We start from the raw sequence: 125,396 nt of genomic DNA on the forward strand, positions 1-125,396 counted from the left end.
TTATACCTATTACAAATACTGGTATTCTTCCAATATTACACAATAAATGTTTTATAGACGTTAACTAACATGTGCTTTTCAAACCTTGCATTCGGCAATGGTGTAACAGATGTGAGTGGCGCTACCTGTCTTCCGGTGCGGTCTCTACTTTACATTGTGAATGGAAATCTCAGTGGTGTTCGGTTGAGAGATGAAATTCTACGTTCTCTGGTCATCCCTGCACTGCAAACCATACTCGGTACTACAGGATGACAATGCACGGCCACATAGAGCTATTATACAGATGGATATGCCAGCATATTCCTCTGACTTGGCACCAATATAGTTTGCTTGGGATGAGTTGGGAGGAAGAGTATGTGGCCCCCCTAACAATCTCCAAGAATTGGCAAAGAACCTCCAAGCAGAATGGCAGGTAATCCCACAGGCTTTCTTCAAGCAGTTGGTCAGCAGCATGGACATGTTGTGCTGAATGTCTTAATGCAAGAGGTGGTTATACTCGCTACTAAACTCAACCTCACTTTTGTTTTTCAATATGTTGACTGTTAATGAAGGTTATCAAATTAACCACCATATTTTTAACACATTTTGTTTAAGATCTGTTCACATCAATGTTTTGTAATTAAAGAAATCATTATAGACATTTATATACAGTAATGTAAAAATGTTGATCCAATAAACTGTTGACCTTTAACTTATTTTGAGTAGTATATCTTACCAACACAAAGCTCATATTTCATGCAATTACCCCTTTGACAATACCTGATTACTAGAGTTGGATAAACAGTGCCTATAATTTTGTAGCAATTGACACACCAATTTTATTAATATTTTTACCGATACCTTCCCCCTGCACCATTGTCAATAACAACAAAAACAATAATCTGAGCAGTCATTTATTGATATTATATACTAATCAACATTATTTCCACAATTTATTTTCAGCATAAAATATCACTCTACTGGAAATGTGTTTATTACTGATATTTTGAGCTAATACGTAAAATATACAACAGCAATAAAATTTAGTTATAAGGCAATTGCATTGTCAAGTATTCAAAGAACAAGATTACTAGAATTGATCATGAAAAATTATGAATACTGATACATATCAAAATAATTAAATTTCTGTTTAGTCATTACCATATACATGTACAACCATATAAATAATAAAAGCATAGAATTTTGTTTATTTTTCAATAAACGCAATAACTATACCTACTGTGGCAAGTCAAGTGACTCTTGAAGTCTGGCACTTCTGTTTAAAATATATTTATAACAGTATTAAATTCATATAGTACACAAAAATAATAAATAGCCTATTGCTATGTAGCATACAATTGACAGTTGTCACAATTTCATTTTTCAGTTATCATTTATAAACAAACTTAATACTGTTATAAAACTTGTTACGAGATCAAAATTCAACGGAGTCTGCTGCTTTCCAAATTGCAACTTATTTATCTCACAAAATTACAGACAAGTAGGAAGTTATTTTCTTAAAATTGCTTTCACATTAAAAGCCATATTAATAAAATAAGATTGAAGAGTACCTTCCGAAACACAACATACACCAATTTCCATGTTCAATTTTTGGAGGTTAAAAGAGTGATTTGATCCAAAAAGCAATATTGACTATTCACTTTGTAGAAAAACATGATATCCTCCTCTACCAGTCACCAAACATGCAGTACCATACTGTATTATCTCATGTTACTGGTGTCACTGATGGAGATCGTGATCAGTACTGAATAATACCATGATGTCCTCCTCTACCAGTCACCAAACATGCAGTACCATACTGTATTATCTCATGTTACTGGTGTCACTGATGGAGATCGTGATCAGTACTGAATACCATGATATTCCACACACACAAAAATTTCTCCATTAAAACAAGAAAAATAAACAATGTGGATGTAATACTAGCATTCTAGTGAACAAAACTGTACCACCATCCAGTAAACAGGAAAGTGTGTTATGTTTCTAACTGCGTTCAGGCTTAAGCCTTTGAAAAAATTACCTTTCTGCACATTCGAGGTTCGTCATTTAGAAATTTTAAGACCACATGAAAAAACATGTTTCCGAAATATGTACAATGGACGAACACTTCGATTAGGCCTACTCTTTTTTGAAAGGAAAAATTCATTGTGTTAAGAGCAGTCAGTCCTCCCCCACCCCCCGATTGCTAATAGCACTTGATGTTTATACAGATAGGCAAACATTCATAGCACTGAATAGTTTGTCAAAATATCAATTTTCTAATGAAATGATTCTTAAGTAAAACTGTTTATCTACAATTTTATTATAGACTGTTTTCTCAAAATGACAAATGGATATTTCGTATTTCGGAAATGAACTCTTCAACTGAAACCTTGCGTTTAAAAAAATCTTCTAACTTTTTCACAGTTACTCCACAGAGTCAACATTATATTTGACTGTTGAACATCCTCTTGAAATAACCTTAAAAATTCAAACAGCATAAATTGATGTATAAAAACACTTCCCATCTCAATTTCCACCATTTGTCATTTGACTTACTGAAGTTGTCGCTTACAAACCACAAATATATAATTGTTTTCAATTTCGAATCTTAAATGATTATAGCAATTTTTTAATTACACTATTTTCAAAGATTGATAGGTGACAAGCAAGTTCATCAAACTAAATAAAAAAAACTAGATAGATAGATAGAAATGTTATATTCTGTTGAAAATGTTACTAGGTGTCATCTGGTAAGATAAACTCGTCTTTACACTAAATCTTTCAAAATAACTGGTTTTAATAAGTTCAATCCTAAAAGTCTTTAGCAATCTGGCAAATTTGGTCACAAAAATCTGTTGCCACTGAATTCATATTTCACTTGGCCTAACAAAAAAATTATGAAATTAAAGTCTATATAACATTATTATTATTATTATTTTAATTAGCTTTTTGGCATATATTAATCATGAACATATTAAACTTTAAGTTGCATTTCATGAACAACAGCTTTTACCGTGAATTATATGCTAACAAGTCTTTAGCAATCTGGCAAATTTGGTCACAAAATCTGTTGCCACTGAATTCATATTTCAGTTGGCCTAACAAAAAAATTATGAAATTAAAGTCTCTATAACATTATTATTATTATTATTTTAATTAGCTTTTTGGCATATATTAATCATGAATATATTAAACTTTAAGTTGCATTTCATGAACAACAGCTTTTACCATGAATTATATGCTAACAAGTGAAATGTTTCATAAAGTATCTGTGAAATACACTTTCATTTCTACATAACCCACTTAAAAGAATCCCTAGAAGACTGTTGAATTCTTTCAAACCTGAGGGATTAAAGGCAAAACAATGTGTACTTTTATCACAGCCACATTTGCATAGGACAATAAACTAAATTACACATAATTATTAGCATAACATTTTATAAATGAACAAATAAAACAACATAAATGTAAAGCCAAGTAAGAATAACAAAGCCATTTATGCTATAAAAAGGTCAACACAGACCTGCATGCATGTTGGCATGTGCTACAACAGCTTTTCTGACTGTGCAGTTAAAACCTATGACCTCATGCATGTTGGTTTCCTTTAAGTTTTGAAGTAACATTAAAGTTTGCTGAACATTATGTATTTTTTTCAACCAATTTGTAACAAACTATTAACAATACATGATTTTGCAAGCAAGATTTCATCAATTATGCATGAATTTGTTGTGATCACAGATCAACACATAATACATTTAATTTAGTAATGATCAAGGTCAGTGAAGTATTTCTAACCCAAAACATAATTTCTGCTTGAACCCACAGTGCTAGTGTACTTGTAAATCAAAGCTGGGTATTTTAATCACACTTGCTGAAGCAGCCACCTCTTACTCATTTGGATTTAATATACAGTGCAACTCCTCTAAACCGGACACCCTCGGGATCAAGTAAAACGTCTTGTTTTTTTACAGGTATCTGGTTTAGAGAGGTTCCATTCTGTACAGATATTTAAAAAGGGATCATGAAAAATGTCCCGTTTTGAGGGAATTCCGGTTTACATAGGGTCTGGTTTTGAGAGGCTAGCCTCTCTCTTACTAAGCACTAACAAAACTACAGTTAATTCATGTGACGAACAGACAATATAGCTGAGATATGTAACTTGGACAGTATGCTTCGACCTAAGTAGTTATAAGCACAAAAATCAAGTTGAAATAAACAAATTGAAAAGCCTCAATAAGCACTACTGACCTCCACAATAAAGTCTCATCCTTACAAATTGGCAAACATTGAAATTAAGTTCTGTTATTTCCATAATAAATGAATGTCACCTTTTAAAAATTATTAATTGTAATTTGTTGATTTTCTGTGCATTTGAAACATTGCTGTTATTTCTCATTATCGGTCATTTGTCAGTTTTATTTGACCAGGCAGCTGCTTACTGTTCTTTTTATTAAAACCTACACCCTCTATACTATGACCTATGCTCAGCGCATAGACAAAATATAATTTTCTAGAGTATTAAAACCAACAAGATCTCACTCACTAATAATATTGCAGTTATATACCATTATAGATAACATTTATCTTGCGAGTGGTTTTAATATCTTTTGGTCACAACATTACGCGTTATTTATGGTATTATATGACAATAATACATGTTTTAATCAATTTAAAAAGAAAGATTGACTACTCCTAGGTGATGACCCATTTACCACAGCCATACCATTAAATGAAATAAGCAAAACCAAAATTGATTGCTCCGTGACATACAAGTCAAGTTAACTACAAGCACAAGGGCTATAAATATGTTTAAGCTGGAAAGACGTTTAAATTTAACTTAAACCTGATTTCTGAGGATATGTAAAAAATAGAATTCTGCATTCATGTCCATTAAGAGACCATTTATCTTGTACATGTTTTTTTAAAAATTCATACCCAACTCAGTATCCTACAATTTGCCTGTGGAAAATAGTAAAAATAAATATGGAAAGACTCTGATATACTCTCAAAAGACAAAATAATATCACAGAATTATAAGAATAAAGCACAAGAAATTTTTGGCACAGAAACTATACAAGACTCAGCAATACTGATCTGAAACACTGGCTCAACAATTAAACAGGAATTCACAAACAGGTGAAATTAAAATGTAGGATGTAAATACGGACGGTATATTCAGTTAAACAAACTGGGTTAAAAATACTGATAGAAATATGGACAGAAAATATGGATAATACTGAACTATTAAGAAATGTACAAGTTGAACACAGGGATTTCTAAAAGCAATAATTGCACAAAGGTGATATTACCTTACATACTTATACAAGAGATACTGTTCATGAACTACTGCAATTATTATACAACTAACAGCTATACTACAGAATGAAACCTGTAACTTGGACACAAGCAAACAAGGAAACGATATGAGCCTAAAAGTATTCAGTGAAATCCAAGGTACTGCAGGTTGACCAACCCAATGGAAACATTTCTGGAATTTTCAGAAATTTATATTTTTAAGTGCACAAATGCACTTTTTCCAAAATAAAATTTAAAACGTGCAGAAACTTTTTCATTAAAATATATAAAGAGCGTGAAACAATTATAAAATAACAACGAAGAAATTTCATAACATAAGTTTATTATTAGAATGTTATGTATTGAATAGAAGAAGCATAAATCAATCATTGTAAATGCCAGTGATTTGTTTTATTGTTTTAAATTATGGGTATAAATAAGCTTTACCTAGAATTTTACCAGCACTACCTACTGACTACCATGCCAAATTTGAAAGACCTCCATTCATTTGTATTAAAGAAGGATCCTCCTCAGTGTGAACACTGTCAGTGTACACTGACTGCATGTGCGTCACATTTTGAAGTCGACAAGAAACAATATATCTGGCAACAGAAATATTTTGGAATCTTTTAAATTCCACCCAGAATTAATTTTCAAGTTTTTAAAACATTTTGATTTCTATACAAAGTTTTAAAATATACTTACCTTGATATTTGTATTATACTTTCCCCACTTTACACTATGGTTTTACATAAATAAATAGATAATATTTTTATGTACTTACCTTTTGTGACACCCAATAACCAATGTATATTTTTGTGTTGGGGTGTCGTTAAACATTCATGCATTCATTCATTCCATTAAGGGTCCATTACCATTATACATATAGACATCATGATTATCAATCGGACATGGAAGGGAGTTCGCAATACACATCTAATATTGTTACCTGAACAACATTAAAATGCATGTATTTTCAACAAAATATCACTATTTTTATTTCAAGGATAAGGTTTTTTTAAAGTTGTTTTAAATTAGTTAAATGCCAACATTCTCTAATATAATTAATATTACTGAATATTCTGTAATCAGTTAAAAGGAAACAAATGTAAGGGCTTCAGAGTATATGTATTACTTATAGTCAGAATAGAAAATGAATCTTCAAAAAATATTATATTAAACATACAGTCAAATATTTATATCATGCTTGCATACTCTGATATTGAAAAATGAAATAATATACATGTATTTGAATTTTTGTTAATGAACAAGAATATTTTTTATTACATAATGAGAATATATCTGTATTCTTATTGGTCGAAAACCAGTTACATGATCTTCTGTAAAGAGTGATATTGCCCTCAGTCAGTCCCACCGATCCGATCAAAAGTGATATTGCCCTCAGAGATTTAACCAATGAAAATAAAGAAGACAAAAAATTCCATCCAGTTAATGAGTGAGTAATGTAATGTTATGTCAACTGCTAATTTTAATGTATTCAAACCATAAAATACTTTGCTGTCCTTCAGCAAAAACAACATTATTCTTTCTAAGGTTAGTTCTGCAAATACCACAAAGACAAGGTCAATAGTCATCAAAGTATTTAAGGAATATTACACAGATGTTAAAATGTACATGATAAATTAAAAAATCTTAGTTCGATTCAGCACTCCCTGGATTTTATGTTACAAATAAAGAATACATTTGGAGGTAATTAGTAACATTTCAGTTTAAATTTATGTCACTACATCTCATCACATTTTGAAAAATTATAAGCATTATTTCAATTTGAATGCACAAAGTAGGAATGTACAAGTCTAATGATGTCATTATATGTAATAAAACAATTATTGACCATATTTCGAGCAAAATCAGGTTTATGGACCCAAGAAATTGACACTGACCAAGGCCAACCTAATATTGCCCTCACTGATGGTCAATAATTGATAATTATTTCAAGTGTGAACATCAATATTAGTTTGAGGGCCGTTTTAAAACATCATAACAGTGGGAGATCATTTACATAAGAATGGAAATCCTAAAGATCTATTTTTAGAGACAAACACAAAAGAAAACAAAGGGAATTTTCCCCTAGAAAAATCTATAAATATGAACTGTACTATTACCGTTAATAGTTAACCTGCTTTAAAAACATGAGAGGTGGTAAAGCACTTGCTTGATGCACTGTTGGTCAGGGATCGATTGCTGTCAGTGGACCCATTGAGATATTTTTTGTTCCAGCCAGTGCACCATGACTGGTATATCAAAGACCATGGTATGTGTTATCCTCTGTGGATGGTGCATATAAAATATCTTTTGCTACGAATAGAAAAATGTAGCGGGTTTCCTTTCTAAGACTATTTGTCAAAATCACCAAATGTTTATTATGCCGATGATTAACAAATATATGTGCTCTAGTGGTGTCATTATACAAAACAAACGTTTAACTTTTCAAAACTGAATATCAGCCAGTAACGTCAATAACAAATGCTACAGTAGTTATTTATTCTTTCTCCAATCAGAAAATATCAAGAGCTGGGTGATCTTTTAACAAAGGAAATATCATGCGCAATATTAAATTAGGTTTGTGACTATTGCTATAAATATATACCTGCTTGTTGCAGGTGGCATATATACCACAACCATTGATATATGAGTGAGCATGTTTTGAGCTACATCTCATTTGACACAATCTTTGGGATGGGTTAACCACTGTAAGCATAGTAAAGTCACAAAATCTTGCATATGGACTTTCATTTAAATTATAACGTGATATGCATATTCACATTTTTTAAATATCTCAAATTGTCTTCATTTTCTCCAGCCAGAAGACAAGTCTGGTTATCAACAGATTTCTTCTAGTAATTATTGTCAAGGTGGTTAAACAAGCTCCACTGATTTACACATATGAAAGCAGCTTGAACAAACCTTAATAATCTATTGTAGTTTAACAAACAAAAACATTTATTCCATTGCAAACTATCACAAACTATTGCAAAATTTTAGATTAAATGTTCCTTCCATACAACTTATAGTAAACATTTTACATACAATATATGTAAGATATGACTACATGAAACAATGCTGAAGTGTATTGTCAGCAGTCGATACAAAACAGTCCAGTTATTATTACTGTACATCAACATTCTCATTAAATACACGCATACATGTACACTGTACAAACTCAACAATTCTGTTGAGAAGACAACAATGGGATTATAAACTATTAAAGTTAGCAGTTTATGTTAAAACTATTTCAATTTGTAATGTAAACCATTGTGGGATGGTGAACGTAATATCTGCCTCTTACATGTAAACATCTTTGTCATTTATTATATTATGACTTCTCCACTGCATTCACAATTATAGTGACAACAGTAAATTTAATACTCATAGTATGATAAAATTGGAGGCAATTATTTGTAGATGGAATCTTAATGAAGCAATATCATATGTTGCATTCTTTGGTGACTTTATTTTAACTCTTTGTAGCATAGGACCAAGTTGTATAATAATGTGAGAACAATGAAATAATTACTATTTTAGTTCTATAGTTCTGAGGGAATTGCAATATTACTACAATGTATTTTATTACATAGTATTCTCATGACCTCTGATATATTTTGGAAATCTGCTTATATGATCTAATGACTTGATGTTAAATATTTTATGTTTGTATATTTATGCATGTTCTTGTATTTACATGTATTTTAAAACATACTTTTAACATCATTTTAAATAAAGTGTTCTGTCAAAAATCAATAAAAACAAAGTCATGAAAGCATACTTCCTTGAAATGGGACCAATCAGCTTTTGACTTTCCATTCCTCAATTCTGAACTTGATCTCAAATCCCAGTACTAAAATACAAAGACTAATCAAGACTGAATAATATCATTGCAAGAATGAGAAGGAATTAGTTACAATGTGTACATATTTTAAAGCTGACTTCCACTATTTATACACAATCAAATGAAATGGCATGGAGATGGGGAGGTGGAGTACCTGAATAATTATTTCTCATGTTAGTGGATTTATAAAAAATTGTTAGAACAAAATATCAAGATGATCATGCCCCACATGGTTTTAAGTACAAACCATTTAGAGGAAGTTTAAAGTTATTAAATGAAACGTCAGCATTTTAAGGTTTTTAAAAACAACTGTAATATATTTTATACAAACAATTTTAGAAAAGGCCACCGAGTTCTAATTTTTGGCAATTGTACTACAAACAGTTCTATTTAAAAGGGGTAGGGGAAAAGTTAAGCTACAAATGCACATGTAGCCAGGTAAACACTATCCTTAGTCAAACAAACTACAATATAAAAGCTTTAAAATGGCATTCAATTTCATATTTTTGTAAGAAAAACTATTTATATTTTTACTTATTTGACTGAGAATACTGATTGGCAGATGGAAGTAGATGAATTTACAACGAGAAAAAGTCAATAAAGTTACAGTCAATTCACGCATATATTAAGTTCACTATCTGGTGATATGACAAATAAGTTAAACCCTAGTTACCATGACTACAAACAACCTTTAAAGCCCCTAACTAATATTATGCGTGATAATTCACATTCACAGGATGACTTCGTGTTTAATCTGCGACACTTTCAGTCATAGGCACATCGACGTCTATAACATCTGCCTCATCGGGAACCAGTCTGACTGTGTGATCTGCAACGCGTGGCGAGTCGATGGATTCTCGTGATGAGCCTGGCAGGGCAGACTGTGGCCGAGGACTCTGCACGAGGTGGGGGGACAACGGGAAGCTCCTGGCCGACATCGGACGCACTATGCGCCCAGACTGCTGGTGGGTGGAGGGCGACTTGGGATGCTGCACAAGATCAAAGTGACCCAATGTTTACTTATACATCTTACAACATCTAAAAACGGGTTACATACTGAACCTAATTTCATTATTCTTACCAATCTTCACCTCCAATGGCCATTATTCTTCATGTTTACTATATTATAACCAAACTTCAAATATTCTTAACAATCCTTAGCACTACTGGCCATTATTCTTCTTATTTACTATATTATAATTTCCATTACCAGCATAAACACAGAACTGCTTTACATAAATTACAGAGGTGCTAAAATAAATTGTTGAATATTACTTAATACAAATGTATATCTTTTCTAAACCAATATTACATGCACTAAGGACTTCATGAATGTTTATTAATGTGAACAATGATTTATTTGTTAAAATTGTGAAGTTTAATTATTTCCAAGTTTTGTTGCCAAACACTATAAACATAGATAATTTCTACACAAACCTGTGATATACCACTGCCACGCAGTTTGGCCTCAAGTGACATTCGTTCCATGCGGCCTTTATAAATGTGACCATCTACACCCTGTACATTCACTTCACCCCTGCAAGACAGTTTTACAAATATGTGACACAATATAGATGGCATGAACACTAATAGCTTTATATTTCTTTCTGGATTTAGTAGCACAAAACAAAGAACACAATTTCAAAATGTAATGAATGGTAAAATGTTATTCAAATGTTAATATATATTTCGAATATTAAATATTTTGTAGACAAAAATAAATGTTGACACTGACTGACAAACATTTCAGATAACTGAATAATGACAGAAATTACACTTAGTCCTTTTTTAATAGGTAGAAAATAACTTGAGTAACTCAGTAACTGTCATATTTTTCAACATTTGTAAGTTTTCACTTGTCTTAACATAGTCCAAGAGAGACATGTCTAAGCATCTTACTTCTCGGGTGGCCCTGCATCAGCTTCTTCTCTGTAGATAGCACTAAAACATTAATTAATTAAACATTAGCTGTAACAGATTAAATACCAAACTATATAGCTACATATCTTGTAATATAACATTAGACAATTCTGCACATAACATTTTTTCCAAGTCACACACTTACAATGTATATCCACAAATAGCTACACATGACTTGATCATTGAGAAAACAAATAATTGGTCAAATACATTTAGCAATCTCACTTTTTAAACTTTTAATTTCAGTTTGTAGCTGGTGTTATTTCAAGAACTACTTGTATCGACTATCATCTGCATTGTACACTTTCAGATGGCAGGCCATCAAATGTGATTACTTCCCCGCCCCCTCCCCCCTCCATTATCTGTATACCTTTTTTATATGGACAAAACTTAGGGTCATGAGCTTCTGCTTTGTTCATTTTGTGCATATATATATATATATATATATATATATATATATATTACCCCACCGGTCACTCATAACAGGGAAAATATGTTCCATATTTTCTCAGTGAGACATATTCTGCATTGGTCTAACGAACAATACTATAATACTATTGGACAATTTGACGCTTACAAACCAATGATCTTGTCTGTACTAAATATGACGTCATCACGATTTGGCAAACACACAAAATGACGTCATGTAATTTAAAAAGTTTGCGTTTACGGCTTTCTGTTTTTGGTGTTAAATTTATAACAAAATGTCATTTTAATGCAATTCCTTACAGATTTTGTAGCAGAACAAAGAGAACTTTGTTTTTGAAAATTATCTATGAACATGATTAAAATACAAAGTTAGAGCATTTCTCAGAACAGTGCGTAAAGTGGTTTACATCGTTTCTATACAGGTTGGCCTTCATGCATATGCATCGAAAATAAAGGCTTTTACAGAAAAAATAGCTGAGGTAATAAATAAAACAAACTCGGTACCAGTTTAGTTATTATCAAATTTATGTTCCGAGTGAAAATAATTTCACTATATATATATATATATATTAACCCAGCAGGCACTCATAACGGGGAAAATAAAAATGCATTGGTTTAACGTACACTACTATTGGACGATTTGACACCAACAAACCAATCACCTTGTCGGTACTAAATATGATGTCATCACGATTTGGCAAAGCACACACAGTGTATCACACAGTATAAAGTGTTTGCATTTACGTCTTTCTGGTTTCAATGTTAAACTTGTAATTAAATGGTAGCTTAATGCAATTCATAATAGACTTTTTTTTTTTTTACAGAATATATAGAACTTTGGGTTTTGAAAATTATTTGTGAACCGTGAATAAAATACAAAGTTAAAGCAATACCCAGTACAGTAAAGTAGTTTACGTCGTTTCTATATACATGGACGTGTAACCGACGTATATCGAAAATAAAGGCTAAAAAAAGAACCCAAATAGCTGGAGTATTAAACAGAATAACAAACTCGGTACCAGTTATTATCAAATTTATGTCGCTCGTGAAGTAATTTTCACTTGTCACTCGCTAATGCTCGTGAAATAATTTTCACTTGTCATTTGCTATAATTATTTTACTCAGGACATAAATTTGATAATAACTTAGAATTTTTTTCTTCTAATTTTCATTATTATTCATACTTACCTAGTACTAACACAATAACAATGCTATACGACCCTGAGTTATAACCTCCACTGCAGAATTATCTCCCCTTGCCGGATGTATAACCTACACCCACGCATGGGTAGACCATATATCCTCGTTATCGATTCAAAGTCCAGAATTACTGAATCAAAAAAGACCTCCCTCGGGGCAGGTGGGAGGTAACGGTTGTTGTGCTAGTACTAGGTAAGTATGAATAATAATGAAAATTAGAAACAAATTTTCAAATAGTCTTATTCAACTTACCGTACTAGCACAACAACAATGCTATAACAGACGTGATAAAACACCGTTAAAGCACGAGAATTTAACATTAAATGAAGGAGGTAAGAAAACAAGGACGACTTACCCATTCAACCAGTAGTGTTCGTCTCAAGTAATGATACAATGAAAAAGCAACCCACATCATACGAGGTAAAAATGTCAAAGTGACTTTTAAATTGAAGAACTACAACCCCAATTAAAAGTAAACCAAGTTAACAAGGTGAGGAAACCTGCACATCAAGTAATGGTAAAAGACACTCGACTGCCCCAGATAGTCAACCATCCACCCCCCACTCTCCAAACAGGAGGTGGAGAACTATTGCCCAGAAAGACTGCCGCTAGTGACCGGTCGAAATAAAGGTCGCCCCCTACTCGTGGCCCTGCGCACCAAAATGACTTGCTGCCCTGCAATGACTGATTGAATCCGCCGAGTTCTGTCTGGACCAACAGCCATATCACGGAATAGACTGGCGCTTCGAAGAGGAGACGAGCTCAGCAACCCATTTAGAAAAGCCTCGGTTTCGGAGGGAAACCCCGACAACCGCCATGCGTGAAGTCGGAAAACCTCCGGCTTCAGATGCCACTCTGTCCGACGCAGTCTCTGAGTGAGCAGATCGGGTATCAACGGCAACCGCACCGGTTCCTGCACTAAAAGTGACAGGAGCAGAGGAAACCAGGCTTGAGCTGCCCAACTCGGGGCTACGAGCGTGACACGACAAGGTTGCTGTCTGATCTTTGCCAGAACCTTGCCAAGCAGAACCGGAGGGGGAATGGCGTACAAATCCAGTCCCGTCCAGTCCATGCTCAACGCATCGTACTCCAGTGCCAGTGGGTCTGGTACCGGCGATACAAACACTGGCAACTGACTGTTCAGGTGAGTGGCAAACGTATCGAGTTGAGGACTCCCCCACAACTGAAGAACTCGATAAGTCACAGTCCGGTGCAACATCCACTCCGTCTGAACCAGGGAACGACGACTCAAAGCGTCCGCCAAGACGTTCACTGACGAAGGAATGTGTTTGGCCGATAACACCACTCCCCAATTGTTGCACCATTCCAGAATCTCCATGACAGGGATTTGGTGCCTCCGCACCGACTGAGGTATGCAACAACCGACGTGTTGTCCGGCCTCAACAAAATTCGACGATGTCGAATAACAGTCCCAGGGTTCATACACTCAAAGGAAGTCAAAATTCAAGGGTTTTTCAAGCACTTTCCAGGTCAACTTTACCAAAATTCCAGGACCTTACCGAGTTTCCACAGGTCGTTAAACACGCAAGTGCCAACCATCTTTGTGGGTTTACAATAGATTCATTAACTTGACACGCACCCTGAACTTGCTAAATAAACAGCGGCAAAAAGTGACAAATTTTCTTTTCCAATATGGCGACGCTGTCGCTTGGATCTCGTGGCCGCGTGATTCTCGCATCGCGAGATAAAAAACAACAACAAACATTCACACGTCAACTGAGCCGGTAAACATCGATTGGCCGGACGATTGGCATTTGATTGTGCCACGGAAATGAAACAAATTTTTTTAATTACATGTTAAATAAAGTAAATATTTTATTTGACATCAAATTATCATTTTCAAGGGTTTTCCAGACCGCAAGATGATTTTCAAGGGTATTCAAGCACTGGAATACATTAGTTTGTTTTCAAGGGTTTTCCAGGCGCGTATGAACCCTGCAGTCCTGAAATGGAGACAAGCGCGACGCACTGCTTCCATCTCCAACAGGTTGATGTGACGACTCCTCTCTGAAGGAGTCCACATCCCTGACAATTGTTGATCCAAAAGGTGTGCACCGAACCCCTCGAGGGAAGCATCGGTAAACAGGACCAACTCTGGAGAAAGTGGGTGTAAAGGAACGGCCTGGGACATACACTTGTCCACTAGACACTCTTGGATCGGAAGAATGAACCAAGGCCCCAGTGGTATCACCAAATCCCAGCTGAGATCATCCCACACTCGGGACAAATGCCATTGAAGCGGTCTCTTCAACTGTCTGAACCGCACATTCAGTGCCACCAGCGATTCGAGATGGCCTATCAACACATGGAGTGTGCACACCGATGCACTTTGCTCCACCAGAAGACGTTGCGCCGTCATGAAATTGTGAAGTCGCAAATCCGTCGGAAGAACGGACGCCTCCACAAGGTTGAAAACCACCCCGAGATAAGTGAAAACCTGCGTTGGCACTAATTCCGACTTGACCCAATTGGGAATAAACCCCAATCTGATAATCATGTCGATCACGAACTCCACGCCCACGAGACATGCCGTCTGTGACGCCGCCGGAATTAACCAATCGTCCAGGTAATTGTGCATCCGTATACCCAACAGATGTACATGCCCCACCACTGCCTTTACTACCCGAGTAAAGACGTGAGGGCTTGTGGCCAATCCGAACGGTAGAACTTGAAACTCGTAAGCTCTGCCGCCATAGAGGAACCGCAAGTAATTCCAAAAATCCCGATGGATTGGAACATGCAGGTATGACGCCGCCCATTCCCCCACCTGAAGCAAAGCACAAACAGACTGAACCGTCTCCATCTTCATAGATGGAATAACGACGTAAGAATTCAGCGGCTTCAGGTTTAGAATTGGTCGCCACTCGCCATTCTTCTTCTGGGATGGGAATAAAATCCCGGAGTGCCCAAATCCACCTCCTGGATGGCTTTCTTGTCGAGAAACTCGACAACCATCTTCTCCACCAGTACTCGTTTGTCGACAGGCGGTACTGCAGGTAACCGGGGGGAGGATGTCAGTGGAGGGGGTGATAAAAACGGAATTCTGTATCCGTTGCGGACAACCGACAAAACCCATGGGTCCAGATCTGGCAGTTCGCACCAAATTTGAACAAAATGGCGCAATCTGCCCCCCACAGGAAGATCTGCTAACGGAACCTCCGTAAGCAGATGTGGATTGTCCACGCACCCTCATCCCGGCCCCTTCCCACCCCTGGGCACCTTGCCCCGAGCGGAAACACGAAAACGTGTCGGCTTCCCACGAAAATGTCCCTGTTTTGATGAACCACGGGCATTACCAGATTGCACGCCCGAATCAGACACCACAGGGATCTGATAACTGTCAAGAAAAGTCGATTTGTTAACAGGTGGGGGCTTAAAAGTAGACACCGCCTGGTGCTTACGAGCAGTTCGGGACGGAGCAGCAGGGACGAATTTCGCCGCTTCTTGGTCCATGACCAAGTTAAAATTGGTCCCAAAAAGTAAGGTTTCCCTTACTGAGCGACTACGAAAGTAGGTTTTAATCACACCCGTCGCTCTCAGTCCTGCCAGGTAGTGATCCCGACGCAGAAGTAGACTGTTGGCAAAAACACGCCCAGGAAGCTGAGCGACATGAGAGGCTTTAGAAGCCGCCAACAAACAACCCTTAGCCATCGGCGGAAGACCCGTGATTGCTTTATCTAATCCAAATAGGAACGTACCTAAATGGTTACTGACTTGAAAAAGAAGTTTAGATAACCTTCCCAAAGTCTCTAAATCCGTGAGTGGCACCCTGACATTAGGAGATGGGTGGCAGTCTGCATTCACCCTAGCGGAAACGACCGCTGGATGTGAAAGGAAGGAAGCTCCCAATGTCTTATACGAAGACGTGGACAAATACGATCGCTACCCGCAATCAAAGCATCAATATCCGCAAGAGATTCATGCGCTAACGACAAGCCGAAATCCTGCCGCGGAGCGTCCGTCGCTAAAGGCTGGTTTCCAAATGAAACACCCTTGTAAGACTGAACAGCCTCCTCCAACAGAAATGCATCCGCGCACACCAGTCGGACCTGTTCTCGTACAAAACCAAGAACCACCTGGTAATCATAATCGCCGTCTGGTGTACCATCGGCCAAATTGGGAATCTCGTCAAGCACCAAACCTGGTGCCAACCCTTCCCCCGAACCACACTGATTCGGAGGGAAAATCCTCTTCCGAAGAAGAAGTTTTTTCAAACGACGCGCCAATGCGCTGACCATAACAGAAACGAAACTGCATGGGCAGGACGATGCGGACCGGCCGAATTTGCAAACTGGTCCAACCCCGGTCTCGCTGGAAACCCCGGCGGTGGAGGGACTGGTGGAGGCGATTCCCCTAGCCAGGCCATGAAATTCTCAAAAAGAGAAACATAGTCCCCCCGAGTCTGCCCCTGAGGGCGACCTGAAACCATCGGACCCTGAACGAAAGGTTCTGCCCACGCAGTCGAGGGATAACGCCTGGAACCTCTACCCCGATCTGACAGGTCCGGATTGACCATCGGTGTAGACACAGGCGCACCCAAAAAAGCTGCAGTTTCCCTGATCCCTGCCAAAGCAGACAACGGGACTGGTGGTGTCGGTTGAACCGGACCGTCAGGAAATTCGTACACGTACGAATCCTACACTGAACCCAACGTACCACGCGTGGATTAGCCAACCCAGTTGACGTAGCCACATGCGAACGATCTAAAAGTTGATGACGCTGTACAGGCGCCCCAACAACAGAAGGGACGCCCACTGGCATCGCACCCAAAACAACGCCACCCGGCTCCGTGACCGAGACAACGTTGTGAGACTTCGCGATTTTGCCAAGTGGCTCGATCACCGAAAGACGCGTTGGCCGAAACGGCGCCCTCGGACGCCACGACCAACCCTGCATCAGAAATCTGGTGAGACAAATGGCGTCGTGAAGCGGACTTCATTCTAGAGCTAATCGACCCCTCCACAGAAGGACCGATAACCCTGCCCCCATCAGCAAGATGGGAGTCGGAACTGAGAGAGACAGTCGTTCCTGCCACAACTGCACTCCCTCCGACTGACGCCCCCGTTACAACCGTAACAGGCGCTGCCTCCACCAATGGAGGCAAAAGCGAATCCCCAGGTAGAACGGAGCTGTTGCTCCCTGCTTCAGCTGAAGCAGGGAGCAACAGCGCCCTCTCTGTGCCAAGCAGCGCTTCAGGTTTACTAGTAGGCGAGGAGGCGCCCTTGCGCCTACCACTTGTCCTCGAGCTCTTTGAACTGGACACCGACTTGCTGACCAACGGCAAATCGGTATGGAGCACAACCCCGGAGGTTGCCACTGTGCTCCGCCGTCCCGTTCACGTCTAATCATCCTCTTACGCTCGGCGTCTTTTGACAGCTTCTTAGCCTTCCTCCACGTGGAGGGGGACCAATTTACACAGATATGACACTGGCGTTCAAAACAACAAGAACGACATAACAAATGCTGATCAAACTGGGGCAGTCGTTTAAGACAACCCCAATCAGCACACACAACCAACCGGTTGGAGCCTGAGGAAGCAGAGTCAGACATTAACCCCCTGTGTAAATCACCCAAAAGACCTTGTATGACAGAGTAAAACAAAATTACAAATTAATAAACAATTTAACAATTTGACAAAAATGTTACTACAGAACTCGAACACGACTGCAATGGAGGACTGCAGAATCAAAAACGAGGATATACGGTCTACCCATGCGTGGGTGTAGGTTATACATCTGGCAAGGGGAGATAATTCTGCAGTGGAGGTTATAACTCAGGGTCGTATAGCATTGTTGTTGTGCTAGTACGGTAAATTGAATAAGACTATGGTATATATATATATATATATATATATATATATATATATATATATATACAGTAGAATCTCGTTGGCCCGACCTCGGAAGAGTCGATCACACCGCAACGCTCGAACCAAAAACGAAGTCCTGAGGTTTTTTTACTATACGGCTTCGCTCAAACTAAATTATCGGTCCCGTCTGTGTTATTAGCTATATTTCCCTCAAATGGAAAACCACCGAAAAGGACCAACAATTGCCGCGCTTGCACAGTTGGTTATTACAACCTTTGGACTATAGTAATTTAGACAGAACGAGTTATAGATGGATCGGAGAATCGCGACACTAGCCAAGCAATCCTTTCTTTGCCATACCTGTCATGTTGTGTGTTCAGCCAGCAACTATCAGTAAAAGTCTTTCAAGTACAGCTAGTGTCACGGTGCCTTTTCGATGAACCGTGATACCAATCAAACAATTGGCCTCGGCGGGAAGCTTTACTCTGAACACGTCTACCAGACCTGTTTTCAATGAAACCAGGGGCGAGGTACTAAGCTATCATCACTTCGGCAAGGGCTTCTGCATCACAGGAGTAATTTCTAATAAATCCTTTCACTCTGATATTTTGTTATATAACACATTGCAGTTAACAAAATAATATGGTAACAGGTCGTTTCGCCCTTATTACTAGTTCACCCGAGTCGTTTTGAACAGGCTGATTCGTACCTCTAACCGAGTCGTTTCGACCCATGTTTCGATTCACAATAATTTGTATTTTGTTAATAAAGTACATTTATTCATTGATTTGCCCTATATCCATTGATTTTTAGACGTCACACATTGCGTGTTTATATTTACAGATAAAAATAATATTATAATTTTGTTTATTTCCAGTATCATTTACTCAAGCCATATACATGAAATACGTACAGGCCTTAGATAATATACAGACAATGTATTCACATTAATAATTAATTTATGAACAGTCACACTGCATACTACTGATGTGCTGTGGTTTCTTATTAAATATACTACATACCCAGCTGAGGTTAAACGACTCGGGTACGAATGAGATTTGGGGCGAACCAATCCTGGGTGAATAGGACTAAGGGCAAAACAACACAAAGTTCAAAATGGTTTTAGGGCGAAACGACCCGGATTCGAATAATATGTATCTAATGCTTTCGAGACGTTTCGGCCCTGCTACACATTCGGCCCCAGACATTTTGGCCCCGTAACCCTAGTCGTTTCGGCCCCAGTTATTGTTGTTTTATAAATCAAATTATTCAGTCACTTGTTTTGTTATTAAATTTTATCGTAAGTATTGTAATTTCTTTCTCTCGTTCTTTCTTTTTTTCTTTCTTTCTCTCTTTTTGTGATTATTATTATTATTTTTAATTGAACATAATATCCGAGTGTTAAAGAATAAATAAGAGCTGCCAAAACCAAAACTGTATTTAGCTTTGATAATCCAAAAATGAAAATGAACTGATTTTCTTGTTTGTGTAAATACAAGTTAATAAATTGCAATAAATTGTTTTGCGTTTGTTCTACTTAATTATATTCCCATGTAGATCCTTCCCATAATAGTGGCGCTTTACATGTGGCTAGAATTGGAACCACTGATGTTTGACGTCAGTAGGGGTTACATGTGTACAGAAATTAAGTACGATCACAAAGAATATTTTCCATGCGGAGCACTCACTCAGGGTTTGGAGTCGGTATCTGGATTAAAAATCTCATTCCTCGACTGGGATCCGAACCTAGTACCCACCAGCCTGAAGACCGATGGTTTAATCACTGTGCCACTGAGGCCGGTAGGTAAATTGAAAGTAGCATCATTAAGACATGTTCTAGTTCAGTTCAGTTCCACTTTATTTTCGTGCTTATATCCCATTAAAGTTCAACCAAGCTGTCCTGGACACACATCTCAGTGTTCTAGCATTTAAAAGAAACAGCAAAATCACATATGGATGCACAGTTCCTGAACCTAGTCTGAGTTGTTTGTGATGGCATCGTGGGTTAGGTAAGTTCTGTCTTGTATCACTCTCTACCACTTGAATCGTTAGTGAAACAATGTTAAAACGTAATATACAAAAATAAAAGTCTAAACATAAGTTTCGCTTCCTTATTTTATCACCATATCATTTATCAGTAATATTCTACATGAACGCGATGACGTACATGTTTATGTGTTTATGTGTGTGCGTGTCACGGTGTATAATATGTATGTAGGCCTCTTGTATGTATGCGCATGTGTGTGTGTGTGTGTGCATGCACGCAATGAATGTTATTTGACAAATTAATGTTACAAATGTGTATTTTATTTATATTATTACCGGTGTTACTATACCAATTACAGCATATATCTGTATACACGAACACTAGATCGCCGTATATTGCATTATTGCCGAAACGGTTTGGGGCCGAACATGTACTGGGGCCGAAACGTCCTTGACACCTATCTAATTCAACTTTCTAACTTATGTTACGGAAATATCCGATGTTGACCGAATGGTTTGGTTGAACTACCCGATGGGTCGAACACTTTCTCGAGCACTGACGGGGTTCGAACTAACGTGATTCAACTGTATGTATATATATATATATATATATATATATATATATATATATATATATGACCTCGCATTTAATAACTGGCTCCTCCAGTTTGCACACTTTAATAACTGGCTCCTCCAGTTTGCACACTTCTCCAAGTGGTCGACATCTTCTGACACCTTTGTTAATATTTGTATATTTAAATATAAATGAAATTTTGAAGTCTGTTCAAATTCCTTAAAACTTTCTGTTAAAAACATTTAGACAAGCTTCCTGCACAGTTGACTTACTTTAGGTGTGACATACGAGTGGTTCGTTTGTGCGGGAATGTTATAGTGTGGCCACCACCACACTGACGTTCTGTCGCGTAGTAGTCACTGTCATTGTAACTGAAATTCAGAAGTAAGAGTCAATATATTTCAGGCTATTTTAATTTCATAATAGCTAATGGAAATCCTGCATTAAAATCGATGTTTGGCTAACAGGAAAAATGACTAGAATAGTGATGTAATTTGTGAGCATTCACCCCTCCCCCATTCCGACTACAGCTGTGTAATGACTTACTGACTATATGAACACGAACGACAGCACATAATGAATAATGATGTGATCCTTGTTTTTAAATATAGTTTTGAATGTTTAACATAGGCATTTTGTTAGACGATTTGCAATGATTATATGAAAGCAAATGTTAGAATAACACTTACAGTTTACTTGTATTTGTATATATATGCCTTCTACACATAATAATTTATTATACTTCTATAATTATCAACTAAAAATCATAAATATCAGATTTTTATTTTGCATTATTTTTAATTTGTTTACATTGAAGCAAAACTTTGTTAATAAATAAATGGGTTTTTTTTCAAACTGACAATGACACACTACTAGGCCTACTAATAAAGTTTAAATAATTATAACGTATCTGGTTTATTATTGTTTCCTATTCTGCATCGATCAGTAACCTCTTGGCATTTCAAACCTGAATGTGATCTACTACAGTGCCAATATTATATTATGTACATGTAACTTATTGTACCAAAGCAAAATATCCATAGGCTCTAACCAAAATATAATTATTATCTTAGCATATAAAACTGGCTGAAACAGTATCAAGGCAAATCAACAATTACATATTGTATACTCCCTCCCTTCATGTATGTAATGTTGAGACAAACACCCACCTATTACATAACAATTGTCAACAGTCCACCCTTCTTTGCCCTGTCATTATAACTAAATTTGAACAACATTCTTGGCCTTTAATTTAAACAAAAAAATACTAGATAAAAAAGCATCGGCTAAGGAACAGAAGTTTAAATAATTAATAAACATGAGACATTATTTTAAACAAACACTTCTATCATTTCCCCATATTTTGTCCCATGATAATCCCTCCCTTTCCCCAAGTTTTAAATACCTTTTTAACAACTCTTCCAAGATCTAGAACAAATAATATATGATTTATATTGTGTCAATTTGTAAATTTAATATTACATTATGGAGTAAATTTGTACATTACATTATAATGTGATGAAAGATAAAACTGAATGCCAAGGCGTGTGTTATAATAACATGGGTAGGGATTATTAATGTAACAGGGTTTACTTCTAGTTGTGCTTGTAACAGTAAATATCTCAGCTTTACCATATAGCTCAAGGATGGATACTGTCAGCATACAGTGTTTAAGCTGTCATTTCTCAAAATAAATGTGCAATATGATGAATTTATTGTTTTGGTGGGTTTTTTTATATCTTTATTATTTTTTTTAATAAAATTTATAACACGTTTTTAATATTACATTTATACTGAAAAGGCAAAGAAGAAAGCAATGATAATATTCACCATAATAAAATAATGGCATATGTTAAAATGCAGCTTAAACACTGATCAAACATACAGAATATTGTGAATGCAGCATGCCTTTATTCTTGCAGCACATGCATGTATGACAAAATGAGAGGAAATGAAGACACAAACAGTGCAGTGGCAACAATGACAAACAGTGGAATTGGTAAGAAAAGTGAAAAAGGTAAATCTCAAAGATCTTCATGCGAAATAGTTACCGAGAATTATAATAGGAGACACCTCTGGGATTATAGGCACTAGTCAAACAAAGACAAATTAAAAATAAATAACTACATGGAATCAGATTTAATTCCTAAAAAGATGATCGAGTCTTATTTAAAAAAAAAAAAAATTGACAACTATAAAGTACTATAATTACATTTTCTTTGCGTCTATACACTTTACGGCAATCTGATTGGTCCAGAGGTGCTTACTTTTTTTCGTTCATATCTCGATGAACTGAAAAAATTTAAGCCACGCCTACTACCCCCCCCCACCCCCGACTTGCACTACTTTTGTGCAGCAAGCCGGCTTATTCTGGCAATCATATTTAGATATTTTGAAGAAACATGTGAAAGCTACAAAAAATGTATACGATAAATTAATGGAAAATGCTATAGCAGAGTAGACATGTAGATATACACGCACTGATTTAAAAAAAAAAAACCCACACCCCAAAACCCCAACCTCTTCGCTAATCATGATATGAGACTCGGTCGGTGGCCAAAGAAATCATGTAGGAAACTTCACTTCTGTAACTTACTTGTAAGCGATGTTCTACAGCTGTTGGCGAAAATTAAACGGTTCCACCAACAGCATAAATGTTAGACACGTTCTCTTCGTTCACTTTCATAAAATCTAAACTAAACATGAATAGGACAATTCCTTCCAATATAACTAAACGATCTGTAAAAATGCACAGCAGCTAGAGGAAATGACGTCATTTACAAAAAAAAAAATCACCTGATTCAAATGATAGTGAATGAACGTTCGCATTCTTACGCGACATAAGTATCAATGAAGTTTACACGAACAATACTACAGGCGTATTTAAAGCTAAACAAAATAAATTCAGTTATGTATTGTTAAAGTATGCATATAAATTTAATTATAAGATTTGACCGCAATTATTTTTTGGTTCATGCAAGTATGAACCGAAAAAACCGATGTGCACACTTTTATATGACCCGCTACGCGGGCTCATACAATATGCACATCGTTGTTCGGTTCATACTTGCATGAACCAAAAAATAAATGCGGTCAAATCTTAAATAAAAAAAACATTGACAAGGTGACTATGTACAATATAAGTATTACAGTAATACAATAACAATACAACAAGCAATATTGTTGCCATTCATTCAGAAATATGTGTTTACTTTGTCACAGTAAAACAAAAAGTGTTGAATGTGTGCTATTTTTCTCACCTTTTTTAAACTAAAGGAGGTTTGTGTAAAATTCAAGCACTCGACCACAATAAGTATTGTAAATGAAAACATATTTAAGAATGAATGTAAAACTCTGCAAATATTCATGTCGATTCATATTGCATAGACTTGTTTATCAACACCAGATGTTGGTAAAACATACAGTGATATTAAGGCAGACTGTAATAGTTACTGTAGCTTTTAGAAATGTTTGTTTACTTCAGCAGGTCTATCTACACCATGTATAAATAGAAATATTTATATACACTCATTATACATGTAAACAGGGCGGGACGTAGCTCAGTGGTAAAAGGCTCAGTTGGTTTAAGATCGATCCTGGCGGTGGGCCTGTTGAGCTATTTCTCGCTCTAGCCAGTTCACCATGACTGGTATATCAAAGGTCATGGTATGTGCTATCCTGTCTGTGGGGTGTGCATATAAAAGATCCCTTGCTACTAATGGAAAAATGTAGCGGGTTTCTTCTCTAAGACTTATATGTCAAAAATTACCAAATATTTGATATCCAATAGTCGATGATTACTAAATCAATGTGCTCAAGTGGTGTTGTTAAACAAAACAAACTTTATACATATAAACTTGCTGAAATGCTGTTAAAAACACCAAGAATTCCTTTGCCATGAACATATCTCGCAACTTGCATAATTTACACTAGAAAGTGTAAATCAAAATGTTATTCTATAAAGTTCAGGCATTGGTACCTAACTCATATACAATTTAAAAAAAAATATATATAGTCAACATGTGTGATCTTTCAGACATTTGTGAAGGATAAATCCCCGGTCATTGAAGTCTGACCTACAGTAGTATGACTCGACTGCCACTAGGTTAGACATTTGTGCAAAGCCACCAAGCAGGTCATCAGATTAAATAGTTGTTAACAATAACACCATATTCTTTGTAAGAAAGCTAGCAAGGTATTACACTCTAATTAAAACAAAGGACCCAGAGTTTGCAACTGGTTATACAATCATTGTCCTTTCTCAATGGAAGTGTCATTGCAATCAACACCTGTATGGACTTGTTGGGTCGAGTGTCCCACATGCAGTGTTGGCAAAAGGCCTTTGATTAATAAACATGTAAGTTGAATCACTGCTTTGAAATGACATATAGTGTACTGAAAATAATCTATAAATATATTTATTGTTGCCTGTTCAATGTAGGTATATCCATTAATTATAAACTTAAATGGTAAACTGCTGTCTTTAAAATTAAAAATGGTTTCAACCTTCTTTTTTTTCTTGTTTTTTATGCCGTGCAGAAAGGCAACACCAGTTATCACAAGAGCCAGTAGCCAAATTCATCCAGTCAGTGACAACATTATTAATTGTTCAGTCTGAACACGTGCTCGAAACTCATGCTGTCAAAAGCCCCAACGGTGTCATCTATTATTAATTTTCTGGACCAGTACTGAATACTTGTATGTTATAAACATACATGTATAAGGGAGTTGAAATTAATAACTTGTATTCCTTATTTTAAAATTATTTATTTCAATTTGTTAAAGACACAATTTTATTATTTTTTGGCTGATGTTATCAAACATTTTTTCATGTTTTTCGTTTGATGATTCAAATTAACAGATGTATATTCAATAATTTTAATCTCTGGCTAAAATACAAATATGTAAATGAACTTTTATTTCATTTTCTTTAAATATATATACAAAAAAGTACTCAAAAAGAAATTGTTTTGAAAAAGATGTGTTTAGTAAATAAGATCTGGGCCTATTCCTTCATACCACTACTATAATTTCTTTTTCTTTCTTTTTTAATTCCGTCTACTCTTGAATTGTAAAATCTCTCTTCTTAAATTCTATTTTCTTTTAAGAAAGCAGAAAGTTGTACGCTTAACATTTTTGTACTTAATGCAAACTTGTACTGTTATGAATCAATCAAGATAATTCCGTAACAAGTTCATTTGTGTCGGCTATGGAAACTGCTTTTTAATTAAATTCCACTTTTTTCATAACTATATGCACAATATAAATGAGTTAGCCTATATCAAATGTTGTGATCTATTACATTTGAAAAAGTAAACTATTTTTAATTAACTATAAACTAAATGGGGAAAGGAGTTCTGATTGGACTTTGACTGGTATGTCTCTCAATTTGTACTTAAAATGCTTAAAACATGCTGCACGTTCACTTTTTGAGCACATAAGGCTGTGAGGATTGTGATGGCTCAGTGACTTGCTGAATTGTAACAATTCGCCGACTAACATTGGTGGAAAGTCTTAGAGCCATAGGGATGCTCCATGCTGGACAAATACAGACTTACACAGCTCAGCAAATCAATATCTCTCAGTCATTAGCAGACTATGGAAGCGACACAAAACAACCTGTAGAGTGCAAGACAGACACAAACAGTTTGTAACCACCTGCATGCTGTTTTCTTACATATCTGTAGACTGTACATTCCTTTGCCCTTAACTGCAAAACATTGCCAAACTCATCTGGAATGGTGTCGGCATCATCTGCGATGGACAAATGCTTGTTGGTCAAATGTCATGTTTAGTGATGAACCCAGATTTAATCTGGACTTCATTGATGGGTGTGTAAGGGTTTGGTGTAGACTAGGTGAACACTACCAATAGGCTGTTAAGGTAAATAATGGTGTGGGTGGCATCACCATGATACACAGAACAGATCTCCACATTTATCAAGGGAGAGTCACAGGTCTGTACTACAAAGATACATGTAACATCATCAATTGTCATCTACCTTTTACTTGTCCGCATGGCACATGATAACCAATGCCGGAGCTCACCATGCACATGCTGACATAGATCATATAGAGACATCAAATCCAGACCTTGCCTTGGCCAGCTATGTCCTCATACTTTACATCCATAGAACACCGGTGTGATATCCTTGGTAGACATATTCATCAACGTCAACAACAACCTAGTAGAATTAGGCATGGCACCGCAGAAAGAGTGGCATCGAGTTCCACAAATGACAATAGGCCACCTTATAACCATGCTACAATGGTGTAATTGCATGTATTGACCAAACTATCTATTTGTGAGAAAAAGAAATTTGTATGAGTGTGTGTACCATTAATATTATGCTTACTGATTTGCTCTTTAAATGTAAGTCATTGACATGTCAGAGGTCTGAAGGGTCTTAAGATCAACCTCACTACAGTTAGGGCCCAATTACTAGTATATCAAAATCCATGGTATGTGCTGTCAAGTCTGTTGGAATTGATAATATAAAAGATCCCTTGTTACAAATTGTGTTGTAATTGTTCCTTTTTTATATACAGTCGGACCTCATTACAATGACAACGTTCGTCCCTTTGTCGTTAATCGAAATTATCGTTATATTGAAATATGTTCTGGTTAACAACACCACTAGAGCACATTGATTTACTAATCATTGGGTATCAAACATTTTGTAATTTTGACATATAGTCTTAGAGAGGAAACCCGCTACATTTTTCCATTAGTAGCAAGGGATATTTTATATGCACCATTCCAGGCAGGATAGCACATACCACAGTATTTGATACACCAGTCATGGTGCACTGATGGAACGAGAAACAGCCCAAATGGACCCACTGATGGGGGTCGATCACAGACCATTATTAAATATATTATTAATCAAGACACATTCATTGTCCATCTAATCATTCCTTGCTTAAAGACCTCTGCCATTGGTGCCTACTTCGAAAATGTCATAAATCTAGTAGACTTGATTGTTCAAAGATAATCCTATAATTGAATGACTAAGGGCTTATTTTCAAAAGCAATACACATCTACAGATTTAGCCGAGATTGGTAACTCGGACAACATGTAACACTGTCGTGTCGCGACGAGATCAAGGATGCCGAATAGTTGTGTGTACTGCCAATGTGCTACAGCATCTGTGATTATGTAATGTCATTGTAAAGAAGTGTTTTTAGATGTCGGATGTACGTTTGTTCCTATCCTAATTTGCTCTGTCAGTGTCGGAAGGTGTGAATTCCTGTGTAATGAACATAATAACATCAATGTATGTTTGTTCTCGACAATTTCTGGTCGGATGGTGTAAACGATAGTCGTTGTAACGAGGTCTGACTGTATATACATCTTGAATACCAGGGTACAGTTTTTCAAAATATGGTTAAACTAACCCTGGATTAGCATATTTTTCTTTTCAACTTTTTTGGATTAAAAAAGAAACAAATCTTTTATTTAACGATGCACTCAACACCTTGGTTATATAGCATTGGACATGTGGTTAAGGACAGATAATGACATTATGGAAACCCATTGCCGCCACTCCATGGGCTGCTGTTTCAATTAGAGCAAGGTTATTGTTTTATATGCACTATCCCACAGACAGGATAATACTGACCACCGCCTTTGTTACACTAGTTGTGGAGCACTGGCTGGAATGAGAAACAGCCCATTGGGTAATCAATCGAGCAATTCTTTTTATTTGAAGTCATCTCTTGGACTCATGCTTATAATGCTTTAGGAAGCAGTACACCAAATAACATCTCAGCAGGTCAAAGTTCAAAATGCACCCAACTTTTCATTCCACAGTTAACACTACCAATCCTAACCATTACCATGTGACAGTGTTGTCATAAAATAATGCTGTTTCATCTAGCCAGTATAATCCTGTAATTTAATTTCAGCTAGTGTCTCAGGCAAGTATGTATGAAATTAGGCAGGGGTGTGTGGGTGTGTCAAGACTGTGACAATTCAAGTTTCTAGGAGGGGTTGAGTCATGCTCGATCCCCTGGGAAAATATATTGAAAAAAGAAAATTTGTTTTGAGCTGGGGGATTTCAATTGTTTTGGCGGAGCTGGGGTAGACAGAGATTTACTGTTATGTCTGAAACTAGCAGCATAACCTCCAATTTTTTCTGATGTACTTAAAAGGTAATGGGTGTTAGTATTTATATCCACAGTGTCCATAGTTGATTGAAATGCTGCAGGTAACAGGTTTATATATAGCCACATGTTACTGTTCTCATCTATGTGGTATACACCCTTTAAAATCTACTGTAGACTACCAATAAATACTTTAAAGTTTAGAAAGTTTCTGAACTTCCAACTACATGCTCTTTATACAGCCAAGACTATTAAAGTCTTGAGTCTAGATATTAATGATATGACAAACTGACACAGTCCAAACTGAATAATTTAGCAAACAATGTAGGCTTTAACTGAATGCAAGTTTTCCTTTACTATCTAGAACAAGTTTCACAATAACTACAGTCACTGTTTAAAATATGCTGAGGTGTTTTTAAACAAACATTTGTTTTGTTTCCTTTTTTAAAGCAACTCTGAATCCAATTGCTTTGAAAGAAAAAACAATTAATTAACATTGTTACAAAGAGCTACACATATATCCATATGTTATGTTAGTTAAATAGAGGAAAGCTGTGAGAGTATACATAATACACTTACATCCTGGGATGCTGTCGCATTTGATCCAGTTCGTAAGTTGTATATGGGCGAGGAGATCTTGTTGGTGGCATTGGGGTTTGAGCTGGCAGTGATGCCACTGGGCTGAAGTAGGAAATATTATAAAATATAGTGAAGAATAAGTCACTCATTTACAAATCATCACTATAATCAGTGCTGTCATTAAATAGTTTAAGAAAGTATTTGAGATTAAGTAGTGTAAATATGGATGTATTTATCACCTAACTACTATGTATTTATATCCACTGAACATGCCCATGATAAATCACTTATTTCCCTAATCATGCAAAATCAAAAAGTTATATTTATGTTTGCAAATTACAATTTAATACTGTAAATCATAAAATATTTAATTTTAAAATTTAATGAAATCCAAATCAGTGACATATTAGCAACATAAAACTTTAAACAAGCTTGGCTTATCAAACATTGAAGAACAAAAACAAAATAAAACTATTTTAACCCCCCCCCCCCCAAAAAAAAACCCCACACCCAACAACAACCCCAAAACAACCAAAGTGTTATGAACTGCTAATCTAAAGATCATATTTAATGGAATAATTTTATTTTGAAATAAATATTATGAAAAATAAATTATGATATGCACTGCTAAAAGTTATAAACATTGATAAATTGCCTGTAAAAATTCTAATATACAATTGTGTTTGGTGTACCTCAGTACACAAGGTGTGACAATAGTGAGGTATTATACTACCATGGAAATAACGTTGTACATGTGACGTGTATTATTAGGATGGGTGTTTATATTTCTCACTTCTTAATTTAAAGTAAGGTATATTGTGCACTGTTACTTATAGCACATAGGTAATAAATATGTATATGTGTTTAGGATTAGCATCATAAAATATTAGCATTTTGTATGACCTCACTAAATTCACTTATATTTTATGCTGGCTAACAGTATGAAAACTACACACTAACAAGCTGGAACATACTATATACTAAAATATACACCCAGCACATGTTCGCAATGTGTAAATTTTGCAAACAATCGAAGGCATCTGCTATGCATACATGTATCTGCAATGAAATTAATAATTGCATATAAATTTTGCGACTTAAGGTTGGGCATGAATTACAAAAAATTTATAAGCATACATTTTTTTTTACAGAAGTTCAGGGTAAAATTCAGCTGGTCAGGGTAAAATTAAAAATAAGATATACACAGGTTTTTGAGAGGATCTCACTTCTGAGGGCACAAGACCAGCACAGATCCTTCTTGGCAGATGCTTTAAAAATGTTTCCATATAAAAGCTATAAATAAAGACAACAATAACTCACCCAGTGGGCATTATGTCAACAGGTCGATCACAGGATAAACAGTTGAATCTCATTAATAATTGTCTGCAACAAAACAAATACATGGACGTGAAATACCGACTTTGACGTTATTATTTAGCTTAAGACATAGTTTAATTAGTCAAAATAAATTAAATAATTCCACAGATTTATAGTATTGTGAAAGACAATAAACAGTTATTATTTAGCTGAAGACATGGTTTAATTAGTCAAAATAAGTTAAATAATTCCACAGATTTATAGTATTGTGAAAGACAATAAACAGTTATCTCGAAGTCATTTGTAATACATTAACAGCAAACAATTCAGAAGATGTATTTGAGCAAAAATCAAGAGTAACGTGCAATTTTGCAGTTTCATCAAGATAAAGAAGATGTTTTTTTATATATAAATATTACAGAATAAATTCAAGAATATTACAGAATAAAAATAAGAAAGAGACAGACTGGATGAATTTCTTGTTATAAAGATAAATACACTTATAAATAGACATTATAATATGTTAGGTACCAAACACACAAATGCAGGATATTGCACTGTGTGCTCAATTTCTATATCTACTTTCGTTTTAGCCACTCCCCCTTCAGCGAACGATGAGTGTGTGTGATGTCATTTCAAAAGAGCATTATGTCCATTCGAATACTTCTCCGATCCACAAATAAATTAACCAACAACACTTTCATGTATGTCAGAATGATACATTAAATGAATGAATGTTTAACAACACACCAGCACAAAACATACAGATCAGCTTGATGTGTTAAATTTACATTTGGAACACCTTGGCCAGAAACCTCTGTATGAATCGTTGATCTACCAAGATATTAATTTTTATGCAGGGGTACAGAAATGGAAAATATTTCACTAGCCTGCCAGACCACAACCAACTAAAATTTAGTAGCTTGCCTTTTTATTATCTCGCCAGACCGTGATTGACAAATCAATAAACCTTTTAATATTCTGGTAAAGACAAAGTTTTTCAACATTTCTTTCATATAGATTAACAAAAGTCAAGTGACATGTCGCAAGTATTTAACAGAACAATCTATTCAAAATACACTGGCAACATAATTTGAACGTAAACAAGCCATTTCTAGGATGTACTGACCTTTGACCGGCTTGCACAGTTTGGAACTCAAAAGTAGTCTATTGTCTATGTGTTACATGTATTGTTGTGTATTTTGTCATCATTCTGAACCATTTGTTTGATTGTTTTGGAATTCAAATTGTCCGTCAGATTGGTAGTTGCATTTTTTGTTAACTCGTCCGTGAGAATTTTTACTCGCATTTGGCGAGCGAATGAATACTTTCTGCACCCCAGTTCATGTCAAGCAAGCTATAACAGAAAGGCCTGATAGTAAAGATTTCCAAATATGATCACTATTTATAAATATTACGGCTGACATCAGTGTTTTGCTAAAAAAACATAACCAAGAGAAACATATGTGGTGGAATCAATGTTATAAATATCTTGATATATATAGAGGGAAAAAGAGGATTCATCACAACTTTTTATTAAAATGGAAAATATTAGCCTATATGTTAATTGGTATTTTTGGAGGCTCTGCCAAGACAGACACGGATTAACTAGAAAATGTTGATATTTTACAAAATACACTTCTAAAATAATATTTTTATTCAATAAATAGATCACATACCTAAAGTCGCCTTGATCTGTAATATGACGTCATCACAATTGGCTCAACAGTTGACAATATTCGATGACAGCAAAAACAAATGAGTGTTTTAAACCAGTAGCTGTTTGCATTTTGCATTAGTCGAAGATGTTACATTATACAGGACATTGAAACTGCAGCTTTAAAAATGACTAAACCAATCCAGGGTTGTCTTACTTGCGGAGTCCAGCTGCATCATCGTCAGTCCATCCACCCGAGCTCTGTTCTATCTTCTTATTGAGTGCTTTCAGTCGTCTCTCGAGCCAGTTCTTCAGAGAATCCAGTTCCATCCGGTCCATCTTTCCGTCAATGTCATTCTCAAGAGCCTTTAATGCATCCTTCCATGAGTCCTCCTACAAACAAACTTACTTCGTTACTCAACATAAACTAGAGACTGGATGAATCTACACAGGATTCCTCCTACAAACAAACTTACTTCGTTACTCAACATAAACAACTAGAAACTGGATGAATCTACACAGGATTCCTCCTACAAACTTTCTCAGTTACTCAACATAAACAACTAGAGACTGGATGAATCTACACAGGATTCTTCCTACACACAAACTTACTTAAAGGAAACATGTCACGTAAACCATATTTGGCACCAACCATGTACAATTAATTATAAATTGAATCACCTAAAAAAATTTTTTATACAAAATAAATTACTTAAAATATCTCCATAAAAGAACCCCAGATACGAGCTCTTAGCGGAAATTGCCGATCTTTAATGAGCAGGGCAATCACGAGGTCCGTGACGTCAGAGACGCGTCGCTTGATCTGAAGCCTTACACTTAAAAGCATTAGTCCGTACCACTCATAAAGAATCTAAGACTTGCACAGCTTACCAAAACAATGAGTGTTCGTTCGCAAAACGTTTTGCCGTATCAATATGAGCTGTTAGTAAATGAAGAAAGACACACATTTACTTACAACAGTGATACTGAAGACAAAACGGATAGCGAGTCGGAGGGTGGAGAAACTGATGGTGCCAGACCAGACCGGTCGACCAATTTACAGCCCGGAGCCCGAAAGTAACCCGGAGACAAAACCAAAACTCTGATGCTAATGCCGAGGTGTATACTGTTCATATTTAGCATAAAGATACACCTCGATATGATGTATTTAAATATGTAAAAAATATAAATGTAGGACAAACATTTTTGGGGTGGGTTTTTTTTAGAAAATATCGCATTTTTTATGTTCGGGCTGTACATAATAAAATCTGTATGCACAGTGTAAACAAACGCTCTAATTTACGACAAGGCGCTTCACTTTCATTAACCTGGCTTGTAAAACAACATAAATGACTTGAGAGTATAATCAACTTTTAAACTAAATATATTTCTATTTGCATCAATAGAACGAAATGGGGTTATAGTATTTTTCTCTCATAAAAAAAAGTAGCATATTATTAGGCCTATTGGTAGGGTGCGTTAGAGTAAAAACGACCACTCACGATACCCAAGTGATAATTTTCTTTTCTTTGGTACTACGTAATTGGTCAGTTTTGTAATTTTAGATGGGGAAAGTCTACTTAATCAAGGGTTTTACAGCATTATTTACAGTAATGAAGCAGGGCGGCTGATAATGTCCATTAACATTGTACTATAGTCGCGACAGGTTACGCCACAATACCCTGTGATCTTAAAAAAACTGGCACGTATTTTGTACGTATGTCTAGACCGTGGTAATCACTTACCTGGTCGATACCCTGCAATATACACCTGCCAATCAGGAATCACATGTGCAGGCCACGGAAAGAAAGGACCAATTAACTAAAACAACACTCCGATTCTCAAGTCAGCCCGTGGATGAAACATAATAGTTATTTCGACACCGACAATAGTGGTTTATTTTGTATTGAACTTCATGTTGCTTTGGGGCTTCGGGCGATGAGGAACGTTTTTGTGACGTATTCCGCCCAAAGATTAACAACATTATTTAAAATTATTATTGTTTTCTACACGTTTTTTAAAAACATATTTAAATACATCGTACTGAGATGTATCCTCATGCCAAATCCCATGTTTGTATATGCCATATTTAATTACTTATTGACGTTTCCTTCTTCGGACGGTGAATACAGATTTTGTTATGTAGGCCTACAGTCCTAACATGAAAAATCAGTTTTTTTCCAAAAAAATAAATAAATAAAAAATTCTACATTTTTGTTTTAACATATATAAATACATCATGCTGAAGTGTATCTTTGTGCCAAATATGTACAATGTACACCTCGGCATTTGCAACCCAGTACTGTTTTTGTCTCCGGGTAACGTTCGGGCTCCGGGCTGTAAATAGGCCGACACCAAAGTACTATGCGGTGTTGGTGTCCAATCTTTTCTTTTGCGATAAAATACATGCGTCTTTCTTCGGATACAATCCTTTGGAAAACCATAAAAAGACAATCCCGATCGTTTAAACTGTTTATTTTTACACCCAAAGGCCGCGCAGTACGGCACTGTTGGACTGAAAAGATCGTAAGCCCCTTACTCCATATATAAACAGTTAACAACAATGGAAGAGTACAGCGGCTCTGACGTCACTTCCCTTTTTTTCCGAACGCTCACGAAGAAATATGCATAAATCGTACTTTGATACTGATGAGCGTAATTTCTTCATTTTAAGTTAACTACACGTATTTTATTGTTATAAAGTTATTTGTATATTATTTTTATATCATTTTTCTTTTAAAATGAGCTATAATATGGTCTCGTGTCATGTTTCCTTTAATTACTCAACATAAACAACTAGAGACTGGTTGAATCTACACAGGATTCCTCCTACACACAAACTTACTTAGTTACTCAACATAAACAACTAGAGACTGGTTGAATCTACACAGGATTCCTCCTACAAACTTTCTTAGTTACTCAACATAAACAACTAGAGACTGGATGAATCTACACAGGATTCCTCCTACAAACTTACTTAGTTACTCAACATAAACAACTAGAGACTGGATGAATCTACACAGGATTCCTCCTACAAACTTTCTTAGTTACTCAACATAAACAACTAGAGACTGGATGAATCTACACAGGATTCTCCTACAAACTTTCTTAGTTACTCAACATAAACAACTAGAGACTGGTTGAATCTACACAGGATTCCTCCTACAAACAAACTTACTTAGTTACTCAACATAAACAACTAGAGACTGGATGAATCTACACAGGATTCCTCCTACAAACTTTCTTAGTTACTCAACATAAACAACTAGAGACTGGATGAATCTACACAGGATTCCTCCTACACACAAACTCAGTTACTCAACATAAACAACTAGAGACTGGTTGAATCTACACAGGATTCCTCCTACAAACTTTCTTAGTTACTCAACATAAACAACTAGAGACTGGCTGAATCTACACAGGATTCCTCCTACAAACTTTCTTAGTTACTCAACATAAACAACTAGAGACTGGTTGAATCTACACAGGATTCCTCCTACAAACAAACTTACTTAGTTACTCAACATAAACAACTAGAGACTGGATGAATCTACACAGTATTCCTCCTACAAACTTTCTTAGTTACTCAACATAAACAACTAGAGACTGGATGAATATACACAGGATTCCTCCTACACACAACAAACAACTACAGACTGCATGAATCTACACAGGATTCCTCCTACACACAACATAAACAACTAGAGACTGGTTGAATCTACACAGGATTCCTCCTACAAACTTTCTTAGTTACTCAACATAAACAACTAAAGACTGCATGAATCTACACAGGATTCCTCCTACAAACTTTCTTAGTTACTCAACATAAACAACTAGAGACTGGTTGAATCTACACAGGATTCCTCCTACAAACTTTCTTAGTTACTCAACATAAACAACTAGAGACTGGATGAATCTACACAGGATTCCTCCTACAAACAAACTTACTTAGTTACTCAACATAAACAACTAGAGACTGGATGAATCTACACAGGATTCCTCCTACAAACTTTCTTAGTTACTCAACATAAACAACTAGAGTGGATGAATCTACACAGGATTCCTCCTACACACAAACTTAGTTACTCAACATAAACAACTAGAGACTGGATGAATCTACACAGGATTCCTCCTACAGACAAACGTACTTAGTTACTCAACATAAACAACTAGAGACTGGATGAATCTACACAGGATTCCTCCTACACACAACATAAACAACTACAGACTGCATGAATCTACACAGGATTCCTCCTACATACAACATAAACAACTATAGACTGGATGAATCTACACAGGATTCCTCCTACAAACTTAGTTACTCAACATAAACAACTAGAGACTGGTTGAATCTACACAGGATTCCTCCTACAAACTTTCTTAGTTACTCAACATAAACAACTAGAGACTGGATGAATCTACACAGGATTCCTCCTACAAACTTTCTTAGTTACTCAACATAAACAACTAGAGACTGGATGAATCTACACAGGATTCCTCCTACAAACAAACTTACTTAGTTACTCAACATAAACAACTAAAGACTGGATGAATCTACACAGGATTCCTCCTACAAACTGTCTTAGTTACTCAACATAAACAACTAAAGAATGGATGAATCTACACAGGATTCCTCCTACAAACTTACTTAGTTACTCAACATAAACAACTAGAGACTGGATGAATCTACACAGGATTCCTCCTACAAACAAACTAACTTAGTTACTCAACATAAACAACTAGAGACTGGATGAATCTACACAGGATTCCTCGTACAAACTTTCTTAGTTACTCAACATAAACAACTAAAGTGGATGAATCTACACAGGATTCCTCCTACACACAAACTTAGTTACTCAACATAAACAACTAGAGACTGGATGAATCTACACAGGATTCCTCCTACAGACAAACGTACTTAGTTACTCAACATAAACAACTAGAGACTGGATGAATCTACACAGGATTCCTCCTACAAACTGTCTTAGTTACTCAACATAAACAACTAGAGACTGGATGAATCTACACAGGATTCCTCCTACAAACTTACTTAGTTACTCAACATAAACAACTAGAGACTGGTTGAATCTACACATGATTCCTCAAACTTTGGGCTTACAAACTTTCTTAGTTACTCAACATAAACAACTAAAGAATGGATGAATCTACACAGGATTCCTCCTACAAACTTACTTAGTTACTCAACATAAACAACTAGAGACTGGATGAATCTACACAGGATTCCTCCTACAAACAAACTAACTTAGTTACTCAACATAAACAACTAGAGACTGGATGAATCTACACAGGATTCCTCATACAAACTTTCTTAGTTACTCAACATAAACAACTAAAGTGGATGAATCTACACAGGATTCCTCCTACACACAAACTTAGTTACTCAACATAAACAACTAGAGACTGGATGAATCTACACAGGATTCCTCCTACAGACAAACGTACTTAGTTACTCAACATAAACAACTAGAGACTGGATGAATCTACACAGGATTCCTCCTACACACAACATAAACAACTAGAGACTGCATGAATCTACACAGGATTCCTCCTACATACAACATAAACAACGAGAGAGTGGATGAATCTACACAGGACTCCTCCTACACACAACATAAACAACTAGAGACTGGATGAATCTACACAGGATTCCTCCTACAAACTTTCTTAGTTACTCAACATAAACAACTAAAGACTGCATGAATGTACACAGGATTCCTCCTACAAAAATGGCCATAAATATCAATTTAAAGATCTATTCTTTATTAATGGCTTGGGAATTTGGTTCTTATATTTAATGGTAAATAACATTAAAACAATGGTCTAATTTCTCAATTTTCCTCTTATCTTTTGCTAATTATTTTGGGTCTGTTCTATCTGTTTTACATATATCCAAGGAATATTTTTAGGGGAATTGAGAAAAAATAACTGTTAATTAATTGTCTATTCAATTTAAGTGTTTGGGGGATCAAACTGTTTTTGTTTGTTTTTGTTTTGTTTAACAAAGTAGAGCACATTGACTGATTAATCATCAGCTATAGGATGTCAAACATTTGGTAATTCTGACACGTAGTCAACAGAGGAAACCTGCTACATTTTTCTAATGCAGCAAGGGATCTTTTATATGCACTTTCCCAGACAGGAAAGCACATAACACGGCTTTTGACAAGTTGTGGTGCACTGATGAGAAAAATCAGATGAATGGACCAACCTAGGTGATTTGACCCTGCGACGCAAGCACCTCAGGCGAGCACTCAACCGACTGAGCTAAATCCCACCCCAGGGATAAAAAATATACCAACCATTTTCAAAGAAGGACTCATATCAATTTCAAAATATCAGAACATACTGTCACAATCAATGTATTCAAATATTATAAATGCACAGTTTTATCCAGAAAAGTGTTATATAATAAAGAATTTAAGTATATATAAACCTCTCAAAACTTGACTTTTTACTTAAAGGTCCTATGTCAAATTTGAAACTACAATATTTCATTATTTTCACATTTATTTGTAATAAATAACTACAAATTAATTGATCCCACACATAATCTTTCCATAATTAACTCTAGAATAATAATTTTTAAAAGTCTTGTACTGGATGACAAGAAGGGTTTCCAGAATTATTTTTGACTAAATATAGCATGGCCACCATCTTTGTTGTTTTTGTCAGATGACCACAAAGAATTTTGAGTAAACTTAGTGTGTTCAGTGTGTACACATAAAACAGTGATGTCACTAGTTAATGCATGTAAGACACTCAAGTTTTCTCTTAAAATATTTATTTTCTACTAGTTAATGGAATTATTTAGTTATAAATTTTTATAGGCATATAGTATTTGAAAGTATAAACTTTACATTTCAAAACACAAATTAATAAATATTTTGAGCGAAAACAACCATTATTACAACTTTGACATAGCACCTTTAAAATCCAGTTTAGAGAGGTTAATTTCACTCTATCAGACGCCAATTGGGATTCAAATCTGGAATTTTATCCAATATTTCTATTTTAATTTACTTATATTCCACCATTAAATAATAGACCTTAATTTTGTTTTTATTGCATGGCAATTTTATATTTTAGTATAAAAATATGTTTTTTTTTTTTAAAAATGACAACTTATAAACAAATCTGATTATGCAAGTTTCATAGACATCTGGTAATTTAAAATTTGTGGGATATGCATTTATGGGATATGCAAAAGCAAATTATGGTAACCCATTTTGCTTTTGTGTAACCCATCATGATTATGTATTGGATGTCTTAAATTTAATGAGCAAACTCCCAACCCCCCCCCCCCCCCCCCCCCCCCAAACAAAGGATTATGCTAAACTAGACATGTGCAAGCAAAGTGTGAACAAAATAATGATTCTTGCAATTTTCGTAGTCCTGAATACATACATTGCCTGACAACTTGTCAAGAATCTCTTGAATGATTCTGTTGATGTCAGTGGTTGTAGAGTCAAACAGAGTCTGATTCACTTTATTATCCAGCTGCCCCTTGTCCGCTTTCTGCAGTAAAACAATTCATTCAAATTACATTACAGTCAGCTTGGGAATTCATCGTGGGACTTTTTTAAGCACAACTATTATTAAAATCTTAACAAAAATTGGTTTCCAAATCTTAATTTGATTTTTTATAAAGTATATGAGCTTTTTTTCACATTTATTTATTTAGGTTTTTTGTTTCTCTCTTCTTTTCTTTTACAATAAACTTGACTTGGAATGACAGAAATTAATTATAATGATAAAAATTAAATATCCATAGTAAGAGCAATATGAGAATTTTAAAAGGTTTTTTTGTTAATTAGTCTTGAAATAAATAAGGAATTAACAACTTACAACATCCACCTCCATAGCGACATATTCTTTGTCTGCTTTCAATTCGTCTAAGCTATCAGACTGCTTTTGTAGACTCTGGAAGACAAAAACCATGTTAAAACATACCATACATTTGTAACTCAACTGTCATAGTTAGACAAAAACTGGCATGCTGAGCTTAAATTAATGGCTACTATTTCATGGAGAGTGTTATTTCATGCATGTGTTTCAGTTTTATCCTCATATTAAATATACCTACAAGAAATACACCCACTTATTATTGTTATATATTAGTATATGTATTTAATCTAGTAGTGTAAAGATTAAAACTACTAGATGTATGACTGCTATATGGAATACGATTCTTCTTCTTTTCTTTTCAAAATAGGCAGCAATGTTCAGAAGTGCAGTTCCCCACTATTTTATTTTCTATCTTTGGTAGCAAAGACAATGTTTGACAAGTTTCACTCCAGCAGCAGCCAACATAAATATTACATTTCCCCCTCTAAAATATAATGCTATTAATATATTATGTACAAACATATAATTTGGTCAATATTAGACATATAACTATTTTTTAAAATGACATGAAAATACCAGATGTATTATAATAATGAATAACAATACCTATTATGTAGTAGTAACATCGTACGAGGAAAGGAAAGGAATGTTTGTGTAATAAAAACCTCAGCACATTTTAAACTACAGCTAATTGTTGACACACATATGGACCATGTCTGTGAAAAAGAGTACAGATGTGGCATAACATCAATCACAGAAAACATCACTGAAAATAACCTGAAATACAAATATTTAAATGAAGTTTTATTTGGGTATTTTTTAAAGATAAAAAAGAACAATAATAGACGTAAAAAAATACCTAGGCTTATTCCTACATACCTATTATCATTTCTTTTCATTCGTTTTATTATTCCGTCTAATTTTTATTTTTCTTGAAGAAAGTATAAAATTACACGATTGCCATTTTCGGGACCTTATGTAAGCTTTGTAGGCTAACAGTTATGAACCAATCGAGACAATTGTACCGACTTCGCTGATTTCCCTAACGAGTTCATTTGTGTAGGCTACAGAAGCCACTATTTAATTCAATCCCATTTCTCTTTTTGTCATAACTATATGAACAGTATAAATGAGTTATCCTTATCAGACGTTGTGATCTATTACGGTCCTTACAAAAGTGGACCGTTTCTAATTAATAATAAATTAAATAGGCAAATAATTTTGATAGGATTTGTACATCTTCAAAGATCGATGTCTATTAAACCTGTGTTTTCCGATTTGTATAGCAAAGATAAGTACCAGTCATATATTAAAATCTTGCATGGACGCTACCGTTCTCGTAAAAATAAATTCTGGTATTATTAAACGGATCTTTCTATCAGCTACATATGGTAAATAGTGGCAGTCAATATAAAAAAATGTTTTACGTGCGCTGTTTGTTAAGTGTAACGTGCGTTATTTTTCACATTCGCCAGATTGAAATTACGTGCGCTGTACGAGCGCGATAGCACCCGCGCACCTTAAAAAGCAGTCAAAGAATGACATATTTCATTGATTTATCTTTCAGGGCTTACCCTGTACACTGCTTAATTAGCCAGTTGCCATTTTTTTATACAAAGTGGATACATTTAGTCTGGCTAATAAAATATAACTTAAATTAACCACATTTTAATAATTTTCAAAGAAAATCTCTACAAATATGAAAACTTATTCCAATGTAAGCCTTGATTTCTAATAATATGTATCGAAAATAAATTAACTGTTCTGGAACAAGCTTTCAAATGCATATGTTGTATTAATTAATATATGCAAATTAGAATGCCAAATTATACCATTTGGTGTCAAAGCATTTATTTTTGTAACTGGTTAACAATTCATGAAGATCGAGGGCAGTGAAGAATTGTCAGGTGCTGCCTATATCTGGACAACTTGTTAACGTTTCATATTTTTAATCCCGATATTTACCCCCATTGAACACACGGTTACTCAAAATTCACTTTGCTTTCTAAAATTCTTGTTAAGCTAGTATTAGTAGTTGTTTGAAATTATTTATACTTGAATATGAAGCCACAGTTAATTAGCTATTTATGCATAGATATATAAAAGTGCTCAGCCCTCTACACTGACCGTTTTGGTCATATACATATTTACACTGACCGTTTTGGTCATATACATATTTGCAACCTTTTTATTTTTCATTTGGAGACTTAAAACATTTCATACTATCTAAATGTATATAAAAATAGAAGTAGGGTCCATCTGGCTCCTAGATGGAACGGTTAATGTAGAGGCGTGATGCATTACATCTAAAAGATTTTACAGTTATTTACATTATGGTTAGTGTCAGTTCATAAGAACATAAAGCCAATGCCACGAGTTGGTGCCAGAACAGGTGGGCGTACTGTCTTGGTTATTTGGTCTCTAGACACCCAGGATTCGTCGGACCAAATATAAATGTCCTTAGAACAAGGTTTGAGAGTGAGATAATCAAGCCATGAAATAAGCGGCCGGTCACGGTCATTGTCCGATACAAATTTGCTTTGTAACTTGTCAGCGGCCGGTCACGGTCATTGTCCGATACAAATTTGTAACTTGTCAGGATTTGACAGTAACAATGTTGATTGCACCGATCACCATGTCCAAAGCTTGCGTTGTAGTAAAAGCTGGCTGTTTTGGAGTCAAATACACTTAATGCGAATGAAAAAAACACAAATGTGTACCACTGGGATTCGAACCGGTTCATGGGGCACTTGACAGTCCCAACATGAAGTTCATCTACAGTCCGCGTACCCGTTTAGTAGGATTTTTCATGGTCTCGATTTTGCGGGAACTCACATTGTAAAAAGTGATGTCACGCATATGACCTTTCGTACTTAACGTATACTTCCTGTGGCATTTTCGTTTAAAGTTTGCAATTCAAATTGTCTCATGGTTAACAATTAAAGTATGTTGAACAAAATAACTTCAGTCTTTGCTGTCAAAGAACAGACAGGTACCGATAATGACAAATCAACTGTCCCTGTTCCCAGTATCCGCGGCGGGCAGCCGCCGATTAACCCTTACCGAAATGACTTATATTTTTCACTTATAAGTGAAGTATAAGTCGTTAATACTTTTCAAGTATAAGTGACTTATAAGTAAATGATTAGGATTTTGTATGCAAATGAGGTATCACTTATACAAAGTATATGTGACCTATAAGTGAAGTGTTAACCATATATATAAGTGAAGTGTAAGTCATTCGCTTATATTTAACAGAAGTGTTAGATATATATAAGTGACTTATAAGTGAAGTACCAGGTATAAGTGATTCACTGATATTTAACACAAACTGCTGTATAAGTAAAGTATAGGTGAAGTATAAGTGATTCACTGATATTTACAAATATTGCTGTATAGTGAAGTATAAGTGATTCACTGATATTTTACAAAAAACCCCACTATAAGTCATTCACTGATATTTAACAGAAACTGTTGTATAAGTAAAGTATAGGTGAAGTATAAGTGATTCACTGATATTTACAAACATTGCTGTATAAGTGAAGTATAAGTGATTCACTGATATTTTATAAAAACGCTGTATAAGTGAAGTATAAGTGAAATATAAGTGAATATCAAAGGTTGTGGTATGTTCTGTCCTGTCCAAGGAAAGATCATATAAAAGATGACTTGCTGCTTTTGAAACATGTAGAGTCTTAACAAAGTGATGTTTCATTCTGACTCACTAATATATATCTACCGGCCTCGGTGGTGGTCGTTGTAGGCCATCGGCCTACAGGCTGGTAGGTACTGGGTTCGATCCCCAGTCGAGGCATGGGATTTTTAATCTAGATACCGACTCCAAACCCTGAGTGAGTGCCTCCACAAGGCTTAATGGGTAGGTGTAAACCACTTGCACCGACCAGTGATCCATAACTGGTTCAAAAAAAGGCCATGGGTTTGTGCTATCCCCCCTGTGGGAAGTGCAAATAAAAGATCCTTGCTGGTAATCGAAAGAGTAGCCCATGTAGTGGCGACAGCAGGTTTCCTCTCAAAATCTGTGTGGTCCGTAACCATATGTCTGACGCCATATAACCGTTAAATAAAATGTGTTGAGTGCGTCATTAAATAAAACATTTCTTTCACTAATATATCTGAACAGTATACGCAACCAAATATTTATAAATAATATATATATTTATTTCCAACTGTTAGATTGGATTCTCTCACATCCATTTTTCCTCAGTTATGTCCTGTTCAGTGTCATCTTGATATATGTCATCCAAATATTCAGATGGGATTCTGAAAAAAACAAATGTAGTCTGGATCGAGAATCTGCTATGTACTTAGCTATTGTTTATTATTAATGTAAACATTTAGTTCTTTCTGTTAGTTTTTAAAAAGACTACCCTAGATAATTCATAGCCTAGCTACCAAATTTCAGGTGTGGGGAATCAAAACTTCAAGAGAAAAATGAATAATTTTCAGTTTAAATTTTCAAGTTTACTTTTTACCTGGTATCAGTCAAATCTCAAGGATAAAAACAGGACTTTGAAATATTCAATGTTGACCTTTAATTTTAATTATGAAGAAATAAAAAAATATAAAATACATGATATATATTTTGAATCTAAAGAATCTGTACCAATTTTCAGGCCTACAAAATATAAACTATTTACGAAAAGATAAAGGGTGTTGGGACTGGGAGGGAAATAATGAAATTAAAAAAAACAACAACAGGCATTTATCTACATGTATTAGTTTGTACATGTCTACTACAATGTACATCATAGAACTGCATGCAACTAATTTCCAGCTATAGGGGGTAAAGCGCTCGATTGATGCACGGTTGACCCATGATCGATCCCTGTCGATGGGGCCCTTAGGGCTTTTCTTGTTCCAGCCAGTGCACCCACGACTGGTATATCGAAGGCTGTGGTATGTGCTATCCAGTCTGTGGGATAGTGGCATATAAAAGATCCCTTGCTACTAATGGAAAAACTTGTAGCAGGTTTCTTCTCGCTTAATTAATGATTAATTAATCATCGGCTATTGGATGTCAAACATTTAGTAATTCTGACTCGTAGTCATCAGAGGAAACCTGCTACAGCTTTTCTAATGCAGCAAGGGGTCTGTTTATATGCACTTTACCACAGACAGAGGAAAGCACATACCACAGTCTTTGTCCAGTTGTGGTTGCACTGGGGTTGTTAGAACGAGGGGAAAAAGCCCTGCATGCTTGTCAGTGACCATACATGTGATGTCAGATGCTGTTCAAATGTATTTATAACTGGAAAGTTACTTTTTTATTATTTAAAATGTTTAATTCAAGATGCTCACTCAAGCAATATGGGCGGACAAGGAAGAATTGAAAAAAAAAAAAAATATTTCTAATGTTAAGGAAAAAGTGTAAAAGTTATTATCCTGAAATGATGTTTTAAAATTACAACGATAATGTCATGCAGAGATTGCATTTCCTACTAACTCTGATAACACATGTTAAAGTTAATTTCCAAGTGATCTGGTATAATCAACATTTTTTGAATAATTATGTATAATGGCTTTGTGACATTTGAAAGACCACCGCTTATGCATCAAGTCATGCATCTTAAAACAAGATTATTGTTTGCTAAATACATACCAGTCACAATATATTTTCAATAATATGATGACCAGAATGCGCTGACGATTTTGCTGAAGGAAAAAAAAAAAATATATATTTATATATATAATATAACTTGTGTTTCTTGTAATCAAGTAAAATGTCCATTTCATCCTTATGCAAACCAATCCATCCCCAAAGGTATGCTCAATATACCTATCCAAGAATTTTCCTGTGTCAGTTAAGAGTTTTATAGTTTTTTTCAAAAGAGAAGACAAAACGTTTTGAAAAGAAATTAACTGGCATGGGGCGAAAAGGACTTGATATCAAACCCCAGTCAAAGTAATATAAAATAATATAAATACGCAAATGCAACCATTAAGATGTGTTGTACATATTTGGGGGCATCTCCATACCGACAGTTGGGGGTGAAGTGAACAGTTAGTAAACAAGCAACACACAAAATATATAATATGGTATAAATATTTTACGGTAATTTTTTAATTTATATATATATTTCAGCAAACAATAAGTATGCATCGAGTTCGGCAATTGATGCACGATTTCGTGGTATTTCATCTTGGTAAGTGCTATCCTGTTGTGGGTGGTGCATAGATAAAAATACATTGCACTACTTAATTATTTTATTCAGGTTCCCTTTCAAAACTTATGTCAAAATTACCTGTTTGACATCCAATAGCCATGATTAATAAATCAGTGTGCTCTAGTGGTTTGTCTTAAACAAAACAAACTTACTTTTTGTATAAACAATGAATCCATGACGTTTTGCCCCCAGTTTGACCTGTCGCCCCATGTACCCAGTTCGCCCCAAATCCCAATTATTTGTTACTTTTAAACAATTACTGTATTGTTTCTCTTTAGAGGCATGTTAAACCATGTGTGTGTGTGTGTGTGGTTTTCGTTAGTCTTTCTTAGAGGGGAGGGATTGTCGTCTTTTCCACGATTGGTTGGATCTGAGTCGAGTCAGTGTGGGCACATTTTTGATACATAATCACCAGCTCAATTAATTAATATATACTATAAATACTTTATGGGGTGTGGAACTGGTACCTTTGGGTGGGGCGAACTGGTTATAAGCCTGCGAGGGTGCAAACTGACATCCGATTTGGGGCGAAAAATCGGCATATGTACCCTAAACAATTTCAGGTTTATTGTAGCCCAAAAACCAAATTTTACTTTCAAATAATTAATTTTGTATGTACTGAAAAAAAAAAAAATATGAATGCATGACGTTGGGGACCCCTAGCCTGTATCATCCCAGGATAAGGATTATAGTATCAAGATAATACACATTATGTTGCTTAAAATTATAAAACAAAATGGTTTTATAAGCTTAAAAAAAAAATCAATTTATACTATCTCTACTCTAACCGGTTACATTAATTCTAACAAATATTTTTAAAGAAAAAATTGGCGGGGGGGGGGGGGGGGGGGGAAAAATACAGGAAGACTTGCCAAAACAACCAAATTACCTAAGCCAAAATCATTTTTTATTACCTAACATAATATTAGGGGAGGGGGGGCGAACCCTCTAATAGTTGGGGGTGGTTGATAACTGACTGGGGCGAACTGGTTTGGGACTGTAAACATATGGTACCCCAACACAATATATACTTACTAAGTTAAAATGGAAAAATGACTGCTACTTGTGTACTCTTTAAATCCAATTAAACCAATTGAAACTGAAATTAATTTGTTCTAAACAAAAGAACTGCTTGACCTATACAGAGTATCGTGGAAAACTGGTCATGTGTGATCTTAAATCGCCCCCAACAAGCATTACTATCGTTGTAAAAATCTGTACCCATCGGTGAAATAACAAAAAAAATTCTGTAATATAAGCAATCAATTTGGGCATCTTATTAATATTTATTTTGCATTTAATTGGTATTATTATGACTGTCAACGTGATCTATTGTATTTAAATTGCCCCCGATAAAAATATGCCCTTGATCGGCCATTTTGGAAATTTTTCTGTGTCAGTGACCCAATGTTGCCGTCATGTATAGACCACGTTACATTCGTTCGAATTGATTCATCAAACATCACACAATATTAGAACAAAGTACAGTTATAGATAGTCAACTTATATATTAAAGATTCTAGCATAAGTAAGAACAATAGTAAAAATCAGTGTTTACCTTTTTTCCCTTCCAAAACGTTACGAAAATAGTAGTGACATCCGACGACGAACTTGACGACACCGAAGTTCTTCATTTTCCGCCATAGCCAAGTATTCAGTAATAAACTGTGCTGATTGTTTCTGCTCAATCAAAATGATCTCAAATCCAATTCATACGTGGCAAAATCACACAATGTTTGTCATTATTTATTATTAAATTTTATTTTGGCAAAACTGCTAAATGGCGCGTTGTTTTCCTGTTGTCTTCTCTCTGTAAGCCAATCAAATTCCAGGTATGACTGTTCAGGAACCGACCTATCATATTATCGCTTTTAACCTGTCGTTGGTAGTTTAAGACGACACAGACTTATAATAATAATTAATATTATTATTATCATAATGATTGTAACTAATCTAGCGCCTTTGTGCTTCTTCTGTAAGGGATTATAGCATTATAAATGATTTACTCTGCATATAATAGAATGAAATAAACAATGCAATAACAAAAACCACAACCGTAATTATTATCCAGATTCCAATTATTGAATGACAAATAAAAATAATATGATAATTTAAACAACGTAACAGATTCCTGAGTAAAGAATTTCACCTAAAACATTTTCAAGAAGCCAGTGTTATTGCATAATATTTTATACTGTCTTTATAATATTATAAATGAAAGTAATTACGTTTGCAATACATTTTAACACAGGACTACGCTGGACGATCTAGTCGGATTATGTATACTAACATATCACAGGTCCGTACGCACGGTGGTGGTGCGTGGTGGGTGGGGTGGGGGGGGTGAGGGGGGGGGGGGTAGGGGAGGTGCGATGAGTGCGTTATGGCTATGGCTCACAAATTTTTTTTTTATTAGTATTATTATTATTTTTTTTTTAATACCAAAGCTCATATTTTTTCTAGCGAAAATAGATGATGGGTTACCTAAAGGGGTGGGTTTTTTTTGTTTTTGTGATGATCCCATCACGAAGAATTCGCCCCCCCATCCCCCAAAAAAAAATGAAAAAGAAGAAATAAAGTTTTAAAAAAGAAGAAATCTTGCCTATGGATTGTAGTTTCTCATAAAGGATTTGTGAGGACAAGGGATGGGGACTGTGACTACACTAGGTTACTTTATTTTTCTTCCTGTTGTGATCTTTAACAAAAAAACCTAACATTTTTATTATTATAGGTGTGTGAAAATTCAGATTGAAAAACCCAAAAACAAAATCAATCTTAAATAAATAATAGACCAAAGTAATGATACCTGAAAGGCAGGGGGGGGGGGGGGGTGGGGACACAAATCTGTCTTATAGTATAGATATCTCATTCATTTTTAATTGTGGATATTTTTGTGCCTATTTTTCACACAATCTGGTTTTACAAATTTTTTTTTAAAAAAAAAAGTTAGGTGGTGGGTGGGTGTGAGACGTACAGCATGAATACAGCATGGCTAGCTGGAACAACAGCACCGACAGCAACCTGCCATGTATACATGTGTGTATGTATTATTATTTAATAACAACAAATTAAATTAACAATAATTATGATTTTTTTAAAAAACAATTTTTATTGACTTTATTTGTTTTAAATATTTATTTTTATTATTTAAATGAAATAATAATATAATTATATATATGAGATGTGAGTGGTAGCCTACCCTGTAATATTTCGTTTTTAGCCCCCCACCCCCTAAAATAAATCCATACTGTGATCGATAAACATTGTGATGGGGATCACCTCCCCCCCCATGAGCTACTTTTTATAGATCTTTATTATGAGGGTGTGTCGGGGTGGGGGAGTCTATTGAAAGTGAGGATGGTAGTATGGGATAATTACAAGATGATCCTGTTTTTTTAATCATATATAACCATATGTATCATTATATCTTGTAATTATCCCATACTACCCTCTCACTTTCAATAGACTCCCCCACCCCAACATTTTTTTTTTTTTTCTTTTTTTTTTTTTTAAATTATCATAAATACTATCTAAATCTGCTACATGTATGTTTGGTTGTTTAGCCACTGTTCCCAATGAATTCGATAAATCCTGTGAGAAGTTATGAATTTTTAAAAAATAACCATGAAAATGTCTTGGACTTAGTTTTTTCCCCATTCATTTGGAACACATTATTTCCTTTGCAAAAGGACTATCTCCAAACTAATTGTTCACTTATATTTCACTTATAGAAACGAACAAAAAATGTCTTAATTCCAGTTCACTTATACCACTGATAAACCACTTATAGGTGAAATATATGTGGAGTATCAGTGAAGTATCAGTTAACCATTTTTTTCACTTATACTTATACACACTGATACTTCACTTATACCAATATATAGGTAACTTATAAGTGGCGTATAAGTAAAGTATATTCCACTTATAAGTTTGTATAGGTTATTTCCGTAAGGGTATATTAGCATTTGAAGCTTATGTTGCAGTAAATTTAAACTTCTTGATGACATCAAAGATGCGCATTCCAACATTGTGGAAAGATTTAGACATACATTTCTTGTTGATATCCATGGTAAAAATACGGAATTGTGGTTTTATGGAAGAGTAATCTCAGTGGTAAAATAAGTACACGTGTATGATTGGATTACACACAAAATACACTGAATCAAACATTTAACCTTAACATTTCAACATCATTCATACCATTTCTAACATATCCATCTCAAAAACATTGAATTTTCTTATTACATATAGATTGATTGGCTGCTCCACTGTCATAACCCAGACTCCAAAACCACACTTACCAATGAAATGAACACTAATGAAACTATGTGACAGCAAAAACCTATGCCATAAATAAGTTGGGACTGAAAAATACAATTTCTTTAAAGCCTGTTTTCTAGACAATACACAATGTATGTAAGAAATAGAATACTACACTTGTATCCATTAGATACCATTAATCTGACAATCTGCTGCTTAAAAATGTCTCTAAAACACTTTAAAATCAAATACATTTTGAAACACCACATAAGATACATGGTATTAAATGGCCACTCATGTAGTATTCCCTATATCTGACACACAGGTGAGGTTCAGCACAGGTAACATTGTTTTGCGACCACCTCACCTGTATGTGTTTTGCTTTCTCTTGGTTCTCCTCAATCAGCTCCTGTGCGGTTGTCTGCAGCTTCTCGTTTTCCGCCTGCAGCTGCAGCACTGCCTCCTGGATCCGTCGAATCGCGTCTTCATCCTTCAAGTGCAAACACTCACATACAGACAGATCACAGTACACTTAGAAAGAAATCCAGTACAATTTGATGGATTTTGAAAACAAAGAGGAAGGGTATAACATAAGCTTTTCATCATAGAACAGGGCACAATAGTGTGAACCATCATTCCATTTGCATCATGTGAGTTACACACCAGTTGGTCACATGGTAAACAGATATAATAATTTAAACTTAAACTTTGCAAATTTGAGGACTGGAGCTTTGTACTACAAAAAACAAATCAATTTATTTCTAGAATGTTCCACACTGATTTTTGGACTTGACAGAAATACTAACTTATTGCAAATCATTATGTATTTAAAATACATTTTAAACATCAGTGTATTACAGGAGACAACTTCACAAAACTGTACATTTTTGTCAGTGACTAGCAGTTATACCGGTCACATGTTTATGTCTTTGACATCTAATTTCATGCAAAAATAATTGCATCATTATGGAAGATGATGCATATTAAGGTCAAAAGAAAATGAAATATGTGTACTATAAAGTATATTTGTTGTACTGTTAACAGTAATATGAATTGTGATTTAGTTACAGATTTACAAGTGTGTTGGGTCAGGTAACTCACCAGTTACACAATATAATTCACATAACCAAGCAATCAGTTACACATGTACTTGCGGTTTGGTTTAGTTCTAGACAATAAGTTAGTTATATCACTAGGGGCCACCCATAAAGTATGTATGCACAAAATCTGGGATTTTCTAACCCCCCCCCCCCCCCCCCCCCCCATGTACACCTTTTGTATGTTTGATCATTACCCCTACTCCACCAGGTATGAGTGTGCATTGTTTTTTATCACACTGAAGAATACAATTAAGAGCTCTGTCAGCAAACACATGTACCCCTCTTCCCCTTAGGGATGGCACGTAGCCCAGTGGTAAAAGCGCTCGCTTGATGCCGGTCGGTTTAGGATCGATCCCCGTCGGTGGCCCCATTCGGCTATTTCTCGTTCCAGCCAGTGCTCCACAACTGGTGTAACAAAGGCCGTGGTATGTACTGTCCTGTCTGTGGGATGATGCATATAAAAGATCCCTTGCTGCTAATCGAAAAGAGTAGCCCATGAAGGGGGCTAAGAAAGGAACTATTATATGAGTGACACAAATCATGAATTAAACATTTATTTTTTATAAAACAAACTTGGAAACATGGTATTTCACGTCTAAGGTTACATTTTGTTTAGCAGAAGGCTAATTAAAGCTAAAAGAAAGATGTGTTAATGTATGTCAGTTTTGCATAGATAAAACAATTTAGGTTACATTTGGTTTAATATTAGGTTAATAAATTTAGTTATTTTAAAAGCATATGCTACAAATATACAGCTCAGACATTTTGTCCTATTTCGTAGACAAATACACAAATGTACCTTAAAATTGAAATGTGACTTAACCCATAGAATGCTGCAAATGTGTATACACATTCTAGGTCAAATAAGATGATGTTACATGGTTACAACCATTGTCACCTTATAGCTATGGTTGGGATGTTTTTGTTTTTCACATATGAAAACATTAATGGATAAGCTACATGTATGAATCAGTATTTAATGCAAATTAAAAAATAAATAAATTGAAAAATGCATTTGTTCTTTTTAATCTATGATGTAGAAGTTTTTATTCCTCAGTGTACCCATATGCTACAACGAACTGTATTGTACATTGCTATATCACCAGAATTACAAGAACAGTGTAGTTTCACTTCAAAATATTACTCAAAAGTAGTTACTATTATGACCTGACAACATCTGGTACTCAAAAGGAAATTCACACCATTTTCATCTGCTGATATGTGATGTGATTGTTGATCTTCTTTCCCTCTTCCAATAAGGTCTCCACAGGTACTCGAGTACTTGGGCATGGGCCGAGTCTAGCAAAACTTGAGTCCATTCACATAACTTGAGTACCCGTGTAAAGAAGAACGCTTTCATTTAAGAATTGACCACAATTATTTTTTGGTTTATGCAAGTATGGAGCGGAGCGGATAATTCTGTCATGCTCATATACCACAAAGGTTTCGAGCATGTCTGTCCCGGGTCCCGTCTCTGGATAGCCAGGGGCCTGACCCGGGACAGATCATACAATGGCATGATTTGGCATCCATCTTCAGTGCTGGAATTAGATGCATAATACTATTTTATTTTATTCCTCAGTTTCATTATCTTCTTGGGAAGTGTTGGGTACTCAGGTCTGGGTCGAGTTTGACCCTTGAGTACTCAAGTCCAATATTTTGGACTCATGGAGGCCCTACTCCCAATTGATTATACAAGAATAATTTGTTATATCACATGGATCATTTGACAGCACAAGTACAACTTCCTTTTATCATGAAGGATGTCAATAGTGTCAGTCTATCAACAAATATCAGTGCTGATTTTGTTTCCCCCGTCTTTTTTCTTTTTCTGTCTTTCTTCTTTTTCTTTCTTTATAATTTGTTTTAATGTATTATTAATTTATTAAATTATTGCTGTTGTTGTACTTCATAAATAAAATCACAAAAGTCTATAGTATGGTAAAGCAGTGTAATCTTGCATATGATTTACAGGCCTATATAGGCTATTCAGAGTGATGGATTGCCTAATTATTTAAATTTTTGTTGCGTATATGCTATAATACATTTGTATACGGTCAACACGATTGGGTAAACATAAAAAATGATGTCACGTAGTTTAGAGAGTTTGTGTTTATGTTTTCAGTGTTAAACTTTTAATAAAATGTTAGTTTAATGCAAGTTATTCTAGATTTTTTTAAAGAGAATATACAGAACTCTAATTTTTGAAAATTATCTGTGAACATGATTAAAATACAAAGTTATAGCAATACTCAGAACAGTGTGTAAAATGGTTTGAACATCCTTGCTATATATTACTACTTGTACATGTATGTGTATTGAGAAAATAAAGTCTTTTAGAAACAAAAACAAAAAAAATAGTGGGGGTAATAAATAGAATAACAAACTCGGTACCAGTTATTATCAAATTTATGTCCCTCATGAAATAATTTTCTCTAAAGCTCGTGGTTATAAATTTGATAATAACTGGCAACTCGTTTATTATCCTCTATAAACTTTGTTGGGTTTTTTAATTGTAAGATTTTCTTCTTACACAATCAGGTGCATTAGTAATTTACAAACAAAACAAAAGATGTGCACGTCAACAAAACCTGAAAATTCCTTTTAAAATATGTCAGCTAGTGTAATGTTTTGACAGATAAAACCTGACTTGTTTTCTACAAAACAGTTAATGTTACACACATGTATTTTAGACATGTTACAATTATCACTATACATATAGGATGTTTCACAATAAAAAAATTGACTGCCTTGTTAAAGATAAAGTCTGTAATATCGGAGATAAAAAAATATATACTAGTATATATAAATATATCCTATGTGAATTACATAATTGTGTAACACATTCATATAGTTCCTAATATACATCTTTATCAGATAAGGGAGAATGCCCCATACTGCAGTGGTAGTTTACGAGATAAGAAGAAGTCATTAAATATCTAGATATTGTGATACACATAACTGTTTTTAAAAAATTCTGTAGTAAAATAATAAAAATGTTATCGACAGTCACAGGAGTCTTGTTGTCGCTTCATTTTTAATTTCCACATAAATCTATTTCTAGAGGTCTTTTTAGTGTCTTTGTTACTAATTAAAAAAAGAAAGATATTGATTTCTGATAACAATGCTGAAACAGAATTTATTGATACCATGACCAAATAAATAAGCTAATTTATTTAACTACACAAGGATTGGCAAGGTGATTTTTCCTTCAGATATCCATACCAAGATAAAATAAAAAAATACAATTAAAAATGAAAGATCCAGAAATTGATTACTGAAACTGCCAGTGAATAAATAATCTATAAGTTAGTGATTAATAAGGATAGCAGTTGAATTGACTTGATCATTATCTACGGCTTAAATGCAGCCATTGTATTCTCTACAACAGTATAAACTGTACTTCAGCCATAATAAAAAATTATTGTAATACTAATTGTAAGATATATTTACTTTTATTGGAAACTGCAATATATATAACAGTTAGCTATTAAGTTATGCATATTTTACTTGAAATTTACATCTGAATGATACATAACATTCCATTCTAATTCACTCTGGCTAATCCAATCCATTTCTGACAGTAAACCCAGCATCAACATGTCGGACATTTAGCGGATTCCCCAAGCTACTGTTTACTGGATTTTATAAGTTTTAAAGAATCACTGTTTAATCTTTTCTGAAACAAATTCTATTTAAAAATGTTTGTGTGATTTCACATGTGAGGCTGACAGGAATTCCAAATTAAATAATGGCAATTATGAATATTTTGCAATGTACCCATTATCGAGTATCATTTATTTTCATTTCAACTTATTTTTTCATGCTTATATCCAATTTAAGGCTCAAGCACTCTGTCCTGGGTACACATCTCAGCTATCTGGGCTGTCTGTCCAGGACAGTGTTAGTTGTTAGTGAGAGAGGTGTAGTGGTCTTACACCTACCCACTGAGTCATTAAAATTTGCTATGTGTGGGAGCCGGCACCGGGCTGCACCCTGTACCTACCAGCCTTATGTCCAATGGCTTAACCACGACACCACTGAGGCCGGCATCTACCAGCCTTATGTCCAATGGCTTAACCACGACACCACTGAGGCCGGCATCTACCAGCCTTATGTCCAATGGCTTAACCACGACACCACTGAGGCCGGCATCTACCAGCCTTATGTCCAATGGCTTAACCACGACACCACTGAGGCCGGCATCTACCAGCCTTATGTCCAATGGCTTAACCACGACACCACTGAGGCCGGCATCTACCAGCCTTATGTCCAATGGCTTAACCACGACACCACTGAGGCCGGCATCTACCAGCCTTATGTCCAATGGCTTAACCACGACACCACTGAGGCCGGTATCTACCAGCCTTATGTCCAATGGCTTAACCACGACACCACTGAGGCCGGTATCTACCAGCCTTATGTCCAATGGCTTAACCACGACACCACTGAGGCCGGTTATTGAGCATCAGTTGTCGCGATAAGAATTAGAGTAAGTGAAATCAGTAATAATGCTTGTCATTGCCATTAGGAGCTACAGTTGTATTACAATAGTAGTGACAAGGTTTTTGTAACACTGCTTACTTTCTGAAAAATTACTATATTTACAAGCAAAAACCTTTTTTAAATGGATTTATTGAATTAGAATAGGGATATCTGATGTTCGCAAATGGTCAAATACAAAATTGTCATACACAAATTTGATACATACATTCAAATAACACATACTGGTGACATTCAGGCCCAATTATATTATTTTCACAAAGTATGTCAGGGTAAAGTATTTCCAAAATTAATGAGTTTCAAAAAGCCCATATAAATCTGTATTTGACTTTATAATTATTATTACCCAATGGCAAAATGTATTAGGCAAATTATTTTTGTAACAATTTTTTACTACTGAAATATCACAAAATCAGTAATCTTCCATTTTCTTGGTTAATGATTATAGAATATTAAACAAGCTTTCATTTCGTATCATGTTTAGGTCCTGAGTGAAATAATTTTCAGTTGTCACAAGCTTTAGCGAATGACATAGGAAATGATTTCACAAGGGACATAAACATGATACGAAATGGTAGCAAGTTTAATATCCTATTTATTACCTATAATTGATTTTAATTTATATCACAGAGCTTGTTTAACTAATGTTCTGGTACGGTGACAGTGCACCAATTGTATGATGCTGAGGTGTTACGCCCCACATGACGTTCTATTTGACGTAACACTTGAATATGAACAAATATATTTTAAACCATGAGGTAAATAACAGCCTATGGGTTGTACTATAAAATCCAATATTAACATAATATTACGTGATTAAAATACTGTAAGCTACACATCAAACAAATTATAAACCATGGTATTGTATTATAAATATGAATACTACAACACCCTTGCCCCACAGTATTAACTGAAGGAAGTTCAACTTTGATATAAGAGCCACCCATAGATTTGGACAAAATTGTAGTGTTTAGTTTTACACATACCCTATATATATTTTAAAAACAATACTGGTACTTAATAGATATAAATAAAATTTCATGCATTTCTTGACCTTGACCCCAAACCACCTCAAAACAAATAAAATAATAATGATAATAAAAAGTAAAATAAAATAAAATTTTATTGACAACAGCCAGTGACAATTATTACGAATCACAAGACTGGCAGTATTAACTGCTCTATTAACTGTTTGGCCTGGGTCACTTCAAACTTTGACCCAACTGAGATGCTATTTGGTATAGTGCTATCAATAATCCAGCTCCTACTTGAAAGAGTAAAGGGGCAGTCTTAATGACCAAAAATATGTATTCATTTCCATTGTGACATGTAAAGATTATACACTGAATTACATGCCCATAGAAAATTACATTGAAATGATTTTAATAACCACTATTTTTTAAATTTATATTATTGCAAAATCCAATATGGTGACCGACAGGTTAATACATGACATCAGTTAGACTTTGACTTGCATCTCCATTTTGATTTTTAAAAAAGAGAGAAAAATGTTATTATGGCTATTTAAAATAGATCTATTATTTTATATTTTTCACCAAGGATTCTCGACAAAACCAGTTTACACCAAATGGTAACACATTACAATTTTTATAAAATTTCTATGGAGGATCAATTAATTTATAGTTATTTATCAAAAATGCATGTAAAAATAGCAAAATCTGGCAAATTCAACTCTTAAAATGCACTTTTAATTCATGGCTCTATGCCATGCATTAGGCAATATCTGTCAATGAAAGACTATTACTGGGAGCCCATTTAATAATAAACATCCACAAACCTTATCACGCATGCTTTGCATGTTTTCAATATCCTTCATTAGGTTATGTAGTTGTTCCAAAATGTCATTTGATGCACCTGAAGCACAAGGATCAGAAAAGTTATCAACATGTTCAAACAGCAAAATTATATATTTTTATACCGCTATTTTGCTACATAATCTAGCACAAATACATTTTTGTCTTCTCTCCCTGCCACTAACATCTTTTCCCCTTTCTTTTATGTCCATCTGTTCCTCCCACAAAAACAGCAACTCCTATTTTTCTTTTTTGGTCATCCAACAGCACATCTCAATCCTCGTCTCTGGTAATGATCAGTTGCTACACAGATGCTATTCCTCACTCAGTGGTCACTTTGTTAAGCATTACCAACCACCTACTGCAATCCCTTACTACTGACATCAATAATGAATGCTTCATAGGTTGAGAGTCCAGTGTTCTGACCAGAAGACAGCAGAGCTATCCATACTGCACAAATACTTTGTCTTAACTAAACCATTGTCAAAGCATATAAAGTTACCATATAGTAGTCATACTGCAATATATTAAATGGATAATCACTGTATGAGAACAAATTAATACAAACAATGAAAAATGTTTTAAAATTTAAAGTGTCTTTTTTTTCACTATTTTTAATTTTTGAAAACATTTTAAAGCTTATTACATTTTAGTTACCAGCACTTGTTTAATAAAAAATATGTTAGAAAGTATGTTAGAATGTAATTATATAATACCAGTATATAACCAAATATCTAAATTTCTTGACAAATATTTAAGGAACTACATGTACATGTACACTGTATCAGCATACTTTATGTTTTATACATTATATACAAATATCTAACTACATTGTACTACTTTAACAGTACACTACGACTAAAAACACTGGACACTAAAAATAAATTAATCCACATTGGTGAGTCTGACTACTAGTCACAATAAGTATTCTAAATACTAACACTGAAAGCAAATTAACAATAACACACCTAGGAATGTACATAATCAGTAATATTTATCAGGTGCGTGCAATGTCATTTAATGTTATAATTTTATAGGTTCTATTCTATAACCATGATATATTTTGCTTCATGAATGGATGGACAGATAGTGGATGAATGCTTGGATGCAAATTTAATAAATGAATTGATTATGAGTTGGATGGATAGGTGGATGGATGGATGGATGGATGAATAGATGGATGGTGGGTGAGTGGATTATCACTGGATGAGTTGATAGATTGTATGGATGGGTGGGTGGATGGATGGGTTGGTGGGTGAGTTTTGGATGGATGGATGGTTGGTGGGTGAGTAGAAAGGTCACTGGATGGATGGATGGATGGATGGATGGATGGATGGATGGATGGATGGATGGATGGATGGATGGATGGATTATTGGATAATGAGCGAATGGATTGAGTGATGGGATTAAAACATTTTCTAATGAACCAGGTAAGAATGAATGGGTCCATAAAATCCAGTCTGTGGAAGTCAGCTACCTTGAAGTATCAAATTACTGACTTATTAGGCAAAGTTATGACTTAAAAACATTTGCCTTGAGGGGATTACTTAATAATCTTAATGTATAAAGCTTAAGTATGCATGCAGTATTGCACACTAATGATGTGATGTAAAGAATTAGAGTTGCCTGCGGAAATTAATCTTATGTCAAGAGAGCTTAATTAAAAACAACATACACCAAATTCAGTTCAAAACATAAACAAAAAATGCACACACACACACACACACACACACACACACACACACACACACACACACGTGCATGCACATGAACACTCAATCATGTACAGTTACGCACATATGCAATCTCTCTCAGTGCAAACTTTAATAATGATAACAGCATTCTAACCTAAACACTTTGAATTTTTTTTTTTCTGCCGTGAATGTGTGAAATTTTAATTTATCAAAGTAACACAAGTCTGCATAATGGTTTATGTTATCTGGAAAATGCTCTTTCATTATTCTTGTTTCTTGTAAGAGAATCAGACTTTTTCAAAACTTTAATTAATAGGACACTCTGAAACTAACTTCTTTTATCCCCAGAAAGAACTATCACAAACATGAGGTCCATAGGCTTAAACGGTCACCTGAGTAAATTGTTGACTCCACCAACTTGACTCAGGGAGTGCAGGACACCCATTTTCTTGAAAGGGGGGGGGGAGGGGGAGGGGGGATCAGAATGATCAAATTCATAAAAAAATTTTTTACCAACTCACTTGGAAGTGGTCTGAGACTAGTGGTTTTGATGGAATTACACTTAAAATGCAAACAGTAGTCCTAACATTAATGAAATTCACAAATCTAAAAAAACATATATGAGGGATCACAATGAGCAAATTCTCAAATGCATGTTCCAATTAGGAAAAATCCCATTTAATTTGTTTGCAATTTGTCAAGTAATTTTGAAGAAATCAAAGATGTGAAACATTTATGCAAGACACATAATGCAAGATGAAAACAGATCACAATGTCACAGGGAGCCTTTAGTTTTGGGGACCTAAACCGAGAATAAATTATAATTGGAAATGTGCATACAACATCAAATACTGAAACCTGGGATAACAGAATGGAACAAATTACACTTACTATCTAATGTTACACTAGCAATTTACTTTACTACTAACAACTAAATCAGTTATTTTGGGGGGTAAACTAAAAATGTTAAAGCCTATACTAATGGATCTACTGAATGAAACATTTCTGAATACCAGGACTTGTATCAGTTACAGGCTTTTCTATCACTCTTTCAATGATTTCCACTTTCTCAATGAGCAGTTTTTCAGGAACTGGCTCAGGTGTTGGAACAATTGGTTCCGGTTTCGGAACAACTGGTTCAGGTTCTGGAGTCGTTTGTGTGTAGGTCGTACTGACCTCTACCTTTTGAATCTCTGGCACATGTATAACCATAGGTTTGTCGTTTATATCATACAAAGTGGTGATTTGATCCACTGTTGAACAAAAAAATTACACATTTTGTTAATTGTACACTTGTAACAAATGATCCTGAAAATACTTAACAAGGTAAAAAACACATTTAATTAGCTATCTGTCCTTAAAATAGCAATATGTTTTTATTTTGGCAAGGGTTCGTATAATTAATAATTAGTTGTATGAATGATGGCATTTGTCAAAAATTAGGGTAAGTTGGTGTAAGGTTTTGGGGTTTTTCCCACTTTTTTGTTCTATTCATAATGAACAAGAAGAATATAATAATAATAATAATAATAATAATAATAATATGTGTGTGTGTATGTATGTATGTATGTATGTATGTATGTATGTATGTATGTATGTATATATGTGTGTATATATATATATATATATATATATATATATATATATATATATATATATATATATATATATATATATATATATATATATACACACACACGTCTATAAAAATTTAAATTAACAGTCACAAATCATTATTAACAATGATTTCCAAAAGGACAAGTTTGAAGATTAATAACTTCTGTGTTTTTAGTGTTAGTTTATATAATGTTTGGGTTTTCTCTTCTTTTTTTCTTTGTTCTTTTTTGGGTGTGATACAATTTCTGCATTATGAAAAATTTAAATAATATACTGAAATCCACTGTCATGTATAAAGAGAAACAATTCTCATTATATATATTTGGTGCATTTTAAACATTGATATTTAAAATTAATGACATTTTAATTTTAATGATTTTTTATGGTTTATAACATTTATTTTTATTATTATTATTATCATTTTTTAAACAAAATACAAGATAAAAATTTTTTTAAAACAATAAACGTACTAAGACTATCAAGGGCTCCTTTGTCCAACTTGTTTTTCATTTCTTCCTGAAAAACACAAATTTAATAACTAAAAAAAACAACAACAAACAAACAATTCACCTCATTTTAGTAGGGATACTTGCTTAATAATACATCAGCATATTGTTTAATGAATAAGTTAGGTGTTTATCATAATGTAATTGCAATACTTGGTTCTAGGGAATAAGAGAAGCCACTGCTACCACAAGAGCAGCCACTGCTACCACATAAGCTACTCTTACAGATTAGTACAAAGGGATGCAATATTACAGGCACCAGATAAGGTGTTTGGCATGACCATTGCTATCAAATTTCTCTACGTTAAACACTAGGGCTGCCTTCAACGTCAGCGTTCTCTACCCTCATCACTAGAGCTGCATATTTATTAACTTACCTGAAATTTCTCGACTCTCTTCACTAGGGAATGAATTTAATGTTTAACAACACCCCAGGACAAAAAAAATACATCGCCTATTGGGTGTCAAACAAAGGTAAGTAAACAAATATGATTAATCATCACTAGGGCTGAAAATTTATTAACTTACATGAGTCTGAGGGTGCATGATCATCAGTCAACTTACCTCCAGTTTCTCTACCCCGAGTCTGAGGGCTGCATGATCATCAGTCAACTTACCTCCAGTTTCTCTACCCTAAGTCTGAGGACTGCATGATCATCAGTCAACTTACCTCCGGTTTCTCTACCCCGAGGACTGCATGATCATCAGTCAACTTACCTCCAGTTTCTCCACCCTGAGCCTGAAACCTGCATGATCATCAGTCAACTTAACTCCAGTTTCTCTACCCTGAGTCTGAGGACTGCATGATTATCAGTCAACTTACCTCCAGTTTCTCTACCCTGAGTCTGAGGGCTGCATGATTATCAGTCAACTTACCTCCAGTTTCTCTACCCTGAGTCTGAGGGCTGCATGATTATCAGTCAACTTACCTCCGGTTTCTCTACTCTGAGGACTGCATGATCATCAGTCAACTTACCTCCAGTTTCTCTACCCTGAGTCTGAGGGCTGCATGATTATCAGTCAACTTACCTCCAGTTTCTCTACCCAGAGTCTGAGGGCTGCATGATTATCAGTCAACTTACCTCCGGTTTCTCTACTCTGAGGACTGCATAATCATCAGTCAACTTACCTCCAGTTTCTCTACCCTGAGTCTGAGGACTGCATGATCATCAGTCAACTTACCTCCAGTTTCTCTACCCTGAGCCTGAAGCCTGCATGATCATCAGTCAACTTACCTCCAGTTTCTCTACCCTGAGTCCGAGGACTGCATGATTATCAGTCAACTTACCTCCAGTTTCTCTACCCTGAGTCTAAGGGCTGCATGATCAGCAGTTAATGAGCCAAGATTTTCTAAGACGTCCAGAAGCTTGGGCGATGGTCCAGAGTGTGTAGCACTGTCGAGACTGGTCCTGGAAATACTTCGAGATGATGGCCGTGGTGATGGAACTACAGGTGGTTTTTCTTGTTCTGATCGGGCTGACAGGGGTCCGGCGGTTGAAGGTCGGCTTGTCTGTAAGCAGTTAATACACCATATATATTTGCTTATATTTGTCTTTTTTTCCCCCCATCAAAATATTAGTTTGTAACTTGGGAGGGTGAACTTAAGGATATCAGAAATTTATTCAAAAACATTTACCAATATTGCAAGATTTTAGTGTTGAATTATACCCAGTATTTATGCTCATATATGTTAATTTTACTATTTCATTATTTTTGGCATTAGATTAGTTTTTGTTACAAAATGTGTGATGACGATCTCGGAAGCCAAGATAACAGTTCACTTCGCTAAAATCATACCCATAATAAAGGAATGCTAAATTAAGGCTTTTGGACCACTACAGATATACACAATACTTGCTTTTGCTATAACAATAATAGAAAAATACAAATAATTAATAAAGGAGTATTATTTTTTTATTATAAAAATAAGCATTCTTTGTTGGAATAGAAGTTTAACATGACACCCCAGCACAAAAATACACATCGGCTATTGGGTGCCATAGCCAATATGTATTTTTGTGCTGGTGTGTCGTATTAAACATTCTTTCCAACAAAGAACGCTTATTTTGATGATAATAATAATAATACTTTAATTAAATAATCAAAAGCTCCCAGAATATGATTACTTGACCTGCAGTATACATAGGTCGACAATGAAGCCACTAACCAACGTGTGTTACAGATAATGGTAGTATACACTGTAGTGAGACGACCGCACATTACAAGATGGTGTTAAAGGGACAGACTCTAGTTTTTAAACACTAAGACATATTTTTCACCATTAGAACTGTTTATGATCACTGAAGTCAAACATTACTTATATTTTATTGTTTAGATTATCCATTTACATACAACCAAAGTGTTTCTGGTCATCCTGGTGTTTCTAACACCACAAAATGCATTTTTTATATTTTTAAAAACGCACGTGCCTCTGAGAAGCAATGATTATGGAGTCGTGTTTTAGTCTATTTTTAAGGGTCTTTCAATTGTTTCTCTTGTTTCACTCTGTTGTATCCAAATTTGTTTCACGATTGTAAATTAACCAAACTTAGTGTTAATTTTTATAGGTTGAAACTAGGATCTAGGTGAAAAATATGCCTTTGTGTTTAAAAACTAGGGTCTGTCCCTTTAATATGGCAACTGTGCATTTATACAGTCTGAAATTGAAGTGTTTGTTGTCAGGAAAACATGTGGTACAAATTTATCCCACTGTGACTGGATCACAAAACTAATGCAGAGTAACAAAACTAATGTGGGGGTCACAAAACTAATGCACTGCACACTCACTATGTGGGGTTCATTGTCAAAAGTTAAAACAATGGCTGCATCTACTAAATAGTGAAAGTGTCAGTATTTTGATAATTAATTAATAAATTATATTTTTTTTTTTTTTATTATTATAGAAAAATCTTGTTAAATATATTATAGATAAAAATATGTAGCAGTCAAAAAGCCTTAATTTAGCCTTCCTTTAAATAATGGCAAAAATACTGAAACGTTTGCTATTTAGTAGATGCAGCCATAGTTTTAGCCTTCAACTGGTAGGTATATGTTAAAGGTGGGCGAGTATATACTCTTTTAATTTTATTCTTATTCTACCTATTTATGGTTTAAGCTGATCATGACTGTCCACATTAAGCTATTTGGGATGTTTGACTATGACAAAGGTTAAGTGTTAGTGAGAGAGAAGTCACTGTGGTGGTCTTGTGTGGTGCTATGGATTGGAATGGGTCCTGATAAATGATATCAATATGTAACAGTGTTAAACTATATAGCTTAACCACATGTGCCACTGGTGCCAGTGTGACAGGTATAATTATCTTAAAAATCATTAACTCTCCATGAAATACATGCTGCCAAACTCATGTAACACACATTAACAGATTTAAGGTAGCTGATCCATCACACACTGGCCACACCATACATGACAGTGCGTGTCAAAAGTAGCTAACATTCAGTGTTTTATAACTCCCATCGGGCAGCCATCAAGCACGAAACCTCAAGAGGATCATAACAATGAACTAATCCTATTGATTGCTAATCTGATACAGCCACAAGGATCTCGTCGACATACACTGAAATACCGCATTCTAATGTACATAAGATCGCTGGTTACTAATTAATCCACACAGGAGAAAGCTAAATACAGCTATCGTGGAGAATAAATATGGCTATTTCAGAAAGCCAATAACCGGTCTTGATGACTCTGCTGTTAGGCCATTAGGTTTAAGGGTGGTAGATCCTGGTTTCACATTCCATTACCAGCTCCAATGGAGAGGTATTAGACCACTAAATAGTAACTTTTGTCCTAGACAAACAGTCTAGATAAAATAATCTGCTAAGAAATCCCTGCTATTGCTATTTTCAATGTATTTTTTATGAGAACGGTACACATTTTCTAATAAAATATTATCAGCTTTAGTTATAATTTCTCAATGCCTTTCAAGTTCATTTACTGTTTTAGAGACAAAACAGGGTTTTTTTATCATTGCAAAAATAATTTAATAATTTCATCTTCTATCAGATTCTAGGGCATTTTACCCTTGGCTATTTTTTCCCCCAGTTAAATCACCCAAATTAATTCCACTCCCCTTGTAAATTTCCCCTGAAAAGTTCTCCCCAATACTTGTCTATAGTATCTGAAAAAAAGTGAATGTGTTTTGTTAACTGCAATTTATCAAAGCAACAGAGAAGTTAGCTGGAGTACAGTTGGTTATTTACTATCAGCCAAATCGTGAATGGTGATGTTAAATTAAATATCTCATCTGAAAAGCAATGTGTTAAGTAAACTGTTATTATGAAATTCTTTGTTGAACTATTACATGTTTTCTGTTTTATTCCATCATAAACCTGTATCAACCGATGGTTCAGCAGCATATATCACACACATTTTAAACATTATTTGTCATTTTTAATGACATGTAGGTATAAATTATAGTTACAGGAGAAACAAAACACATTAAATATTAAAACACTAAAGGACATATCACCTGTTTATTGGTAGATCCGTCTGATCAGACCTAAATTTTATTGAATTTGTACCGTTAGCTGCAGAAAAAAGTGTACTGGTAGCTGTTGTCATACCTAATGTGTAGAAAATGTTTCAGTAACTTTTATTTAATTTAATATTAGAGAATGTATACAATCATCCCCCAACCCCTCACCCCACAGGTGCGAGAGCAAGTCTTCACATTCGGGCAAAATGAGCCTGCCTGAAACCTTTCCATCATTCTACTAACATTATTAGTTGTACTCCATGTAAAAATGCAACAGTCAGTGACAGTCACTTTTCACACCCGTGTTTTGGCTTCATACACAATAAATGCAAGATATTGGATAATCTAACAATAACTTTCTGACATGATATATTTGACAAAAGGTACTTTTTATTTCCTGTATTTACCATTCCTTGACACCCAATAGCTGATGTATTTTTTTTGCTGGGGTGTCATTCATTTCCTCAACCTTTTTTATTAATTAAACAAGGACGTTTTCATTTGTGATATTTCTTTTGTTACCATGGAAACAAATAGCCAACAAATAGCCAGAATGACCAAATTCACAGTTTAGGAGTGAGCACAACTCCAAAACCATTCAAGATAACTTCAGTAAACTTTGTACATATATCAGTATATAGTGGGATAGTGGTGCCTTTTGTTATAAGTTTTCATTTTTGATATTTTGTTTTGTTATCATAGAAATATATAGCCAAATTCATTGTTTCATTGCCTGTTTCCAGAGTGCAACTCCAAAACTGTTTATGATAACTTCATGAAATGTTGTTCACATCTTAAGCTAGTGGTCTAGTAGTGCCTTTTGCTATGAGGTAGTTTTTACTTTCAATATTTTTTCTGTTACCATGAAAACCAATATCCAGAGTATTCAAATTCAGTTTCCAGAGCACTACTCCAAAACCATTCAAGATAACATTACTAAACATTGTACACATATTAATCTAGTGGTCTTGTAAAGCCTTTTGCTGAAGGAGTTTTAATTTTTAACATTTGTTTCTGTTACTAATAGACAGAATGCCCAAATTTACTCTTTCATTCACAGTTTCCACAGCACCATTCCAAAATTGTTCAAGATAACTTTATGAAATATTGTACACAAATCAGTCTACTGGTCTAGTAGTACTCCTGGAGCTGGCGACCTTTTGCATGCATGAGAGGTCCCCTAAATCACCCTCCATATTTCATAAGGAGACCACCTGGGCCACCATAAAAATCAGGGTGGACATTCTGATTCCTGGCAATAAGTAAGAAATTTGACCGTATGTACAATATTAACATGTTGAAAAAGTGACAAAAAATTAGGGGTAGGGAAAATTAAATTTGACATAACTTGGCAAGATATCAATATACCACAGCATTTTACCCACCAAAATGAATAAAGATATTTTAGATTGGATAATTTTCAAGGTCAACAGAGGTCAAATTATGACATCATCAGGGTGTTGCCTTTAAATTACGACCTTCCCCCAAAATTATAATGGACTCTCAAAAGTTCAGAATAAAGATAGGCATTGTTTATTTAGCTTTCCTGCAAGACAGACATCTTAGGTAAGTTTCTAAAATCATAACCTTTGAAAAATGTAACATATTAACCCTTTAGATGGCATTTGAAATTTTAACCAAAATGCAAAATTACTAGATTTTCGTTAAGAAGTCAAAAACACCACAGAACTTGCAACAATAATGTTCCATTTGTAACTTGTATCATCTACCAATGCTAAAGAGCAAAGGGATATCTGAAAAACTTTCATGACATTAGCTGACCTTGACGATCGGATATGGGGTCAAATGTCATCAAGGTGTAACACTGCTTTTATTAGAATGACACATCATCATAAACAGTTGTCAAAACCATATTTGTCCACTGCATATTCAGCTCCTTTTATGTTCATTAGGTTCTTCTACCCTTTATTTGCTATTAGGCAACCACAAAAATTTGGACAAATTTGCAGGGAGTTGAAAAGCTGATAGCAACTGCTGACCAGCAGAAAGTTTTATGATACCATGATCCAATTCGAACATAAAGCCCCTGGGATCAAACCCCTTTGTTTGCATGGCTTGTTGGAGTTAGATCAAGGATAGTTTTCTTGCTATGGTGGAAAAGAAAATAGCTTAGTTTAGAATTGTGTGATGATCCACATATAAGCACTCCAGATCATTACTATCCTGTAACAGGATTTTTCATTCAGGATTCACCTAAAGACCTGCAGCTTTAGTTGATAAAATACTATTACTATCATAGCCAGTTAAATAATACACTTTGGTGAGGACCATGCAGAAATCTGATCAGACTTTTGTTGCAAAAATATGAACTGAAATGTACCTGGATGTATTCTTAACACAAGCTCACACCCAGAGTTCTTTCAGTCCACCATATTAGACTGTAAGGCTAACACAAGCACATCGATGTCACTGGATAGCTACATTACACTTGTTGAATTGTAACTAACTACATGGATGGCATAAGCAATAAAGAATAAGATTTATTCTTCATATTTAAAGTATTACATCTGCTTTCTCAATATCTACATATGTCAATATGTGGTAATGGCACAGGATTGTTTGCAAAATGGCCATACCTGGTTCTACATTGGAAATATCAATTCCTCTAATCACTATATTTTTCTTGGTGACAGGGTTTTCCACGATAAAATTCCAGAGTAACTTGTTGGATGATGCCCAGAAAGCATCCAATGAAACAAGTAATTTCGTCTCACTTTTCAAATATTTGCATATGTCTTAACCCTCTGACTACTGCAGGCGAGATATCTCGCCCGACGTCACGCCAGTCGACATACTGTACACTATACAGTGTATTCCCCAATTCATATTTCCCACCGTTTTGCACACGACACTAACAGGAAACAGAAGTCAATCCAGCTTCCTGTATCTTTAGTTGGTGTTTTTCTTTGGAAAATAACTTTTAATTTTGAGTTTAAAAAGTGGTTTTCGGCAAGTATTTTCGTTTGACAACAATGGTGGCACATGGCAGTAATTTTCAGGGATCGATAGCTGATTGTGACAGCTAATTTGATAATAAATTTGATCTTTTACCAACAACGAAAATCACCAAATATTGGGATATGAATCGTAGTTCGTTTTTTTTTTAATTCAGGTCAGAAAACCACTGTTATCAGGAATAATAAGACATAAATACTGGACAGCTGGCCACAAATGCCGTTAAGTAAATGCGACTTTTAAAATTTTTGGCCTAATTTTATTCAACATTAAAGGGACAGACCCTAGTTTCAACCCGTGGAAATTAACACTAAGTTTAGTTAATCTACAAACATGTAACACATTTGGATAAAGATACAATGGAGTGAAACATGAGTCTGTGACTTTGAAATAGTGAAATACCCTCTAAAAATAGACTAAAACTCGACTCCATAACTGATACTTCTCAGACGCACGTGTGTTTTTAAAAATATGAGAAATGCATTTTGTGATATTAAAAACACCAGGATCACCGTAACACGAACATGGATAATCAAAACAATAAAATCTAAGCATAGTATAATTTCTGTTATCAAAAGCGGCTCTAATAGTAAAAAAGTATGCCTTAGTGTTGAAAAACTAGGGTATGTCGCTTTAACTGATCTCAAATATCATAAAAATCATAAAAACCCATGAAAATAATACTTACCGATTCATTATATGAACTTTATTTTATGTATTTATAAATTATTTAAGTGAATATATGTGAGTAAAAATTAAACTTGTACCCACTCAATGTGGTTTTTGTCAAAAATTAATCCAGTAGTCTAAAGGTTAAACAATATCAGTTGCATTTGTAAAAGGAGTCTCATCACATCAACAATGATGATACTAGCTGTCCTCATTTTTCAGTCTTTCAGTTAAATTCCTTTCTAATTCATGACACAATGCACATTTCACCGGATGAACACCCATTGATATGAATGATATGATGCTTTCTGGGTATGATCCAGCAAAAAGGTCAAACTACAGAAGCAACGGCTGAATTTCATTATGAAAAACCCTATCTCCAACACAGATATATTGATTAGTGGAACTGTCTTTTCCAGAGAGTCCAATATAGAACCATGTATGAGCATACTGAACAACACCAATTCCATGGTATTACATGGTTGTTTGTTTTTTTTTTGTTTTTTTTTAATGATTTATTGTCCCCCAGAACATAGACAGTGAACAGGTTGGGGAGCCGTGGTCACTGCCTTACAAAGTACATATTTAAACAATAGTATCTAAACAAAATATGCTATTTAAATATGTTAATGCTTTCTATGATATTTATAAAATATATACCTGTGTTGTTGATTTTGATGTGTTTGTTAAAATAATTATGATGTATTGAGTTATCACTGACTCAAGTTTCTTATAAAATTGATTTAAATATTATTTATATATTCATAATATGTGCTATTGTTCCTCATGCTATACATATTACATGTATGCTGATGTTGTTTCTTTGAATGTATGTATTTATAATATCATGTATAGATTAGAGAGGGCCTCATGGGAGACCAGTCACCTTGTACTGAATGTGTTTACCCTCTGAAAATAAAGAATTTTATTATTATTATTATTATTATTATTATAAGACGGGTAGGGAGAGGGAGAGGGAGGGGGAGGGGGAGAGGGAGGGGGAGAGGGAGAGGGAGAGGGAGGGGGAGAGGGAGAGGGAGGGGGAGAGGGAGAGGGAGAGGGAGAGGGAGAGGGAGAGGGTGCAACAGCAGTAGATAAGTATAATGAAGTTGTGGGGATATTGAGAGAGTATTAGAGAATGACATTTTTATTAGTACTCTATTTCCAAGTGAACATTCAAAGCATTATGTTTAATTAAAACATTCTTTCAAAGAGTGTTTTATAGGGTGTCCATTGCTTATGAAATGCTTCCTAGTTGCAATTTTTATAATAAATATATTTTTCTATTTCAAAATTATTTTGTAGAATATTTTTCGCAGCATTGACATGTAAATTTCTTTTTTGTATTTTCATACAGTAAATATAATATTTTATGTTGATAGTCAGCCAATTTACAAAATCACCTTTTTCGTTGTTGATCATGCCTAACATAACTATGTCTCTGCTTAGAGTAATATTAATTCCAGTTTCATTTCTTATCCATTCTTCTATTGCTTCCCACAAAGAATGTACTAAACTACATTCAAATAGAAGGTGTTGTATGGTTTCAGGTGATTTGTTGCAAAAACTACAGGCATTGGAATCAATATAATTAATCATATTTAGGAATTTGTTAGTTGTAAGAATTCGGTGTATTACATGTTGACATAGATATTGAGGAAGCAGACGTAAGACTCATTCCTTCTACATAGTTAATTATGGTTCAACCAGGGTAGTGTTGCTATGCAATGACACCTATGTCCTTTTGTTAGCCTTATATTATTGGTCAAACCTCTAATATGATATACTGGAAGAACTTTGTTGGGAGTACAACCAGGAACATTCCTGTCCATGTTGTATCAAGTTATGTCAGATATGTTTGCTGTGAGAGTACTAACAAAGTTTGCAACTTAAATCTGCAGATCTAAAGGCGAACTTTGAAATGAACTTTAAGCACTTTGGAAAACATCTTGATAGTACTGATCTCAACTTGGTAGAACAGATCAATGACATTTCTCTTGCTATGGCATAAAGAAAATACCTAAGTTGATTCAAGTTTGAACACTTCTCAAGGTGCTGTTCTACCAAGTCCAGATCAGTACTGACAAGCAACCTACTAACAGGTGAACTGTACTGATGGTACTAACATGTATGCTTGATTCTAGGTGCATTAGATTTGAATTGAAAACAGTGTTGCACCTTGATGACCTTTGACCCCCATACCCCAACCATTAAGTTTAGATATCCCAGTGTCAGATCTAACGTGCCCCCCCCCCCCCCTTTTTTTTTTTTACATTTGAGAATATGAGAAATCCCTTCAAGAACGTTTTTAAGTACCGTATTTGACCGGAAATAAGCCCATGCCTGTGAATAAGCCCACTCCCATTTTTAGCAGATCTAAAGAATTAGGCCTATATCCTTGAATAAGTCCATACCCAAATATGTAGTATGTTTGCTATCAAAATTCACTGAAAGTTCAAAAGATCGTTGGGTGACAAACTGGTCCCAAAATAACAAGTATTAAAATGATTTAAAACAATGTTGTAGTTTGTGTTGTTTTTATTTTTTATAGCTTAATAAATACGATTATATTACCAATAAAGTGCATAATTTTAGTACTATGTACCATCCCCCCACCCCACCCAGCCACAAACACACTACAGTCATATGCAATCAACAATTTCACTGTCGGCTATTGTACTTTGATCAACAAAGCGACCATTTCATGAAACCTAAAGTATGTCTGTTTCACTTGTGTCTTTGATGAAAGCCGACCTTCCTGGCCTACAGTAAAAATAGCTACAACAAAAACCTTTCTGATTGGTTGATTCGTAATACTACTTGTGACATCCCATGAACTGACTGTTGTGAGGTATGGAAGAGGGCGTGAAGACTGCCTTGATTGACAACCAACTCATGATTGGTTGAATGGTGTGGTAAGCATTTTAATTAATTGACTGTTGTTTTTGTTGTTAATTCTCAGTTGAGGCGCACATGCTCTCTCATTAATGAATAAAATAAAAGAAATAAGAGTTTAACACAAACGATGCAGCCACATCTGTGTTTTTATAATATCATTAGGTTTATTTAGTACTAATCACACATAACGAATTGAGAGGAAATATTATGCATCAAACAAAATGAATAGAAAAGGTGAGTAATATTGATAAACAAGCTCGCTTGGGGTAATTACTGAGAAATGCTATATAGTGGGTCTTAAAAATTACACATAGTTTCTGTTTTCACCAATATACACTGAACATGCCTTTCGTACGCAAACGGTATACTGTAAAAGATAAGTTAGATGTTGTTGGCTGGTTTAGATGTAATGGCCGAAATCTGTCCGCGGCTGAAAGAGAATATGGCATTTCAAGAAAACAGGTTCGACTGTGGGACAAAGATTACGAGAAATTGCTGATGTTTTCGAAAGGCAAAGATAGCAAACGAAAGAATATTGGTAGTGGAGCGGAAGCAATGAACACCGAAATGGATCAAGCCGTCTTTGAATGGTTCAAGGATGAGCGGGCAGAAGGTAGATGCGTGTCCAAATACTTTCTGCCAAGCAAGGCCCGAGAAGTTGCCAATCAGCTTACAGTACAGAAGTTCCAGGCATCAAACGGGTGGCTACGTAGGTGGAAGCAGCGATATTCGGTGGGAATCAGATGGGGGACAAACGACGCACAGAAAATCCCGAGTGATTACAAGGAGAAAATTTCAGGTTTTCATTCAGCAATCCGCGCTTTAAGACAGAAATGGGACTACACAGATTACAATATAGCGAATATGGACCAGACGATGGTTAGATTTGACACTGTACCAAAATACACAAATGAGGTCAAAGAAGCAAAGACTGTGCGAATCTCTCACACCGGCGGTGCTAAAAAGGGGTGTACAGTAGCTTTGACGGCGAGTGCTAAGGGAGACAAACGGAAAGCTTTGATCATCTTGGAGAATGTACAAGGAGAATGTACAAGGAGGCGTAGATTTGTGAAAAATCATTCACAAGCCCCATAGGGGCAAATTAATTATTTTTCATCAATCTACACTTCCGGGTGCATTCTCCAAATTAATCCATTATTCATTAAAACAAATTACATGATTGCTAAATTAACTTCTATTTTATTTTTTATAATGAAAATATTGGTTAAAATGACAAAACTAAAAACCCGAAAACTATAGGATACTTTCAGACCTAACCTAACTGATTCGGTCAGGAAATCCACAGCAGTGGATGGTTGGTATCAAGTGTGATGCACATGCTAAACATGTAATCTCTGATTTCTGATTTAGTTTCCGATAATCTTTGCTGTGTTCCGCCAGAATATATTACTATCACCACTAGTATCAGGTTTATAAGGTTTAAATTACATATTTATTTGATGATGCATATGTTTGACCTCATAGGCTAAAGCATTGTACTTGTTTACAATGAATATGTTCTGTCACTAGTGGGTTCAAAATGCATGACCTGAATACATAAAAAGTTCAAATTGCATTGTTTCGCAGGTGTTGATTCTTGAAAAATAATCTACACCTAGAACAATAGTGTGACGTCACAGGTATGGATTAAATATTGTGAATTACCTATGGTTTGGACAACTATTTATGATGGGTCATTCTGATGAAAACTGTTGCACATTGATGACCTTTGACCCCATATCCAACTATCAAGGTCAGCTATCGTCAAGAGCCTTTTTCAGATATCCCTTTGCACTTTAGCATTGGTAGATGATGAAATTTACCAAATGAAACATTATTGTTACTAAGTTCTGTAGCGTTTTTTGACTTCTTACTGAATATCTTGTAATTTAAAATTTTGGTCAAAATTTCAAATGCCATCTAAAGGGTTAATATGTTATATTTTACAAAGGTTATGATTTCTAAAACTTAACTAGGATGTCTTCTTGCAGAAAAACTAAATAAACAATGTCTAGTTTTATTTTGTCCATTACAATTTTAGGGGGTCGTAATTTAAAGGCAACACCCTGATGACATTATAATTTGACCTCTGTTGACCGTAAACACTATTCAATCTAAAACATCTTTATTTTATTTAATAGGGGAAACTACAAGCTTCATTTTGGTGTATAAAATGCTGATATATTGATATCTCACCAAGTTATGTCAAATTTAATTTTCCCTACCCCTAATTTTTTGTCATTTTTTCACCATGTTAATTTTATACATAAGATCAAATTTCTCACTTATTACCAGGAATCAGAATGTCCACCATGATTTTTATGATGGCCCAGGTGGTCTCCTTATCAAATATGGAGGGTGATTTAGGGGACCTCTCATGCATGCAAAAAGCCCCCAGCTCCAGGAGTTTTCATTCTTAATATTTTTTGTTTTGTTACCATGGAATCATATATCCAAATTCACTGTTTCTGGAGCATAACTCCAAAACCATTAAAGATAACTTCCCAGAGTTGTGTACACATCAGTCTAGTAGTCTAGCAGTGCCTATTTGCTCTGAAGGAGTTTTCACTTTCAATATTTTTTCTGTTACCAGCCAAATGTGTGAGGTTTCCATTTCATTAGCAGGGGTGCAGGGGATATTGATGACCAAGTCTTCTTGTTGTTATGCATACAATATTTCTGGTGTTTGTATTTAAACTCTTATAAGATTTCACTATGTTGGCAGTTTTTCTATTTGGTCCCGAAGTGATTTCAATTCATCTAAACTATTTTGTAAAGTATGAAAACAAATATTGTAAATGTTTTCTTAAGGTATTATGTGCCCTCAGAGTTAAAATACAGTTTAATCTTTAAGTATGTTTATGAATCTAAAGCCCAAAATGAGTCCAAACTGCATCAACTAAAATATAACATTGTGTAAATGGTTTAGTGTTCGAAAGCCTAGAGTACAAGAGCTTGTCCCACAAAAGCATTCCTTAAAAAACATTCTGCTGTGTGTTATTCTATAAGGTCACAGACCTGTCAACCCTCCCGGATTCTGCGGGAGTCTCCCGGTATTTGATCAAATCTCCTTGCACCTGCGCTGGAGACAATTTCTTCTGTTAAATGACATTTTTGTAAGTATAAAAAAAAATCAATCCCGTTTTGCCAAAATAACATAAGGGAGTAACTCATTCTCATTCGGAAAATGTCGACTACTTTTGGTTTCCGAGAATGTAATAGGCTGAATTGTCCCGATTGTTTAACCTTTGCCGAAGTAAGACTTGTGGGATATTTATATTGTTAAAAAAGCACATGGAGTTTATAAAATGACGTGTTTTTATAATGTTTGTTGTCATCGTAATGGCTACGAAGCGTGTTGCCGTTAATTCAACAGGCTGTGTATTGCCACTCAGTGTTGCCATATATATAACTATCCAATTTAGTTCTAATAACGCCTCTGAATTGTGAAATGTCTTCCCACTAGATTACATAATGCAACTATGATGAATCTGAAGTGCCAGACTCTGGCCCAAAGTTGACAGCGATACACACGATGAATGTTAAAATCACAAGTCACAGCAAGACAGCGAAAAGACCAATTAGCTATATAAACATACTTGTGTCAGTTAATTTTGTATGTTTGGCGCAGTAAAATGTTGGTAACAAGGGTACACTTCAAGAGATTATTTTTGTACAATTAATAAATGTTGTGTTTGACATAAAGTTACTCACGGAAAATTTCACACGATGTCCGAATGAGGTTTTACGCTACTTATGATTAATGGAAATACAATATTTATTGCATCATTATAATGATTTTAAATAAGTACCACACCACTGTTCCTCATAATAGTAAAAACTTAATATTAATTTATAAGATTTATATAAATTTGTCTTAGGTACTTAGCTACACTAACCACAAATGATGATGTAACGTAACCTGTAAGGCTGTAAGTGTAATACCGTAAATTTACTAATTAATGTTTTAATTTCTTGTTCCTGTTCTTAACATTTTTGCATAAAAGAGTTTTTTGTTTTTTAAATATGTATTAAATCATAATAATATTTAAACTTTAAAAAATAATAATAATAATATATATTTTTAATTAATTAATTTTTATTTTTATTTTAAATGCCAAGATCTAAGGTTAACAAGTATATATGACATTATGTAGTGTTCATATAACTTATTGTAATATATATTTTGTTTAAATCTTGCGATTTTGGGTTAAATTGTGTTCATTTAAAAAATCTCCTGCTTTTTCAACACACACCTCCTGCTTTCTCTTGACTAAAGGTTGACAGGACTGTGGTCAACAGCAGAGCAGTTCACTAATGCAAAGTAAAGTAAAGTTTGTTTTATTTAATGACGCCACTAGAGCACATTGATTTTTTATCTTATCATCGGCTACTGGACGTCAAAAGTTCACTGATGCATGTAGGACGGCACTGTGGCACTTTGAGACAATTTAAGTAATGATAAAAAAGATGCACTCACTCTAACCAGGTGTGATGCAGCTGCAAATATGGCCTGGTGCAAATAAGAGGAATAATACTTGAAGCCAGTACTGGGGCACTGATAAAAATATGAGTGATGGAAATATATTATTTTTCTTGATATTATCTACATCCCAAACCTACAGACTAAACATGTTTCAAATTTCAGAAGAATCGGTCAACAACCAGCAGAGTTATCAACATGAACATCTTCATAAACTGCACCAAATATCACTATTTTTGCGTGACACACTTATAATTCATAAAAGATTATTACTAATATTAGTGTTTTCATTTATAAAGCAATAGAATACAAATATTCATGATATAAATCACATACCTAACTTGAACAAATGTTTCGTTACCATGACAACAGCTATAAGGGGATATTTTGACAGTATTTTCAGTTAAAATGGTCAAATGAAGCCAAAATTCACTAAATTGCTTATTTCTAACATTTATGGATCGGTACTTAAGAATTGAGAAGATATAATAAAGAAAAAGGCTTTATTGGATAATACTGGTCATAGGCTACAATTCCCCAACATTACTAACCATCGTCTGTACATAACACTTGCACTTGTATCCTAAATTGCACCTGCTAAATGTGTCCCAACCATAACGGTACAGTTTCCAATCTGCATTATGCCTCCTGCATGCGATATTATGTGGCTAAATGTGTTCATTTTAATTTCTCAGCTTTCCTTAATGCTTGTTACCAACCATAATGAAATATGTCCCAACCATAACGAATATATATTACTAATAAACATCAAGCTTAATGGCATGCAAATAAAAAAAATTTGCTGAAATAAAACATGTACCCCATCCAAAAATAAGTGATATGTACATATTTAAAGAATTTTTTTTTGTGTGTCAAATGTCACACCTTATTTGCACCAGGCCATATAAGGGAAGGGGAAAAAAAGGGATGCTTCACCAGATCTCTTGTATCAAGCTCCACCCTACTTGCAGAACTGGCTAGGCTTGGAAAAGGAGCAGAACCCTTTGCTGCAGTGGTCAAAGGCTGTGAATAGTTCTTATACACACTATTCTGTCCTAGACTGCTCCGTATCACCCAGGCAAAGGACCTACTGAAGTCTGAACTAGGAGTGGACAAACTTCCACCTATCTATGGTGCACCATTGGAGCATATAAAGTGAGCTCGCGTACAGGCAAGTTTTTGGTCACAAGACATGGTCCTAGACCCAGTCATCCCAAACTCTCTGGAGCTGTCAACTGGTGCCAGTGCTGAGCTAGGAAGCACCAGCTGCAGCCACAGTTTTACAGCAGATGGCCTCAGACCACAATTAATTTCGCTATATGTTTCTATATAGCCTTAGTGGCTATAACATTTTTATTAATATCAGCAGGCCCGTGAAGTTTTGTATGTACCTTTGCCTGCATGGGGGACACATACCCTGAAAAGGACAACCCCTGTTGTCCAGCTCTTTCTCCCAGCATATTGGTTTAAACAGACACACCCTCTAAACCAGGCCAGAGTACACCCATTTTACACAAAAAGCACTACTTTTGCATGGGCCAGAATTACCACAAATCCCCTGTCACTTCAGTCAAACAGTTGCCACTTCATAGCTGTCTGCCATGAAATAATCACAGTCAAACAGCAGACTACTTGCGCGGTCAAATTTCCGGATTTTGGACAACCAAATGGGAAGATAACTGTAATCTGAGGCCAGATACAGTGCAGCTATTCATCCATAGAAAGAACATAATCAGCTGGGTGAATTGCAGACACCATAGTCTTGTCTGCATCGAACTCTGCCACTTTATGGGAGATAGGGATAAATGCAATGACACACAACACACTGGAAATGAACAAGATGAGGGAGAGGAGTACTGTGAGGAGCATGCACTCATGTACATTTATGTGGCTTGAACTGGGGAACGGTGCTCCAGTGACTGATAATTAACTGATGTTTGCACATTTCTTAATGTGACACTGTGCCCATTGGAAATTCAAATAATCAATTTTTGGTACTCCGTGTACTGGTGTACACATGTATGTAGTTTTAATTATACTTAATAGTATTTAACTACACAATATTGACATACAGGGACACATCTCTAGAAACACATTCCTGTTGTTGATTTCATTATCCTGATCATTTTTATCCCGGGCATATTGGTATGCTTACTAAAGAAAATAAATTTCTGGTAAAATTTTATCTCCCCCCTCCACCAATGTTTATTTCATGCCAAAAATTATCCTGGGACCAAACAGAAAAACTGACAACAATATTTTTTTCTCATCAGTGATGTACTGTAAATGGGACAAACATGGTTGCCAAAATTCTATATGTAAATGAGCTTTTTACACATTTATTAACGGACGATCGATACCGTATTTTCCAATGTATTATGCACACCGGTGTATAATGCGCACCCTCCACTTTGAATGTTTATTCCAAGAAAAAACCCATGAACCACAATATAATATGCATCGTTTTTTTAAACCACAAAATCGACGGTGAATGTAAGATGTACCGTTTTTCCCCGTCACCAAAATTAACGAAAAGCGAAAGCAGTGGTATATTAAAAAAAAAAAAACCTTAAGTTAGGTACTTGCGTACACAGACCTACATGTCACAGTAAACATAGACTAGTACTTGCTTACTTACATGTCAAAGACTAACACATGCATAAATGAAAACAAAATTATATACCCATACACTGTAAATGACTAATAAATAAATGAAAAAAACCCGAGCATATTACATTTGGTTCTCGTGGCTAACGTGAATGTGCGAGATTTCTAAATTTATAGTTGTGTGGCATATTTCCGGTTTGACGGAAATGGCTGAATTAAATGTCATGGAAATTAAAACTATTTACAGTCCAGTTTTGTCATTATGTTGCACTTTTTGGCGAGGTATGGATACTTTTGTAGCTTTATTTTGCATTTATTACAACCATCACAAGTGCAAAGCGATTTTTATGAGGGTTTTGGGGTGTCGTTGTTATGAACACCGGTTAATAACCTGTAAAGTACTGTAAAGTACTGATCGACGATTTTTTGTGGGTGATCGCTGGACATTTTTAAAAAGATAGTTTTTTCTATTGTTATGTATAGTGCGCAACCCCATTTTCGGAAAAAAAAGTGTGCATAATACATGGAAAAATAATGTATGTACATGTTCATTCTGTTAAAGTTGTTTTGTTCAGACATCACTAGAGCACACTGATTCATTAATCATTGGCCACTGAAAGTTAAACATTTGGTAATTCTGACATAGTCTTCATAGGAAACCCGCCACATTGTTTCGTTATAGCAACAAAGGATCTTTTATATGTACATCCCAAAGACATGACAGCATATATAAATGTACCATACATGTAGCTTTTGAAATACCATTCTTGGAACTCGTATGAGCTGGGATGGGAAAAACCCAGGGTTTGAACTTAACAATGTCAGCAACACAACTGCAGTCACTGAGATATAAACTGCCGCAGGTCAAGGGTGTCATCGACAGCACTTTTGTGCTACAGGATAAACATTACTGCCATAGAGCATCTTAACAATGGCAAAATGTATACACCAAAATGTGTACACAATTTTGTACATTTGAAATGCACTTCATATGCAAAATAACCTAAGTTCTGTCATGTTTATTTGCTGCAAAAGTCACTTTAGGTTTCACAAACATCATTTAAGTTTTTGCCCTGAGAAAGCCAATTAAAGAATGGGTCCACTGATGTTAGAATCTTCAACCCAAGCACCTTACAGTTAAGTGCTCTATCGACTGAGCTAAACCCTGCCCTGTTGTTCAGTCTGATTTACAACTCATTAAAACATTCTTTACTTGCTGTTAGATGATCCTATTTCTCAATCCCATACAAACTGTGATTACAAAATACACTAAAAGTTGTGGATGCTCCACTTTAACAGTACTCACCACATCATCAGTCTGCATAGAGTGCTCCAAGAAGATCTTTGATATTGTTGGTAAATTGCCCATCTCATCCCGGACTCCCTTCAGTGCCTCCTCCAAACCCGGCCATGTGACAAACTGCAGCAGTAAGTCTTCAGTTCTGGGAAGTGAACTGAGCTGGTCATTCACATCATTCTTTAAAAGAAAACAGCAAAACAGCACTACAGAATGTGTTTGTACTGTCGTTCCGTTATCACAGTATTTTTTACATGGAGAGTAGCACCATTTCCTACCCAAAGCTGTATGTTGGTGATCACACAAAGTTAATACAATATGCACATTCACACTTCTTAAAGAAATTATCTGAGATTCTTCCTGAGAATCAGGAGGAAGTGAAACCAAACATTCTGTGGTCACATGCACATGGTTCTTTTCCATTTGTAAACCTCCTCGCTATTATCATTAAAAATAATCTCACAAACTGACAATTCATTTTTAATTAAGTTATTTTCAAAGTCATGGTTCTTTACAAAATGTTAGTAAAACTTCTGTTTAAACCGTCATTATTTTAAAACAAATTTCCTTTTTTATGCTCATGATTTGTTTGCCAAAGAACATGCGTACTTTCACCCAAAGTAGTTGGCGTGTTTTTGTAAGACACTTAGAGCTGCCCTCAATAATCTAATGAATGGATAATTGGATCTTTCCACTATGTAGGTGGAACAGATTGTTACAACAGTGTGTCGTTATATCTTATTTATATCACTCAAATAATGCAGAATGATAAATAAACAAGTAAATTTAATTTAATTCTGCATGATTAAATAGAAAAAATATATTTTCATCCTGCATCTACCAGCACAGTAAGTAAATTCACCTTTGAAACAATGAATTACACTAAATATAGGGTGAACTTTTTTATCAGTAACATTTTTTGAAAACGCAGATTGTCTAGGCAGAGCTACTGGTTAAATAAAACACTAGAACATTTATACATATTTTAAACTTGATTTTAGAAGATATTTAGACAATAAACATTGTGTTCAACCTCAGTCAAATAGTTTATACTAGTTCAGCCTATGTCATGTAGCATTAAATGCAATGTTTATTTAATTATTTATTCCTTTGGAAAAAATGTATATATATTTACCTTTATCATGTTTCATTTAACTGATTGTGAGTCTTCAAATTATATTGTGCAGTTTTCAGGTTGATTTTGAACATACAAGTGCAATGTTGAGTACATTTTGATAAATGATTTTTAAAAATTGTAACATATTAATATAGCTGTGTTGGCAAGAAAAATAATCTGTCATTTGCATATGCTATCAGACACTAAGGATAACACTGTCTTAAGACTCACTTCAGACAGTTTATCTTTTGACTTAAAATTCATCACCTCAAATATGACAGATTATTTTTGTGAGTGTGTGCATGTGTATCTATGTGTGCATCCATGCATTCCTCTGTGCATTTGTGATCTGTATTACCATTGTCTGGCCAATGTCATCAACAAATATGATAACACAGCACTGGGAATCTGTGTTAATATGTTTAGGCAGTGTTACCAGACTCGTACCACTACTAAAACAAATAAATGTTTAATTTAAATAAAGAATTTAAAACTAATTTAAAAGATTTTACTTAAGAAATTTAACTAACAAGAGAATTATGAGTAGTCACAAAATTTCATTTATTTCATCATACTTTTTAAAGATAAATGGCATCTAAAAGACACCAAAGTAATTAAAAAAAAAATTATATATGCAAGGAACAGTCAAAACATTTGTAGAACTTGATACCACAGCTTGACACACCATCATATGCTTGAGCTTTATTAAAAGTTAGTTTTTTTTCACAAATGTCTTATAAAAAAAATAACTCTTCTTGTTTATATATTTACAAAATATTGGCTAACGATAGTCTACCCTACCAAAGCTATGAATATGACCAGATTGGAACACAGAGACATTATCAACTTTCTTAACAAGGATGGCAAAAATGTTACTGAAATCCATAAGTGTTTGGTGTATATGGCCATAAATCTCTCAATTATTCAACAAATGTGAAATGGTCTGCTAAAATCTACCAGGAACGAAAAAGCTTTGAAGATGATCCAAGGTCTGAAACACTATCTGATGTCAAGGCAAGGTTTTGGTAACTGTTTTCTGGGATGCCAAAGGAGTTCTAATGGTTGACAACATGCCTTCCAACATTAAATTAAATGGCACCTATTATGCTAATTTGATGACAAAACTGAGACAAGCAATCAAGGTAAAAAGATGAGAGATGTTGACAGCTTATGTACTGCTGCTCCATGACAATTCTCTGTTGCACCAATCCAGGATTACTCAAGCTACTGTCTATAACTTTGGCTTCAAGAAGCTTAAAATTAAATCAAGCACCCTACAGCCCAGCCTCACATTTTTTTTTCTTCTGTTTTGGAATTTGAAAATGGTGGTTGATGGACCAGCCTGAAGAGTTCTATTTTACTGGCATCAATAGCTTGAATGAAGGACCAAATGCATTTAGGTCAAGGGCGATTATATTGAAAAGTAATGTCACCATTTTAATGGCTATAGTTCTACAAACTACCAATTTTAGTGGATAGTTTGGCTGTAACATAATCACCATGGAGCAGCTTCTATTGGCCAAGCATGCAGTGATCGAGGTGCATTTTGAGCTACTTTAATAGTATTTGGTCTTCCTCAAGATATCTAATGTAAAACAAAGATTTCTTCACTTTAAACAATTTAAGCAACATTAAGCAAAAGTATTGCTGCAAGTGCTTTCAGTAGCATTTTAAACAATAAACTGCGACTTTTTTCTGTTATGTTTAACTTTTTTTTTTTTTTTTTTTTTTTTTTTACCAAATATGAGTGCAAACATAGGTTTATTGCAATCATTTAGGTGCAATCTAAATCCCTGATGATAACCATGTCCAAGATTTTAGTGTTCAAATTAAAATACATTTTAAAAGGTGATAAGAAAAATGGGTCACATTTCTAGACTGTCCCACTCACCCAATCCTATAAGTAATTCCAATATTCTATATTTTAACGTGGAAATATAAAATAATACCTTACTTAATCCTCATCCTCTGAAAACACAAAACAATAATATACTGTTAAAAGCCTAGTTTTATATTCATACGCAACTTTTCCCTTTTTAGTTGGATGTACTTAGTTTTAAAATATCACCATTGAATCTTTTCTGAAGCAAAATGCACTTCCCTCTAAATTTTATCACGAAAACACTGTTTAAAAATGTTTGTGTGACACTGAAAGGAATTATTCCAAAGTAAATAACAGCTTCGCAATGTTATCGAGCACTAGTTGTCGCTATGAGTTTTTGGGGTAAGTGAAATCAGTAATAATGGTTGGCATTATTATTAAAACAATAAAATACAAAAAGAAAATTAAGAGCAGCAGTTGTTTTACATGTTTTTTAATCAATTTATTCAATTAGAATGGGGATAACTAAGTTGTATTTGATCATTTGACTGTTGCAAATATCCATTTTACAACAGTCTCCACTTCATGACACTGGTAAAACAGACAGTAAATCCAGAATTAACATCTGCAAATGGTCAAATACAACAGCTATCCCCTAAATTATTTTAGATGGAAACCAAAGAAAAAGATAACAAGTGTACCGGTGAGGTACATGATACACTCGTCAGGAGTTTATTGGAAAACCATAGATATTAATGAATATGTTATTGGTATGATTCAGTTCTAATTATGTAAAAAAAATTCAATGGAATGGATGAATGGATTTACTGTTATGTCCAGTAGACTGAAAAGTAGGTCACAGTGACCTAGTAATAGTACGCGACACATCGCCATCCCAAGTTGTTCCTACATGTGAGGTTCGATGGTCTTGTATACATCTATATGCACGATATGGTCTGGACAAGGATTTACTGTTATGTGCAGTAGACCGTGAAAAGTAGGTCACAGTGACCTAATATTAGTACATGACACACCACCATCCCAAGTTGTTCCTACTTGTGAGGTTTGATGGTCCTGTATGCAAGATATGGTCCGGACAGGAAAAAGTTAACAGATGGACGGACATATGAACAACGCCATACCATAAAACGACCTATCAAAATATAAAAATTGGCAGCAGATTGATGAGAAAAAAACAGAGAGATCGATTTATTAATAGTTATATGGTAGAAAGAAACCTCATGAGATATTTCTCTCAATTTAATATTTTGCACTGAAATGCAGGTAACATTTAGCATTATGTGGCTGAGGCTTTTTTAACCACTATTTCTAAATATTAATACAGAAACTTACCAGATATTTTTCCAAATCACTTAACCTCTTCTTCATATCATCCATATCAAGCTGAAAAGAATTAATGTAAGTTCTAAAAATTCCTTCTTAAATTAAATACAGGTTTCATATTATATATCAGATAAGGTTTTCTTTCTCATATATGACTTGACATGCATGAAAAGTATTTCTTAACATAAAATAGTAAAATTCTGTTTCAATTTCAAAACCAAAAATAAGGCTGCATTTCTGTATTATTAATACATCCCATTATGAGATATTTTTGATCATTTGAAAATCCACATATGCCTTGATCATAATAACAACTTTACTTCATAAAAAAATGAATGTATAACAACAACGGTATGGATGACATAACCTGGTAGCAGTTAATTAAACTAGTTACTTCTGGACTTGAAATTGATATTATCAGATATTCTCGACAGGTCGAGAAACCTATTTTATACGACAGATATATGGATGTACGAAAAAGGCAGTTGGTACAGTATTCAACATTCCAAAGAACTATATTATGCAATCACAGAGATCACTACAACCACAAGCAAGCATCAATTACCAAGAATCACACACTGTGTGATACAGATGCCTATACCAGGCAGGATTACCTACCACGCATAAATTGCAACTGGTACATTGACCAATCTGCACATTTTGCTCAGCCTTATAATAAAAACATTTTTACTTGGCAGAGTATGCAAAATGAAATCTTGACAAATGTCCACTAGCTACCCCAGCATTAGCTCTGTATAGGCAAACCCCAGCCAATCAATTGTATATGGTTATCAACAGACACTTACCACACATTTTTCCAAGTCATTTACTCTTTTATCCAGATCATCTGTATTAAACTGAAAACAACATGACAGTAATTGCATAGGTAAATTTATACAATGCTGATATTAAATTCAGATAATCTTATTTCACATATTGACCCTATCAAAACATTTGTACTGTGATGGCCTTATAGCTAACAAATATAATGATGTTAGTAGCATTTAAATAAGTATAAAAGAAATTCTATTCTTGAAATGATCACAAGGAAATGAGGTACCTGAATTTTGTATGAGTATTTGTCTTGTTGGAACTTGTGATCATACTAGAGGGTCATATTATTTAAGGGCAATTCCACGAAAAATTATACCTTAGGAGTGAAAAAAATAATCTTGTACGTTATCCATATATTTTTCACACAGAATTATTTGTTAATAATCAATATACCATGAACTACTCAGGTTTTGTTTCAAAACTGTGTCATGTGACCTGGCAGCCATCTTTAATTTGTGCTAGTTGCTCCTGAGAAGAGAACCCAAACTGCACTGAAACTTTTTTTCAATAATGTCATTAAATTTGGATGAATATGATAAAACTAAGTATTGCATTTTGTTTCTAAGATCTTAATGGTAATTTCCAAACAACATAAATTAATAAATTTGCAATAGATTTTTATGAATAAAAACTTAAACTTGTAGCATGACCTTGTTGTGTCAGTTACCTTTTGAAGCATATTTTTAATATTTCCCTCCTACAGTGCTACCAGATATTATATATTATTTATAGTCTCTTAGTTGTGCCATGGGTACACCACATAGCAACATAACAATCTGAGTAGGCACACCAAGAATTAAAATTTGTTGGTAACTGATGTAACACCCCCAGTTAATAACTGATGTAACACATTAATACTTAAATCATTTTACATTGTAACATTTCTTTGAGGCATAATGTCAAATTGTGAAATGTTTTAATCTTCAAACTAGAATGATCGAGTGCTGTAACAACTTTAACTGCGAGTTTCATAATTTCCTTGACCTTTGCACTTGTAGAAAATAATCGTTTTCAAAACTAGCAAATACCTTCATGGCTTAGAAGTTACTCTAAAGATGTCTACTTCACTAACATGAAATAGTCATGATTCAAGGTAACACTATTTCTGTAAACATGTGATAGCAATTTCATAATCATCAATGAATATATCCTTATAGTAAACTTTTAGATATATATTGTATAGCTTGTGACGTCAAAGGCATGTAAATATTGTTTCATTAGATATATTGTATAGTTTGTGACTTCAGAGGTAGACATTGGTAGCTTGGAATGTTATAATATATATGTCACTGTTTACCGAGTATTGTAAACCATATGGATAATGTTCAGTAATAATAATTACTGGTAACACAAATTTATAGTTGCAGTTTAATACATGTTGTTGCAAGTCGCACATTTTGCTATTTTCACACTATTTACAATAAATAACTACAAATTAGTCGATCTCATAGATAATCATTTATAATAACTCAGAAAAAGATCAACATGACACCATGCTGCCACAGTGGTTTCCCATGAATTATTAACTAAAATTGTAACGTACATAAACAGTCCACATCAGTTATCCAATAAAACAACAGCCAATCCTTTGTCATTGTCAAAAGGCAACTCAAATTCAAAATGTGATTTCATGTAATTAACTGTTGGTCACCTGAAATAAATTTCACTGAATATTTTCTTCAATAGAAATATCATGTCATATATATTAAAGGTGCAAACCCTAGTTTTAAATCGTAAAAATGGACACTAAGTTTAGTTAATCTGCAAACCTGTAACACATTTGGATAAAGTTACAACAGAGTGAAGGAAGAGTCTGTGACATTAAAACTGGGAAATATACTTAAAAGTAGACAAGAACTCGAATCAATAACCACTACTTCTCAGACGCATGTGCGTTTTTAAAAATATGAAAATGCATTTTGTGGTATTAGAAATAATGGGATGACCAGAAACACTTTGGTTCTATGGAAATGGATAATCTAAACAATAAAATATAAGTAATGTTTGATTTGAGTGATCATAAACCGCTCTAATAGTAAAATATGCTGTAGTGTTTAAAAACTAGGGTCTGCCCCTTTAAGCCTAGAACGCCAATATATACAGTTGCTACATGCAAACATTAGACATCAAATATTAGTTATAGCTGCATTAAGATATATCGGTCATTATGGCGAAGCCATCCATATTATTTATTGATTAATAAATACTTTAATTTAAAATACATGTAGTTTGTCCCATTTCTGGGTTATAACTGATGACTCAAGCATATGAACCCACAAAAAATGAATATGTCATGTGTCACAAAAGTGTGGACGCGACAAGATAAGAAATGTTCTAAAAATAACCATTTTCATTATTATGTAAATGGAATACGTACATTATTAACTTTATTTTGTAAGTCGTTGTTTGCATCCTTCAGTGATACCATTTGTTTCATCAGGTCTTCAATCATGGACATCAGCTGTAATGAACAAAACACAATCCATGTCAGAATTGGACTTAATATTTTTTTTTACATTCACAGATAATTCATAGGTATATAGGACAGGGATATGAATTGTTTTAAAGGGCAGATTCTTCCCATACATCGTATTCTTTAGGGCAGATTTTCTTTTTTAACTTAAGTTATTTTTCTCAGAGTTGCCGGTGTGTTTTTGTTTTGCATGTACATGTGTATACATGCATGTCCATGAATGCATGTGTGTGTGTGTATGTCTGCACACGTGTGTGTGTGTGTGTGTGTTTGTGTGTGCGTGTAAATATGTAAATTTGTGAAAATACTTATAAAAATGCTATCTGACATGTGTGACAACTTTTATCTCAAATTAGTGTGGCAGGTAGGGAGCTATTTTGTATGCCTCTCATAAAATCTGTTCTTTATTCTGCAATTTATGACAGACCTGGGTAGCTGGTACACATATACATTTAGGTTTTACTGTATCAAGAGGGGGGAAAATCTGTTAGCAAGTTGACAAATTGTGTTTGAAATGTACATCCAAATTACAAGACAAGAATTCCACAGAATTTAATGTCTCACCTACCATAAACAATTGCATCCATAGACATTCATAATAATAATAATAATAATAATAATAAACATTTTAAAATTTAAATTAAAAACAAAAATGTATCAAAAACATTTCCCATGTATTGTGATGAACATCTATTGATGGAACTATAACCCATGTTGCACTGATAAAGGATTTATCGTTTGTGAGAGTTCAATGATCACGGTCCACTATAGTTCCTAATTGTGACATATGTTGTGGTTCACATATTCACTTCTAGGAATTGGGGAAGATTAAAACAATATATGTTTAATGGTAAGCCTTCTGGCTGTATTTTGCCCATGTTATTTTGTAATGTTGTGCAATGACCTTTTGGGACATAGGTGTATAGCGCAAGAGACAGCCGGTGTGAATCGGTTAATGAACCACCTGTTCTGACCAGTACTAGCCAGGTGTGGCAAAAAACTGAGACGGAAATGTTCTCAATTTTGGAGTGAAAATAAATGCTTACATAATGTATGTTCACAGTGGTGTATGTTGTTAGTGCCAACGAGAACCCATTCTATTGGCAATCTTCATTTAAGTTGGGCAATTTAACATGGGTTTCAATGGCAGATGACATCTGTGTAGTGAGACCTAAACATACACAAGGGAAATTTTATATGGTACTACAATTTAGGCAAGCGGTCCCTTTGTATGAATTAATGTCACTTTGTTACAAAATAAGGCTATATTTTATGTAATCGCCTAAATGTTTACTCTTATCATATATTTTTTTTATAAACTATCATTTATAATTTGGAAAATGTTTCCTATGTGTTGCAAGAAGTAGTTTTTCTATATATCAACCAGCACAGCATTTTACTGCCCTTGTAAATATATGCTAATATACATTAACAACATACATTTTCATTTTAAAAAATACATTTGTTCATGAAAGTAACCTAGTGGACACAGAACACAAGGTTTAACTTCCACTAAGTTACTTATAACCATCTAATGAAATAACTGACTTACAGTAAAAAGTCTGATTATCTATATTTAATGATCAGAACAGACTGATACAGCATAAGAATGAGTTAACAAGGTCACATGTCTAAATACAGACAAATAATTATTTTACTGATGTGAGGTCATCATCAGACATGATTCAATCGGAACTGACAATAAATAACATTTAAAATCTTAACTATTACACATTTAATTCAAGTGAGGAAATGAATGATTAAAGACACCTCAGCATGAATTGGCCATTTGGAATCAAATAAATATGTTCCATGGACAGTGTTTCTTCCAGAAAGAAATTTGTGGGTATATGGTGCTATGGAACTGAGTCCAGAAAGAAAATGGGTTAAGTTTAGAGTTAGGGTTAAGAAAATCATACAGTAATGATAAGAATAATTATTTTTGTCAAAAAGGTAACTTAAAAAAATAAAATCTATCCAAATATTTGGGTATGCATGGCACCATACCCATTTTACCCTCTGGCAGAAACCCTGATGGACCAATTTAATATAACAAATACAACATTGAACTACAAGGCAATACTCTTTTTTTTTTTTATTACTTTAACTGACAAAATCATATATTATTTCTGTTTTTATTTTTCAACACTTTTGAAAATTTATATGTTAAATGCATGCATGCGTATATGCTTATATCATTTATAAGACTTGGCCTCATAACTTGTGTCAGTTTGTTGATGCTAACTACCATTAGCGGTTGGTTTGGGAAGGAGACAAACAATCTTCATAAATATACCCATAAATGTCCTTATTGTTGAGGTAGAATACACTCCATGTGAATAGCTGTCTCATTGTACAACCTTATGATGCCTAGTTTAACACAGACTTGTCAAAACATACAGCCAGATACATTTAATACAAAGATGCACAAATATCCTTCAGATGTAGTAGTTTGAGGTACAAGAATGATCAAGAGTGGACAGCGACCCATGAGGTTATGCGCAAGAAGATACATCAACAGTCACTTAGTGTTGGTTGGGCTATTTATACTGTAGTTTTAGTAAGAGTAGAGTTAGCCAATATTTCATAATTAATGTAACTCTACAGAAGTCAGAATATAAGAACTCTGAAGAAAGGTTGAGAACACATTTATTATGATATATACCACCAAATAAATTGAAAAGATGACATAAGTAAATTATAAACATAATTGTGCATACAGCTGCTATATGTATAACCATTATTTTAATCAACATATTACCACAAAATTGAAATATTAATACAGTGCACACCATAACACCTGACCCTTAAAATGATTTATATATCAGGACACATCTCTGACTTCTGATTACCCTAGTTTCACATTTAAAAAAAGGTGAATCCTAATTTTAGTGGTACTCCGCAAATGTTAAAAAAACAGTTTTATAGTACATAATTAACTGATACACTGATAGTAGTCAAAATCAAATGTACCTGTGTTTATTAAAATAACTGAAAACAAGTATGTGCCCATCAGTAACTATTAGTAAAAATCAATGTGATGACAACTGTGATGTGTTTTATACTGGTAGCTGATATACTGACAGTGTGGCCACTAGGTTACTGTGTTGTCCGCTATGTTACTAAAGTGTCACAAATTTTCAGTATGGCCAATATTCTAGGACTACACTTTTATTATTCAGTGTATGCAGGTAGAAGATGCATTAATAGGAACATTTTAGCAATAACCCCATCTAGTGATGGCATTTCCACCTGTTTGTCTACTAGGTTACCAACACTGGTCTACTAAGTTACTTTGTTGAAGGTAACTTAGCAGACGGTAACATAGTGGACATTTTCTTAAATGTCTCATTCTATGAACTTGCTACTCTGACCTATTACCACTTAGGCTTTTGTTTTAGGTTTTGGTACACTTAACCTACTTTGTGGTATAATGGTCAGACTCATTCAGTATATTGGTGGATTACTACGTTGGTAACCTTGCAGACATATAATAAAGGTATGACCGACTCAAGTTTCCAAAATTGGAAATAAATTAGAAATATATTACATCTGATCAAAAACATGCTTCTCATTACTGTTAGGGATTGCAATGCCATCTGGTGAGTATTTAAAAACATTCCATGTGTATCTTTCAGTGAATGTACTGCTGTAAAATAAAATAATAACATAGTGGACATAATAAATAGGGACACAAAGTAAATCCTAAATAATTTCTATAGTTTCAACAACTGCATAACTTATCAAATTGATTTCAACACTTGACGCTATCCAAAATAAAATGGTTTTGAATGAAAAATAATACTACGTACTGTATATTTGGTTCACATAGCAGACTTACTGTTTGGGACAGTAACTTAGTGGACAAATTTGACAAAATTTGGTTTTTGACTATCAGTTTCGGCAAAATAATTATCACTGAAATAATGAATGTTTATGCTCTTGCATGATCCACAATATTTATTTTCATATAAAAGATAAAAGTGAAGTAATTTTTTACTGAATACATGGATGGGGACAAAATCATCCATGATTTTTTACCTTTTCTGTAGAATGACTCATTTACATCAAAAGAATAACCTGTTCAATAACATGTGTATACAAGTTTTAGTCTACATGTATATTGTCAAAGGACTTAATTAGCATGTTAACTATAGTTTACAAAATAAAGGGAATCATAATACAATGGAACATTTTGTTCAGTATCGCACCGTGATTCAATTGACTAGAAATACTGTTAATCAAAATATTGAAAACAAAATGGTCCCTGAATATATAAGTATAGACCATATGATGATAATGAATAATGAAAGAACTCATGGTGTAAATGGATTAATAATTATTTTACTATACACATGGTTTTCTTTTTTTTCTTATATGTTCCAGTATGTTTTGCTTACTCATTTAATATATATATTAGTACGGTGAAGGATCCTTGGACACTTAAGACATGACAGTGGTGGAATCTTTTCAATTCAACCTTGAACTAATTCTGTTGAAGTTTTTTAATGATACAAAGTTTATCCCAAATTTTAATATACAGTAGAATCTCATTGGCTCGAACACTGTCGGTGCATCAAAGTCTGTTCAACCCATCGGGTAGTTCGAACCATGCATTCGGCTGTTGTCGGGTGCTTCTGTAACACAAAAACAAATCGGAACACCATGTGTATTTCCGTAAAACTGGCTTGGGCGAGATGGTCTGATTAACTCATGAGTAACGAAGTCGCCGTCAAATGTCGGATGAGATACATATTTGTAACTATTATTTATCACCGTTAATTGAACAAATAACAAACACACTGGTAGTTTGTATTTATAAATATTTATTAATTTAAAAATTAATTTGTTTTAAATTTATTATGCTGTTGTAGAATCTTTTGTGAAATATTGACAACGTTGAGAAAAAATGAAAGTGCATGAAGCACAGGCCAAGGCCCTTTACCTTTTATTATTGCAATCACTACATTACATTGATCTCTCCTGTATTTCAAGTTAAAAACAAAATATGCTGATGCTCATGCGTGGAGTAGCGATTAAAATTATTAAAGTAAACCGGTGAGGTCTGCCTTGGCTCACCAACTGATTGGTGTTACATGCAAGGTTCATTCAGCTAACGATTATCGTAGTACAATTGTCTGTACTAGAAAGATAATTACCGATAGGTGCTAAATAAATAACATGATAATCCGGCATATGATCTAGGATTAATTAATAATAACTTACTTTGTGACCGACGTGAAAGGGTCGATGAAAAATTCGTACATAAATAATTTTTTGTATTTCTTCGGATAGACTTAGTCTTTCGAGCTAAATATGTTTAATTTTACAGTTCGGACCAATAAACTGGTTCGAGAGAAAGCTTCTGTTCGACCCCAGGGGTATTTGACCGATCAGCACCAAAATAAAAGGGCTTAATAGAGAGAAAAATCGGGACTTTGTTCTTGGTTCAAGAATACCGGTAGGTTCGACCGTTGGGCGTTCGAGCCAATGAGATTCTACTGTACCTGTTATAAATTTTTGCACACCTCTTTATACTGTGTCTTAATTTAATATATATAGTTTTTTATATTGATGCAACTTGTTTCTGATTCTTTTTATATACTAATACCTATCTTTGTTTGACACACAATAGTCAATGTGTTTTTTTGTTTATTCAGGGGCAGGATGTAACTCAGTGGTAAAGAGCTTGCCTGATGCGCGATCCCTGTTGGTGGGCCCAGCCAGTGCACCACGACTGGTATAAAAAAGGCTGTACTATGGTATGTGCTATCCTGTTTGTGGCATGGAGCATATAAAAGATATTTTACTACTAATGGAGAAATGTGGCGGGTTTCCTCTCTATATGTCAGAATTACCAAATGTTTGACATCCCAATAGCCGATTATTAATAACTCAATGTGCTTTATAGTGGTGTTGTTAAACAAAACAAACTTTTTCATTTATTAATTTCATTGTAACACATTAATGTTGTGTATATGTGTTTGTTTGTAACATGGTAAAAAATACTTGCCGATATATATATTAGGTAATTAAAAAAAAAAAAAAAAAAATTAAAGTTCTTCCCAACTTTTAAAGTCGAACAGCAGAAATAGTGTGCATTATAATTATATATACATAATACATAATGTATAATACATTACTTTTATTCCTAATATATGATACTGACAATACCGAAACACACAAGGGTAATAATCTCTTTATCATATAATATCCCAAGCTTAATACATGTTTTTGTAAACTGTACATGCAACTTTAATCCCAGTCCGCCATTACTAGATATTCAAATGACTTAAGAATATGTGGTGTGGTGTCTTTTTGAATGGAAATGATGTCAAACTCAAATGACATCATTCTGGATGTCCTTACATCAAAATAAACTAGTGTATAACGTTTTTTTGTTTTCTGAATGCTGGATATCTTTCAGGGTGAAAATTACTATTGAAATGTTTTTATTTGATGACTATGAATGCATACATCAATTATGGAGTGTCACCCTAGTACGTTTGCTTAAATGTCAATAAACTTAGTGTCGTGACCTCAATTAATTTACATCTAATTTGCAAAGTTATCAAGTATGTGATCTGAAAAATATTACATACTTTTGATTGCAATGAAAATGTAAGATATTATATGATACATTATATATATATTCAGGTCTAATTGATTACATGAATACTATTATTTTTCTGTTCACAAAAGTGGTTAACTGTTTAATAGCAACAGTGAAAATATTACTTTCTTTCCATTTCTCAATAAATTATCAATCCCACGCAACACTGAACAGCTAGGGCAACAAAATAAATAGATTTGTCTACGTGACTGGTAATCTCTTTTATCATGTTGACACATTGAAAGCCTCCTTGGGAGTATACTGAAAGCCTATCAACAAGAATGGAGTTGCTAACACACCATTTGTCCAACTTTATTGTCCCCTCAACCGGGACCATGTACGAGTCAGTGGATTCTTTGTCACACTCATACATGGCTTGTGTTAAAGCAAGTTACTTAACACCAGACTACAGTCAACAAGTGTAACACATGGAAAGAAATGGAATGTTTGTTTAACAATATACCTCACCAGTTTCTGTGCTGCTGTTAGGTCGATACTTGACTATTGTTACATGTGGTTTAAACACTGAGAAAAGACGCCCATTGTTGCCACAGCAGCAAGGAATCTTTAAAATGCATTTTCCCATGGACAGGACAGCATGTCATAGTGTTTAATACACCAGACATGGGTTACTAGTTGGGAAAAACAGGATGACCACTGGCAATCAACCCTACAACCTATTACACTTCAGCTATGCACTCAAACACTGAACTATACTGAACCAAAAAAGAAACTTCCCATTTTCAGACATAATATGTTGGGGGTTTTTTTAACAATCAGTTAACATTGAAAATGCATTACAAATGTTCTCCTGTCATCTTAAGTGTCAGAATTATAATTTATCGATTTTACTCATGAAGCATGTAGGGAAACAAAGCCAGACCTTGCTTTTTAATGTGCGCGGGTGCTATCGCGCTCGTATAGCACACGTAATTTCAATTTGGTGAGTGTGAAAAATAACGCACATTACACTTAACAAACAGCGCACGTAAAATAATTTTGTATATTGATTGCCACTATTTACCGTATGTAGCTGATAGAAAGATCTGTTTAATAATACCAGAAAAACATGTTACGAGAACGGTAGCGTCCATGCCAGATTTTAATATATGACTGGTACTCATCTTTGCTATATAAATTGGAAAAGACAAGTTTAATAGACATCTTCGAAGACGTACCAATCCGAGCAAAATTCTTTGCCTATTTAATTTATTATTAATTAGAAACAGCCCACTTTTGCAGTGTTTCTACCAGAAAGAAATGTTTGGGTATGGCGCTATGGAACTGAATGCAACCACAGTCAACAGGAGGTATGGGGAACCTGCCCCAGAAAGAAAATGGGTTACGTTTAGACTTAAGGTAAAGAAAATCATACAGTAATGATAAAGAGTAATTGATTTTGTCAAAATAAAATAAAATCTGCCAAAATATTTGGGTATGGTGCCATACCCGTTTTACCCTCTGCCAGAAACCCTGGCACAATGTCTGATAAGGATAACTCATTTATACTGTTCATATAGTTATGACAAAAAGAGAAAAGGGATTAAATTAAATAGTGGCTTCTGTAGCCTACACAAATGAACTCGTTATGGAAATCGGCGAAGTCGGTAAAATTGTCTCGATTAGTTCATAACTCTTAGCCTACAAAGCTTATGTAAGTAAGGTCCCGAAAATGGCAATCATGTAATTTTATACTTTCTTTAAAAAAAAGAAAAAGAATTTAGACGGAATAATAAAAAGGAAAAGAAATGATAATAGGTATGTAGGAATAAGCCTAGGTATTTTTTTTTACGTCTATTATTTTTCTTTTTTATCTTTAAAAAAAATCAAATAAAACTTCATTTAAATATTTGTATTTCAGCCAGAGGTTAATGAATGTGCATATGTTATTTAGATATGTATATATGTACACATTATAGTAACAGTAATCAATGATCATTTCTGACTATTTAATTTTTCTTTCGTTTGTTAGAAAGTCACAGACCATGTGACCGGAACATGATTTGATGTGCAGTAGTCTGTGGCATATTGACCAATCAGAGCTATCGGGGTCAGATTATTTTTACTCTTGGAATTCTGCACGCACATGCTGGTCTACTTGACAACTTATTACGTATTGATGATGGTGTCTAAAATTATAGGGCTTTTTTTAAGTATCTTTATTATGCCATCCAACGTTTGGAATAAAATCCTTTGCAATGACAGTTTTTTTCAGTTTGTGTATTTTGTTATTAACAACATTGGAGCAATTCTAGATAAATGACGTAACGCCGTCAGAGCTGTTTGTAACTTGTAGCGGTAGGTTAAATGACGTGTTACAAAATGTTGAGGGAGGGAGATTGGTTGCGTAATTGTTGAATTAAAAATGCATGTCAATGTCAATGTACCAACTAACACTATCAATTGAAGTAATTGTAGGCCCACGTTTTACGAGTTATTTTAAAAAAATGTTTTAATAATATGAGTGAGTAGTGCACACCTGATATGCTTGGGTCGTAGTTCATGAACCACCTCCTCGGAACCAGTGTTTTTTTCCTATCCCAATTATCCTAATCATGTTCATTGTACATAATAATCAAACTCAAGACAAGATGATTCCTATATATGTTTAGTACTACTCCTGAAACTTTTTAATAAACTACAACTCCATTCCTGAAAGGGAAAAGAAGTCAGACTACACTAATTAACCAAACAATATAAAATTAGAAGAAAACATTGGTTTATTGGTTCATTTTTGCAACATATGTCTCTACATTTACATGTACTAATTACTAAATTAATAAATGCTTGATTTTCACTCGCCTTAGCATTTTGACGAGTGCGATTTTTCACTCGCCTAAGCATTTTGAGGTGTGCGATTTTTCACTCGCCTTTGTTTTTCAAAAGGCAAGGACTGCAAAGCAACAACATGAAAGTTGATTTGCATGTGCAAGCATGGCTCGATATATTCTGCATGTTTTGAAACAAAGTTTTTTTTATTAGTTTATCAACTTTGTAGTCAATGAGAATAAAACGTAAAATTTTGTAATTTATTGAAATTTATAACAAATTTGATATGCTTAGAATACCAATAAATTTATGTGAACATGCTATTCGCATGCTTGATGTTGGTATGTCGACAGAAGAGGTTGGCAGAGTTGTTGGGAGCTCCAGCCATGCTATTTGGAATCTTCAAACATGATTTCATTAGATACAACGTACCAATGACTTACAACATCTGGAATAGTTTAAACAAATGTGTAAGGCATTGACCCAACCTGAATTAATCAAGGAATGGAACAATATTCCACTGGCAGAAATCAACACACTTGTCAGTTCCATGATGTGGCGATGCAATGCAGTTATGTCAATTCGTGAGGTGGCCATATCTGATATTAATATGTGATTTTTGTTTATGATCCCTACTACATTTTATCAAAATATTCTTCCTTCTATATTGTAAAATTTGGGTCATATTTCTTTTCCAAACAAATGTACCACAGAACAATCTTTCAAAATAAATATAAACATATTTTGGTTTGTTTTTAACCTTTCCAAATATTTGCTGTCAAACTTAAAATTTAAAATTTAAAAATACAATTGCTTTTAGATGCATTCTGTAGTACATATGGGTGTCATATACACTCACAGAAAGATATATTTTAAGATATATTTCAATAACAATGTTTATTAATATTTGCATAATGTCAAGACTTTGATGAACAATAATTTGAAAGGCAAGTATAGAATTATTTGACTAAGCACAAGCACATAATACATGCTGCATTTATTTGCATGCTTCGTTAAGCACTTATAAATTGGTATTTAATATTTATTTTCATGTGTAATGAGAAATCACGTCTTCTACCCTTCACCCCCCCCCCCCCCCTCCTCCCGCATGTTTGTTAGCAAAAATTGTATCAAGAGTTTAAAAGGCTTATAGTGTAATACTCTCTGCCACAAATTAGTAATAAAGTAACAAATTAAATGGGGATCAATTTTTATTTTTATTTTATGTAAGTGCACTGTTGTTAAATTTGTGTTATTTCATCATATAATGCACTTGAGAATAATTTCTACCAAGTCTTGCAAATTTAATTATGTAATGTTTAAATAAACATTTATAAAAAAAACCTTCCTTTTTAAAAATTATGTTTTGTAGTTCACAAAAATATATGATTATGATCACCGTTTGCACAATTACGCCTGCACTGTGTTAAAGTAACAACTTTGGGTGCCAGTGGTTAAAGGAAAATGGTGTCAAATTCACATGGGATCGATTTATTTAACTTGGGACTTGAATAAAATGACATCAGAAAGTATATTTATTTCAGGGATGGGCATAGATTACTGGTGACCATATATTCATTAGTGAACTGTTGCATGTGAAAGGAAATCGAAAGAATTGACTTGTAGATCCTTTTTTTCTCTCTTTCTTTCATACGTTAGTGGTGGTTGATTTTTTTCTTTTACATGATGGTTATGGTGGTTTTCCCACCACTGGCCATCGGGCTGGAACAATGAACTTATTTGGTGAATATACTGATGACAAATAGCTTTTGCATTAAAAATAAATAAATTAGATCAGCGAATTGATCAGAGGTGAGTCCCCTTTACTTTAATGGTTACAATTTTGGTCCCAGTCAAGAAATTCACAGGGTTGGTGTGGAGTTGGAAAAACACACACACACACACACACACACACACACACACACACACACACACACAAACACACAAAGATATATATATATATAAATAAATCAAAATGATAAAAGAAAACAAGTGTACAGTGTATATCTGTTTAAAAATAATTTTAAGAAATAATCTCCTTTTACATGTTTCATCTTATCTTCAGAAAGGAACTGCTAAATAACTGCTAAATATGACGTCATACATATTACGACGTTACTGCAGTAGAAGGGGATTGATAATTACTTAATTACGTAATGGTTGCTTTTATCTAACGAAGAGCATTAAAAAGTGGACAAAACTTTCTTATAAAATACATTTCTTTTGTCTTTCTTTTCATTTCATCATTGGTATCTACATGTATGTGATAAAATGGGGAAATGGTAAATTTAGGTTATATGGTATACATTTGATTGCATGTGACAAGTTGGTGTGACTAATCACATAATGAGAATGCCCCTTTGCAATGACTGCAAACTCAGTTCATTAACACTTGATCCAAAATCATGTAAAACAGGATACAAGAATACCAGTGTGTACCTGGTTTTAACTTCAACAGGCATATCAACTTACACATCTAATTACAAACTACAGAAAAGAATGGAAGGACACATGAAACCCGATACAAAGCCAATTAATTACACCTTAATGTGTTAAAGACCATTAAGCACAAAGTGCAAGTATTTATAAACATATTAAATACTCTCATAGAGAGTAGCAAAGATTCCAATTTCATTTGTTGATTTGACTTGATTTTCATTTTTAGTAAAAACATAAACTTTATATATTATTTTAGTCTTTATTTCAAGCTGAAGTTACACATATAACTAAACCGTTGCCAGTGGCTACATATGCATGGCCACACATACATGTACAACCAGTTAGTCGCAGACTCGTAAATGAGACTTTTGATTCCATATAATGGATCAGCTACACATACAACTCAGTCACCAGTTGGCAAATCTGATATAGTCACACACAAATGACCAGTCTGCAACTAGATAATTAAATAATTAATAATTTTGCAATCACAATTTCTACAATTCCAACCAGCCAAGTAATTATTATGCCATATATATATATATATATAAATAAGTTAACTTTATCTGTACTAGGGTATATCTAGCTCAGTCGATTGAGCACTTGGCTGGTGTGCTTGTCATAGGATCGAACCTCCATGGTAGACCCACTGGGTTTTTTCCTATCCCAACCAGGGCCCCATGACAGGTATATCAAATGTTGTGGTATGTGCTATCTTGTCTGTGGTAAAGCACATATAAACGATACCTTGCTACTAATGCAAACATCATTAACATGTACATGTAGCAGCTAGGTTTCCTTTGAACACCATTTGTGTCAGATTACCAAATGTTTTACATCCAATAGCCAATCATTAATTAATCAATGTGCTTTAGTGGTGCCAAACAAACTTTAACTTGATTATAGCCAATGCCACAATTTTATTTATATCTTGACAATTTTTTCTCAATTTGCACATAAAAACAGAACATTTCTGTTACTTTACTTCCCAAACAGTTTTCCATTTCTTTTTACATCAAGAATATAACTGGAATTATACATTTAGAAACTCTTAAAATGGTGAATGGAATATAGGATTTTGTTTCCTATAAATAGGTGGTGGTGGGATTAGATATAATCCTAGTAAAATAATATTAAGTTGCTCACATGGGAGGGGGTCTGAGTTAAAACGTACCTACTCATTTAGGCCTATAATTAAACAAGAGGCCTTACAGAGCTCCACTAATTAATTTTTAATTTTGTCAGTAGTACATAATTCTTTAATTTCTAGAGAGCAGCTAATGTTCAATTTATTTTTTTAATTTAATAAAAAAATTCAAAAATATCTCTCTATTAGTTTGTGAAGACTGACCTTAAGAATACGTAAAGTAAAGTTTGTTTTATTTAACGACGCCGCTAGAGCACATTGATTTTTTTATCTTATCATCGGCTATTGGACGTCAAACATATGGTCATTCTGACACTTTTTTTTAGAGGAAACCCGCTGTCGCCACATAGGCTACTCTTTTTACGACAGGCAGCAAGGGATCTTTTATTTGTGCTTCCCACAGGCAGGATAGCACAAACCATGGCCTTTGTGGAACCAGTTATGGATCACTGGTCGGTGCAAGTGGTTTACACCTACCCATTGAGCCTTGCGGAGCACTCACTCAGGGTTTGGAGTCGGTATCTGGATTAAAAATCCCATGCCTCGACTGGGATCCGAACCCAGTACCTACCAGCCTGTAGACCGATGGCCTGCCACCACGCCACCGAGGCCGGTCTTAAGAATACGTATACTAAGTTTCTGAACTATCCCATTAAAACTGTAGGAGAAGACACTTTTAAATTTCAATGAATATTAGATGGTGTAAAATATGTTTGTGTTTTATTTTTACACTTACCAAACCCCCCTACACCCTTCCCCAGGCTCCTACTCGCCCATACTGTTAATATATCAAGGATGTGATTAAAAGAGTAGAACTGCCAACAGTGTGATGTAACAGTGTAAATAAATGGCATCTTCTGATGCTCATTCTTAAAATTCACATAATGTTCATATAGACGGGTTTTTCCGACTGTCGCCCAGCAGTTTATGATGTTGTCGATAGATGGCGTAACCGTGTGGCCGCCATTAAGGGAGTGAAATTCACGCAACAATAACATGTGACGGCATTACATCTGGGCGCAATTTCAGTATTTATGACTTTCTTAGAAAGTTTTGTAAAAGCAAAACCAATCTCTCGAATAATTCAACCTCATTTAAAGATTGTATATTCATATCGATGTCAGTGGAAATCTGTGAATGATTAAAAACATAAATAATAAAGCACCTATACATGCCAATACAAAAGCATAGCGAATAAATTAAACACACACAAATAAATAAGTTTGATGGTTATTAAGTGAAACTTTACTGAATACATCCTAAAACATAGAAAAAATATTTCAATTATGTACATTTGTAGAAAACGTGGTTTACCATTTTAAAAAAGAAAGACTGACTGTAGATCTAGACATCAACATTTAGCTGTTACTATTATTAGCTCTGGGATTCCAGATGTGATCACATGAGGTTGAAGTGGGACGCAGTTCACACTTCCAAATATTGCTCTCTTATTTTTAATTTATTATTATTATTTCTTTAAATATGAGTTATTATGGTGTTAAATGTGTGCAAATAAAATGATAATTAAATAATTTACTGACATAATATACATGCAGGCCACACCAAAAATCGCACCCCCACCCACTTTGTCAAATTTTATTTTTTAATCATTATTATTATTTATAGGAAAACAAATTAAATTAAATTAATCATCCACAATATTACCCTGAAAAGGCACCTCTGATTAGTCATTAAATGGATAATTCAGCCTCATTTAAAGATTCTAGATTCATATCAAAGTTGGTGGAAGTGTGTTAATAATTAAAAACGTAAATAATAAAGCATGTATCTACACGTGAATACAAAAGCATAACGAATAATTTAAACTTATGCAAGCAAATATAATTTCCCTGGACACCTGTATAGCCTAATACATTGAACTTTAAAACAGTATTTTAGCCTCTGCGGACTGGGCTACCTGATGACCCCCCCCCCCCCCCCCAGCCTATATGCTCCTGTTTTGTTTGTACTTGTCTTGGGCATCACCAGTAAGTATCAAAGGGGTTTGTTTTGTAATTAACTAGAATATAGAACCTTAGGGCTGATTTTACTCTCAGTAATATGAAGTCATTTTAAAACCGCTGTCAAATTATACTTGTGAAATCAAAATCTGGGTCATTAACCTCGATTGTGGACTGACACTCCAACACCAGCAACTTAATATATATATATACTGGTTTTGCTTTCAGAAAATGTACTAAGAAGGTAATAAATACTAAAAATGCAACCATGCAGATGTAATGCCTTCACGTTATTATTGTGTAAGTTTCACTCCCTTAATGGCGGACCGATCACGTGATTCTAAACATGGCCGCGCACAGTACTTTGACGTCTCTGGCCAATAAACCTCTTCCCTTCCATGCCAATGCTCAAAATTTGATGAGCCAGGAAGCAAATACCATTCAAAATGCAAAATGCTTTCTGATAAATAGTTTCACAAGCAGCTTTTGCTTTCCATCCTATTTTTCACAATACTGGTACTTCAGACATAACCAGAATTCCTCATTTCCAGGTTTTTGTCTCAAATTGCTGTTGAAAAAAAAAAAAATAATAAAAAAAAAAAAAAAAAAAAAAAAAAAATATATATAGTATATATATATATAGTTATATATATAGTTATATATATATATATATATTAGTTAAGTTGTCTATTTTCCATACTACATTTTGGCACTGCTTCTCAATTTCTAATATTTGCTTTAAATGATAACTTCCCACTCCATAAAATGAATCCTGAGCCTTGCATGTGAAACAACATTTTATTTGAACTGTTAATTTTGAAATTACAGACAAGTAGAAATACAAATACTGTGTCTAGTTTAGTATATTTTGGTAAAGTATATCAATATTTTATAGAAACTAAACTTTGAAGCACCACACACTTTATAAAATATTCAACTATAAAACATATAAACAGGGTCAGATGTAGTTGAATTGTGTTTGTTTAGAATTCATCAAAAAGTAACAAAAGTAAACATTCAGTGCAGCTGGTGTTGGAGTGTCAGTCCACAATCGAGGTTAATGACCCAGATTTGGATTTCACAAGTTATAATTTGACAGCGGTTTTAAAATGACTTCATATTACTGAGAGTAAAATCAACCCTAAGGTCAGCCAGCCATTTCTCGCTAACGTTTGCAAACTATTTTGACTGGTTTCTGAAGAGGTCATTTTTTTTTAACATGAAGCACATAAACCAGTCAGGCAGACATCTGGCTTAACTTGGTACTGCTTTCAATAAGAAATGTACAAAACTGTATATCACATTGTCTTGACCCCATTCTCCCTTAAAGAGCCAGGCTTATCAATAAAATTTTAAAAAAGTTTGTTTTATTTAACGACGCCACTAGAGCACATTGATTTTTTATCTTATCATCGGCTATTGGACGTCAAACATATGGTCATTCTGACACTGTTTTTTTTTAGAGGAAACCCGCTGCCACCACATAGGCTACTCTTTTACGACAGGCAGCAAGGAATCTTTTATTTGCACTTCCCATAGGCAGGATAGGACAAACCATGGCCTTTGTTGAACCAGTTATGGATTACTGGTCGGTGCAAGTGGTTTACACCTACCCATTGAGCCTCAGGGTTTGGAGTCGGTATCTGAATTAAAAATCCCATGTATCAACTGGGATCCGAACCCAGTACCTACCAGCCTGTAGACCAATGACCTAACCATAACACCACCGAGACCGGTACACTGTGTATTAATAATGTGCCATAACCCTGGATCTTTAATGTGCTATGGGCCAATCACATTAGCGTTTATATCCCAGCTTTGTTAATGAAAACAATATCCCACAATGTGATGTTACGATTATGTTATTAAACTGTTACCTCTCACAGGTATGTAATAAATAGAGGATAATAAACGAGTTACCAATTATTATCAAATTTATATCTCGAGTGAAATAATTTTCAATTGTCAAATGAAAATTATTTCACGAGGGACATAAATTTGAAAATAACTGGTACCGAGTCTGTTATTCTATTTATTACCTTTATTACTTTTTTTTCTTTAAAAGCCTTTATTTTTGACGCACATGCACGAAGGCCAACCTGTATAGAAACAATGAAAAGCACTTTACGCACTGTTCTGAGAATTGCTATAACTTTCTAATTTAATCACGTTCATAGATAATTTTAAAAAACAAAAGTTCTCTTTATTCTGCTACAAGATAGATAAAGAACTGCATTAAAATTACATTTTGTTATGAATTTAACACCAAAAACAGAGCCGTAAATGCAAACTCTTTAAACTACATGACATCATTTTGTGTGTTTGCCAAATCGTGATGATGTCATATTTAGTACCGACAAGGTCATTGGTTTGTAAGCGTCAAATTGTCCAATAGTATTGTTCATTAGACCAATGCAGAATATTTCTCACTGAGAAAATATGGAAAATATTTTCCCAGTTATGAGTGACCGCTGGGATAATAAATATATTTATTACATGCAGGACTCAATGTTCTCGACTAATTAGTCATATATGAGATTGGATTTTTTATGACAGACTATAAATTATAATCAAATTGCATGTATGTGTTTATTAGCCTGATAGATGGTCTCTGTCTTGTCGTGCACTTAATTGAGCTTCAAAGTCAATCGTACAGTCAAGTTTTATCATGTCTTTTCAAATGGGACATGCCATATTAGGCAGGGCTCACCCTGTCCATTGTCAAATTAGCCAACTTCTGCTAATTTTATAAATTTAGTCTTTTGGCTAATAAAATTTTCTTGAAATGAACTACTTCTGAATAATTTTCAAGAAAGTATTGTACATATCTGGAAACTGGCTAAAACAAAGTTTGCTGGAGTGTGAGCCCTCCTAGTCAGCATGACTACGTGCTTGCTTGGTGATGTCAACCATTGCCAAAAGCAAAAACACATGCATGATCGATGGCTGAGAAACAAATTAACTCAGCACATTTTTCAACCGCCATGTTTAAATTTTAAAAGATACAAAAGACCCATAGGCCTAAATGGACACATAAGTAAATTTTTGACCCCACCTACCAGACTTCAGGCCTGGAAATAATGTTTTTAATGGTGCCTGTCAAAATGACCTACATCAATCAATTTGAGCCAGTCAAAAATGAAACTGCCTTGTCAACCAAATCTGGAAATAATGTTACCATTGTCCTTTATTAATCATTTACTATTACATACACTCATAGAATTACTTTTTATTATGTAGTGAAACCCATATATACATTACACCTTAGTATAGTCCAAAATGAGCCCACTGTACAAAGTATAGTTTCTATGGGTTTGTATTGAGGCAAAAGTCTGTGTTGTATTCTGTTCACTATTAAGTACAGAAAAAGTTATAAAACAAGCAAATAACAACTATAATCAACTGTAGATAAAAATATATAAGCACTTGGAAGTTGGGGGCCATCCATAATTTTCAACATTCTCACAAGTATACAAAGAGTAAGATTGTGTAAATTTCTAATGTACTTATATTGAATTTATATTGACCAAATATGCTGGTCATAATTAATAATTTATGCTGCAATTCAAAATAATCATTAACTTGCAGTTTTTAATTAAAAGTTTGTTTAAGGGTAAATGAAATTAACACATATCGATCAAAATGTGTTATAGTCTGTTCCAATAAATTTCACAAATCTCCTGTTTACCTACATTTTTATTTTAATTTCAAGAGTAAACACCATCTTGTACATCAACGAGAGCCCAAACAAGTAAATGCTAAATTAGGTAGACTGTCATTAAATAGGTATTTACAAAATATTTACATGTCAGTTTAATATGAAAGAAATAATTGACGAAAATCATTTTAATTCTATTTCCAACACTACTAGTTTCCATGGATTGTACCTAGAGCACACAATGGTTTAAGAATAAAGATAAATTTCAAATAAAAAATTGTTTATATTGTTCTTTCACTGTTCACAGTACAAAACAGGTCTGGTGAGATATTAACACAGTTGTAATTATAAAAATACAATTGATTTCAGTCGAAACAATGACATCACTACGTTGTTTTGTGACGTAGATTGGCCACACTGTTACTGTGAAGTGAGGAGTGCAGAGCTAGCCGCGTGCTCGAAATTTGAATGTGTCCGCCGATTCGCGCATCAATGGATTGACATTTTTCTTTTTTTTTAAAGTGTACACTGGCCCCTTTTAACCCCCTCCCCCCGCGTAGGGTTTGTACGCTCGTGAAAATGTTGAAAATTATGGACAGCCCCTTAGATTGGGGTTGAAACATTTTATTCATAATCAAACAAGCTAGTTGACTTTTCGTCAGACTTTCTGACATGCTGCAATTTTATTTGGCAATGAAATTCAGTTGATATCTTTCTACAAAGTCAATTAGTTACTGCAATGAGGCTTGAAAGATGTCAACGAATTCCAATCATATTCAAAACTGAAACAACTTTATAATAACAAAACACCTAATAAATGTATTAAATAATGTGTGCTTTAATCATTTTAAAACATAGACAGAAACATAGACAGAAATATTTGGGTTTGAGTAAAACTTGCCTTTCCAACTCCATCTTCATTTGCATCTATCCTTTTCTTTAGCTGCATGTACTGCCACATGTCAGCCATATATCGGGTTCGTTCCAACTTGGCCTTCTCAAACAGTTCGTCATTACTTGGTAATGCATTTAATTCATCCAGTTGCTGAGCAAGCTTTTCAACTTTCATCTCAAGGCAATGGTAAGGAGCTCTCCCCTTTTTTGGCTGGCTGGATACAGAATCGCTTTCATCAATTTTAGAATCAATCTTTGAATCTGTTTTAGAATCAGGTTCACCAAGTGTGGTTAAATATTTATCTTGTGAACTCGTTGCAAGAAAATCACGATCGACACTGGCTATATCCGTGTTTACATCCTGAATGTTTAACTGTTTCAGCATAGCATGCAACAGTGAATGCAAAACATTAAAATTGACAGCGCCTATTTCAGGCGTCCCTAATGCCAAATCTACCAATTTACTTAAAGACACCGGCGTTGACATGTTAAATATGATGAGTTCGTCTGTTCAAATTAAGAAATTAAGAAATGTTAGTTCTACCACAGACACGATGATACACCCCAATTTATAACAAAAACAGCATGCTTCCTCAACACCAGCAGACCGTTCGTGGCAGATATCCATGCGCTAAATGTCATTATTGTTGCGTTTGTACATGACAGTTATGTGATTCTTGAAATAAAACCAACATATAATCAAATAAAAAAATTACCGACAGTCCTATAATATATTTACGTTAAGTGATTATGTCGAAAACTGAGAAAAAACAGTTCTACTTGTTTGTGTTTATATGTCTCGGTAAGGCGTAAGGTGGTTGTCGCTCTTGGCAACACCACGCTTCCTACAACCCACGTGATCGGAGTCTAAAAATGGCCTTAAAGGTCCATAATCCGTTTTCAACAGATAAATGTCGCCGATTTCACATTCGTTTATTTCAACAAGTTCGTAGAACGATATGGGTTGGAGGAGAGACAGTTGTTAGTAGGGGCACAGGCCTGGGGTCTATTTAACAAAACATCGTAAGTTTACGTCTGCAACTAAGCTTAGCAGTTACGCCTATAGCAGTATAGGGCCTATCGGTCATTCATTTACATGTCATGTGTTTTGACATCTATTTCACCCAGAAAATTACATCATAACGGAAAATGGAGTATTTTAAGAACAACAGTAAATGAAATATGTATACTTTCAAACTATATTTGTTGTAGTAGGCCTAATAAGAATTGTGGTTGAGTCGTAGATTTACGTTTACCTGCAAAACTAGGCCGCTTACTATGTCTTTGAACAATATTCATACAGACTGAAAATACACCTTACATTTTTGTCCTCCCCACTTAATTTTTGCGGGCCTGTACAAAACACCTAGACCAAATACACAGATTAAATTTAATTCTGGAATGTGCTGTTTTAGTCAGATGAGTATTGGACCATAGTTAAAATAAAATAAATAAATAAAATAAATCCTTTCAATGAGCCTATTACTAGTATGAAATAGAATATATGGTCCAAGGTCTCGTATTCGTGAGTTACCTATTTTTTTTGGTGCCCTAGAAATAAAGGTTTGTTTTGTTTAACGATACACTAGAGCATATTGATTTATTAATCATCGAATATTGGATGTCAAACATTTGGTAATTCTGACACGTAGTCAACAGAAAACTCGCTACATTTTTCCTAATGCAGAAAGGGATCTTTTATATGCACTTTCCCACAGACAGGAAAGCACATACCATGGCCTTTGACTAATTGTGGTGCACTTGTTGGAATGAGAAGAAAAAAACCAATCAGCTGAATGGATCCCTAGAAATAACGATTTCATCTATTGCAAAGTCATTGACTTTTGCATCATTTGTAGTTGCTAATTTAAAGCTGAAAGGCATTTCATTTTTGTTGGGTTTTCAAAAAAATTAAATGCTGGTAAATTAAAAAAAATTCTCTTCAAAAAATTAAAATAATATTAATTAATAAATTTGCTGCTTTGTGGATTTTACTAATGTATTTGATACAATTTCAAAAAAGCAATCCATATTAACGCAGAGATTACCCCCCAGCCCTATTAGTGCAGCGGATTGGTGAAAATTATAGAAGAATTGTGCCTTTGATGATAAAAGCATGAAACTTGGCATAAAGTAAGAACATACCAAAATAGTTATTTCCAGATATAGGGACATGGTCACAACAGAACTTAATGCAAGGGGTTTGAATTTAGCTTACTTTTTGTTCTTTACACAATTAATAGACCTCTTTCACATTCTACTGCGCATGTCCGTATCGCGGAGCACCTTGTGGACGCTAACCATGAACTCGTGCGAGATCTCGCAAAAATAGCCCTGTGTACAATTTGGGGGGCATAGACAATGGGAGGTCACGCAATAGGAATGTGAATATCTCCATGATTAATTATTTTATCAGTAGGGAGCCAAAGATTCTGTCGACATCCAACAAAGACTTATTGGAGACGTTTGTGAATTAAAAATTTTTTTTGCTGTTAATGCCCGAGAAACAATTGGTTCGGATCCGTACACAATAAATATCGGATATGGGCTGAAATAATATTAATGTGTGCGCGCGTGTATGTATGCAGATATTTATCGTATTTAACATGATTTAAATATTTACAAAGCATTATACAGATAAATACATTCAGGATTCTTGTCGGGATTTCTTTTCACCCAGTTATTTAAAATTTTGTTCAGTATTTGGAATAAAATTAAATGATACATATGAAATTTGAGCTACACGGTAGAGATATACGGTAATTTTAACGTGATAGTAAAAAGGAAATAAAAGAAATAAAGGAAGAAATATAATAAAATAAAGAGAGAGAGAGAGAGAGAGAGAGAGAGAGAGAGAGAGAGAGAGAGAGACAGAGACAGAGACAGAGACAGAGACAGACAGACAGACAGACACACATATATATACATACATACATACATACATACATATATATATATATATATATATAAATATGTTTTAAAACTTCGTAAATATCAGATATTATTTCATGTGAAGTTGTATGTATCTAATATATATGATAGTGAAAATAAAATAAAATAATTAAATAAATAAAAATAAGATAAATAAATAAATAATAATTTGTGGATAGACATGTAACATTGATTAGTAGTTGTACAGCTGTCTTTTGTTTAATGAAATGATAAGGGGAAAATAGAGCTGTGATAAAGGTCTATGTGAGGTAGGGGTTTTGTTGTTTTTTAGAGGGAAGGGGAGGGATATTTTATAATATTTTAAATGCTGATACATGTGGAGAATTAAACAACACTGGAAATCGCGTGAATATTTAACTGTAATTCTAATTGTTAAAAGTAGCAAACACATTCCACTTAAGTTAATTTTATTGTATGAATCTTTTAATTTTGCGTTGTTAAAACCCTTCACAGTGGCTCCAGAGACTTCATCTAAGTTAATCTTTCATTGTCTATGGCTTGTTTGGAGATAGCGGAAAACAAGAAAAATAAACATACACCTCACGTATAACCGTATCTCGTCTTCTACCTCTTTCTCCTCTTTCTTATCCTCTCTCTTCTCTTTATAATATCCCAGATTAAACCAATTACATGTATGTATATTTACTACTCTTGTACCCATTTACATTGATGCCTTTTTGCATATGTGTATGTATGTGTGAATCTATGTATGTACATATGTGTATGCATCGGAGGACATCCGGGTAAGTGTGTACGTATTTGTTTGTGTATGGATATATGTGTTGTATATTTATTATATGTACAGCAGTGATTTGGGGCTCCCATCCCTGACACTGCTATGTTTGTGATCTGGAAAAAAAAAGAAAAAAAAAGTTAATGTTACATTGCTTTTGGTCTTAAACCATTCCGATGTAAACTTTAGTAAACCTTTTTTCGCAGCCATTTTACCATCTGATAAGAAATATGTACGTTATCGCTAGAGATTCTCAACTCAGCTCAGCTCAGCTGTTGTATACGGCCTGGCAACGGACGTTGCTCTTCGCACACATGCGCAGTGGGAATGTGAAAGAGGTCTATTACATTGATTTATAGATATGCCTTTTCACATCAAGTAGAGGTGCTGATAGAGGCAAATTCTAAGGACAAATCTAGAGTATGAGCCAAATGGAATTATATGTATTAAGAAACTATGGTGTCTATATGTTCTTTGCCAATACATAGCTTATATAATTATAGTGCAAGTATTTACAAGGTTCATATTAAACTGATTTATAGGTATGTTCATTCCACATATAGAGGTGTAGTTTGTTAAACATACCAGGGCATATCCTGAATGAGAGAGAATTGTCTATGGGAAAAGGTGGCGTTTCTCCCCATTTACTATATTATTCTTTGTTCCTTAATTAATCATTTCTGAATTTTAATTATGAATTTATAGTATCACCAAACTCAAATAGAGAACAAATTATTATTTTTCAATTGCTTTCATTCACAATAAATATGATTTCTTGTTTTTGTAAGTAGTACATGAAGTACAGCACCAATCAAAAAGACAGTCATGACTGTGTCATAATTTTGCACCTTCTTACAATGTTTCCGAATGAATCCCTGTCGGTGAGCCCATTGGTCTATTTCTCATTCCAGCCAGTGCACCACGACTTGTATATTAAAGGTCGTGGTATATGCTATCCTTTCTGTGGGAGTGTGCATATAAAATATCACTTGCTACTAATTGAAAAATATAAGACTATTTAACAGAATTACCAAATATTCTACATCCAGTAGCCTATCAATGTCCTCTCTAAGACTATTTAACAGAATTACCAAATATTCTACATCCAGTAGCCTATCAATGTCCACTAGTGCTGTCGTTAAACAAAAAACCTAACTTTTCTTACAATTTTTCCATGCATACATTTTAAATCCTGATTAGGTGCCAATTATTACCCTGGATCAACTTCTCTATGCCACTGGTAAACGAATTCGTGGGACATGGCCAGCAAGTCACGGTGAAGACAGTTTTATTGTGTTCTTTGGTGCTCTTCATATTGATATGACAGCCCTTAAGGTGGTAGGGAATCTGCTTGATGGCAGTGGTTGGACAGATTCCCTTGTACAGGCTGGAGCTGCCTCCGCAATTACAGCAGATTCTTTTTTTAAAAGTTACAAATGTAACACACACTCGTAAAGCTCATCAAATCACAGCTTGTAGCACATACTCATGCAAAAAGTATATACATGGTGCAGCAGCAGACTTGTAGAACACAAGCATCTGATGTCAATCAGAGTGGTGCAGTATCAGAGCTGAAGCAAGTCCCCAGTTTTAGTTTTGGTTCATGGTTCTTCAGCTGGAAGTGAAAGTGTTGACGTTTATCCGAGCAAACCAGGTGACAAAGTTCCTTTTGTACACTGATACCCTGACCAATATTGTCCCATTCTTCTTTGCCTTAGATCATGTAAATTATACCATATGGATTTCAGTCCATTTGAGAGATTTGGTGACACTTAAAGAATGTCATCTCCTTGTATATGCCGAATTTCTAGGAGGGAGATTCACAGTCAAGAAGACTATTCCCTGCTATTGCCATTGACCAGACCCAAAATAACGCTGCTGTGAAAGGTGATGGTGGAGCTATAAGCCTGACAAAGAATCCGAAAGCTCTTAGGCGCTGGATGGTATGTGAACCAGATATGGCTCGACTAATAGTTTGAATCACCCATGGATAAGAGTCGGAAGGCAGCAAATTCGGTACATCATGAACAGACCAAACACAGAAATCATTTCTCTGAGATATGTCGCTGACAAATACTATAGAAGGGATCCATTTTGTGCAAGCAGTGATGATCTATTGAAACTAGACAACCGGAACATTGCAGACCATGCTGTTGTTTATACCATGCGCAGACTTGAGATGTTGGGACAGGATCAGTATGGAATATTTGTGAAGGAATAGCTTGTTTTAGAAACAAAGTCCATCCAAGAACCAATCGAGAATTTCTGCCACTCTTCAAACATCCCCCAGTTCGAAATAAATCCAAAGTACAACAGCAAATGTCTGCTTTGTTTTCCTGACTTTACGTTCCTTGTCAGGTACTGGTTGCTACACCAGACTGCAATTTTAACAGAACTCCTGTTGAGGTAAGCATCCTTGATGGTGAAGCTGTAAATAACATGTTGAAACCTGGGACAGCCAGAAATTTCTCTGAATATGTAAGTCAGATCTTCCTCACATATCTTGCATCACAACTACAACAGGCTACAAGGAATGGTGTCATCTGGGATGTTTACAACCTAACTAGTCTTAAGTCAAGCACTTGGAGCATGAGAGGAAAAGGCACGTGGAGCCATTGAGTAAAATTCCTGGAACTTGACATAGATTCCTAAGGCTTGACGAAAACAAGACTGAACTGTTTTCCTTCCTTGTCAACAAATCAGTTCTGCTGGAAACTTTTTGGTACTGAAAAGTTTCGACACTTGGCTGCTCATCAGATATCTTATGCCTCGGGTTCAGACAGATGCCTTTCATTGCCCATGTTCTATGCCTTTACTGTCTTTGTTCGGTGGTAGGGGCAAGAAAGCAAGTTGGGCCAACTGGAAAGTAGCAAATGAAGTCACACTACTGTTCTGTGCCTTAACAACAACTCCAGGCGCCAGAGTGGACTAGTTTAAAACATTAGAACGCTTTGTTTTATTGTTGTATGACCGCACAAGCAGCCTACACCATGTTAGTGAATGAATGAATGAATGAATGAATGAATGTTTAACGACACCCCAGCACGAAAAATACATCGGCTATTGGGTGTCAAACTATGGTAATGCAAATAAATAAAGTGATGATCAACATCAATATAAAAATTCAAGGTTTAAACAAAAACAGTGTAAAGAACTGTGCCAAAAATACAAATACAAATATTACAGAATTTTACGGACACCAAATTTTACTCTAAACTTCAATTTGTGCTGTATTGGCCATTCTCAAAGAGAATGTTACACCCCTGCACCACGGTGAGGTTACAGCACGTGCAGGGGCCATGTTAATGAGACACGCAAAGTGTTTTTCAACCCTCCCAAAAAGAGTACTCGATCAAATACCTCCTACAAAGGCAGCCCTTCTACAGCATGTGAAAAGAACAATGTACCAGACATCACACTGTTGGGGTCAGATGCTAGTTTGTGCACCAGAACTCCCACCACCAAAAAAAGAAATGTTTTATTTAACGACACACTCAACACATTTTATTTATGGTTCTATAGTGTCAGACATATGGTTAAGGACCACACAAATTTTGAGAGGAAACCCACTGTCGCCACTACATGGGCTACTCTTCCGATTAGCAGCAAGGGATCTTTTATTTGCGCTTCACACAGGCAGGATAGCACAAACCATGCCTTTGTTGAACCAGTTATGGATCACTGGTCGGTGCAAGTGGTTTACACCTACCCACTGAGCCTTGCGGAGCACTCACTCAGGGTTTGGAGTCAGTATCTGGATTAAAAATCCCATGCCTCGACTGGGATCCGAACCCAGTACCTACCAGCCTGTAGACCGATGGCCTGCCACGACGCCACCGAGGCCGGTCCCACGATTGCTTGTAGAAAAGGGTGTGGAGCGCACTGTAAGTGTTTCTAGGCTGTACCAGTTTGGTGGACACACTGACCATGAATGACTACACAAGTATGTATGAGGAGAACAAAAATAACGTCATTTAGATTATATTCTGGAACTGCCCGTCAGTGTAATTAGTTCTAAAAAGGACACAAAATATGGTACATTCAGACGCTCGCATTGGATCTTGTGGTAATCATGGCGGTCATTTTGAAAACAAATGGCCGCCATGGCTCCCAGAGGACAGATCTGCAATGTCCTGATATCAAATGTTGTCTCTATGGCATGTCCTAGCATCAGGCAAAGTTGTATGCTTTTATCATAAAAGGCACAATTTTGTCACATATCCGCTGGACTAATAGGGTGCAAAATCTTGAATTTTTTAAAAATAAAATTAGAATCTACTGGCTCCTTATGTCAGGTTTACCCTACTCCCCCCCCCCCCCCCTCAAAAAAATAAAATAAAAATATAAATACTATCATCCCAGAAATTGAACTTTAAAGATGATAGGGGGGTGGAGTGGGGGGGGTGGCTCGGGTAACTGCCCACTTAGTGCTTGAGCAAAACCTCAAATTCGGGCAAAAATTATACAAATATTAGGACAAAATGCTTAGTAATTCGTTTGCAGTCATGTATGATAGATGTTTGGTAGTAATGCTAATATGAATAAATGTTATCCAGATTCGGGCATTTTCATTTAATTCGCGCAAAAGCCAGCCTGCTACCTACATAAATGGGAGCCTGTACGCCTATGATTACAATCAAACTTCTACTCAAGTACCATTTAATATTAATACTCTTGTCAGCACACGACAGCAACAAGATCATACAAGATATTTAAAGTATGGTCACATCATAAAAGAGTAACAAAATCAAAACTGTTTTTGAAATTGCATTAACTTTGTTACCAATAGACCTTTGTTAACACAATTATCCAACTTTTACTCCTACATACCTGTTCATTAACAGGTACCAGTGCTACCAATAGATAGTACAGTTGTGCCAAAATTTTGAGATCTTCAACATTCTTTTTATAAATGTTTTGCAAAAGGTCTAGTGTTTACCATCCTGCAGCACTCATGATGGTCAGTGAGGACAAGTCTGCAGTATGTGCTGTACTTGTTGATGCTGCCCTGGTGCTATAATTTGAAACTCTTGTTTGTGTAAACAATCTTAGCCTAAAGCTGATTGAATTGGCCTATTATTAACAGTTCCCCAATATTTGGTTTTGTTATTAGCCATGCTAAACATGAGAATAAAGTTGAATTAGTTAATTTCCTGTTTTTCTTTTTTCAGTCGATTTCGGACTTGGTCACGCTTAAAGAATAAATGTTGTAGGCCTGCATAGTTTATCTTTGTCACCATAAAACGCCTCTTTTTTTTTTGCAACAAAATAGCCGTTGCCATGGAACCCTTTGAGAAATATTTTAATAAATGGTATTTTAAAAAATCAGCATTTGCACTGGTCATAATTTCCTTCCGGTACATTCCCTGAAATACATTTTAAAGACTATTATATTAAATTAATAAATAAATAAGCAATAATTTGTTCACCTGTAATATAAAATCTTTGAATTGTTTCACTCCCAAATTTGTTTTTAACATCCATTTCTTTTGTAATCGTCCATTAAGGTGTAAAGTATTAGGTAATATACCAAGTTTTCACATCTATATTCATATTTGTGTTTGAATTTCTCTCAAACCAGTTCAAAATGGACAAGAACATAGCGCGGAAACAGCGCTCCAATCAGTCGACGAGCGATTCCAGCGGAAAACGCGACGTTTTCCGTTCAGAGAATTTACCGCGCGGTTTTGGTATGAACGGTTAAATGCAATGACGTAGTGAGCGATTAGTTCAGCGGCGACCGCGCGGAAAACCGTCGCGTTTCGCAGTTTTGGTGTGAACAGGCCATAATTGGATCCATTGAAAAAACACTAGTTCTGTTGGGGTTTTTTAACACGCGGTTTTCCGTTACCGTTCTCCAGTGTAATTAGGCCTTTAAGCTGATTAGGTTATGTATAACATACTTAGTAGCATGTATTAACGAAACATAAGCCTATAGCTGATGTAAAAAGTTCGTAATTATGCACGGTGGTATGTTGTTTTGAACTCTTCAAATCTTAGAACGTCTCCTAGCTTAATTGGCCTGTAAAAGCTATACCAGTTTTAAGGTATTTCTTATATTAAAATAGTGGGTTTTTTTTAATCTATACATATTTTACTACTGTACCTAACATTAATGCCTAGATGTCTGCATGCCAGTGCCATCTCTATGTTGTGGATGTTTATTTTTGCTATTTGTATCCAGCTATATAATGTATCTCAACCATTTTTTAAATTTAGTATTCGTTCTACTTTAAAAGTAATGAAATTGTCGCATTGTATACTATATGAAATTGAATGTAAATATACATGCGATATATTTAAACATAATTAATTAGTCCGCTTTGGGTTATTCATAAACATTCGTCGAATCCATACCTTTTTTAGAGCTGTTATATAAGTATTTAAGTTTATAATTTTTATGATTTTAATTCAACCATCTTTATAATTTTGAGTTTTTAATTGTTTTATTTATGTTTTTTGTTGCACCAACCCTTTTGCTGTGCGATAGCCCAGGAACTACTGTTGACTGCCATATCCGTAAAAGTTTATCTCTAATATGTCACCCAGTTAACCGTTCAATTATTACTGTAAACTATATATCTGATTTATAATGTTTCACTTTTAACAATTTACTGATATGTCAAAAAATAATCCAATAACTTAACATTCCATTCCAATATTTATTTACATGCTTATATACTACTAGGGTTTCAAGCATGTCTGTCCCGGACCCGGTCTCTGGATAGCCAGTGATCTGGTCCGGGACAGAAACAGATGGGACAATTTTGAATTTTACAACCAAAAATAAATAATGGGCTGTTAAAAAATTTGTGCGGTCCTAAAACTATATTTTATGTCTACTTCCTTTTGTTTATAATTTAGGTGCATTTTAGATCGGGCGGTCAAAATTTAAACATAATAATTTTAATATTAGCCCTTCTGGGTGAGGAGGGGGAGGTTGGTAGGAAAGGTTGGGGCTCCCATCACAGGAGTTATTTAATAGCTGAAGGGAGGGGCAGCACTCGTATTGGTAACCTTAGTGTGGCCGGCCATTGGGGGGGGGGGGGGGAGCGGCAACCCCCCGGACACACCTAGCTCTCCCTACGGCCGAAACCGCCTACGCCTAAGCGTCCTAACCCCTAACTTTCTAACAATCTTGAAATTTAGCCAAGTGCTAGAAAATGGCGGTCTAAGTTGTAAATTTGTGTTTGTTGGCATCGTCATTATCTTGTTTCTGTCACTCACTGTACAAATTTTTAGTTCATAAACAAACGAAAATGACTTCGCGAATATTCTGAGATTATAATGAGTTATTATGTGTGTTATAATTTATAAAGATTAATTTTTAACAGATAAACTTGTTGAAGAACCGTGTTTCCGAATCTGCTTAATTACTCACAAAACGTCTGTTATTTTTAATATGGTGCATCATTCATGATACAGTTTGTATATATTTTTATGTGTTAATATATCTTTTACCGACTGCTAAACATAAAAATGAATGATACCTCAAAATACATTAATAAATGAGCAGGTTATGTAAGCACGAAGCACAGAAAATAAACGAAGCCATTGCTAAATGATTTCCAGCTGCGATCTATTTTGGTGCCTCCAGCGACGTCCGCGCCTCTGCAATAAATACCAAAGAAACCGCCAAAGAAGCCATACTCATTTGTAAACAAGCTGGTTAATATTTTCAAATCTTTCTTCGTAGAAATCTAAAAAAAAACGAAAATGTCAGACGCAGCGGCGGCGGCACCCACCCAAAAGGTTAAGACGCCCAAGAAGAAAAGTTCAAAGCCAAAAACGCCTTCAAGTCATCCTAAATACAGCCAGATGATTAAGGAAGCGATTGTAACCTTGAAGGAAAAGAGCGGCTCGTCAAGACAAGCGATTCTTCATTACATTGTGAAAACCTACAAAGTTGTAGACGAGAGAACCGTCAATCAGCACTTGAAGATGGCTCTGCGAGCGGGAGTGAAGAACAACAGTTTGAAGCACGCCAAGGGCTCCGGAGCCTCTGGTTCGTTTAAACTCGGAGAAGTTAAGGTAGTCAAAAAAGCTAAGAAGCCTGCTGCGAAGAAGGCAAAAAAACCTAAAGCTGCCAAGCCCAAGAAAGCCAAAAAACCAAAGTCTCCAAAGAAACCCAAGACTGCCAAACCTAAGAAACCCAAGGCAAAGAAATCACCAAAGAAGGCGGCGAAGCCCAAGGCGACAAAAACTGTAAAACCCAAAGCCAAAAAATCCAAGACTCCCAAAAAGACTGCAAAGAAGTGAACTTTACAGCAGTGATCTGAACAATAACTTGTAGAACTGTGTATATGTGACAGTGCGTGTGCGTATGGACCTCTGACGAATGGATGATTTTTAAACAAACGGTTGAAACGTGAATATTCAACGTATTGACAGAGCAATGTTACGAATAAGAAGTTGCGCATCTCTGATCGTTGAGGTCGTTTAAGCCTAAATGAGCTTAGTTGTGCCTAAACATTACAGGACACGAGACCAAGTGTATGGACTACATATAATGGCTGTTTTAAGTAAATCATTTCACGAAATACACTTGCAACAATGTTTCATTTCAAGTTCTTGGATCATTTTACGAAAGTGCATCTTATCGTATTTATAAAAACTTCATTTAAAATTCCATTTATCATGTTATGAATGGTGCATTATTTATACTTGCAAGAAGTTTTCATGATCGTCTTTATGAATAGTGCATTAAAGAACATTATTATTAAGTTTTCATATTTCTCATCAATAGTGCTTTGTTTGCATACTGGACGTGTTAATCTTGTTAACAATAAATGTTTTACATTGAAATATTGTTTGTAATTTATTTGTAATTTCTATTAGCGTTGTGTGAACCTGGTGGTGTGTGTCTACATTTGTGCCGGACACCTATATATAAATGACCTAATAATGCACTGTAACAGTAAATTGTTTGAGCCTCTGCAGAGTAGTTGGATCTAACTACATACACCAGGGCCGTACCCTCCGGGGGTGGGGTGGCAGTTGCCCTCCTGAGAATCTTTTTCTTTTTTTTAACTCCACAAAATAGTATACATATCTCGGGTTTAATTTGTATTTCATTTGTTTTAAAAAGTAGTGCCCCCCCCCCCCCCCCTGGGATTTTGATCAGGGTACGCTCCTGTTTGTATACATTTCTCGTCAATGATATAACGTCTATTAATTGAATTTATGTAATTGTTTAGTTACAATCACTTTATCCCGTTCGATACGTCTCTATGAATAACTGGTGAGGTGAATGGTATCAAACAGCCACTCGTGTAGTATTCTCCATGTACCAGTCATGGATTATTGGACTGAAAAAACAAAACTTGGTCCACGGAGGGCGATCAGTCCTGCAACCAATATCACTTGAAGATGGTTGCCATTCCACTGGCCTTTGTGACTGATTAATGTATATTGAGCGTTAGTCATATTTTGTCGATGCTGCAAATTTTACTTAGTAATTTAAGTATAGGGCGTATCATAAAATATTGTTTGCTTCCGGTTACCCGACCGACCCTAATTTGAACCTGCCGACCCAAAAACTTGTTTTGTATATCCAAAAATGTTTTTTTTAATATAACGATTTCCACGAAAACATTCCAAAACTATCACAAGCACTAATTTGGTATCATTTAGGGGATAACCCTACTGTGTTTTCTGATTTGCGGACGTATATCGGTGGTTTTACTGTCGCAAATTTTAGTTTTTATTGGCGACCCGTTAGCCACGAAATGTTTTCTTCTAACAATTGATTGATGGAGTTACTTCCCTTCAAATTGAAGTTCGGCAACTTTCGTGAGATATCGGGCGAAGAGTTGGAAAACTGTTTTCACGAATATATGCGATCTTTTCCAATTTACTCTACATCTAGCGTAGCGAGGTGTCCCGATTAATAATAATAATAACTATATTTAATGATTTACTCCAGCGACAAACTGGCCTTGTAGAAATTTAGTGACCTTCTGGTAAACTAGGGGAGGGAATGTTTACTGATACTGATGGAGTTTACTGCCAAATCAAATGATTAAATATGTCAGTAAGATCTCGATGCGTTTCGTTATTTTGTGTAAGTGGTCACTGGGAACTTCGCGGGTTTCCTCTAAAAACAGTGTCAGAATCATCTGAATGACCATGTGTTTGACGTCCAATAGCCGAGGATATTAAAGATAAAAATCAATGTGCTCTAGTGGCGTCGTTAAATAAAACAAACTTTACTTTTCAACATTCGTTTCAACATCCTGAGCTTTTGTACTGCATTTCTATTCATTGGACCAATTGATTGCTTCAAACCAAGTGTGTACTTTAATACTGGATGCATACAGAATAAAACTAACATTGCAAATTATAAAATTGGTAAGTCTACCATTTCTTAGATACACTAGGAAAGAATATTCACAACATTTTTTTTTAAATGTTATTGTTGGACAGATAAATATAGAACCCTTCTTGTCAGTTTTCATTAAAAGAAATTGTTTACTTATTTACTGGTTTCTATCCAATTACGGTTCAACCGAGTCTGTCCTGGACCAGTACAGAAGTTAAGTGTTAGTATGAGAGTAAACCTGCCTATTATTAAACAGCAAGGGGTCTTTTGTATGTACTCTCCCACAGATAGGTTAGCACCATGTTGCCCTCAAAATCAAAATGCCTTTCCTTTTATAAATTTATAAGTTGCCCATGTAAAAAGAAGCCTTTAAACACACCTATGTGGATAATACTACATATTTCCTTTTTTTTAAATTAAGTTATGAAATAGATATAGAAAATAAAATGGCCATAAGATTTTTGTCCTTTTGAAAATTGTATAATGGAAAAAAACACCTTATATTTAAAACTGCACATAAAATATGCCCCCAAAACGTCACTTTACCATGCCTTACTTCATTTCTAGGAAAACCACTGTGATGAAAGATATTGTTGGTTTGCATAATGCATTTCTATACATGCAGAGGTTATTTTGGGTACCGGTAGTCAACACCTTTATTTAATATCCATAAATCAATTTTTTTTCCAAAATAGTTTTTCCTACCTACCTACCCTATATTTTTCCAGCATGTTTTTTTTTTTCGGCCTAGTACATGTATAAAGATATATGTTTTTAAAAGAGCATTCCAGCTTTTATTTTTAAATGTATATCACACCTATAATTATATAATTATTAATACCACATAATTATATGTATTCTGCAGTTCGTATACCAGAACAATGTATAAGCTCTTTATTTGTTCAGTCGGTAAAGTGCCGGATTTTCACAGTGTTCCTGGTTCGAATTCACTCTAATGCTTGTCTAGTTTGTATTAAAGTGACACTAATGCCATTTTATACTAATAACATTTTGCAACCACTAAAAGTACATAATACATATATATATATTCTTGTTTTATTTATTGTACAATGCCGGATCGTCCAACCCAAATTTGATTTTGTCTCCCAATAATTTCGTAATTCCCCAAAAATATGAAATAAAATGAAGTTTGATGTAGTACAAACACTAGACCGATCAGAAACATTTAATATAAAGCCAACGACATTTTGTGAACAAAAATATATTTAATATGTAATTATTATTATAGTCGTATTGTTCCAATACATTACAAGTTTTATTCCAGAACAAGGGAGACAAACGTGTAATGCAATTTTCTCTGGCAGAACAAAGTTGCACATCTTTCCCGCTATCACAGAGCTTGCTCTGAATGTGCACTTTAAGCCCTGTGACCCGACAACACTGTTCCAGCTTGACACGTGATCTAAGAATAGAGCTGAAACCTGCTGGAACAACAAAGTCCAACATTCCTCAAGACATTAATAATAAATAGTGTTTAAAATGCATCCACGACTTAAAGGGGCGTCGGAAGGCATTTGACATTGGGGCGGCGGATTGTGTGCGAGGTTTGTACCCCCTCTTGCAGATAGTGCTGCAGGGGTATTCCTGCTTGAAATATTTTCAAATATATTCACTAGAACACTAAAATATGTACTGTTCACGATACATCTAGCACACCGAATTTTCTGAAAGTTGCCAGTCGCGATTCCTTATAACTTTCAAACTTAATTGTAAGGCCTTTTTGTTGCAAACGTCCGCTTCACGTTAAACCAAATAGCCACACACATTCTGTAACTGATTTAGCTCAGTTGGTAGAGTGCTGGCACTGCAGGACAGGATCGAACAATCTCGATGTAGCCTATCCATTCAGCGAATTTTTTTTCTTTTTTCTCTCTCTCATATATTCCAACTAGTGCACAACTGGTTAAAGGCCGTATTTTGCAGTCTGTGGGTAACTGCATATAAACGATCCTTTGCTAATGGAAAAATGCCGCGGGTCTCCTCTCTAAGACTATATGTCAATTACTAAATGTTTGACGTCCAATAGCCGATGATCAATATATCAAATGCTCAATTGCGCGATACACTCCCGAATAGACAAAATGACCCAAATTAGGTGCGTTAAATTTACGTGCTGGGATCAAATTCTTCGTTTTGTTTAATGACACCACTAGAGCACTGATTAATTAATCATCGGCTATTGGAAGGAAGTAAATATTTTATTTAACGATGCACTCAACACATTCTATTTAAAGACCACACAGATAGAGACAGCCTGCTGTCGCCACTTCATGGGCTAGGACCACACCTTTCTCACGAACCTACGGTCCTGGACAAACAGCCTAGATGGCCGAGGTGTGTGCTTGAACTTAATTCGATATAAGCACAAAAATAAGTTGAAATGAATGTCAGGTCATTCAGTTTGTCCATGCAATCTTTGGATGTGGAAAGGTAGCTGCTAAACTTTTAATGTTTTTTTTTTGTTCAATAAAGAGAAGAAAAAAAAAAAGGTTTTGGAATTAACTAAAACGTTTTACATTTATAATTTGTAAAAACATTTGTCAGTAATACAACGGCACAAATGCATTAAATAGCAAATAAAAATTTGCCGTTTTAAAATAAA

At 34.7% G+C, this 125,396-nt stretch overlaps 2 protein-coding genes across 2 annotated transcripts; one reads left to right on the forward strand and one right to left on the reverse strand.

Moving 5' to 3' along the window:
* Positions 1-8,223: 8,223 nt before the first annotated feature.
* On the reverse strand, positions 8,224-109,683 carry LOC121378708 (glutamine-rich protein 2-like). Its single transcript, XM_041506992.1, has 18 exons — positions 108,775-109,683; positions 89,191-89,274; positions 86,786-86,836; positions 85,989-86,039; positions 81,706-81,876; positions 63,559-63,780; positions 62,235-62,280; positions 58,438-58,514; positions 51,404-51,526; positions 40,592-40,666; positions 40,151-40,261; positions 32,943-33,118; positions 31,072-31,134; positions 29,752-29,853; positions 21,339-21,437; positions 11,027-11,068; positions 10,565-10,664; positions 8,224-10,116 (listed from the first exon to the last, which is right to left on the reverse strand). The coding sequence occupies exons 1-18, from the start codon at positions 109,252-109,254 to the stop codon at positions 9,877-9,879; spliced, it is 2,313 nt and encodes a 770-aa protein (XP_041362926.1). The 5' UTR covers positions 109,255-109,683; the 3' UTR covers positions 8,224-9,876.
* A 10,412-nt stretch (positions 109,684-120,095) lies between these two features.
* Positions 120,096-121,257, forward strand: LOC121378517 (histone H1-delta-like). The gene has a single exon (XM_041506720.1). It carries the CDS (start codon positions 120,169-120,171, stop codon positions 120,709-120,711), a length of 543 nt encoding a protein of 180 aa, XP_041362654.1. The 5' UTR covers positions 120,096-120,168; the 3' UTR covers positions 120,712-121,257.
* Positions 121,258-125,396: the final 4,139 nt, after the last annotated feature.

Source organism: Gigantopelta aegis, chromosome 8 (genome assembly GCF_016097555.1).
Source record: "Gigantopelta aegis isolate Gae_Host chromosome 8, Gae_host_genome, whole genome shotgun sequence".
Taxonomy (NCBI): Eukaryota; Metazoa; Mollusca; class Gastropoda; order Neomphalida; family Peltospiridae; genus Gigantopelta; species Gigantopelta aegis.

Bases quoted from the DNA above. Each gene is read 5' to 3' on its own strand.
- LOC121378708 (XM_041506992.1), bottom strand. From the start codon at position 109,254: ATGTCAACGCCGGTGTCTTTAAGTAAATTGGTAGATTTGGCATTAGGG. The intron at 89,275-108,774 runs GCAAGTTTTACT...TGTTCATTACAG, and splicing joins ATGAAGATGGAGTTGGAAAG to CTGATGTCCATGATTGAAGA. The intron at 63,781-81,705 runs GTGAGTACTGTT...AACTGCTTACAG, and splicing joins CTATGCAGACTGATGATGTG to ACAAGCCGACCTTCAACCGC.
- LOC121378517 (XM_041506720.1), top strand. From the start codon at position 120,169: ATGTCAGACGCAGCGGCGGCGGCACCCACCCAAAAGGTTAAGACGCCC.